General features: G+C 35.8%; 2 protein-coding genes across 2 annotated transcripts; both read left to right on the top strand.

Moving 5' to 3' along the window:
• Positions 1-4,336: 4,336 nt before the first annotated feature.
• LOC149793028 (uncharacterized) lies at positions 4,337-108,272 on the top strand. The gene is made up of 84 exons (XM_089968939.1): positions 4,337-5,105; positions 7,463-8,190; positions 9,139-9,238; positions 9,667-9,717; positions 10,373-10,546; positions 11,094-11,306; positions 11,929-12,147; positions 12,749-12,961; positions 13,366-13,593; positions 14,036-14,212; positions 15,945-16,175; positions 16,631-16,840; positions 17,380-17,610; positions 17,989-18,198; positions 18,543-18,770; positions 19,272-19,484; positions 19,900-20,130; positions 20,586-20,795; positions 21,335-21,565; positions 21,944-22,153; positions 22,498-22,725; positions 23,181-23,393; positions 23,809-24,039; positions 24,495-24,704; positions 25,244-25,474; positions 25,853-26,062; positions 27,716-27,946; positions 28,402-28,611; positions 29,151-29,381; positions 30,314-30,541; positions 31,029-31,241; positions 31,657-31,887; positions 32,343-32,552; positions 33,092-33,322; positions 33,701-33,910; positions 34,255-34,482; positions 34,915-35,127; positions 35,543-35,773; positions 36,229-36,438; positions 36,978-37,208; positions 38,141-38,368; positions 38,831-39,043; positions 39,459-39,689; positions 40,145-40,354; positions 40,894-41,124; positions 41,503-41,712; positions 42,057-42,284; positions 42,756-42,968; positions 43,384-43,614; positions 44,070-44,279; positions 44,819-45,049; positions 45,428-45,637; positions 45,982-46,209; positions 46,673-46,885; positions 47,301-47,531; positions 47,987-48,196; positions 48,736-48,966; positions 49,345-49,554; positions 49,899-50,126; positions 50,608-50,820; positions 51,236-51,466; positions 51,922-52,131; positions 55,618-55,845; positions 56,347-56,559; positions 57,073-59,889; positions 60,444-60,647; positions 61,170-61,400; positions 62,148-62,351; positions 69,919-70,146; positions 73,339-73,551; positions 74,353-74,574; positions 76,029-76,241; positions 77,270-77,485; positions 79,286-79,498; positions 80,835-81,056; positions 83,527-83,739; positions 87,509-87,733; positions 100,803-100,829; positions 103,009-103,217; positions 103,612-103,761; positions 104,053-104,200; positions 105,373-105,930; positions 106,809-106,835; positions 107,621-108,272. Exons 1-84 carry the CDS (start codon positions 4,337-4,339, stop codon positions 107,794-107,796), a joined length of 21,516 nt encoding a protein of 7,171 aa, XP_089825065.1. The 3' UTR covers positions 107,797-108,272.
• Positions 108,273-122,994: 14,722 nt separating this feature from the next.
• LOC149793029 (uncharacterized) lies at positions 122,995-137,140 on the top strand. Its single transcript, XM_089966268.1, has 2 exons — positions 122,995-123,143; positions 136,079-137,140. The coding sequence occupies exons 1-2, from the start codon at positions 123,050-123,052 to the stop codon at positions 136,477-136,479; spliced, it is 495 nt and encodes a 164-aa protein (XP_089822394.1). The 5' UTR covers positions 122,995-123,049; the 3' UTR covers positions 136,480-137,140.
• The last annotated feature ends 7,039 nt before the right edge of the window (positions 137,141-144,179 follow it).

Here is a 144,179-nt window from a genome sequence, read left to right on the forward strand (position 1 = left end):
AAACCTCAAATAAAATGTCTAACTTAGTTTGTTCTCACTCACGATTCAATGATTAAACAGACACTTTATAGCGATAATGCTCTCGGTTCTATAATCCAGTTGGACTCTTTGGGCATAATAAAGTAATAGAAAGAAGAGAAACCAACAAGTTTAGTAAAATTAAAACAATACTTTATTTCTTAAAGTTACAAAGTGAAAATTTAAGAGGAACTTATAGTATTGTGAATTAAACCCCACACAATCCTAAATGTTCTAACACAAGTCCAAAAGTATACAATGTTCCGAAGGAAATTCAACAATCACAAATATGTGATGTACCAATAGTCTTGATGTATGACAATGATATAATCCAGAATACCTTTGAACTAATTCACAATAACTCAAAAGTAGTGTTTCAATCCAAAAAGTCAATGAGCACTTTGTAATGTCAGTGAATAAGTTAAATAAATCATTCTTTTCAAAGCATATCTGAACACAGCATTAAATTATTCCCCAGACTGAACTTAAAAGAGGAAAAAATAATTAATTAAATCATCTAATATATAATAATTTCATTTAACGTAAGACAATAAAACGCATAGAACGTGTGTCATTATAAATGGAGAATTCGATCAAATTGTAAACAATTTGTCTTTTAAAAGATTCTAAGTTCGCAAATAAAGTTAGGTCTTGAATTCAAATTGAAGTAAGCATCTTTTTTAAATGGTAGCGATACTATTATCGATTTGTTCATTGAACTTATGATTTACAGCGATAATAATATCGATTCACTGATTAAACATATGCTTTATAGCGATAATAATATCGATTCACTGATTAAACATATGCATTATAGCGATAATGATATTGATTCAGTGATTGAACATATGCTTTATAGCGATAATGATATCGATTCAGTGATTGAACATAATCTTTATAGCGATAATGATATCGATTCAGTGATTGAACATAAGCTTTATAGCGATAATTATATTGATTCAGTGATTGAACATAAGCTTTATAGCGATAATTATATTGAATCAGTGATTGAACATAAGCTTTATAGCGATAATTATATTGATTCAATGATTGAACATAAGCTTTGTAGCGATAATTATATTGATTCAGTGATTGAACATAAGCTTTATAGTGATAATTATATTGATTCAGTGATTGGACATAAGCTTTATAGCGATAATTATATCGATTCAGTGATTGAACATACGTTTTATGGCGATAATCCTTTTATTTGCCTTACAGGTGAAATGTTATGCCTGATATTGTCTATGTGTTTTGGAATATCCCTAGCTATTCAAGCAGGTAAGCTTTTCTACATGCTTATTAAAGAAAACATAGGAAAACATGCGTAGTTCCACTTCGTCATAAAGTTTAAGAACCTTTTCACAAATCTGACCACAATGAGCAATAAACGCGCTTATTTTGTCAATTTGTATTTTAAACCTTTTATGCAGTTTTAGAAATCTCGTAACCTATGGACGATATGGTTTTTATTATATGGTAGTTAGTATCAGCCAATGTTATTAACACTTTTGGAACAGTTTATATATATATATATATATATATATATATATATATATATATATATATATATATATATATATATATATATATATTTTTCAATTCATAGAAGCAACAAGTTTTGTAAACTTTGTGCGTGTGTGTGTGTGATTAGGATTTTTAACGTAGCTTTACCAATTTTTCAGTTATATCGCTACGATGTCTGCAGTGTGGCAGTTTATAGTGATGTCTAGCACTGGGGTATCATACCGCAGTCTTTGGTATGAGTCGGCCGGAGTTCGACCTAGCACGACCTCCCGCTTCCGAGGCGGAGGCTCTAACCACTAGGCCACCGGAGCGGTAGCTTTTATAAAATTAAGCCAAATCATAGAGTTCAGAGTGAAAGTGTAAAGAAAGAACTTACTGTATTGCGAATTAAATCCCAAATAATCCAAGAATTACCAACACACGTCCTAATGAATAAAGTTCTGAATGATTTTAGTTGTATTCCAAGCAATTTGTAGACGCTAAATGTGTTGATGTGACTGTTGTGGCACGTGGTCTTTCATGTACTAATGTACCAACGAGCTTAATTGTACTGACGTACCAACAGTCTTGGTTGAATCACATTACAGTTTGAACTTCGATTATCCGTGAGGGTGCGGGACAGAGACCGTGACAGATATGAGAATAGATGGACAATATAATATGGACATTAAAAGTATTATACTTAAGACCGGGTCATCAAAACTCATAATATCTACATACATAGATGTGCCTGTTTTTAATGTTTTGACGTACAATGCCCTGACAGTTTACAGAAACTGACCGTTAATCGGGTGCCGGATAATCGATGTTCTACTGTAATACAATCCAAGGTTTTCTTGTTTCAGTTCACTATAATTCCCAGTTAATGTCTGTTTCCAAGAATATTATAGAGCACTTTGTATTTCTGTAGAATAATAAATAATTTCATCCAAATCAAAATCTAAATACAACGATATAAATGATTTCTGCCTCGATGTTATCGCAAGAATAACAATTTTTTTTCTCAGTAAAGATAAACATACAAACATATATATTAAATTAAAATATATATTTTAAAAATAACATGGCATTGAAAGTATTGGCATAAAGCGAATTGATATACCAATACTATTTGCATATCAAATTGTGATCCGCCCATGGCGCAATAATAAGCATATATAAACATTCTAGCGGCCGTCTGCAGTTGATTCTAGATCAGTGATAGATTTCTGCAAATTAATCATTAGTGACGTATGAAAATAACGATAAAAAGTATAAATAATCCACGTTTTTTTAAAATGAATTTAAGATGGTACACATATTCATCACAATCCTTTCTGATTTCTTTTCCCCCTCTCATGATAACGCACAATCTACGCAGAAATGTGGAGTGAGAGAGAAAAGGAATATCTGCTGGATTAAAACTTTGAAATAGAAATGACACCAAGTAACCTCCAAGAATATGGGTCGTCTTAACGATACGTGTCCACTTTCCTTGTGATTTATCTACAGTGTTTATAAGTGATACAAAGTTGCAAACCATGTCGACATTAAACATTAAATTCTCGGTTACGTGGTGCACATACTGTGATGTATTTAATGTTTTGCTTTTGTTGTTGTTGTTTCGTAAACATACTATAATGTTGGAAACATAGATTATTATTAATTAAATAAGAAAATGTCTAAATGCCTGCCCCTCCCCCACCCCAGGACCATCGTAGCAAGATACAGGCTAAAATCCATGAAATGACGAAAGGATGTTCGTTTGTGTCATCCCACGATGTCTCTGAATTTAAGAATGATGGTAAAAAGTGAAGTCAAACCGACCAAAGGATGAGAGAGAGAGAGAGAGAGAGAGAGAGAGAGAGAGAGAGAGAGAGAGAGTTAGTTTATAGGCAGTTGTACTGACTGTTGCGAAATTGGAATAATGACTTAGATTAACTGTAAATATATTAAAATATTTTAATTACCTCATGTTGGTTCGTCATTTCGCCTAGTTTCTATTCCACATAAATTTCCATGCGCCGGTAGATGAATGGTTTAGCGTTCATGTGAATGGCTTAGCAAACCAAGAAATTGCAGTGCTCTACTTTTATTATTAAAACCATCTTTCATGTTTAAATCATAAGTGTTTATTACATTGATTTAATCAATCTGAAGAAAAAATAGAAACTAAAAAAGAAAACAATCAACCTATCAATATGCAAAGGTGATTATAAATAGCCACAAAAGGCATAGAACTACATTTTGTAGCGGACACACTCGCGGATGTGAGAAGCTCAATCACGAGGTCAATACGCTATTGACTGTAGTAAATCTGAACTCCGTTCAAAGGACAAATATATGTATTTTGTATGTGATATAAATACAATGTATGTAAAGTATGTACGCTGTATCAATGATATACCTCTCGTTGTATAAATTTTTTTAAAATTAAAATGAAACTCAGCAAGCCTCGCTTCCTTTTAATGAAAAATGTATACATCTCGTGGTATATCATTGATACAGCATACACACACACACACATACACACACACACACTTAAAGTGACTTCTTTGATTATTTTCAGGCCAAACTTTATAATGCAGGCAAAGAGAGATCTCACATACATTTCGGGTTAAAACCTCTGAATCAAAATTCGGAAAGATGGGGTGGGTGGGTTGGGGGTGGGGAAGGAAATAAATAAGACTGTTTTCATAACCAGCATCGAAAGTGACTCCAGTATGGCTGTTATTTTGTATTGGAGTGGATCATCAGTTCAGCCAGACTGTCAAGTGAAGGTAAAATAGCATTAAAAATTAGCAATTTCCCCATGTTCTTGAAATGTCATCACTTGGCAACCAATAGCTCTTTACTACTACTACTACTACTACTACTACTACTAATACTATTCTTCTTCTTCTTCTTCTTCTTCTTCTTTATTATTATTATTATTATTATTATTATTATTATTATTATTATTATTATTATATGCACAATTTTAGGGAGCACTCCATCTCCACCAGACAACAGGGGGACTGAATTTGTGTTGATGTTCATGGAGAATTTAAACTATGGAACGAACAAAACATTTCCTCTTGAACTATACATTACAACTCAGGAACAGAAGGACGTGCACGTTACAGTTACCACACCGAAATGGTCTAATCCAGCCTTGAACGAAACCTTCACCATTAAGGATGGACAAGTGCACAAATTTCTGATTGATGATACTCTAAGAATGATAGGAAGCGATTTAAGCTCGAAGGGGATACATGTAACCGCGGATGCAGAAGTGGTGTGCTACGGTGCAAATAAAATGTCACTGTCCAATGACGTATTCTTGGGCATACCTACAGATGCTCTGGGCACAGAATACTACGCCGTGACCCATTGTGACTGTGATGGTATCGACGACACAAAGAGTGAAGTAGGGATTGCCAGTGCCAATGATGGCACATCAGTAACCATAACTTTGCCGAAATCAGATCCAACTTTAAGTGTAACATTGAACAACACAAAGTACGGCCCTGGAGATAGTTTTAAAGTAACCATGGATCGCTATGATACTCTTCAATTGCAGAGTGACCGGGACCTCACAGGTATCTTTTTCTACATTACAGGCTAAGTGTGAGATAGAAGTCTGAAGAAGAATTTGCTTCAGTACGATAATGTAGAAAAGCCAAATATTTCATAATAAAGAAATAATACCATCATCCACATTGTCATTGATTGAGATATACAATGACACCATTTTAAAATTCTTTTGTGACATAATTTGAAAAGAAAAAATACATGTAGATGTCTCAGAATTATGTCATGTCGTGCTTAATGGTTGTGTTACAACCATATCTAAGAGAAGATATCCATATATACATATTTACAAAAAAATATGGAAACATACATAGATACATACATATAGTATATATATATAGTATTCACACACACACACACATATTCTTATGTTTCGTGTTTAGGCTATAATAAACAGTAAGAAAAGAAAGAGTGGAAACAACAAGCTTTGAAAAATTTAACAAATGATTTATTTCCCTAGAAAAACACTGAAAAAATGAAAGAATAGGAACTTACGGTTTTAAGAATCAAATCCAAAAATAATCCTAGATTAATCCACGAATCAAATTTTAGAAGTCCTAGTAATGAAATGTTCTAATGAAATTTGAGTTCGAGTCCCGACGAAAAATCCAAACTTTAAGGCGATGACTTGTACTGTAGTCAGTATTGTGCTGTTGTGTCTACAGTTCTTTGTTGATTCACAAACAATAATATTTTAGTATTAGCATTTCCGAATAAAATTAAGAGAAATGTCTTTTGTACAATAATTCTGTATGAGTACTCAAATATTTCCAGGAAAAAGAATTAATCTTTTGGAATCTAGATAATTTGAAATAAGATTAAAATGTAACTCCAAACTGTCACAAACACAAGCACTTTCCAGTGTCCAAGGTAAAAGCTCAGACTGAGAAATATCTCTCTAAACATCACTAATAAATCTAACTACTGCGCAATTTCGGAAAACCCAAAATTGCGAAATAGGGATGCTTACAATCTAAAATCATGTACCTTGACCTTGATAAAAAAAACAATCATTTTACTCCGAGAATAAAATAAAAATAGAAAGTTGTTTACTTGTCTCAGTGATTTCTTAATCAAGGTCGAGAACTAAATCAAAAAGAGAACAGTGTTTCTGTTATTAGGTTTTTATGAAAAGATTTAGGTCAAACTGAATTTTCTTGAAAATACCGAATTCCTGATAAAAGCTATTGTTTTGTCGTAACTATGTATATGTTAGATTTCTCTCTGTATTTGATAGGCGTAACATTATATGAACCAAATGATTAAAATACACTCATTTTTTCTTTAATGTTAAGCGTTAATCATTTTAAAGTGTAGGTATACTAAATGTGGAAACGATGTTCTGCTAATCCGTTTTATGTTGTATACATTAAAGTGACTGCTAATCCGTTTTACGTTGTATACATTGAAATGACTGCTAATCCGTTTTACGTTGTATACATTAAAGTGACTGATAATCCGTTTTATGTTGTATAGATTAAAGTGACGGCTAATCCGTTTTACGTTGTATACATTGAAATGACTGCTAATCCGTTTTACGTTGTATACATTAAAGTGACTGATAATCCGTTTTATGTTGTATAGATTAAAGTGACGGCTAATCCGTTTTACGTTGTATACATTGAAATGACTGCTAATCCGTTTTACGTCGTATACATTAAAGTGACTGCCAATCCGTTTTACGTCGTATACATTAAAGTGACTGCTAATCCGTTTTATGTCGTATACATTAAAGTGACTGCCAATCCGATTTACGTTGTATACATTGAAATGACTGCTAATCCGTTTTACGTCGTATACATTAAAGTGACTGCCAATCCGTTTTACGTCGTATACATTAAAGTGACTGCTAATCCGTTTTATGTCGTATACATTAAAGTGACTGCCAATCCGTTTTACGTTGTATACATTAAATTGACTGCTAATCCGATTTACGTTGTATACATTAAAGTGACTGCTAATCCGATTTACGTTGTGTACATTAAAGTGACTGCTAATCCGATTTACGTTGTATACATTAAAGTGACTGCTAATCCGATTTACGTTGTATACATTAAAGTGACTGCCAATCCGATTTACGTTGTATACATTAAAGTGACTGCCAATCCGATTTACGTTGTATACATTAAAGTGACTGCCAATCCGATTTACGTTGTATACATTAAAGTGACTGCCAGTCCGATTTACGTTGTATACATTAAAGTGACTGCCAGTCCGATTTACGATGTATACATTAAAGTGACTGCCAGTCCGATTTACGTTGTATACATTGAAATGACTATTACAGTAATACATATGCAATTCTAACTATGTGGATAAGCGTAAACGTTACCGCATCTCAAAACGGTATATATTTATTTTCAAGGTACGCACATAGTTAGCGACAAGCCTATTGCAACATTCAGCGGGAACGTTAAAACCAATATTGGACTTGGGGCATCAGCTGACCATCTTGTGGAACAGCTAACATCCGTGGACAGATGGGGACGGCAATTTGTATCTGCACCCATTCCTGCTCGAACGGTAGGCGATTTTTTCAAAATTGTAGCCAGTCAGGATAATACGGTTATACGCATCACTGGCATGCCACCTATCACGTTAGCAAAAGCAGGCGACGCTACAAATGTAACCCTACCTTCAGACCAGTACAAATTGATCAGATCAGACAAACCGGTTCTCGTGACTCAGTTTGTCCAGAGCGAACAGGACCCACACGAGCCTGCTGATCCATCCATGATGATTCTTCCGCCGTATGAGTTATTTGGTTCGGACTACACCTTCACCACACCAGAGTATTCACGCCCAGACTTCGGAAACGATGCCAGGTTCCGTTATGAAAATTTGTTCATGCTAGTTGCGGATACATCGGAAAAAGATGGATTGCTTTTAGACGGGAAGCCGCTGCCGAAAAATTTGGTTTGGCATTCGATTTCTGGGACATCCTTATCGGGGACCAATGTTGAAGTTTCTCATGGGACGCATACAGTCCGTCACACAAATCCTCTGTCAATTTTTGGAGGCTATCTTTACGGTCATGCATATCATGAGTCCTTCGCCTTCCCGACTGGGATGCGTCTTGCTACGATTAATGCGGTAGGTAAAACCATGTACCTTTCCATAAGATATATTTTAGATTAGGTTCCTATCTTTCATGCACAATGAAAACAAATTTTCTAATGTAACTCGCAAACCAAACACCGTTACGGAAAATAGAGAATAAACTGGCATTTGTTTTTCATTGGACACATAATGATAACTGCTTAAAATAATTTTAACATATTTGACAACAAATATATAAATTGATCCTAAAATTTAAAAGTATTTCTTTAAAAGTTGTTAAAACAAACCATGACTTTTATGAAGCCATGAAACTATAAATTTACTTTTGTACCAATGTATTCAATTTATTGCTTTAGTATTTATTCAGGTAAGGTACTATTAATTGTCAGGGAAGGTACCATGGATTGTCATAGAAGGTACTATTAATTGCCAGGGAAGGTACCATGGATTGTCATAGAAGGTACTATTAATAGTCAGGGAAGGTACCATGGATTGTCATAGAAGGAACCAGTCAATGTCAGAGAAGGTACCATGGATTGTCATGAAGGGAAAAAAGAACATTGTAACGTGTGAAATATAATTTCTTAACTTGTCTGGGCGGCAGGATAGGTCGAATGACAAGGATATTGTACGAAGTATAGGAATACTGAATGTTATAAATTTCGTTTCCATCTTGTAAATCAGTTTGAAAATGCATGTTCACATATTCTTTAGTTAGATATTGACAGCATACATAAGCATTTTTCGTAACAGTATGACGTTAAATTTAAACTATCTTATCTTTCCATAGCCGCATGCACTGTCCTGAAATCTATACATGCAATACAGAATTGACCATGTTTTAAAATTTATTTTATAAATCGATATTTTCTTCATTCGCTACAGAAAGAATGTATTTAATTATGATCGAAAAACCTTTGTTTTTGGTTTGAGTGAAATTGTCTTTAATAATACTGCTCAAAGAAAAATCCTTCTTTCCAGAACTGCACGCCAAGTGCCTCACAGCCAGGAGATGGGATAGATAATGACTGTGATGGCAAGATAGACGAGGAACTTTGTACTCCAGATAACCAAAGAGCTGGTAGATTATGATGCATATACCATTATGACATTGCTTAGTGTATCTTAAAGCATGATGCACCTCAAAAATAAATAAATAAATAAATAAATAAATAAATAAATAAATAAATAAATAAATAAATAAATAAATTAAAAGTAAATAAAATAAAGTAACAACAACAACAACCCACAAAAACAACAAAAATGGCTTATCAAGTGCAATATGATTTTAAAAACAATAAACGATATCAACGACAGTACAAGATAAATTTATCTCAATACCAAGTAATCAGAATATTCTCTAGCCAATACTGGAATTTGGAGTGTGTCACTCACCTGCATTGTAGACGTTGCGAACATTTCATTTTCTTTGTGTATGCTTGTATAAAGGAAACTAATCTCCTGCATGATACTATTATTATCATTATTATTATTATTATTATTTACTAGATGATGATAGTGACGGAAAGAATGATGAAGACTGCGTGAAAGTCACACCAAGTAAGTAATTCGAGTTTGAGACTCTCGTATAAAAACGTTTATTTGAGCGTTGGCATTCTATTAGACCAAGTAACATGCTATTATTTTGTTCAAATCATTATTTCCTATTTTGGTATTATCTTGTTTGTGTTGGAAGAAGCTTTCACAGATTAACATCATGTGATGAAATTATGAATAAAAAGAAACCCGAATAATAGGTTTCTATTTTTAAACTTTTATATAACCTTCTCATTTTACTATTATCTGAAAAAATATTGCTAAAGAAAAGTGTGAATTATCAAGTAAGATCTTTTATTCAATGTATAAATATTTAAGATTGATTCATGACAGCATTGAAATGTTTTATATTGTTCAAAACAGCGTGGAAATGTTAAAGATTTATTGAAACTGCGCAGATTTTTTTGTTGTTGATTTATTCATACAGCGAATAAATGTTTACAATGTATTCAAAACAGCATAGAAATGTTTAAGATTTATTCATAACAGCGTAGAAATGTTTTAGGTTCATTCAAACAGCGCAGAAATGTTTCCATTTTTGATTTAAACAGCGTGGAAATGTTTTAGGTTCATTCCCTCCATTTGCTGTGGTATACTATTGTACACACTGTAAAAATTGTCTTTTCATAATATGAAATCTTCTGATCGTTCCACAAAGTTGACGGTCTGTGGTCTGAATGGTCTACATGGGGTACGTGTTCTGTCACATGCGATGATGGACAGAAGACGAGGACACGCAACTGTTCCAGCCCGACACCAAAATTTGGCGGGAAACAATGTGCTGGCAACGATACCGACTACCAATCATGTTACTCGGGAAAACCTTGTCCAGGTTTGTTACAAACGGCATTGTCCAGGACGCACCCTAATGCTTTGTTTCATATTTTCTTTTCTAACTTAAAACTGATGGGTTGATGCACATTACATGCCACTTTGTACAAACAATTCCAATGGTACTAACCAATCGCCTTGCTGCATCTGAACGTTACATGATAACTATTTGATCAAACTAGTTGCATAGCTATTTGAGATTAAATTAAACAGCAACAATACAAATCGTGTGCAAACAAATTATCACAACTTTAAGCGTGTCCATAAAATGTATATACGTTGAGCGAATGTAAATGTGAAATAATTTTTCCCTGACTTCGCATTGTTTTCTATTGGCATCGCATTCTATTGCGTAATGAGTCGTCGACTCGTTTAACGTGTTGAATGTATTTGAACTGTTACAAACGGGCAACATACAGTATCTTTTTCATGCAAGCTTATAGAATAAATTGTGAGTATATTTAAACAGTTTAGATCAGTTTAGCCAGGCGAATGAAATATTATGCCAGAAATATATTTTTACGTCCAAACATACTTCATCTTTTCAGTTGACATTGATCGGATTTGTAAAGCTAACAAGTCAGCCATCGTGGCAAGGCCTGACAACTGCGCTCAGTACTACGACTGCAGCCAGGACAATATGCCTGCAGGTGGACATCTGCTGGAATGTCCATACCCCCAATTGTTTAACGACGTATCTAAAAGATGTGAGGAATTTCAGAATGTGGTCTGTGGTAGAAGACCCGAACCGATGAATCCATGTAAGCAGATCTCTGAACAGTACATGTCACGTCGTTAACCTTTGAAAACAAAACGAAAGGGAAAATATATAAGAACCACCTAACCTCCGCAAACAAGCTTTTATTTGAATGATGGATATTCCGTTTGTGGGAGTTTTATTTGATGGGTGGATATTACATCTGAAGAGTGGATATTACATTTGAAGGGTGGAAATTCCATTTGAAGGGTGGAAGTTCCTTTGAAAGGGGTATATTCTATTTGAAGGGTGGATATTCCATTTGGAGGGTGGAAATTCGATTTGGAGGGTGGATATTCCATTTGAAGGGTGGATATTCCATTTCAAGGGAGGATATTCCAATTGAGGATGGATATTACATCTATAGGAATCTTATTTTTGTAAGAGACACGATGTAAAATTTAACTACAGAGTAACTACAAATGCTTCTATCAATGGAGAACAAAGTGAAAATTTACATGCAATTGCCACATATTACCATTTAGTTAAGATTGGACAGTGATTCTGAATAAAAGCACAGTCTTTCTGGATTCGATGAGATATAATCAAATGTACACAACCAACACCATTATCATCATCATCATTTGTTATTACTATTATTATTATTATTATTGTTATTACTATAGGCAACTACACACAAAATCTGTGTAACAAGAAAGATCCGTCCTGCGTCCCCTGTGGAGTGCGTCTGCCAAGTTGCGAAGGACAACCTGATGGAAAAAGACCCTTTGCGGTATTCGACCCAAAATATTTCACGTGCTTCAAAAACAGAACATTAGATTTGCAGATGTGTAGCAATGGATATTTCGATCTCCGTGCACAGAAGTGTGTACCGCATAATTCGAGTGAGTCCCGCAAAATACGTGTGTCCGCATAATCCAATTTTTTTCTTTTAGTAGGCTTTATTTGTTTCTAATTCAGGTGTAGAAACACATACAATCTAGAATTAAATAATTTTTAAACAAAGGTCTTTATTTACCGATGACAAACTAATGATGTTACTTTCCATTTCAAGCCGATAGCGAAGCAACGTTCTTTATTTACTTCAGTGAAATATGGATGAATTTATCTGAAATCATTATCATTTTAACAGAATTATATAAATGACGTTTTTCAATTTCTGTAGTTTAAGATTGAAAGATTTTTAAGTGTAATTTTTAAAATCAAATCATTACGAGGCAAATCAAAAAAAATTTCTTTGATCCAATTGTAACATTTTGATTCCTGACTGGCCAGAATCCCAGCACTTACTGACAAAGTTCTTAATTTCAAATTGAGTCTGAGTTTGTTTACAAGACTGGGTCTAAAACCACGAAACATGTTCTGTAATAATATAATGATAATGAAGAATCCATTCCGATTATCATGCTTGAACTAATGCGATGCGGCGGGGGGAGGGGATTATAACACGGAAAATTAAAAACTGGTCTGTTATATCTTGCTTAGATACTCTCGGATTCTTTTGCCGACTACATCCAAATGAAAAACTCGGATACCCTGGAGACTGTGCTAAATACTACGACTGTTCCAAAAGCGGAAACACTATGGCAGATCGAGTCTCGGAATGCAAGTACCCGGATCTGTTTGATGTTGACAGTCTACGGTGTCGAAACTTTACGGATGTTAACTGCACGACACGGATGGAACCACAGGCGCCATGTAAGAAGCTAGTAGAAGTGTAATTCTTAAATCAAATACCAAAGAGTTCGTTCCATTTGCATGATGTCAATAATATGCCAATCCATTACACAGGAATGCATGCACCGAGTTCGTTTGGTATTCATAGATACAATTTGATTCAAATATCCTACTAGAAAAATTTGATTCAAATATTCTACTTGACAAAATAAAATGAAAAATGACAAATCATTAATATACATTTTAGTAGTCTTTGGGTTTTCCCATGTGTTAATGGTTAATGTGTCAATTTATTATCAACATGAATGGCCAATATTAGGTGACGTTAAAATTGTCTTGGAAAATACTTGTCAAAAAGGTCTGACTGATTACGTCATTGCTTTTAATGATTCTTTGTAACAACGTTTGTATAAAATTTCCTTTAGGTCAGTACGACCAGAAGTTGTGCAGTCAAGGTAACAAGTCTTGCACTCCATGTCCCGACCGCCATGCTGACTGTAGGGGATTACCAGATGGTGTTAATCCCTACCCAGGAAAGCCTTGGACTGCAGGCTATATTGAATGCTTTATGAATAGAACTATGAAACAGAACAGATGCAATATTGGTTATTTTCACCCAACGAAACATCAGTGTGTTGAGGATATTGAGTCCAGTAAGTCAAAAACGTAAATGCCAACGTTCATGTTCTATAAATTGATCGTTCAACATCTAAATCGTTCTTTTTATAATCTTTTAATTTTTTACTCCAATGTAAAGTGTCCTACAGTGAAATGCAAAGCAACAAAATATAATAAATATTATTTTTTTTGTTGTCTCTATGTCAATCATTTGGTTTGACTTTCATCGTAAAAGTAATGACTATGGCTTGGAATAAAACTGCTTTAACAATATTTTTACTTTCTGCTGATATTAGTATTCTTTTAAACATAACAAAATGTTGAAATATAAGACACTCAGTCGTCTCAATAATTATGACACAGTTCGTTAGGTAAATCCTTTCTTAATTAATTGATATCGACACTTATTTCTATACACCCATCCTCTCTCTCTTCGTACAGAAGATATTACAGAATTCTGTCATGCCAATCCAACAGCCCTTGTGATGAAGTCGGACAACTGTGCCCAGTATATCAATTGCTCTTATCCCAATTCTACAATTGGACCCTATGTACAGGAGTGCAAATATCCTGATCTATTTTCCTTTAATGATAAAAAGTGCGAGAATTTTACAGATGTCCAGTGCGGGAATCGAACCGAACCACAGGAACCTTGTAAGTATACCTGGTATCACATGTAGCTTTATATGAAGGCACAATGGCGAATACGAAAATAGGGGACCTCATTAAATATGCATTGGTATTTGGACTAACTGTTGTAGAAAATCAATTGTGTTTTAAGGAGCAACAATATTCATAATTTTTTCATAAGTATGGTTGCCGAGAATGCATATTTTATGTCCATGTTGTAAAATTGCCTCTGCAGCGTCATAACTCTCGCCCCATGAATCGCTATTATAATTATTTTTAGATTATTAGATTGGTAAAACTGTCAAGAGCAATGCTTAATTTGATAATACACTGTTGCACAGTCGGCATAAATTGCTGACATTGCATTAATGCAGATGATAATACACTGTTGCACAGTCGGCATAAATTGTTGACATTGCATTAATGCAGATAGCTCTTCTTGATCCAAACAATTTACGCCATGTTTCAGTTGCATGGTTCCAAATTGCGAAAGTTTTTATTAATTAAAGATATCATGTAAAGCTTACTAATGGGAACAATACATTTACATTATATATTCTTTTTTAATTTGTCATGTCAAACGTGCTTCGTACATTTTTTCTTCTAAAAACAAGCACAATACAAATATCAACCGAATAGGATACGCTGGATTAACTCTAGCAAAATTGCTTGAAATGTAGGATTAAATCACAACAGTGCAGATTATAAACCTCCACCTATTATAATAATTTCGATACAGGAAATTACGATCAGGTGCTACATTTCAATAAATGGATTTGGTTTCAATATCTGTTTCTATACCGATAATTTCGCTTACTCTTAATGAGCACTTACTACAACACGCGGTGCCTAAAAATAATGTTTGGTCATGATAACGGTTTAAGTGTTTGGTCATGATAACGGTTTAAGTGTTTGTACATGATAACGGTTTAAGTGATTGATCATGATAACGGTTTAAGTGTTTGTTCATGATAAAGTTTTAAGTGTTTGGTCAGGATAACGGTTTAAGTGTTTGTACATGATAACGGTTTAAGTGTTTGTTCATGATAAAGGTTTAAGTGTTTGGTCATGAAAACGGTTTAAGTGTTTAATCATGATAACGTTTAAAGTGTTTGATCATGATAACGGCTTAAGTGTTTGGTCAGGATAACGGTTTAAGTGTTTGTTCATGATAACGGATTAAGTGTTTGTTCATGATAACGGTTTAAGTGTTTGTTCATGATAAAGGTTTAAGGTTGGAGAGAACTTCTCCATTATGGAATCACTTTTATATCCACGTAATGCAGCAACAATTTCTACGCCATCAGCGTTTCCTTTAGAAGTGAAATTATAATTCGTTCTTCACAGGAGAATATATACAGAACATTTGCTACATTAGCAATATCCGAATGTTTTCTTCACTAAGAAGAATCAATGCAAAATCTTTACGCTGGATCAATGCGAAAACAGAACGGAACTACAAGCGCCATGTAAATTATCTTGATATAACATTGCTATGACAAATATGTTGAAAAGTACCCAGTTTTATCATATGTATGAAGAAGATGAATATCATAAAATTAGATCTATTATTAAAAGGATTAAGAACCTTTACAAGTATAAATATATCCGACTCGCTGTCATTTTCTATCTACGTTATATGGTTATTTGTAGTTAATCGCAACCACACTTCTCAAGCGTATTTTCTAACTCTTTGTCATTCCACTACTTTTATAAAAGCATCATTCTTAGATGATAAATGTTATGACCATTTCAGGTCAGTATGATCAAAATCTTTGTCATAGTACAAATTCGAGTTGCCTGCCTTGCCCTGAAAGACTTCCTAGCTGTATTGGCCTCCCTGATGGTGTAAACCGATTTGCTGGTCGAGAATGGAAATCAGAGTATGTCACGTGTTATATGAATCGAACCATGGAAATCAGCCAGTGTTCCAAGGGAGAGTACTTCCATCCCAAAGAAAGAAAATGCAAGACTTCGGTCATCAAAGGTACTAGAAATTACAATGGGCCTATTTATAAAGGCACTAATTCCACTGCCAGTAATGACCAAATATATCATAATCGTCGCCAAATCAAGTTCATAAACGAATCCTTCTCGACTCCATTTGAACTTTAAACTTGCATGAATGTAATAAAACACTTCTACATTACATAGGGCGATCTTGAATTATAAATCACCCGTTGATGACGTTGATATAAGAGACAGAAGGAGTTCAATTAAAGAGGTTATGGAATTTGTGATTACTACAATATTTTTTCACTGGAAATCTTTCTCAAATACACAGGAAATCATAGAGAGAGGTGACATGTTCCAAACAGCTATTTCTTACCTGTAATAATGGACATTTATGTTAGGAAGGATGTGATCAGCCACCAAAATTGTCTTTTATTTCTCCAGATAGCTTGGTTTTCACTTAAGTTATCCCATCAATGTCTTTTACAGTCGATGTTCCAGATTTCTGCGCAGCAAATCCGACAGCCATAGTTCCGAGCGAGGACAACTGTGCCCAGTATTACAACTGCTCTCATCCGAGAATACAAAAGGGAGATGCTTTGGAGTGTCATTACCCGGATCTGTTCTCCAGGCAAACCCTACAGTGTCAGAACTTTACCAACACGTCTTGTGATAACAGAACAGAACCCCAAGCTCCATGTAAATCCATATATATCTTTCAATTCACTAGTTTCGTGTACTAGATGTGCAACCAGAAGAGCGACCTACATTAGAAAACTGATTCAACGTCCTTAAATTTAGAACTATAATTTGTTACACATATGGTTTTCTATTTATTCTTAAACGTCTGTTTGCGTGCCAGAACTAGATTTGGTAATTTGATATCGTGGTAATGCATCTATTATTCAGTTGATAATTTGGTAGAGATGAGAAGGATGAAAATGTACTTCAATGGAACCAAAGTGACTGAGTACTTTCGTCGTGTACAGAAGCTCTTTTAATGGCTCAAATAAAAGTTTGTGAGTCTTGAATGAAGTATTGTGAAGTGAGGCCAGGCTGTTATCTTTGTAAGTATAAATCTGACAGTTCCATCCCTCATTTAGGGCATGAAAACCATATGAAGTAAACTGGCAAAAGAAAGCGTTTCAGTAAATGCATTCATTTTCAGGTCTAAAATTTAATGTTAAATACAATATCATATTTTAGCAGGTATAAACCTTTCTCTATCTTATTTGTAGGCGAATACGACGAAAATCAGTGCAAGACAACTAACACCAGCTGCATCCCATGCTCAACAAGATTATCGAGCTGTGTTGGGCTTCCGGATGGTGTGAATGTATTCTTAGGTCGAGAATGGAAATCCGATTACACAGTCTGCTTCAAGAATAGAACAATGGATCAGAAGAAGTGTCCGAACGGGCAGTATTTCCATCCAAAGGATAGAAAATGCCAAACAAAAGTTCTTACAGGTAAATTGAAAGCTGTTAAAGAATGGTCTGTGTAGATTACTAGTATTGCAAGAACACCGTGTACAACATTAGCCTCAGAGTCAGCTTGAATTACTAGCAGATTTAATGGTAGAGTCACTTTCAGTTTCTTTAAATTGCAATAGAATGAAAGTAGGTTTCTAATGATAGGTTAATATCGTTTTCCATTGGAATACGTCGAAATTGATAAGCATCGTTGGTTTGCCCGTTTCAGATAAATTACCGTTTGCAACGAGTAACAAAAGAGGGCATCCAAGTTGCTCAATATATATCCCTTGCTTACACTGTTTACAGCGTCGACTTTCGCTCTAATAAATGATGCGGTATTTCTAATCGATGAAAATATGTCTTTAATCTCAGTTGACGTCCCGGACTATTGCGCGTCAAATCCATCGGCAATAGTTGCAGATGAGGATGACTGCGCCCAGTTTTTTAATTGCTCTGATCCCAACTCCAGAAATGGAACGGCCATGGAATGCAAATATCCAGACCTCTTCTCAAGACTGACAATGCATTGTGAAGTCTTCACAAATACATCATGTGATTCCCGAATGGAACCGCAAGCGCCTTGTGAGTTGAATTCTTTAACCTGTTCTTTTTTGTTTTGATGAACCTTATTTCTTTAAATTATTTAAATAAAGAAAGTAATCTGTTAGAAATTAATCCAAAAGACCATAGAGATGAAATTTTGCCAAACCGATCAAAAGTTCCTAGCCTGACTGCAGTATCAGAAGGGACGACCATTTAATGCTGATTTTCTGTATTTTAAGTGGATAAATGCAGCACTTACGCTTCAGACGAATGAATCAGCATACATGCATGTTACAGTTGTAAGTAGAGAATCCATTGTAATTTGAAGTTGTTTTCGCTTTTGATGAATCAGGAACGACTAAACTAGTTTTCTTATGTTGAAGGTGAATATCAACAGAATATCTGCAACGGAAATGACCCGACGTGTTCTCCCTGTCCAGAGAAGCATTCCAGCTGTGTTGGTCAACCTGATGGAAGCAATCCTTTCATCGGTCGCGAATGGTCGGATTACTATGTCACGTGTTTCCAGAACCGAACGATGGAGACCAAGAAGTGTGCCGTCGGTTACTTTCATCCAATTCTGAGAAAGTGTCAGGATAAAGTGACTCAAGGTAAGGATGACATCATTTTCAAATGTATCACCATTCTGAGCAGGGTGGTGTGTCATGAGTATACTTAGTGCCATCTCCAATTGATGGCTGGTCAGGTCCAGATTAAACAATGTCTTAAGAACCTGCGTCAAGAGTCGGACACTTTTGATATGCAAAACGTTGATGTTAAGAAGAAACGTAGCGTGTACAATGATAATTGACAAATATGGATAGGCACGATTTGTGCTGGGTTTGGACGTGAATTTTAGTATATCTGTGCATTGTCCTCTGTTAGCTTTTTGCCTTCTTGATGAAGAGTTAAGAAATGTGTGGCGAAATAATGAAATTGTTATCGTTAGTTACCAAAAAGTAACTTTATGAGGCGAGAACACTGACCGTAAGGATGCGTGCAATATATATATATATATATATATATATATATATATATATATATATATATATATATATATATATATATATATATATATATATATATAATCTTTGTTACCAATACACTTACAGGTACCATTCCTGACTATTGCAAGGCTCACCCAACAGCTGTGTTTGCAAGCGATACAAACTGTGCCAACTACTACAACTGCTCTGATGTCAAATCAAGAATAGGAGGGAATCCAGTCGAGTGCAGATATCCAGATCTTTTCTCCACTAAGACGAATCAATGCGAAAACTTTACGTTGGTTCAATGCGAAAATAGAACGGAACCACAAGCGCCATGTAAATTATTTTGATATAATACTGCTATGAGAAATATGCTGAAAAGTACCTAGTTTTATCATATGCATGAAGAAGATGAACATCATTAAATTAGAACTAATATTTAAATGTTTAGGGAACCTTTACAAGTATAAACATATCTTGGGTATATTTCCTTTTTTCAAACCGTATTTTCTCCTGAATAGATCTTCGCCATTGAAAATGGATTTCATGGAGGGGGATGATAAGCCACATGAATAAGATATAGCAGTCATGTGATAAATATATCCGACTCACTGTCATTTTCTATCTACGTTATATGGTTATTTGTAGTTAATCTCAGCCACACTTCTCAAGCGTATTTTCTAACTCTTTGTCATTCCACTACTTTTATAAAAGCATCATTCTTAGATGATAAATGTTATGACCATTTCAGGTCAGTATGATCAAAATCTTTGTCATAGTACAAATTCGAGTTGCCTGCCTTGCCCTGAAAGACTTCCTAGCTGTATTGGCCTCCCTGATGGTGTAAACCGATTTGCTGGTCGAGAATGGAAATCAGAGTATGTCACGTGTTATATGAATCGAACCATGGAAATCAGCCAGTGTTCCAAGGGAGAGTACTTCCATCCCAAAGAAAAAAAATGCAAGACTTCGGTCATCAAAGGTACTAGAAATTACAATGGGCCTATTTATAAAGGCACTAATTCCACTGCCAGTAATGACCAAATATATCATAATCGTCGCCAAATCAAGTTCATAAACGAATCCTTCTCGACTCCATTTGAACTTTAAACTTGCATGAATGTAATAAAACACTTCTACATTACATAGGGCGATCTTGAATTATAAATCACCCGTTGATGACGTTGATATAAGAGACAGAAGGAGTTCAATTAAAGAGGTTATGGAATTTGTGATTACTACAATATTTTTTCACTGGAAATCTTTCTCAAATACACAGGAAATCATAGAGAGAGGTGACATGTTCCAAACAGCTATTTCTTACCTGTAATAATGGACATTTATGTTAGGAAGGATGTGATCAGCCACCAAAATTGTCTTTTATTTCTCCAGATAGCTTGGTTTTCACTTAAGTTATCCCATCAATGTCTTTTACAGTCGATGTTCCAGATTTCTGCGCAGCAAATCCGACAGCCATAGTTCCGAGCGAGGACAACTGTGCCCAGTATTACAACTGCTCTCATCCGAGAATACAAAAGGGAGATGCTTTGGAGTGTCATTACCCGGATCTGTTCTCCAGGCAAACCCTACAGTGTCAGAACTTTACCAACACGTCTTGTGATAACAGAACAGAACCCCAAGCTCCATGTAAATCCATATATATCTTTCAATTCACTAGTTTCGTGTACTAGATGTGCAACCAGAAGAGCGACCTACATTAGAAAACTGATTCAACGTCCTTAAATTTAGAACTATAATTTGTTACACATATGGTTTTCTATTTATTCTTAAACGTCTGTTTGCGTGCCAGAACTAGATTTGGTAATTTGATATCGTGGTAATGCATCTATTATTCAGTTGATAATTTGGTAGAGATGAGAAGGATGAAAATGTACTTCAATGGAACCAAAGTGACTGAGTACTTTCGTCGTGTACAGAAGCTCTTTTAATGGCTCAAATAAAAGTTTGTGAGTCTTGAATGAAGTATTGTGAAGTGAGGCCAGGCTGTTATCTTTGTAAGTATAAATCTGACAGTTCCATCCCTCATTTAGGGCATGAAAACCATATGAAGTAAACTGGCAAAAGAAAGCGTTTCAGTAAATGCATTCATTTTCAGGTCTAAAATTTAATGTTAAATACAATATCATATTTTAGCAGGTATAAACCTTTCTCTATCTTATTTGTAGGCGAATACGACGAAAATCAGTGCAAGACAACTAACACCAGCTGCATCCCATGCTCAACAAGATTATCGAGCTGTGTTGGGCTTCCGGATGGTGTGAATGTATTCTTAGGTCGAGAATGGAAATCCGATTACACAGTCTGCTTCAAGAATAGAACAATGGATCAGAAGAAGTGTCCGAACGGGCAGTATTTCCATCCAAAGGATAGAAAATGCCAAACAAAAGTTCTTACAGGTAAATTGAAAGCTGTTAAAGAATGGTCTGTGTAGATTACTAGTATTGCAAGAACACCGCGTACAACATTAGCCTCAGAGTCAGCTTGAATTACTAGCAGATTTAATGGTAGAGTCACTTTCAGTTTCTTTAAATTGCAATAGAATGAAAGTAGGTTTCTAATGATAGGTTAATATCGTTTTCCATTGGAATACGTCGAAATTGATAAGCATCGTTGGTTTGCCCGTTTCAGATAAATTACCGTTTGCAACGAGTAACAAAAGAGGGCATCCAAGTTGCTCAATATATATCCCTTGCTTACACTGTTTACAGCGTCGACTTTCGCTCTAATAAATGATGCGGTATTTCTAATCGATGAAAATATGTCTTTAATCTCAGTTGACGTCCCGGACTATTGCGCGTCAAATCCATCGGCAATAGTTGCAGATGAGGATGACTGCGCCCAGTTTTTTAATTGCTCTGATCCCAACTCCAGAAATGGAACGGCCATGGAATGCAAATATCCAGACCTCTTCTCAAGACTGACAATGCATTGTGAAGTCTTCACAAATACATCATGTGATTTCCGAATGGAACCGCAAGCGCCTTGTGAGTTGAATTCTTTAACCTGTTCTTTTTTGTTTTGATGAACCTTATTTCTTTAAATTATTTAAATAAAGAAAGTAATCTGTTAGAAATTAATCCAAAAGACCATAGAGATGAAATTTTGCCAAACCGATCAAAAGTTCCTAGCCTGACTGCAGTATCAGAAGGGACGACCATTTAATGCTGATTTTCTGTATTTTAAGTGGATAAATGCAGCACTTACGCTTCAGACGAATGAATCAGCATACATGCATGTTACAGTTGTAAGTAGAGAATCCATTGTAATTTGAAGTTGTTTTCGCTTTTGATGAATCAGGAACGACTAAACTAGTTTTCTTATGTTGAAGGTGAATATCAACAGAATATCTGCAACGGAAATGACCCGACGTGTTCTCCCTGTCCAGAGAAGCATTCCAGCTGTGTTGGTCAACCTGATGGAAGCAACCCTTTCATCGGTCGCGAATGGTCGGATTACTATGTCACGTGTTTCCAGAACCGAACGATGGAGACCAAGAAGTGTGCCGTCGGTTACTTTCATCCAATTCTGAGAAAGTGTCAGGATAAAGTGACTCAAGGTAAGGATGACATCATTTTCAAATGTATCACCATTCTGAGCAGGGTGGTGTGTCATGAGTATACTTAGTGCCATCTCCAATTGATGGCTGATCAGGTCCAGATTAAACAATGTCTTAAGAACCTGCGTCAAGAGTCGGACACTTTTGATATGCAAAACGTTGATGTTAAGAAGAAACGTAGCGTGTACAATGATAATTGACAAATATGGATAGGCACGATTTGTGCTGGGTTTGGACGTGAATTTTAGAATATATGTGCATTGTCCTCTGTTAGCTTTTTGCCTTCTTGATGAAGAGTTAAGAAATGTGTGGCGAAATAATGAAATTGTTATCGTTAGTTACCAAAAAGTAACTTTATGAGGCGAGAACACTGACCGTAAGGATGCGTGCAATATATATATATATATATATATATATATATATATATATAATCTTTGTTACCAATACACTTACAGGTACCATTCCTGACTATTGCAAGGCTCACCCAACAGCTGTGTTTGCAAGCGATACAAACTGTGCCAACTACTACAACTGCTCTGATGTCAAATCAAGAATAGGAGGGAATCCAGTCGAGTGCAGATATCCAGATCTTTTCTCCACTAAGACGAATCAATGCGAAAACTTTACGTTGGTTCAATGCGAAAATAGAACGGAACCACAAGCGCCATGTAAATTATTTTGATATAATACTGCTATGAGAAATATGCTGAAAAGTACCTAGTTTTATCATATGCATGAAGAAGATGAACATCATTAAATTAGAACTAATATTTAAATGTTTAGGGAACCTTTACAAGTATAAACATATCTTGGGTATATTTCCTTTTTTCAAACCGTATTTTCTCCTGAATAGATCTTCGCCATTGAAAATGGATTTCATGGAGGGGGATGATAAGCCACATGAATAAGATATAGCAGTCATGTGATAAATATATCCGACTCACTGTCATTTTCTATCTACGTTATATGGTTATTTGTAGTTAATCTCAGCCACACTTCTCAAGCGTATTTTCTAACTCTTTGTCATTCCACTACTTTTATAAAAGCATCATTCTTAGATGATAAATGTTATGACCATTTCAGGTCAGTATGATCAAAATCTTTGTCATAGTACAAATTCGAGTTGCCTGCCTTGCCCTGAAAGACTTCCTAGCTGTATTGGCCTCCCTGATGGTGTAAACCGATTTGCTGGTCGAGAATGGAAATCAGAGTATGTCACGTGTTATATGAATCGAACCATGGAAATCAGCCAGTGTTCCAAGGGAGAGTACTTCCATCCCAAAGAAAAAAAATGCAAGACTTCGGTCATCAAAGGTACTAGAAATTACAATGGGCCTATTTATAAAGGCACTAATTCCACTGCCAGTAATGACCAAATATATCATAATCGTCGCCAAATCAAGTTCATAAACGAATCCTTCTCGACTCCATTTGAACTTTAAACTTGCATGAATGTAATAAAACACTTCTACATTACATAGGGCGATCTTGAATTATAAATCACCCGTTGATGACGTTGATATAAGAGACAGAAGGAGTTCAATTAAAGAGGTTATGGAATTTGTGATTACTACAATATTTTTTCACTGGAAATCTTTCTCAAATACACAGGAAATCATAGAGAGAGGTGACATGTTCCAAACAGCTATTTCTTACCTGTAATAATGGACATTTATGTTAGGAAGGATGTGATCAGCCACCAAAATTGTCTTTTATTTCTCCAGATAGCTTGGTTTTCACTTAAGTTATCCCATCAATGTCTTTTACAGTCGATGTTCCAGATTTCTGCGCAGCAAATCCGACAGCCATAGTTCCGAGCGAGGACAACTGTGCCCAGTATTACAACTGCTCTCATCCGAGAATACAAAAGGGAGATGCTTTGGAGTGTCATTACCCGGATCTGTTCTCCAGGCAAACCCTACAGTGTCAGAACTTTACCAACACGTCTTGTGATAACAGAACAGAACCCCAAGCTCCATGTAAATCCATATATATCTTTCAATTCACTAGTTTCGTGTACTAGATGTGCAACCAGAAGAGCGACCTACATTAGAAAACTGATTCAACGTCCTTAAATTTAGAACTATAATTTGTTACACATATGGTTTTCTATTTATTCTTAAACGTCTGTTTGCGTGCCAGAACTAGATTTGGTAATTTGATATCGTGGTAATGCATCTATTATTCAGTTGATAATTTGGTAGAGATGAGAAGGATGAAAATGTACTTCAATGGAACCAAAGTGACTGAGTACTTTCGTCGTGTACAGAAGCTCTTTTAATGGCTCAAATAAAAGTTTGTGAGTCTTGAATGAAGTATTGTGAAGTGAGGCCAGGCTGTTATCTTTGTAAGTATAAATCTGACAGTTCCATCCCTCATTTAGGGCATGAAAACCATATGAAGTAAACTGGCAAAAGAAAGCGTTTCAGTAAATGCATTCATTTTCAGGTCTAAAATTTAATGTTAAATACAATATCATATTTTAGCAGGTATAAACCTTTCTCTATCTTATTTGTAGGCGAATACGACGAAAATCAGTGCAAGACAACTAACACCAGCTGCATCCCATGCTCAACAAGATTATCGAGCTGTGTTGGGCTTCCGGATGGTGTGAATGTATTCTTAGGTCGAGAATGGAAATCCGATTACACAGTCTGCTTCAAGAATAGAACAATGGATCAGAAGAAGTGTCCGAACGGGCAGTATTTCCATCCAAAGGATAGAAAATGCCAAACAAAAGTTCTTACAGGTAAATTGAAAGCTGTTAAAGAATGGTCTGTGTAGATTACTAGTATTGCAAGAACACCGCGTACAACATTAGCCTCAGAGTCAGCTTGAATTACTAGCAGATTTAATGGTAGAGTCACTTTCAGTTTCTTTAAATTGCAATAGAATGAAAGTAGGTTTCTAATGATAGGTTAATATCGTTTTCCATTGGAATACGTCGAAATTGATAAGCATCGTTGGTTTGCCCGTTTCAGATAAATTACCGTTTGCAACGAGTAACAAAAGAGGGCATCCAAGTTGCTCAATATATATCCCTTGCTTACACTGTTTACAGCGTCGACTTTCGCTCTAATAAATGATGCGGTATTTCTAATCGATGAAAATATGTCTTTAATCTCAGTTGACGTCCCGGACTATTGCGCGTCAAATCCATCGGCAATAGTTGCAGATGAGGATGACTGCGCCCAGTTTTTTAATTGCTCTGATCCCAACTCCAGAAATGGAACGGCCATGGAATGCAAATATCCAGACCTCTTCTCAAGACTGACAATGCATTGTGAAGTCTTCACAAATACATCATGTGATTTCCGAATGGAACCGCAAGCGCCTTGTGAGTTGAATTCTTTAACCTGTTCTTTTTTGTTTTGATGAACCTTATTTCTTTAAATTATTTAAATAAAGAAAGTAATCTGTTAGAAATTAATCCAAAAGACCATAGAGATGAAATTTTGCCAAACCGATCAAAAGTTCCTAGCCTGACTGCAGTATCAGAAGGGACGACCATTTAATGCTGATTTTCTGTATTTTAAGTGGATAAATGCAGCACTTACGCTTCAGACGAATGAATCAGCATACATGCATGTTACAGTTGTAAGTAGAGAATCCATTGTAATTTGAAGTTGTTTTCGCTTTTGATGAATCAGGAACGACTAAACTAGTTTTCTTATGTTGAAGGTGAATATCAACAGAATATCTGCAACGGAAATGACCCGACGTGTTCTCCCTGTCCAGAGAAGCATTCCAGCTGTGTTGGTCAACCTGATGGAAGCAATCCTTTCATCGGTCGCGAATGGTCGGATTACTATGTCACGTGTTTCCAGAACCGAACGATGGAGACCAAGAAGTGTGCCGTCGGTTACTTTCATCCAATTCTGAGAAAGTGTCAGGATAAAGTGACTCAAGGTAAGGATGACATCATTTTCAAATGTATCACCATTCTGAGCAGGGTGGTGTGTCATGAGTATACTTAGTGCCATCTCCAATTGATGGCTGTGTCCAGATTAAACAATGTCTTAAGAACCTGCGTCAAGAGTCGGACACTTTTGATATGCCAAAACGTTGATGTTAAGAAGAAACGTAGCGTGTACAATGATAATTGACAAATATGGATAGGCACGATTTGTGCTGGGTTTGGACGTGAATTTTAGAATATATGTGCATTGTCCTCTGTTAGCTTTTTGCCTTCTTGATGAAGAGTTAAGAAATGTGTGGCGAAATAATGAAATTGTTATCGTTAGTTACCAAAAAGTAACTTTATGAGGCGAGAACACTGACCGTAAGGATGCGTGCAATATATATATATATATATATATATATATATATATATAATCTTTGTTACCATACACTTACAGGTACCATTCCCTGACTATTGCAAGGCTCACCCAACAGCTGTGTTTGCAAGCGATACAAACTGTGCCAACTACTACAACTGCTCTGATGTCAAATCAAGAATAGGAGGGAATCCAGTCGAGTGCAGATATCCAGATCTTTTCTCCACTAAGACGAATCAATGCGGAAAACTTTACGTTGGTTCAATGCGAAAATAGAACGGAACCACAAGCGCCATGTAAATTATTTTGATATAAATACTGCTATGAGAAATATGCTGAAAAGTACCTAGTTTTATCATATGCATGAAGAAGATGAACATCATTAAATTAGAACTAATATTTAAATGTTTAGGGAACCTTTACAAGTATAAACATATCTTGGGTATATTTCCTTTTTTCAAACCGTATTTTCTCCTGAATAGATCTTCGCCATTGAAAATGGATTTCATGGAGGGGGATGATAAGCCACATGAATAAGATATAGCAGTCATGTGATAAATATATCCGACTCACTGTCATTTTCTTATCTACGTTATATGGTTATTTGTAGTTAATCTCAGCCACACTTCTCAAGCGTATTTTCTAACTCTTTGTCATTCCACTACTTTTATAAAAGCATCATTCTTAGATGATAAATGTTATGACCATTTCAGGTCAGTATGATCAAAATCTTTGTCATAGTACAAATTCGAGTTGCCTGCCTTGCCCTGAAAGACTTCCTAGCTGTATTGGCCTCCCTGATGGTGTAAACCGATTTGCTGGTCGAGAATGGAAATCAGAGTATGTCACGTGTTATATGAATCGAACCATGGAAATCAGCCAGTGTTCCAAGGGAGAGTACTTCCATCCCAAAGAAAAAAAATGCAAGACTTCGGTCATCAAAGGTACTAGAAATTACAATGGGCCTATTTATAAAGGCACTAATTCCACTGCCAGTAATGACCAAATATATCATAATCGTCGCCAAATCAAGTTCATAAACGAATCCTTCTCGACTCCATTTGAACTTTAAACTTGCATGAATGTAATAAAACACTTCTACATTACATAGGGCGATCTTGAATTATAAATCACCCGTTGATGACGTTGATATAAGAGACAGAAGGAGTTCAATTAAAGAGGTTATGGAATTTGTGATTACTACAATATTTTTTCACTGGAAATCTTTCTCAAATACACAGGAAATCATAGAGAGCGGTGACATGTTCCAAACAGCTATTTCTTACCTGTAATAATGGACATTTATGTTAGGAAGGATGTGATCAGCCACCAAAATTGTCTTTTATTTCTCCAGATAGCTTGGTTTTCACTTAAGTTATCCCATCAATGTCTTTTACAGTCGATGTTCCAGATTTCTGCGCAGCAAATCCGACAGCCATAGTTCCGAGCGAGGACAACTGTGCCCAGTATTACAACTGCTCTCATCCGAGAATACAAAAGGGAGATGCTTTGGAGTGTCATTACCCGGATCTGTTCTCCAGGCAAACCCTACAGTGTCAGAACTTTACCAACACGTCTTGTGATAACAGAACAGAACCCCAAGCTCCATGTAAATCCATATATATCTTTCAATTCACTAGTTTCGTGTACTAGATGTGCAACCAGAAGAGCGACCTACATTAGAAAACTGATTCAACGTCCTTAAATTTAGAACTATAATTTGTTACACATATGGTTTTCTATTTATTCTTAAACGTCTGTTTGCGTGCCAGAACTAGATTTGGTAATTTGATATCGTGGTAATGCATCTATTATTCAGTTGATAATTTGGTAGAGATGAGAAGGATGAAAATGTACTTCAATGGAACCAAAGTGACTGAGTACTTTCGTCGTGTACAGAAGCTCTTTTAATGGCTCAAATAAAAGTTTGTGAGTCTTGAATGAAGTATTGTGAAGTGAGGCCAGGCTGTTATCTTTGTAAGTATAAATCTGACAGTTCCATCCCTCATTTAGGGCATGAAAACCATATGAAGTAAACTGGCAAAAGAAAGCGTTTCAGTAAATGCATTCATTTTCAGGTCTAAAATTTAATGTTAAATACAATATCATATTTTAGCAGGTATAAACCTTTCTCTATCTTATTTGTAGGCGAATACGACGAAAATCAGTGCAAGACAACTAACACCAGCTGCATCCCATGCTCAACAAGATTATCGAGCTGTGTTGGGCTTCCGGATGGTGTGAATGTATTCTTAGGTCGAGAATGGAAATCCGATTACACAGTCTGCTTCAAGAATAGAACAATGGATCAGAAGAAGTGTCCGAACGGGCAGTATTTCCATCCAAAGGATAGAAAATGCCAAACAAAAGTTCTTACAGGTAAATTGAAAGCTGTTAAAGAATGGTCTGTGTAGATTACTAGTATTGCAAGAACACCGCGTACAACATTAGCCTCAGAGTCAGCTTGAATTACTAGCAGATTTAATGGTAGAGTCACTTTCAGTTTCTTTAAATTGCAATAGAATGAAAGTAGGTTTCTAATGATAGGTTAATATCGTTTTCCATTGGAATACGTCGAAATTGATAAGCATCGTTGGTTTGCCCGTTTCAGATAAATTACCGTTTGCAACGAGTAACAAAAGAGGGCATCCAAGTTGCTCAATATATATCCCTTGCTTACACTGTTTACAGCGTCGACTTTCGCTCTAATAAATGATGCGGTATTTCTAATCGATGAAAATATGTCTTTAATCTCAGTTGACGTCCCGGACTATTGCGCGTCAAATCCATCGGCAATAGTTGCAGATGAGGATGACTGCGCCCAGTTTTTTAATTGCTCTGATCCCAACTCCAGAAATGGAACGGCCATGGAATGCAAATATCCAGACCTCTTCTCAAGACTGACAATGCATTGTGAAGTCTTCACAAATACATCATGTGATTTCCGAATGGAACCGCAAGCGCCTTGTGAGTTGAATTCTTTAACCTGTTCTTTTTTGTTTTGATGAACCTTATTTCTTTAAATTATTTAAATAAAGAAAGTAATCTGTTAGAAATTAATCCAAAAGACGATAGAGATGAAATTTTGCCAAACCGATCAAAAGTTCCTAGCCTGACTGCAGTATCAGAAGGGACGACCATTTAATGCTGATTTTCTGTATTTTAAGTGGATAAATGCAGCACTTACGCTTCAGACGAATGAATCAGCATACATGCATGTTACAGTTGTAAGTAGAGAATCCATTGTAATTTGAAGTTGTTTTCGCTTTTGATGAATCAGGAACGACTAAACTAGTTTTCTTATGTTGAAGGTGAATATCAACAGAATATCTGCAACGGAAATGACCCGACGTGTTCTCCCTGTCCAGAGAAGCATTCCAGCTGTGTTGGTCAACCTGATGGAAGCAATCCTTTCATCGGTCGCGAATGGTCGGATTACTATGTCACGTGTTTCCAGAACCGAACGATGGAGACCAAGAAGTGTGCCGTCGGTTACTTTCATCCAATTCTGAGAAAGTGTCAGGATAAAGTGACTCAAGGTAAGGATGACATCATTTTCAAATGTATCACCATTCTGAGCAGGGTGGTGCGTCATGAGTATACTTAGTGCCATCTCCAATTGATGGCTGATCAGGTCCAGATTAAACAATGTCTTAAGAACCTGCGTCAAGAGTCGGACACTTTTGATATGCAAAACGTTGATGTTAAGAAGAAACGTAGCGTGTACAATGATAATTGACAAATATGGATAGGCACGATTTGTGCTGGGTTTGGACGTGAATTTTAGTATATCTGTGCATTGTCCTCTGTTAGCTTTTTGCCTTCTTGATGAAGAGTTAAGAAATGTGTGGCGAAATAATGAAATTGTTATCGTTAGTTACCAAAAAGTAACTTTATGAGGCGAGAACACTGACCGTAAGGATGCGTGCAATATATATATATATATATATATATATATATATATATATATATATATATATATATATATATATATATATATAATCTTTGTTACCAATACACTTACAGGTACCATTCCTGACTATTGCAAGGCTCACCCAACAGCTGTGTTTGCAAGCGATACAAACTGTGCCAACTACTACAACTGCTCTGATGTCAAATCAAGAATAGGAGGGAATCCAGTCGAGTGCAGATATCCAGATCTTTTCTCCACTAAGACGAATCAATGCGAAAACTTTACGTTGGTTCAATGCGAAAATAGAACGGAACCACAAGCGCCATGTAAATTATTTTGATATAATACTGCTATGAGAAATATGCTGAAAAGTACCTAGTTTTATCATATGCATGAAGAAGATGAACATCATTAAATTAGAACTAATATTTAAATGTTTAGGGAACCTTTACAAGTATAAACATATCTTGGGTATATTTCCTTTTTTCAAACCGTATTTTCTCCTGAATAGATCTTCGCCATTGAAAATGGATTTCATGGAGGGGGATGATAAGCCACATGAATAAGATATAGCAGTCATGTGATAAATATATCCGACTCACTGTCATTTTCTATCTACGTTATATGGTTATTTGTAGTTAATCTCAGCCACTCTTCTCAAGCGTATTTTCTAACTCTTTGTCATTCCACTACTTTTATAAAAGCATCATTCTTAGATGATAAATGTTATGACCATTTCAGGTCAGTATGATCAAAATCTTTGTCATAGTACAAATTCGAGTTGCCTGCCTTGCCCTGAAAGACTTCCTAGCTGTATTGGCCTCCCTGATGGTGTAAACCGATTTGCTGGTCGAGAATGGAAATCAGAGTATGTCACGTGTTATATGAATCGAACCATGGAAATCAGCCAGTGTTCCAAGGGAGAGTACTTCCATCCCAAAGAAAAAAAATGCAAGACTTCGGTCATCAAAGGTACTAGAAATTACAATGGGCCTATTTATAAAGGCACTAATTCCACTGCCAGTAATGACCAAATATATCATAATCGTCGCCAAATCAAGTTCATAAACGAATCCTTCTCGACTCCATTTGAACTTTAAACTTGCATGAATGTAATAAAACACTTCTACATTACATAGGGCGATCTTGAATTATAAATCACCCGTTGATGACGTTGATATAAGAGACAGAAGGAGTTCAATTAAAGAGGTTATGGAATTTGTGATTACTACAATATTTTTTCACTGGAAATCTTTCTCAAATACACAGGAAATCATAGAGAGAGGTGACATGTTCCAAACAGCTATTTCTTACCTGTAATAATGGACATTTATGTTAGGAAGGATGTGATCAGCCACCAAAATTGTCTTTTATTTCTCCAGATAGCTTGGTTTTCACTTAAGTTATCCCATCAATGTCTTTTACAGTCGATGTTCCAGATTTCTGCGCAGCAAATCCGACAGCCATAGTTCCGAGCGAGGACAACTGTGCCCAGTATTACAACTGCTCTCATCCGAGAATACAAAAGGGAGATGCTTTGGAGTGTCATTACCCGGATCTGTTCTCCAGGCAAACCCTACAGTGTCAGAACTTTACCAACACGTCTTGTGATAACAGAACAGAACCCCAAGCTCCATGTAAATCCATATATATCTTTCAATTCACTAGTTTCGTGTACTAGATGTGCAACCAGAAGAGCGACCTACATTAGAAAACTGATTCAACGTCCTTAAATTTAGAACTATAATTTGTTACACATATGGTTTTCTATTTATTCTTAAACGTCTGTTTGCGTGCCAGAACTAGATTTGGTAATTTGATATCGTGGTAATGCATCTATTATTCAGTTGATAATTTGGTAGAGATGAGAAGGATGAAAATGTACTTCAATGGAACCAAAGTGACTGAGTACTTTCGTCGTGTACAGAAGCTCTTTTAATGGCTCAAATAAAAGTTTGTGAGTCTTGAATGAAGTATTGTGAAGTGAGGCCAGGCTGTTATCTTTGTAAGTATAAATCTGACAGTTCCATCCCTCATTTAGGGCATGAAAACCATATGAAGTAAACTGGCAAAAGAAAGCGTTTCAGTAAATGCATTCATTTTCAGGTCTAAAATTTAATGTTAAATACAATATCATATTTTAGCAGGTATAAACCTTTCTCTATCTTATTTGTAGGCGAATACGACGAAAATCAGTGCAAGACAACTAACACCAGCTGCATCCCATGCTCAACAAGATTATCGAGCTGTGTTGGGCTTCCGGATGGTGTGAATGTATTCTTAGGTCGAGAATGGAAATCCGATTACACAGTCTGCTTCAAGAATAGAACAATGGATCAGAAGAAGTGTCCGAACGGGCAGTATTTCCATCCAAAGGATAGAAAATGCCAAACAAAAGTTCTTACAGGTAAATTGAAAGCTGTTAAAGAATGGTCTGTGTAGATTACTAGTATTGCAAGAACACCGTGTACAACATTAGCCTCAGAGTCAGCTTGAATTACTAGCAGATTTAATGGTAGAGTCACTTTCAGTTTCTTTAAATTGCAATAGAATGAAAGTAGGTTTCTAATGATAGGTTAATATCGTTTTCCATTGGAATACGTCGAAATTGATAAGCATCGTTGGTTTGCCCGTTTCAGATAAATTACCGTTTGCAACGAGTAACAAAAGAGGGCATCCAAGTTGCTCAATATATATCCCTTGCTTACACTGTTTACAGCGTCGACTTTCGCTCTAATAAATGATGCGGTATTTCTAATCGATGAAAATATGTCTTTAATCTCAGTTGACGTCCCGGACTATTGCGCGTCAAATCCATCGGCAATAGTTGCAGATGAGGATGACTGCGCCCAGTTTTTTAATTGCTCTGATCCCAACTCCAGAAATGGAACGGCCATGGAATGCAAATATCCAGACCTCTTCTCAAGACTGACAATGCATTGTGAAGTCTTCACAAATACATCATGTGATTTCCGAATGGAACCGCAAGCGCCTTGTGAGTTGAATTCTTTAACCTGTTCTTTTTTGTTTTGATGAACCTTATTTCTTTAAATTATTTAAATAAAGAAAGTAATCTGTTAGAAATTAATCCAAAAGACGATAGAGATGAAATTTTGTCAAACCGATCAAAAGTTCCTAGCCTGACTGCAGTATCAGAAGGGACGACCATTTAATGCTGATTTTCTGTATTTTATGTTGAAAAATGCAGCACTTACGCTTCAGACGAATGAATCAGCATACATGCATGTTACAGTTGTAAGTAGAGAATCCATTGTAATTTGAAGTTGTTTTCGCTTTTGATGAATCAGGAACGACTAAACTAGTTTTCTTATGTTGAAGGTGAATATCAACAGAATATCTGCAACGGAAATGACCCGACGTGTTCTCCCTGTCCAGAGAAGCATTCCAGCTGTGTTGGTCAACCTGATGGAAGCAATCCTTTCATCGGTCGCGAATGGTCGGATTACTATGTCACGTGTTTCCAGAACCGAACGATGGAGACCAAGAAGTGTGCCGTCGGTTACTTTCATCCAATTCTGAGAAAGTGTCAGGATAAAGTGACTCAAGGTAAGGATGACATCATTTTCAAATGTATCACCATTCTGAGCAGGGTGGTGTGTCATGAGTATACTTAGTGCCATCTCCAATTGATGGCTGATCAGGTCCAGATTAAACAATGTCTTAAGAACCTGCGTCAAGAGTCGGACACTTTTGATATGCAAAACGTTGATGTTAAGAAGAAACGTAGCGTGTACAATGATAATTGACAAATATGGATAGGCACGATTTGTGCTGGGTTTGGACGTGAATTTTAGTATATCTGTGCATTGTCCTCTGTTAGCTTTTTGCCTTCTTGATGAAGAGTTAAGAAATGTGTGGCGAAATAATGAAATTGTTATCGTTAGTTACCAAAAAGTAACTTTATGAGGCGAGATATATATATATATATATATATATATATATATATATATATAATCTTTGTTACCAATACACTTACAGGTACCATTCCTGACTATTGCAAGGCTCACCCAACAGCTGTGTTTGCAAGCGATACAAACTGTGCCAACTACTACAACTGCTCTGATGTCAAATCAAGAATAGGAGGGAATCCAGTCGAGTGCAGATATCCAGATCTTTTCTCCACTAAGACGAATCAATGCGAAAACTTTACGTTGGTTCAATGCGAAAATAGAACGGAACCACAAGCGCCATGTAAATTATTTTGATATAATACTGCTATGAGAAATATGCTGAAAAGTACCTAGTTTTATCATATGCATGAAGAAGATGAACATCATTAAATTAGAACTAATATTTAAATGTTTAGGGAACCTTTACAAGTATAAACATATCTTGGGTATATTTCCTTTTTTCAAACCGTATTTTCTCCTGAATAGATCTTCGCCATTGAAAATGGATTTCATGGAGGGGGATGATAAGCCACATGAATAAGATATAGCAGTCATGTGATAAATATATCCGACTCACTGTCATTTTCTATCTACGTTATATGGTTATTTGTAGTTAATCTCAGCCACACTTCTCAAGCGTATTTTCTAACTCTTTGTCATTCCACTACTTTTATAAAAGCATCATTCTTAGATGATAAATGTTATGACCATTTCAGGTCAGTATGATCAAAATCTTTGTCATAGTACAAATTCGAGTTGCCTGCCTTGCCCTGAAAGACTTCCTAGCTGTATTGGCCTCCCTGATGGTGTAAACCGATTTGCTGGTCGAGAATGGAAATCAGAGTATGTCACGTGTTATATGAATCGAACCATGGAAATCAGCCAGTGTTCCAAGGGAGAGTACTTCCATCCCAAAGAAAGAAAATGCAAGACTTCGGTCATCAAAGGTACTAGAAATTACAATGGGCCTATTTATAAAGGCACTAATTCCACTGCCAGTAATGACCAAATATATCATAATCGTCGCCAAATCAAGTTCATAAACGAATCCTTCTCGACTCCATTTGAACTTTAAACTTGCATGAATGTAATAAAACACTTCTACATTACATAGGGCGATCTTGAATTATAAATCACCCGTTGATGACGTTGATATAAGAGACAGAAGGAGTTCAATTAAAGAGGTTATGGAATTTGTGATTACTACAATATTTTTTCACTGGAAATCTTTCTCAAATACACAGGAAATCATAGAGAGAGGTGACATGTTCCAAACAGCTATTTCTTACCTGTAATAATGGACATTTATGTTAGGAAGGATGTGATCAGCCACCAAAATTGTCTTTTATTTCTCCAGATAGCTTGGTTTTCACTTAAGTTATCCCATCAATGTCTTTTACAGTCGATGTTCCAGATTTCTGCGCAGCAAATCCGACAGCCATAGTTCCGAGCGAGGACAACTGTGCCCAGTATTACAACTGCTCTCATCCGAGAATACAAAAGGGAGATGCTTTGGAGTGTCATTACCCGGATCTGTTCTCCAGGCAAACCCTACAGTGTCAGAACTTTACCAACACGTCTTGTGATAACAGAACAGAACCCCAAGCTCCATGTAAATCCATATATATCTTTCAATTCACTAGTTTCGTGTACTAGATGTGCAACCAGAAGAGCGACCTACATTAGAAAACTGATTCAACGTCCTTAAATTTAGAACTATAATTTGTTACACATATGGTTTTCTATTTATTCTTAAACGTCTGTTTGCGTGCCAGAACTAGATTTGGTAATTTGATATCGTGGTAATGCATCTATTATTCAGTTGATAATTTGGTAGAGATGAGAAGGATGAAAATGTACTTCAATGGAACCAAAGTGACTGAGTACTTTCGTCGTGTACAGAAGCTCTTTTAATGGCTCAAATAAAAGTTTGTGAGTCTTGAATGAAGTATTGTGAAGTGAGGCCAGGCTGTTATCTTTGTAAGTATAAATCTGACAGTTCCATCCCTCATTTAGGGCATGAAAACCATATGAAGTAAACTGGCAAAAGAAAGCGTTTCAGTAAATGCATTCATTTTCAGGTCTTAAACTTAATGTTAAATACAATATCATATTTTAGCAGGTATAAACCTTTCTCTATCTTATTTGTAGGCGAATACGACGAAAATCAGTGCAAGACAACTAACACCAGCTGCATCCCATGCTCAACAAGATTATCGAGCTGTGTTGGGCTTCCGGATGGTGTGAATGTATTCTTAGGTCGAGAATGGAAATCCGATTACACAGTCTGCTTCAAGAATAGAACAATGGATCAGAAGAAGTGTCCGAACGGGCAGTATTTCCATCCAAAGGATAGAAAATGCCAAACAAAAGTTCTTACAGGTAAATTGAAAGCTGTTAAAGAATGGTCTGTGTAGATTACTAGTATTGCAAGAACACCGTGTACAACATTAGCCTCAGAGTCAGCTTGAATTACTAGCAGATTTAATGGTAGAGTCACTTTCAGTTTCTTTAAATTGCAATAGAATGAAAGTAGGTTTCTAATGATAGGTTAATATCGTTTTCCATTGGAATACGTCGAAATTGATAAGCATCGTTGGTTTGCCCGTTTCAGATAAATTACCGTTTGCAACGAGTAACAAAAGAGGGCATCCAAGTTGCTCAATATATATCCCTTGCTTACACTGTTTACAGCGTCGACTTTCGCTCTAATAAATGATGCGGTATTTCTAATCGATGAAAATATGTCTTTAATCTCAGTTGACGTCCCGGACTATTGCGCGTCGAATCCATCGGCAATAGTTGCAGATGAGGATGACTGCGCCCAGTTTTTTAATTGCTCTGATCCCAACTCCAGAAATGGAACGGCCATGGAATGCAAATATCCAGACCTCTTCTCAAGACTGACTATGCATTGTGAAGTCTTCACAAATACATCATGTGATTTCCGAATGGAACCGCAAGCGCCTTGTGAGTTGAATTCTTTAACCTGTTCTTTTTTGTTTTGATGAACCTTATTTCTTTAAATTATTTAAATAAAGAAAGTAATCTGTTAGAAATTAATCCAAAAGACGATAGAGATGAAATTTTGTCAAACCGATCAAAAGTTCCTAGCCTGACTGCAGTATCAGAAGGGACGACCATTTAATGCTGATTTTCTGTATTTTATGTTGAAAAATGCAGCACTTACGCTTCAGACGAATGAATCAGCATACATGCATGTTACAGTTGTAAGTAGAGAATCCATTGTAATTTGAAGTTGTTTTCGCTTTTGATGAATCAGGAACGACTAAACTAGTTTTCTTATGTTGAAGGTGAATATCAACAGAATATCTGCAACGGAAATGACCCGACGTGTTCTCCCTGTCCAGAGAAGCATTCCAGCTGTGTTGGTCAACCTGATGGAAGCAATCCTTTCATCGGTCGCGAATGGTCGGATTACTATGTCACGTGTTTCCAGAACCGAACGATGGAGACCAAGAAGTGTGCCGTCGGTTACTTTCATCCAATTCTGAGAAAGTGTCAGGATAAAGTGACTCAAGGTAAGGATGACATCATTTTCAAATGTATCACCATTCTGAGCAGGGTGGTGTGTCATGAGTATACTTAGTGCCATCTCCAATTGATGGCTGATCAGGTCCAGATTAAACAATGTCTTAAGAACCTGCGTCAAGAGTCGGACACTTTTGATATGCAAAACGTTGATGTTAAGAAGAAACGTAGCGTGTACAATGATAATTGACAAATATGGATAGGCACGATTTGTGCTGGGTTTGGACGTGAATTTTAGTATATCTGTGCATTGTCCTCTGTTAGCTTTTTGCCTTCTTGATGAAGAGTTAAGAAATGTGTGGCGAAATAATGAAATTGTTATCGTTAGTTACCAAAAAGTAACTTTATGAGGCGAGATATATATATATATATATATATATATATATATATATATATATATATATATATATATATATATATATATATAATCTTTGTTACCAATACACTTACAGGTACCATTCCTGACTATTGCAAGGCTCACCCAACAGCTGTGTTTGCAAGCGATACAAACTGTGCCAACTACTACAACTGCTCTGATGTCAAATCAAGAATAGGAGGGAATCCAGTCGAGTGCAGATATCCAGATCTTTTCTCCACTAAGACGAATCAATGCGAAAACTTTACGTTGGTTCAATGCGAAAATAGAACGGAACCACAAGCGCCATGTAAATTATTTTGATATAATACTGCTATGAGAAATATGCTGAAAAGTACCTAGTTTTATCATATGCATGAAGAAGATGAACATCATTAAATTAGAACTAATATTTAAATGTTTAGGGAACCTTTACAAGTATAAACATATCTTGGGTATATTTCCTTTTTTCAAACCGTATTTTCTCCTGAATAGATCTTTGCCATTGAAAATGGATTTCATGGAGGGAGATGATAAGCCACATGAATAAGATATAGCAGTCATGTGATAAATATATCCGACTCACTGTCATTTTCTATCTACGTTATATGGTTATTTGTAGTTAATCTCAGCCACACTTCTCAAGCGTATTTTCTAACTCTTTGTCATTCCACTACTTTTATAAAAGCATCATTCTTAGATGATAAATGTTATGACCATTTCAGGTCAGTATGATCAAAATCTTTGTCATAGTACAAATTCGAGTTGCCTGCCTTGCCCTGAAAGACTTCCTAGCTGTATTGGCCTCCCTGATGGTGTAAACCGATTTGCTGGTCGAGAATGGAAATCAGAGTATGTCACGTGTTATATGAATCGAACCATGGAAATCAGCCAGTGTTCCAAGGGAGAGTACTTCCATCCCAAAGAAAGAAAATGCAAGACTTCGGTCATCAAAGGTACTAGAAATTACAATGGGCCTATTTATAAAGGCACTAATTCCACTGCCAGTAATGACCAAATATATCATAATCGTCGCCAAATCAAGTTCATAAACGAATCCTTCTCGACTCCATTTGAACTTTAAACTTGCATGAATGTAATAAAACACTTCTACATTACATAGGGCGATCTTGAATTATAAATCACCCGTTGATGACGTTGATATAAGAGACAGAAGGAGTTCAATTAAAGAGGTTATGGAATTTGTGATTACTACAATATTTTTTCACTGGAAATCTTTCTCAAATACACAGGAAATCATAGAGAGAGGTGACATGTTCCAAACAGCTATTTCTTACCTGTAATAATGGACATTTATGTTAGGAAGGATGTGATCAGCCACCAAAATTGTCTTTTATTTCTCCAGATAGCTTGGTTTTCACTTAAGTTATCCCATCAATGTCTTTTACAGTCGATGTTCCAGATTTCTGCGCAGCAAATCCGACAGCCATAGTTCCGAGCGAGGACAACTGTGCCCAGTATTACAACTGCTCTCATCCGAGAATACAAAAGGGAGATGCTTTGGAGTGTCATTACCCGGATCTGTTCTCCAGGCAAACCCTACAGTGTCAGAACTTTACCAACACGTCTTGTGATAACAGAACAGAACCCCAAGCTCCATGTAAATCCATATATATCTTTCAATTCACTAGTTTCGTGTACTAGATGTGCAACCAGAAGAGCGACCTACATTAGAAAACTGATTCAACGTCCTTAAATTTAGAACTATAATTTGTTACACATATGGTTTTCTATTTATTCTTAAACGTCTGTTTGCGTGCCAGAACTAGATTTGGTAATTTGATATCGTGGTAATGCATCTATTATTCAGTTGATAATTTGGTAGAGATGAGAAGGATGAAAATGTACTTCAATGGAACCAAAGTGACTGAGTACTTTCGTCGTGTACAGAAGCTCTTTTAATGGCTCAAATAAAAGTTTGTGAGTCTTGAATGAAGTATTGTGAAGTGAGGCCAGGCTGTTATCTTTGTAAGTATAAATCTGACAGTTCCATCCCTCATTTAGGGCATGAAAACCATATGAAGTAAACTGGCAAAAGAAAGCGTTTGAGTAAATGCGTTCATTTTCAGGTCTAAAATTTAATGTTAAATACAATATCATATTTTAGCAGGTATAAACCTTTCTCTATCTTATTTGTAGGCGAATACGACGAAAATCAGTGCAAGACAACTAACACCAGCTGCATCCCATGCTCAACAAGATTATCGAGCTGTGTTGGGCTTCCGGATGGTGTGAATGTATTCTTAGGTCGAGAATGGAAATCCGATTACACAGTCTGCTTCAAGAATAGAACAATGGATCAGAAGAAGTGTCCGAACGGGCAGTATTTCCATCCAAAGGATAGAAAATGCCAAACAAAAGTTCTTACAGGTAAATTGAAAGCTGTTAAAGAATGGTCTGTGTAGATTACTAGTATTGCAAGAACACCGTGTACAACATTAGCCTCAGAGTCAGCTTGAATTACTAGCAGATTTAATGGTAGAGTCACTTTCAGTTTCTTTAAATTGCAATAGAATGAAAGTAGGTTTCTAATGATAGGTTAATATCGTTTTCCATTGGAATACGTCGAAATTGATAAGCATCGTTGGTTTGCCCGTTTCAGATAAATTACCGTTTGCAACGAGTAACAAAAGAGGGCATCCAAGTTGCTCAATATATATCCCTTGCTTACACTGTTTACAGCGTCGACTTTCGCTCTAATAAATGATGCGGTATTTCTAATCGATGAAAATATGTCTTTAATCTCAGTTGACGTCCCGGACTATTGCGCGTCAAATCCATCGGCAATAGTTGCAGATGAGGATGACTGCGCCCAGTTTTTTAATTGCTCTGATCCCAACTCCAGAAATGGAACGGCCATGGAATGCAAATATCCAGACCTCTTCTCAAGACTGACAATGCATTGTGAAGTCTTCACAAATACATCATGTGATTTCCGAATGGAACCGCAAGCGCCTTGTGAGTTGAATTCTTTAACCTGTTCTTTTTTGTTTTGATGAACCTTATTTCTTTAAATTATTTAAATAAAGAAAGTAATCTGTTAGAAATTAATCCAAAAGACGATAGAGATGAAATTTTGTCAAACCGATCAAAAGTTCCTAGCCTGACTGCAGTATCAGAAGGGACGACCATTTAATGCTGATTTTCTGTATTTTATGTTGAAAAATGCAGCACTTACGCTTCAGACGAATGAATCAGCATACATGCATGTTACAGTTGTAAGTAGAGAATCCATTGTAATTTGAAGTTGTTTTCGCTTTTGATGAATCAGGAACGACTAAACTAGTTTTCTTATGTTGAAGGTGAATATCAACAGAATATCTGCAACGGAAATGACCCGACGTGTTCTCCCTGTCCAGAGAAGCATTCCAGCTGTGTTGGTCAACCTGATGGAAGCAATCCTTTCATCGGTCGCGAATGGTCGGATTACTATGTCACGTGTTTCCAGAACCGAACGATGGAGACCAAGAAGTGTGCCGTCGGTTACTTTCATCCAATTCTGAGAAAGTGTCAGGATAAAGTGACTCAAGGTAAGGATGACATCATTTTCAAATGTATCACCATTCTGAGCAGGGTGGTGTGTCATGAGTATACTTAGTGCCATCTCCAATTGATGGCTGATCAGGTCCAGATTAAACAATGTCTTAAGAACCTGCGTCAAGAGTCGGACACTTTTGATATGCAAAACGTTGATGTTAAGAAGAAACGTAGCGTGTACAATGATAATTGACAAATATGGATAGGCACGATTTGTGCTGGGTTTGGACGTGAATTTTAGTATATCTGTGCATTGTCCTCTGTTAGCTTTTTGCCTTCTTGATGAAGAGTTAAGAAATGTGTGGCGAAATAATGAAATTGTTATCGTTAGTTACCAAAAAGTAACTTTATGAGGCGAGAACACTGACCGTAAGGATGCGTGCAATATATATATATATATATATATATATATATATATATATATATATATATATATATAATCTTTGTTACCAATACACTTACAGGTACCATTCCTGACTATTGCAAGGCTCACCCAACAGCTGTGTTTGCAAGCGATACAAACTGTGCCAACTACTACAACTGCTCTGATGTCAAATCAAGAATAGGAGGGAATCCAGTCGAGTGCAGATATCCAGATCTTTTCTCCACTAAGACGAATCAATGCGAAAACTTTACGTTGGTTCAATGCGAAAATAGAACGGAACCACAAGCGCCATGTAAATTATTTTGATATAATACTGCTATGAGAAATATGCTGAAAAGTACCTAGTTTTATCATATGCATGAAGAAGATGAACATCATTAAATTAGAACTAATATTTAAATGTTTAGGGAACCTTTACAAGTATAAACATATCTTGGGTATATTTCCTTTTTTCAAACCGTATTTTCTCCTGAATAGATCTTCGCCATTGAAAATGGATTTCATGGAGGGGGATGATAAGCCACATGAATAAGATATAGCAGTCATGTGATAAATATATCCGACTCACTGTCATTTTCTATCTACGTTATATGGTTATTTGTAGTTAATCTCAGCCACACTTCTCAAGCGTATTTTCTAACTCTTTGTCATTCCACTACTTTTATAAAAGCATCATTCTTAGATGATAAATGTTATGACCATTTCAGGTCAGTATGATCAAAATCTTTGTCATAGTACATATTCGAGTTGCCTGCCTTGCCCTGAAAGACTTCCTAGCTGTATTGGCCTCCCTGATGGTGTAAACCGATTTGCTGGTCGAGAATGGAAATCAGAGTATGTCACGTGTTATATGAATCGAACCATGGAAATCAGCCAGTGTTCCAAGGGAGAGTACTTCCATCCCAAAGAAAGAAAATGCAAGACTTCGGTCATCAAAGGTACTAGAAATTACAATGGGCCTATTTATAAAGGCACTAATTCCACTGCCAGTAATGACCAAATATATCATAATCGTCGCCAAATCAAGTTCATAAACGAATCCTTCTCGACTCCATTTGAACTTTAAACTTGCATGAATGTAATAAAACACTTCTACATTACATAGGGCGATCTTGAATTATAAATCACCCGTTGATGACGTTGATATAAGAGACAGAAGGAGTTCAATTAAAGAGGTTATGGAATTTGTGATTACTACAATATTTTTTCACTGGAAATCTTTCTCAAATACACAGGAAATCATAGAGAGCGGTGACATGTTCCAAACAGCTATTTCTTACCTGTAATAATGGACATTTATGTTAGGAAGGATGTGATCAGCCACCAAAATTGTCTTTTATTTCTCCAGATAGCTTGGTTTTCACTTAAGTTATCCCATCAATGTCTTTTACAGTCGATGTTCCAGATTTCTGCGCAGCAAATCCGACAGCCATAGTTCCGAGCAAGGACAACTGTGCCCAGTATTACAACTGCTCTCATCCGAGAATACAAAAGGGAGATGCTTTGGAGTGTCATTACCCGGATCTGTTCTCCAGGCAAACCCTACAGTGTCAGAACTTTACCAACACGTCTTGTGATAACAGAACAGAACCCCAAGCTCCATGTAAATCCATATATATCTTTCAATTCACTAGTTTCGTGTACTAGATGTGCAACCAGAAGAGCGACCTACATTAGAAAACTGATTCAACGTCCTTAAATTTAGAACTATAATTTGTTACACATATGGTTTTCTATTTATTCTTAAACGTCTGTTTGCGTGCCAGAACTAGATTTGGTAATTTGATATCGTGGTAATGCATCTATTATTCAGTTGATAATTTGGTAGAGATGAGAAGGATGAAAATGTACTTCAATGGAACCAAAGTGACTGAGTACTTTCGTCGTGTACAGAAGCTCTTTTAATGGCTCAAATAAAAGTTTGTGAGTCTTGAATGAAGTATTGTGAAGTGAGGCCAGGCTGTTATCTTTGTAAGTATAAATCTGACAGTTCCATCCCTCATTTAGGGCATGAAAACCATATGAAGTAAACTGGCAAAAGAAAGCGTTTCAGTAAATGCATTCATTTTCAGGTCTAAAATTTAATGTTAAATACAATATCATATTTTAGCAGGTATAAACCTTTCTCTATCTTATTTGTAGGCGAATACGACGAAAATCAGTGCAAGACAACTAACACCAGCTGCATCCCATGCTCAACAAGATTATCGAGCTGTGTTGGGCTTCCGGATGGTGTGAATGTATTCTTAGGTCGAGAATGGAAATCCGATTACACAGTCTGCTTCAAGAATAGAACAATGGATCAGAAGAAGTGTCCGAACGGGCAGTATTTCCATCCAAAGGATAGAAAATGCCAAACAAAAGTTCTTACAGGTAAATTGAAAGCTGTTAAAGAATGGTCTGTGTAGATTACTAGTATTGCAAGAACACCGTGTACAACATTAGCCTCAGAGTCAGCTTGAATTACTAGCAGATTTAATGGTAGAGTCACTTTCAGTTTCTTTAAATTGCAATAGAATGAAAGTAGGTTTCTAATGATAGGTTAATATCGTTTTCCATTGGAATACGTCGAAATTGATAAGCATCGTTGGTTTGCCCGTTTCAGATAAATTACCGTTTGCAACGAGTAACAAAAGAGGGCATCCAAGTTGCTCAATATATATCCCTTGCTTACACTGTTTACAGCGTCGACTTTCGCTCTAATAAATGATGCGGTATTTCTAATCGATGAAAATATGTCTTTAATCTCAGTTGACGTCCCGGACTATTGCGCGTCAAATCCATCGGCAATAGTTGCAGATGAGGATGACTGCGCCCAGTTTTTTAATTGCTCTGATCCCAACTCCAGAAATGGAACGGCCATGGAATGCAAATATCCAGACCTCTTCTCAAGACTGACAATGCATTGTGAAGTCTTCACAAATACATCATGTGATTTCCGAATGGAACCGCAAGCGCCTTGTGAGTTGAATTCTTTAACCTGTTCTTTTTTGTTTTGATGAACCTTATTTCTTTAAATTATTTAAATAAAGAAAGTAATCTGTTAGAAATTAATCCAAAAGACGATAGAGATGAAATTTTGTCAAACCGATCAAAAGTTCCTAGCCTGACTGCAGTATCAGAAGGGACGACCATTTAATGCTGATTTTCTGTATTTTATGTTGAAAAATGCAGCACTTACGCTTCAGACGAATGAATCAGCATACATGCATGTTACAGTTGTAAGTAGAGAATCCATTGTAATTTGAAGTTGTTTTCGCTTTTGATGAATCAGGAACGACTAAACTAGTTTTCTTATGTTGAAGGTGAATATCAACAGAATATCTGCAACGGAAATGACCCGACGTGTTCTCCCTGTCCAGAGAAGCATTCCAGCTGTGTTGGTCAACCTGATGGAAGCAATCCTTTCATCGGTCGCGAATGGTCGGATTACTATGTCACGTGTTTCCAGAACCGAACGATGGAGACCAAGAAGTGTGCCGTCGGTTACTTTCATCCAATTCTGAGAAAGTGTCAGGATAAAGTGACTCAAGGTAAGGATGACATCATTTTCAAATGTATCACCATTCTGAGCAGGGTGGTGTGTCATGAGTATACTTAGTGCCATCTCCAATTGATGGCTGATCAGGTCCAGATTAAACAATGTCTTAAGAACCTGCGTCAAGAGTCGGACACTTTTGATATGCAAAACGTTGATGTTAAGAAGAAACGTAGCGTGTACAATGATAATTGACAAATATGGATAGGCACGATTTGTGCTGGGTTTGGACGTGAATTTTAGTATATCTGTGCATTGTCCTCTGTTAGCTTTTTGCCTTCTTGATGAAGAGTTAAGAAATGTGTGGCGAAATAATGAAATTGTTATCGTTAGTTACCAAAAAGTAACTTTATGAGGCGAGAACACTGACCGTAAGGATGCGTGCAATATATATATATATATATATATATATATATATATATATATATATATAATCTTTGTTACCAATACACTTACAGGTACCATTCCTGACTATTGCAAGGCTCACCCAACAGCTGTGTTTGCAAGCGATACAAACTGTGCCAACTACTACAACTGCTCTGATGTCAAATCAAGAATAGGAGGGAATCCAGTCGAGTGCAGATATCCAGATCTTTTCTCCACTAAGACGAATCAATGCGAAAACTTTACGTTGGTTCAATGCGAAAATAGAACGGAACCACAAGCGCCATGTAAATTATTTTGATATAATACTGCTATGAGAAATATGCTGAAAAGTACCTAGTTTTATCATATGCATGAAGAAGATGAACATCATTAAATTAGAACTAATATTTAAATGTTTAGGGAACCTTTACAAGTATAAACATATCTTGGGTATATTTCCTTTTTTCAAACCGTATTTTCTCCTGAATAGATCTTCGCCATTGAAAATGGATTTCATGGAGGGAGATGATAAGCCACATGAATAAGATATAGCAGTCATGTGATAAATATATCCGACTCACTGTCATTTTCTATCTACGTTATATGGTTATTTGTAGTTAATCTCAGCCACACTTCTCAAGCGTATTTTCTAACTCTTTGTCATTCCACTACTTTTATAAAAGCATCATTCTTAGATGATAAATGTTATGACCATTTCAGGTCAGTATGATCAAAATCTTTGTCATAGTACAAATTCGAGTTGCCTGCCTTGCCCTGAAAGACTTCCTAGCTGTATTGGCCTCCCTGATGGTGTAAACCGATTTGCTGGTCGAGAATGGAAATCAGAGTATGTCACGTGTTATATGAATCGAACCATGGAAATCAGCCAGTGTTCCAAGGGAGAGTACTTCCATCCCAAAGAAAGAAAATGCAAGACTTCGGTCATCAAAGGTACTAGAAATTACAATGGGCCTATTTATAAAGGCACTAATTCCACTGCCAGTAATGACCAAATATATCATAATCGTCGCCAAATCAAGTTCATAAACGAATCCTTCTCGACTCCATTTGAACTTTAAACTTGCATGAATGTAATAAAACACTTCTACATTACATAGGGCGATCTTGAATTATAAATCACCCGTTGATGACGTTGATATAAGAGACAGAAGGAGTTCAATTAAAGAGGTTATGGAATTTGTGATTACTACAATATTTTTTCACTGGAAATCTTTCTCAAATACACAGGAAATCATAGAGAGCGGTGACATGTTCCAAACAGCTATTTCTTACCTGTAATAATGGACATTTATGTTAGGAAGGATGTGATCAGCCACCAAAATTGTCTTTTATTTCTCCAGATAGCTTGGTTTTCACTTAAGTTATCCCATCAATGTCTTTTACAGTCGATGTTCCAGATTTCTGCGCAGCAAATCCGACAGCCATAGTTCCGAGCGAGGACAACTGTGCCCAGTATTACAACTGCTCTCATCCGAGAATACAAAAGGGAGATGCTTTGGAGTGTCATTACCCGGATCTGTTCTCCAGGCAAACCCTACAGTGTCAGAACTTTACCAACACGTCTTGTGATAACAGAACAGAACCCCAAGCTCCATGTAAATCCATATATATCTTTCAATTCACTAGTTTCGTGTACTAGATGTGCAACCAGAAGAGCGACCTACATTAGAAAACTGATTCAACGTCCTTAAATTTAGAACTATAATTTGTTACACATATGGTTTTCTATTTATTCTTAAACGTCTGTTTGCGTGCCAGAACTAGATTTGGTAATTTGATATCGTGGTAATGCATCTATTATTCAGTTGATAATTTGGTAGAGATGAGAAGGATGAAAATGTACTTCAATGGAACCAAAGTGACTGAGTACTTTCGTCGTGTACAGAAGCTCTTTTAATGGCTCAAATAAAAGTTTGTGAGTCTTGAATGAAGTATTGTGAAGTGAGGCCAGGCTGTTATCTTTGTAAGTATAAATCTGACAGTTCCATCCCTCATTTAGGGCATGAAAACCATATGAAGTAAACTGGCAAAAGAAAGCGTTTCAGTAAATGCATTCATTTTCAGGTCTAAAATTTAATGTTAAATACAATATCATATTTTAGCAGGTATAAACCTTTCTCTATCTTATTTGTAGGCGAATACGACGAAAATCAGTGCAAGACAACTAACACCAGCTGCATCCCATGCTCAACAAGATTATCGAGCTGTGTTGGGCTTCCGGATGGTGTGAATGTATTCTTAGGTCGAGAATGGAAATCCGATTACACAGTCTGCTTCAAGAATAGAACAATGGATCAGAAGAAGTGTCCGAACGGGCAGTATTTCCATCCAAAGGATAGAAAATGCCAAACAAAAGTTCTTACAGGTAAATTGAAAGCTGTTAAAGAATGGTCTGTGTAGATTACTAGTATTGCAAGAACACCGTGTACAACATTAGCCTCAGAGTCAGCTTGAATTACTAGCAGATTTAATGGTAGAGTCACTTTCAGTTTCTTTAAATTGCAATAGAATGAAAGTAGGTTTCTAATGATAGGTTAATATCGTTTTCCATTGGAATACGTCGAAATTGATAAGCATCGTTGGTTTGCCCGTTTCAGATAAATTACCGTTTGCAACGAGTAACAAAAGAGGGCATCCAAGTTGCTCAATATATATCCCTTGCTTACACTGTTTACAGCGTCGACTTTCGCTCTAATAAATGATGCGGTATTTCTAATCGATGAAAATATGTCTTTAATCTCAGTTGACGTCCCGGACTATTGCGCGTCAAATCCATCGGCAATAGTTGCAGATGAGGATGACTGCGCCCAGTTTTTTAATTGCTCTGATCCCAACTCCAGAAATGGAACGGCCATGGAATGCAAATATCCAGACCTCTTCTCAAGATTGACAATGCATTGTAAAGTCTTCACAAATACATCATGTGATTTCCGAATGGAACCGCAAGCGCCTTGTGAGTTGAATTCTTTAACCTGTTCTTTTTTGTTTTGATGAACCTTATTTCTTTAAATTATTTAAATAAAGAAAGTAATCTGTTAGAAATTAATCCAAAAGACGATAGAGATGAAATTTTGCCAAACCGATCAAAAGTTCCTAGCCTGACTGCAGTATCAGAAGGGACGACCATTTAATGCTGATTTTCTGTATTTTAAGTGGATAAATGCAGCACTTACGCTTCAGACGAATGAATCAGCATACATGCATGTTACAGTTGTAAGTAGAGAATCCATTGTAATTTGAAGTTGTTTTCGCTTTTGATGAATCAGGAACGACTAAACTAGTTTTCTTATGTTGAAGGTGAATATCAACAGAATATCTGCAACGGAAATGACCCGACGTGTTCTCCCTGTCCAGAGAAGCATTCCAGCTGTGTTGGTCAACCTGATGGAAGCAATCCTTTCATCGGTCGCGAATGGTCGGATTACTATGTCACGTGTTTCCAGAACCGAACGATGGAGACCAAGAAGTGTGCCGTCGGTTACTTTCATCCAATTCTGAGAAAGTGTCAGGATAAAGTGACTCAAGGTAAGGATGACATCATTTTCAAATGTATCACCATTCTGAGCAGGGTGGTGTGTCATGAGTATACTTAGTGCCATCTCCAATTGATGGCTGATCAGGTCCAGATTAAACAATGTCTTAAGAACCTGCGTCAAGAGTCGGACACTTTTGATATGCAAAACGTTGATGTTAAGAAGAAACGTAGCGTGTACAATGATAATTGACAAATATGGATAGGCACGATTTGTGCTGGGTTTGGACGTGAATTTTAGTATATCTGTGCATTGTCCTCTGTTAGCTTTTTGCCTTCTTGATGAAGAGTTAAGAAATGTGTGGCGAAATAATGAAATTGTTATCGTTAGTTACCAAAAAGTAACTTTATGAGGCGAGAACACTGACCGTAAGGATGCGTGCAATATATATATATATATATATATATATATATATATATATATATATATATATATATATATATATATAATCTTTGTTACCAATACACTTACAGGTACCATTCCTGACTATTGCAAGGCTCACCCAACAGCTGTGTTTGCAAGCGATACAAACTGTGCCAACTACTACAACTGCTCTGATGTCAAATCAAGAATAGGAGGGAATCCAGTCGAGTGCAGATATCCAGATCTTTTCTCCACTAAGACGAATCAATGCGAAAACTTTACGTTGGTTCAATGCGAAAATAGAACGGAACCACAAGCGCCATGTAAATTATTTTGATATAATACTGCTATGAGAAATATGCTGAAAAGTACCTAGTTTTATCATATGCATGAAGAAGATGAACATCATTAAATTAGAACTAATATTTAAATGTTTAGGGAACCTTTACAAGTATAAACATATCTTGGGTATATTTCCTTTTTTCAAACCGTATTTTCTCCTGAATAGATCTTCGCCATTGAAAATGGATTTCATGGAGGGGGATGATAAGCCACATGAATAAGATATAGCAGTCATGTGATAAATATATCCGACTCACTGTCATTTTCTATCTACGTTATATGGTTATTTGTAGTTAATCTCAGCCACACTTCTCAAGCGTATTTTCTAACTCTTTGTCATTCCACTACTTTTATAAAAGCATCATTCTTAGATGATAAATGTTATGTCCATTTCAGGTCAGTATGATCAAAATCTTTGTCATAGTACAAATTCGAGTTGCCTGCCTTGCCCTGAAAGACTTCCTAGCTGTATTGGCCTCCCTGATGGTGTAAACCGATTTGCTGGTCGAGAATGGAAATCAGAGTATGTCACGTGTTATATGAATCGAACCATGGAAATCAGCCAGTGTTCCAAGGGAGAGTACTTCCATCCCAAAGAAAGAAAATGCAAGACTTCGGTCATCAAAGGTACTAGAAATTACAATGGGCCTATTTATAAAGGCACTAATTCCACTGCCAGTAATGACCAAATATATCATAATCGTCGCCAAATCAAGTTCATAAACGAATCCTTCTCGACTCCATTTGAACTTTAAACTTGCATGAATGTAATAAAACACTTCTACATTACATAGGGCGATCTTGAATTATAAATCACCCGTTGATGACGTTGATATAAGAGACAGAAGGAGTTCAGTTAAAGAGGTCATGGAATTTGTGATTACTACAATATTTATTCACTGGAAATCTTCCTCAAATACACATGAAATCATAGACAGAGGTGACATGTTCCAAACAGCTATTTCTTACCTGTAATAATGGACATTTATGTTAGGAAGGATGTGATCAGCCACCAAAATTGTCTTTTATTTCTCCAGATAGCTTGGTTTTCACTTAAGTTATCCCATCAATGTCTTTTACAGTGGATGTTCCAGATTTCTGCGCAGCCAATCCGACAGCCATAGTTCCGAGCGAGGACAACTGTGCCCAGTATTACAACTGCTCTCATCCGAGAATACAAAAGGGAGATGCTTTGGAGTGTCATTACCCGGATCTGTTCTCCAGGCAAACCCTACAGTGTCAGAACTTTACCAACACGTCTTGTGATAACAGAACAGAACCCCAAGCTCCATGTAAATCCATATATATCTTATACTTCACTATGTTCGTGTGCTAGATATGCAAAGATAAAAGTACGACCTACATTGTTATATGGACTACATTGGAATACGGACTACATTGGAATACTGACTAATCGTATTTAAGATCAGAGGTTATAACATTTCTCTAATTATTTGAAACAGTCTGTTCCCGTGATAGAACCCGACATAGTAGGTGGTCGATATATTTGGTAAGACGTCCATTATTTTTCTTTACGTTACTTGATACATGATAACATTCAACCAAAGTAACGGAATGGTCTCAACGTTTACAGAAGCCATTTTATTGGCTGATGTTGTCGTTTCCACATCCTGATTGTGCTGCGGCGCTAGCTTAGAACATTGAAAATATAAATCTGACAGTTCTCTCATTTTGGTTGGGTGTTAAAACCATAGAAAATAAATTGGCAATAGTTAGCGTTAATGCCCCCAGTCCTTCATGTGCATGAGTGGGGTGATCTATGAAGCAGATTAGTTTTTTTATTGGATGCTTTTGTGTATTGATCAGTTTAGTCTTTAAAAAATATATTCTGTGTGAAATGTAATACATATAACTGATTTTCGCGGTCACAATATAAACGAAAATGTAATTTGATTCTAACACTATTCTGGGTGCATCCCTGTGTTAGGTTTTCTTTAGTTTTATCGAAAGATGAAACGTGACAGTATGACTTCATGGTTGTGATGGGGCTAAAACCATATTTTAATCCTTCTGATCTATCGTGTTTCTGGCAACATAATTATTAACAGTCAAGCACTTCTGTTGCTGAAGCAAATATCTTCGAATAGCAATCTTTTGCCCGTAAAAAAGTAATAAAAACAGAATGGGCATTAAATTGTACAATTAATCTTGAAGCATATTCACAATCTAGTATTTTGCTTTTCCTGTGACGGGATTCCTAATATTATGAAAAAGTATTTGACTCCAAAACATTGGAGAGCTGTTGCATTTCGTATACTCGTTGACCTGGGTATTACATTACATGAGTGACAATGCAAACTGTTTATACTCCTTGAGTGAAGTATTACTCAAAAATGTAGGTTTAATTTATGTTTTATATTTTTGAAGGCAAAGGCCAGTGCGATTAATGCATCAGTTTATATACTTTGTCAAATTAATGACATTCATTGGAAAATGAAGATATTTTTTTATTTTTGATATTACTTTTCTTAGGCGGATCGGTACAGTGAATATTGTTGCGGTGCGAGTATCGTAGAAACATCACATCGCGATCGAATCCGCCACACTTCAGAGAGCAACATCTTTAAAGAAAATATTTGAATGATTATGATTTCATCTATCGGTTTGGTTTTTATTTTGTTTATTAGGCATTCAAACATGAAATCGTATAGCCCTGGCAAAATTGCAATAAAAATCGATAATAGACATTACATCCGAATTTCGAATGTCACAAAATCACGGTTTGCAATTTAAATGTCGTTTGCCCCGATTTCACATTGGTTTCAAACATGACTGTGGGTGTAATTGGAGTTTAAATCATTAATGAAACAATTTTGGTATTTGATTGAATCAAAAGTTTTTCTTTTCTTTCCCAAAACAATTTGTACCGTTTGTTGTGGAGTGTAATAGATACTTTATGCCTAAGACTGAGTAAAAAATAGGAACTGGTCATGTAAGTTCGGTTACTGACAATATGCACGATTTGTGTGGAGAATTATTGTTGAACAAGTTATTCCTTGTAAGAATCCTTTTTGCAACAATACTTTTTGTATCAATCCTTTCTGGAGTTCACTTTTAGGCATTTTTGATAGCACCTCCTCGTTGTTCACATAAATATACAGTCCTGACATATTTTAAGATCTCTCTAGGAGAAGATGAAATGCAGATAGGGCTTTATATGGAAATGTCTGTGTGTGTGTGTGTGTGTGTGTGTGTGTGTGTTGGATTTTTAAGGTAGCTTTAACGATTTTACAGTCCTATCGCTACGATGTTTGCAGTGTGTCAGTTTATAGTGATGTCTAGCACTGGGGCATCATGCTGCAGACATGTAGCATGATGTCGCACACAGTCACATTATCCTGACACCAGGCCGACCACTCCTAACACTAACATCTTGATGCTGAGAGCCAAGCGAGGCAGCTGTTAGTACCATTTTTGTAAGTCTTTGGTATGATTGGGCTGGGGATCGAACCCTCGACCTTCCGCATCCGAGGCAGACACTCTAATCACTGTATCATCGGAGCGGTTTTTATGTGGAAATAAAAGTTGGAATTATATATATATATATATATATATATATATATATATATATATATATATATATATATAGTCAAAAATATTTTATAAATGGGAAAAATTAATAAGTTCCAAAAGTTCCACCGTGGCGATATTAATTTTCACCCACTGATGCATCTAAATATCTCATTAAGTTTTAGTCAAAAATACGAAAATATTAGATTCGTTCAAATGAACCCAACATAAAAATAGTTTGCTTTCAATTATAATAAATGATTAAAATTATGAAATGCACGTTCGATACTTGCATTTGAGAACTGGGAATTTCAGTTCATGAAATAATTTAAGATGTTACATCAGCATGCTATTTAAAGAAAGAACCAAACTTCGAGTGATATTGAGTAGCGCAGGGCCGGCGCTACCATATAGGCAAACTAGGCAGACGCCTAGGGCGCTGAATTCAGGGGACGCATTTCTCCAAATCAACAACAGTTTTGAAAAATAAATAAATAAATTTCAGTTTTATTGAGGGTCGTTTTTTATCCTGGTTTATTTCATACAGGGACAAATAATCGGGTAGATTCCGAAACACCAGGCTGACCGGAACAAGCAAAACGAGTGAGTGAAAATCGCGCGTATACGAAACTTTCAGGACGTGATTACGTTCGCGTGTTTTTATAGGCCACGAGTTTTTCCGTGGAATCACGCGTATACGAAACCTTCAGTTTGCCTCGGAAACCAAATTGAGGCGGGTAACTCCTTATTTTAAAAAGGATTACCTTTATTCTGTGCTCAAATGTTGAAAACTTTTTGTAAAAAATTTATTGTTTATAAATTTTGAAATTGATATTTTCCCGGGGGGGGGGGGGGGGTCGGGCGCCAGAATCTAACCTTGCCTAGGGGCGCCAGATAGTCTGGTGCCGGCCCTGGAGTAGTGACATCTGATGTTCATACATTGAACAAGCATGGAGTTAAAATTGGTCGTAAATTTATATTTCTATGTAGTTTTATTTCGTGAGCATTGCAGTATTCGTTTATTTGCTTATATGCCGTTATTCCTGTTGTTTTTACTTCTACATTAGAAAACCGAGACTGTCATTTAAAAAACGGAAAATGACAGTTTACATTCTGTTTGAGATACACAAAAACAGACGCTTCTCTCTTGAAACTGTATGATTTGTAATTATTAAACTCTATCAGCGAGATCATGATTGATACACTTACGTCACAGCTCAGTCATCACTGACACTCATATTTTACAGGCGAGTATATTGGAAAGCATTGTAACGGTTCCGATCCGTTTTGTCGACCATGTAAAGAAAGAGAACCTAATTGTATCGGTTTGCATGATGGCCCTAACCCTTATCTTGAAAGACCCTGGAGCCCAGAATATGTGATTTGCTTTAAAAACCGAACGATGGAAGTAAACAAGTGTACCACAAGATACTTCGACCTGATCACCAAGTCATGTCAAGAGGATGTTGACCCAGGTAATCAGGCAGTCTCAGTGTCTTACAGTTTCCATGCCGTTCTGTCTCTCTGTTGATCATGGTATTCAGCCGGTCTCCCTGTCTGCGATTCGCTCCGTTTTATTCTCTCATGTATTTAGCTAGCATCATATCTCTGCTTTTTCTCTTCCCACTCTCTCTTTTGTTTTTGAAGAGAACAAAACACACTATAAATAACTGATCGATGCTATCAGTTTAGATTAGGTTTGGGGTTTGATAAAAGGCGACATTTTATATTATAAGTAAATACAATGCTAGTACCAGTATTTTGTTGACTTAGAGGAAGGGAAAGACAGACAGAATACTTGATATATAGTTAGTTGGATAGATATATCAGAAGGTATTGTAGGCAGACCAAAATATACAGACATACAAATAAAAAGATTGAGAGAACTATTATCTATTGATAGGTAACGAGGCAAGGGTAACATTTCAAGCCAAGGAGGCTAATATTTCTTGAGACGTTTCAAAATTTATTTACAGTGAACATAGTGGATTACTGCAGGGCGAACCCTGACGATATAGTGCCTGCAACTGACAACTGTGCACAGTTTTTTAATTGTTCCACAAGACAGACCCACCTCGGGAACCATCGTTATGAATGTCCGTATCCAGACTTATTTTCTACGATCACACATTCGTGCCAGAATTTTACTGCAGTGCATTGTAATGCAAGATCAGAACCAGAGGCCCCATGTATGTATATATTCTTGTGTCTTTCTATTGTCTTTGAGTTTCATCTGAACTCTTATAAAGTAATTTAGCCCCTGCAATTTGATGGTTTATAAATCATTCTGCAATTGGCTTTTATTTGCTTGTACTATTTTCATTCTTAAACCTTATAACCATTCAGTCATTTGGAAATACTCGGTATTTTTCCAAATTGAAACATTGATAATAAAAGTAGAAAGCAAATTAGATAATACTATTTAAAAGACTGTTATTTCCAGGCAGTTTCCATTCTATTACATCTTCATTCTTATTAGGTTTGTTGATACGATATTGCATTGGCACCTTTCTTGTCACTATTAGAGTCAAGTGTTGATTAACCGCTACACATTAAAACATACATGCCTATAAGGTATATATATTTCATTTTAAATGTATATATTTTTCTGTTTGTTAAGGTATGTCTTACCTCGTCATGTCGTCGATATTTCTAGTACTTCTCACAACATTGCTTTACCGTTATTTACTTTTATTATGTAGGCGATTACGCGAACAACCTTTGCAGTCCCTCGGAGACATCCTGTACACCATGTCCGTCAAGACTTCCCAGCTGTGTTGGGCTACCTGATGGGGAAAATGCATATCCTGGTGCATATAAGAACAATCGATATGTAACGTGCTACAAAAATAGGTCAATATCTATTTTCGAATGCAGTGGTGGATACTTTGATGTTGTATATAAACAATGTCTGATGACGACAGTTGCTACAATAACTCCATCCACAACTCCTCATAACACACTTTCGTTAACTTTGCCAGCCGGTTTCTTGCCCATTATGACGTGGTCATGGCTACATAATGGACAAACAAATCTTCATCAAACAGCAATTTCTAAGTTTTCGTCGGAATTGACTACCTCTCAATCATCAACCACAACGAAAAATTTGTTTTCAAGATCTTCCACCAGGCAACATACAACTTCGTATCAAACGGCCACAAAACCTACGACTGAACCACCTATGATATCTACTGAAATCACATCAAGGCATGCATTCAGTTCACTGCCATATAGCTTTGTCCCTTTGTTTCCAGGTTCAGACAATTTTTCAACATCACGTACACAGTCCACAACTTTCAGACCACGAACCCACACTCCAAAACCTTTTGTAACGAATATTGAAAACACAATGCCCACTGGTTTTGTACCTATTCTGACAGATGCAACCATCCATGTCCCATTTCATACAAAAGTTCCTAACAAATCAACTACAACTATAAATCATTTAGCTACCTCGCTTCCACCTAGTTTGAATCCCATTCAAAGCGGATCATACACGCATTCTCCAACTTCAACAATACAAACTCCGGTTCATTCACACACACACCTTCCCGAAAGGTCCAGCCCAGTGACTATCCACACCAATGGTAACTCCCTTCCACCAAGCTTTGCGCCAATCCAGGTTGGATCGACAGTTCAGACCAAGGTTACAGTACCCACAACTCCAGTACTATCATACACAACATTTCCAGAGAAGTCAAGTACTAACGGCAACTCGCTTCCATTGAGTTTCAAGCCAATACAAGTTGAATCGGCAACATCAACCAAAAAAGAGATAGTCTCGACTCAGGTACCAGAACTTACAGAGAAGTCAACCTCGGGTATTATTCACACAGTAGATAACTCACTACCTCCGAGCTTTAAGCCAATCCAAGATGGATTGAACATGGAACCCAAATCCACGGTGGCATCAATTCAAGTACAAACAACAACAGGAAAATTAGTTGCAGGAAATAGTCACACAACAGGCTTTACACCACTCGAAGCTGCATCAACTATTGAACCCAAACTCACAAGAATATCAACTCAAGTACTGACAACAACAGAGAAGCCAATTACAGATAATATCCACACAATGGACAACTCACTTCCTCCAAGCTTTAAACCAATTCAAGCTGGATCAACTGCACAGCCCAAATCCACAATGACTTCAACCACATTAATACCGACAACTACAGCAGCCTCAACTCTAACAAATATCCACACAATTGGCAACTCACTTCCTCTGAGCTTCAAGCCAATTCAAGATAGATCAACTATTGAACCCAAAGTCACAAGGATATCAACTCAAGTACTGACAACAACAGAGAAGCCAATTACAGATAATATCCACACAATGGACAACTCACTTCCTCCAAGCTTTAAACCAATTCAAGCTGGATCAACTGCACAGCCCAAATCCACAATGACTTCAACCACAGTAATACCGACAAATACAGCGATCTCAACTCCAACAAATATCCACTCAATTGGCAACTCACTTCCTCTGAGCTTCAAGCCGATTCAAGATAAATCAACTATTGAACCCAAACCCACAAGGATATCAACTCAAGTACTGACAACAACAGAGAAGCCAATTACAGATAATATCCACACAATGGACAAATCACTTCCTCCAAGCTTTAAACCAATTCAAGCTGGATCAACTGCAGAGCCAAATTCCACAATGACTTCAACCACATTAATACCGACAACTGCAGCAACCTCAACTCTAACAAATATCCACACAATTGGCAACTCACTTCCTCTGAGCTTCAAGCCGATTCAAGATAGATCAACTATTGAACCCAAAGTCACAAGGATATCAACTCAAGTACTGACAACAACAGAGAAGCCAATTACAGATAATATCCACACAATGGGCAACTCACTTCCGCCAAGCTTCAAGCCAATCACGGATGGATCAGCTACTGAACTCAATCCCACTATGGCCTCGACTCAAGAACCGTCAACAACTACAAAGAAGTCAGCTCCAGAATATATCAACACAATGAGCAATTCACTTCCTCCAAGCTTTAATCCAATTCAAGCTGGAACAACTGCAGAGCCCAAATCCACAATGACTTCAACCACAGTAGTACCGACAACTACAGCGACCTCAACTCCAACAAATATTCACACAGTAAGCAGCTTGCAGCCTCAGAGTTTTAAGCCAGTCCATGCTGGATCGACACCAAACACAGCTCGATCTACTTTATTACCCGGAAAGTCTGTTCCGCCAAGCTATGTGCCGATCTTGCTGGTCTCGACTGCAAAGCCGGGAGTAATAATTCAGAGCCCAGAAAACTCTCTGCCACCGAGCTTTGAACCAATTATGAAAGAATCATCCGTGTCATCATTTACGTTCAGTAGCTACTCACCACGTGTAACAGAAAAATCAATACCTCCCAGTATTGTTTCGTTAATTAACGGTTCTATAAATACAGAATCGAGGACCACAAGTGAACCTTATATTTCTCAACCCTGGCGACCGCTGACCACAGTCCCGCATGTATTACCTTTAGTAACAGAACACATAAGTAAGTAATTTTAGTTGATGTATTTTCTACATTGATCTTTTACATGTAACCAATTTGTATTCACAAATGGGTATGTTTTTATTAAATACAATTTATAATGCCGATTAGTCATGTGAATATTACAAAGAGTCATAAGTTTTTATCATTGTAAATATGACATTAATCCGTCATACCGTTATTAAGTCATGTGTATTGTAATTCATTTGGATAGACAGACAAATGCATTTCCATATTTCGCCAAAGAAAACATATCTGACATTGTTTTAAGGCAACATGGTACGTCACATACACGATATCAATATAATTACCTTTTAGATTATTTCAATATAATTACCTTTTAGATTATTTCAATATAATTACTTTTTAAATTATTTCGTGATTAATTGCAAGATTTTTATTTATTTTTAAATCGATATCAATATGATTTCCTTATTAAACGCGATATTTGTTTTAGTTTTAAAAATACTGTTTACATTTTCTTAGATCCGAAGCAACTTGTTAATATTAAATTCAATGCAATGCTTTAAAAAAAACTGCCGTAATTCTTCTTACAGACCTTAATGGTGGATTGTGCAAAGAGAATCTCGGCAAAATCGTCCCAAATCCTCTCAACTGTGGACAGTACTATAATTGCAGGGATGTGAACGGTCCATTTTTGTTTGAATGCCTGTATCCTAACCTGTTTTCGGTTGATTCATTGAGGTGCGAGCAATTTACGACAGTAAGATGTGAAGATCGATACGAGCCTCAGTCACCGTGTAAGTGCATATGCAAAATATTGGAAATTACAATGCTATTTAAGTTTTACCACACAGATGTAGTGATGAAGTGCTTGTATTAAGAAATGTGCATGGCAGAGGACGATAACGGTCGATGTGTTCGAATATTGCGTATCAGAAGTGTCCCCAATGATAATAGTAGCCGTGGATGTGTAACAATATCAATGCATGCAACAATTTTCATGGTCTTTTTTTAATAAAAGATATGCACTATATTTAAGGAACAACTATAAAAAGGATGGATTGAAGAGGTTCAACTATGTATACGTTTCATTCAAAATTAGGAGATTAATGTTGTTTATTTTAGTTTGAAAAGCTAAGGTTCTTCATTTCATTCATAGTAATGCTGTATATTGATTACTGTCTCACTCTTTTGATAATCAGTTTTATCCATAACTTTGAATTGACCATGTTAAAAGGTAAATCTTGTCATTTCAATTCCTAATCCACGAATACAACAAGTAAAGATACTGTCTCTAAACATGAGCTTTCTATCCGTAGGCGAGTACCAACAAAACGTTTGTCCGCCTGGGAACCAGACATGTGTACCTTGTACGGAAAGACTCCCCAGTTGCGTTGCTCATGAAGATGGGAGTCATCCTTTCCCAGGACAAGTGGGGACCAGTGATTATTTTACATGCTTCCTGAACAGAACAGTGTCTGTTGAATCATGTACTAAGGGCGTGTATGATCCAGAGAAACGGCAATGCATAGATTTTGTAACCAACAACAGTAAGAATTTTGTTTTGTATATCAATTTCCGCTCTCTAAAAATGGTAGACCTTTCACTGACAACTAACATGACGCTTGATCAATCATTTGGAATTCAGTTGAAATCTTCCTTGGAGTTTTAACACGTGTTTTAAATTTTTTGATCTCATGTTTTCAGAGTTATGAATGTGCCACAAATAGCTATGCCGTAAACAATATAGTCTAACAGACATGTTACGTGCGTTTAATATCATAACCGTTTCCTTATTCTTATTAATAAATTGGGAAAAATGACCAGGCGAAAAAAATTTCAGTTAGTGTTTGGTTTAAAGAAATGATGCTCTTTTGTATATTACTATCACGCCCTATTGCCAAACTTTTTTTGAGTTTTACCACCAACCAGTGGCGTACTAAGGGAGGGTGGGGCGATGTGCCCCGGGTGACAGACAGAAGGTGGTGGTGGTGTCGTCGGTAGAGCCGAAATACCAGTACAGATTTCAAATCTAAAAAGCAATTCGCCAGCGTAAAAATTAATTCCAGTTTGCTTATGACAGCACAGTACGTCAAACATATTTTAGTTTTCTGTGTGTTTACATTTTAAAAGTATTTGTGGGGGTGCCAAAGGAAGGATCCGCCTCTGGTACCAAATACTTTAGGTACGCCCCTACTACCAACATGTCGTTTTGAACATCTACTTTTTAAGGAAAGAAACCTTTATGTTAAATAACTTACATGCATCAGATTCCGTACGGTTTTAACTCTTTACAGATGCATCGCTTGGTATTTGCGATGAAAGTTTCGGCAGCATTGTTCCTAATCCTCTGAACTGTGCCCAGTATTACGACTGCAGAGATTTACTTGAACCGATCCTATACGAATGTGAATATCCTCAGCTATTTTCTGTCCATTCTCTTTCTTGTGAAACATTCACGACAGTCAAATGTGGAAGTAGACCAGAACCTCAGGCACCATGTAAGTATATCTGTTTCAGTGTTTATCAAGCTACGTGTTTTCTATTTCACTCTGTTTTGTTCTCTATTTAGTTTTGGCTAGCTTACGTAGCATAGTCCTTTTAACTTAGCTACCTTATGAGTCATAATGTAGAAACTAAATGTATTGCCTTCTAATTAAACAGACATTTATAATTTATTCTGTGTAACTAATTTAAATAGGCAATACATGTATTGCGTCGAGTTGAAATTTAAAATTTAAAAGACGACATTCCGAGCGCAAATAAATAAGTTTATGCTTAAAAAATTCTTGTTCTCAGTGTTGCAAGACTGACGCAATGGCGGAAAAGGTACGGGTTTGAATTGTATCCTCAGATCATCCAGAGTCAGCTGTCTTCGTTTTGTTTCTGGTAAAGACACTTTACTTCGCTTGCCTCGGCACTGTTTGGTCCTCATGTGTTGATGTGCCGTATAAAATCAAACCATCTATCTGACTGGTGTTTACGTTGTAACAAGCTTTCTGTTGTTTGCGTTGTAACAAGCTTTCTGTTGTTTACGTTGTAACAAGCTTTCTGGTGTTTACGTGGTAACACGCTATTAGGTGTTTACGCGGTAACAAGCTTTCTGGTGTTTACGCGGTAACAAGCTTTCTGGTGCTTACGCGGTAACAAGCTTTCCAGGTTTTACGCGGTACCAAGCTTTCTGGTGTTTACGTGGCAACAAGTTCAAGTGGCTACGTTTCACTAGCTAGCCTGGCGCTAAGCAAAATGAGGTGATGGTATGGTCCGGCGACCCGTGTTCCATCGTGCCACATCAGGTGTTCTTCATGCCACATCCGTTGTGCGTCGTGCCTCGAGTGTCTTCATAACTATTTTCAACATTTTCACACAAACAGTGGGACAATTTTTTATATATAAAAGAACAAATTTTGGCAGAGAGAGAGAGAGACCTGGCGGAAAAAATCGTTGAAGCAGAATTCGACTAAATTTGACAGAATGAATTCTAGAATGGTCTAATAATTATGTATTACAGATGCCCATTCAGCATCAGCTATGACCAGTCTTACTAAAAAGAGAAGAGTTTTAAATTGCATTATTGCTCAACAGCATCTGAGCAGACTTAACAGAAAGCATCAATGAATCACCGTTATTTAGAAAATGTTAATCTTCAAACAACTTCTTTTTCTCAAAAAGCCACTAAACAATACTGATAACATTTGTTTATCTCAATCTGGCATGAAGGCTTTCGAAGTGTGTGCAATAGATGCTTATTTCAAACATTGCTACTGTTGCTAATAGAGAAGGCAGTTTAAAAATCGCTAGACATAATTTTACCAAGTTCAACGTCCAGGTATAAACAGCACGCGTTTTAATATGGAGGCCCTTTAATTTTGTACAGTTGATTCAACATCAAACATGGCCGCTGTTACTAAAAATATAAAAGCCGTTAAATGACTTTTTGTTGTATCAAAAGCTGCGTAACTAAATCTGAATAATTTGACATACCATTCTTGTTTAAATTCATGTTTTGATTGCACAAGTAATGCGTTATTAAGAAAGAGAAATAATATGCATCTGCGCAAAATTCACTGACTGACAAAATTTGTTAAACATGGCGGCATTTCAAGCGTGTAAAATTAATACCTATATGCTGCAGTTGTTAAAAAGACAAGATGTTTGAAACCATTTCCAAAAAGTTACTCAACATAATTCGACCAAATTGTCCTGGCGCAAATGCTTTCATTTTTGGGGGCAAATTATGATGATTAGTCATTAACTATTACCACTATAATCACCATTAGTCATTAACTATTACCGCTATCACCACCATTAGTAATTATATATTACCGCTATAACCACCATTAGTGATTAACCATTACCACTATTACCGCTATAACCACCATTAGTCATTAACCATTACCGCTATAATCACCATTAGTCATTATATATTACCGCTATAACCACATTAGTCATTAACTATTACCGCTATAACCACCATTAGTTATTAACTATTACCACTATAGCCCCCATTAGTCATTAACTATCAACACTATAACTAAAAATAGAAAACATCTGTAAAGAGCCATTTTCTTTTGAAACAAAATAACATTTAATAGAAAGTATCCAGGCATATACTATTTTTATGTTTATAGAAATGACGCTGATCCATTAAGCAAACTCGCCACTACTAGTAATTTATCTTCTTGAAATCTCTAGGCTGTGATGTCATTACTACTAGCAATGTGAAGTCTCTTTGATGTATCATTGTATCATTGTATCATTGCTACTACCAATTTGCCTTCTCGAAGTCGATTTGCTGTATCAATTGTACTAGTAATTTGCCTTCTCTGAGTCTCTTTGTTATATCAGCAATACTAACAATTTGCATTCTTGAAGTCTCTTAGCTATATTGTTACTACTAGTAATTATACTTCTTGAAATCTCTTGGTTATATCATTACTAATAGCATTCTGCTTTCTCGAAGTCTCTTTGCTGTATCATTGCTAATTTGCTTTCTTGAAATCTCATTGCAATATCATTAGATTCTGAAAGTCTCTTTGCTATATCATTAGCTTCTTGAAATCTCGTTGTTATATTATTAACTTCTTGAAGTATCTTTGCTATATCATTAGCTTCTTGAAGCCTCTTTGAATTATCATTAGCTTCTTGAAGTCTTTTTGCTATATCCTTAGCTTCTTGAAGACTCTTTGCTATATGATTTGCTTCTTGAGGTCTCATTGCTATATCATTAGCTTCTTGAAGTATCTTTGCTGTATCATTAGTTTCTTGAAGTCTCTTTGCTATATCATTAGCTTTTTGAAGTCTCTTTGCTATGGCATTAGCTACCTTTGCTGTATTATTAGCACTTTGTAGTCTAAGTGTTATATCATTAGCTACTTGAGGTCTCTTTTCTATATCATTAGCTTCTCGAAGTCTCTTAGCAATACCATTAGCTTCATGACGTCTCCTTGCTATATTATTAGCTTCATGAAGTCTCTTTGCTATAGCATAAGCTTCTTGAAACCTCTTTGTAATATCACTAGATTCTTGAGTATCTTAGCTATATCATTTGCTCCTTGAAGTCTGTTTGCTATATCGTCTTGAGGTATCTTTGCAATACCATTAGCTTCTTGAGGTCTCATTTCAATATCATAGCGTCTTGAAGTATTTTTGCTATGTCATTTTCTGCCTGAAGTTTCTGTGATATATACTTAGCTTCTTGAAGTCTCTTTGCTGTATCATTGGCTTCTTTAAACCTCTTTGCTATATCATTAGCATCATGAAGTCTATTTGCTGTATCGTTGGCTTCTTGATGTCTCATTGCTATATCGTTAGCTTCCTGAAGTTTCTTTCGTATATCTGTAGCTTCTTGAAGTCTCCTTTCTATATCATTAGCTTCTTGAAGTCTCTTTGCTATGTCATTAGCTACCCGAGTGTCTTTGTTACATCATTGCTACTAACAATTGCATTCTTGAAGTCTCTTAGCTATATCGCTACTACTAGTAATTTATCTTCTTGCTATATCATTAGTATCTTGAAGTCTCTTTGCTGTATCATTAACTCCTTCAAGTCTATTTGCTATATTATTAGCTTCTTGAGGTCGCTTTGCTATATCATTAGCTTTTTGATGTCTCTTTGCTATATCATTAGTTACCTGAAGTCTCATTGCTATGCAATTAGCTCCTTGAAATCTTTTTGCCATATCATTAGGGTTTTGAAGTCTCTTTGCTGTATCATTACTTCTTGAAGTCTCTTTGCTATGTCATTAGCTACCTGAAGTCTATTTGCTATATACTTTGCTACCTGAAGTTTCTTTGTCATATCATTAGCTCCTTGAAGTCTCTTAGCTATATCATTAGCTTTATGAGGTATCTTTGTTATATCACTAGCTTCCTGAAGTTTTTTTACTATAGCATTAATTTCTTGAAACCTCTTTGCAATGTCATTAGCATTGGAAGTCTCTTTGCTATATCATTAGCTGCTTGAAGTCTCTTTGCTGTATCATTAATTTCTTGAAGTCTCTTTGCTATATAATTTTCTACCTGAAGTCTCTTTACTATATCATTAGCTCATTGATGTAGGTCATTAGTAACTTGAAGTATCTCTGCTATAGCATTAGCCTCTTGAAGTCTCTTTGCTATATTATTAGCTTCTTGAAGTCTCTTTGCGATATCATTCACTTCTTGAGGTCTCATTGCTATATCAATATCTTCTTGAAGTCTCTTTGCTATACCATTAGCTTCTTGATGTCTCTTTGCTATATAATTAGCTTCTTGAAATTTCTTTGCTGTATCGTTAGTTTCTTGAAGTCCCTTGCTATATCGTTAGCTTCTTGAAGTCTCTTATCAATACAATTGGATTCTTGATGTCTCTTTTTATATTATTAGCTTCTTGAAGTGTCTTAGTTATATCATTATCTCCTTGAGGTCTCTTTGCTATATCATTAGCTTCTTGGAGTCTCTTTGCCATATCATCAGCTTCTTGAAATCTTTTTGCTTATCATTAGCTACCTGAAGTCTCTTTGATATATGATTAGCTACCTGAAGCCTCTTTGCCGTATCGTTAGCTCAATGAAAACTCTTTCCTATATCATTAGCATCTTGAGGTATCTTTACTATTTCATTAGGTACCTGAAGTCTCTTTGCTATATCATTAGCTCATTAAAGTATCTTTGTTATATCCTTATCTTTTGAAGTCTCTTTGCTATATCATTAGCTTCTTCAAGTCTCTTTGCTACATCCTTAGCTTCTTGAAGTCTCTTTTCCATATCATCAGCTTCTTGAAATCTTTTTGCTTATTATTAGCTACATGAAGTCTCTTTGATATGTGATTAGCTACCTGAGGTCTCTTTACCGTATCGTTAGCTCAATGAAAACTCTTTCGTATATCATTAGCATCTTGATGTATCTTTGCTATTTCATTAGCTCATGAAAGTCTCTTTGCTATATCCTTATCTTTTTGAAGTCCCTTTGCTATATCATTATCTACCTGAAGTCTCATTGCTTTATCATTAGCTTCCTGAAGTCTTTTTGCTATATCATTAGCTTCTTAAAGTCTCTTAGCTATACCATTGGCTTCTTGAGGTCTCTTTGTTATAGTATTAGCTTCTGAAGTGCCTTTGCTATATCATTACCTTTTAGAAGTCTCTTTGCTATATCTTTAGCTTCTTGAGGTGTTTTTGCTATATCATTAGCTTCTTTAAGCCTCTTATCTATACGATTGGATTCTTGATGTCTCTTTGTTATATTATTAGCTTCTTGAAGTGTCTTAGTAATGTTATCTCCTTTATGTCTCTTTGCTATATCATTAGCTTCTTGAAGTCTCTTTGCTATGTCGTGATCTCTTTGTTATATCATTAGCTTCTTGAAGTCTCTTTGTTATATACTTAGTTTCTTGGGGTCTCTTTGCTGTATCATTAGCTTCTTGAGGTCTCTTTATTATATCATTAGCTCGTTGAAGCCTCTTCGCTATATTAACTTCTTGAGGTCTCTTTGCTATACATCATTAGCTTCTTGTTGTCTCTTTTACATATAGTTAGCTTCTTGACGTATCTGTGCTATATCAGTATCTCCTTGAAGTCTCTGTGCTATATCAGTATCTCCTTGAAGTCTCTTTGCTATATCATTAGCTTCTTCAAGTCTCTTTGCTACATCCTTAGCTTCTTGAAGTCTCTTTTCCATATCATCAGCTTCTTGAAATCTTTTTGCTTATCATTAGCTACCTGAAGTCTCTTTGATATATGATTAGCTACCTGAAGTCTCTTTGCCATATCGTTAGGTCAATGAAAACTCTTTCCTATATCATTAGCATCTTGAGGTATCTTTACTATTTCATTAGCTACCTGAAGTCTCTTTGCTATATCATTAGCTCATTAAAGTATTTTTGTTATATTCTTATCTTTTTGAAGTCTCTTTGCCATATCATTAGCTTCTTAAAGTCTCTTTGTCATATATTGAGCTTCTTGGAGTCTATTTGCTGTATCATTAGCTTCTTGAGGTTTCTTTGCTATGTCATTAGATTCTTGAAGTCTCTTTGCTATAGCATTAGCAGTGCAGAGATAATTATAGTATGCTAATTCTTTAAATTTACCCTGGTTGAAGAGTATGACATGAGGAGCGGTACGTCTAAGCTGGGAGACGAAATAATCTTAGCATCAGTATTATCTTAATCAATTTATTAATTACCTAATTATTAATAATAATTATTATACGTATTGTTATGATTGTAAGGCATACTGCTATCCTAAAATCAAGCAATATCGATCAATTGGACCATTGGTCATAATACCAAATTCAATTCAAGCGATATCCATGAATGGTACCGTTAGTCATGAACTATAAATATGCCAAGCAATGTTGATGAATAGGACCAATGGGCATAAAATCAGTTCGTTTATATAACAGTTTTGTGTCGTACCTTTAACTTGAGAAATGCAAAAGCGTAGTACGTAGATGTATGTATAACAGTGTATCATTGTATCTTTTTTTCCATTATAAGTTTCAGTTTGGGACCTCAATGCCCTTTCTGTTGTATCCAGTCATATGCAATCTGTTATGTCAAGTCATATGCAATCTGTTATGTCAAGTCATATGCAATCTGTTATGTCCAGTCATATGGAATCTGTTATGTCCAGTCATATGGAATATGTTATGTCCAGTCATATGCAATCTGTTATGTCAAGTCATATGCAATCTGTTATGTCAAGTCATATGCAGTCTGTTATGTCAAGTCATATGCAATCTGTTATGTCAAGTCATATGCAATCTGTTATGTCCAGTCATATGCAATCTGTTATGTCCAGTCATATGCAATCTCTCCCGAACAAGAAAGTCTAGAAGAGGAAATTTCAAAATACAACTGCTCAAAAGAAAAACTGATAATGAATCCTTTGGGCAGGTTGGAAAGAATTTTTCCTTATGGATTAATGATTTCTGTCCATCTGTCATTGTGTGCGTCCGTCCGTCCGTCCGTCTGGTGTTCACATTGATGTTAAGGTTTACTTATAGGTCCTTTTAGAAACACTATACATTGGAAAATCACACGAGATGGTGTCTAACTATTTCATGGGGATTACTATAACCGTCATTGAAATATACGTTATTGTGCCTAATATTTCCTGGTTCAATGATACGATCTTCCCTTTTCGTAAGCCCAGTTTCTCTGTCACTACTGTATGCAAAATCGTGTAAATGTGATAATAATATATCACGAGGAGTACTTCAGCTGACCGTAAACATGTGACCACTGTGACCTATATTTTCCACAACAGTGATATGTCTTAAACGTTTGTTTAAATTTGTTTTTCTGACACTAAATCCAGTGGTCATGTAAGTTCGTATGTTGATGCTTTGTGATAAGTGTAATAAATTCAATCAAGACTAAGTCACTGTTACCTATATTTCGTGTTCCAGTAATTTGCATAAACCTGAACGTTTAGCTAAGTTTCTTAGACACTATTATTGCAGAGTAATTTAACATAATATATAGGATGCATTAGAAGAAATATTACACCTATAGACATAATAAAGCTTTGCAATCCGCGTATACGGTAATTATAAGTAATTATCAATTTTCTAATTTTCTTGTTAGGTGAATACCAGCAAAATCAATGTTCATCTATCAACGATACATGCATTCCCTGCATCGAGAGGTTGCCTAGTTGCGTTGGATTAATAGATGGGAATCAGCCTTTTTCCGGAAGATTATGGTCACCTGATTACATCACGTGCTACCTGAACAGGACGATATCGGTGACACTCTGTCCAACAGGAATATTTCAACCTAACACTCTTACATGCAGCAACACAATCGACAGTAGTGAGTTCTTCATATAAAATTAACTAAATTGTTACGGTTTGATGAGGTAGTGTAACAAGCAGTGGCGTGAAATTGTTACGGTTTGATGAGGTAGTGTAACAAAACGCAGTGGCATGAAATTGTTACGGTTTGATGAGGTAGTGTAACAAGCAGTGGCATGAAATTGTTACGGTTTGATGAGGTAGTGTAACAAAACGCAGTGGCATGAAATTACTACGGTTTGATGAGGTAGTGTAACAAAACGCAGTGGCATGAAATTGTTACGGTTTGATGAGGTAGTGTAACGAAACGCAGTGGCATGAAATTACTAGGGTTTGATGAGGTAGTGTAACGAAACGCAGTGGCATGAAATTACTACGGTTTGATGAGGTAGTGTAACGAAAGGCAGTGGCATGAAATTGCTACGGTTTGATGAGGTAGTGTAACGAAAGGCAGTGGCATGAAATTGCTTCGGTTTGATGAGGTAGTGTAACGAAAGGCAGTGGCATGAAATTGCTACGGTTTGATGAGGTAGTGTAACGAAACACAATGGCTTGATAAAGACATACATCTCCATGCAGATATAAATATATTAGTAATATGTTCAACATCAAAATAAACCCAAACGTTTACTGCGAATTGTTATTAACTGTTCTGTTTCTCTGTTCGAAATTTTTAATGAAAGTCACTATCACTATTTGCTTTTACAATTGATATGTTTCATGAATACTCTTTCTTTGGAAGATTGCTTTATATGGAGATACGTATCACTTCGCTGCTAAATCTGCAGCATGTACCATTGTACAATCATACTTCACTGCTTTATCTGCAGAGACGTACCACTGTAAACACAAATTTCACTGCTTTATCTGCAGACACGTACCATTGTAAAAACAAAATGCATTGCTTATATGCAGACATGTATCATTGTGCAGACAAACTTCGCTGCTTTATCGGCAGACACGTATCTTTGTACAGACAAACTTCGCTGCTATCTCGGCAGACACGTATCATTGGATAAACTTCACTGCTTTTTTGCAGACACGTACCACTTCGCTGCTTTATCTGTAGACACGTACCACTTCACTGCTTTATCTGCAGACACGTACCACTTCGCTGCTTTATCTGCAGACACGTACCACTTCGCTGGTTTATATGGAGACACGTACCACTTCGCTGCTTTATCTGCAGACACGTACCACTTCGCTGCTTTATCTGCAGACACGTACCACTTCGCTGGTTCCTGTGCATACACATACCACTTTACAAAACATGCTTATTTAATTTCAGTGATCAGTCATTGCTTCCAGCATTTATGATAAATACCAATTTTTTCTTACTTAAAAAATCATTAATTAAATTGCATGCATTTTGTCTCTTTTGTCATTAATTCATCCTCCGAATGGGCGAGTGGTCTAAAACGCTCTCCGTTACGGATCACTGCCATCCCACCTCTGCGTGGTTTCGAGTTTCGGATTCGACCTATGTGGGTATGTGAGAAAGCTTGCCAGTGGCTTCTCGTGGGTCGGTGGTTCTTTCCGAGGTTTTCCCGGGTTCTTCCTCCACCGTTTATACTGGCCACCATGTATAGGCTATCTTGTGTTGAAATATGGCGTTAAACCCTACAGCAGCAACAACAACAACAATATCCTCAAAATAAATTAAATGTTCATTGTCGTAGGTGTGACTTTATTTTCGAAAATACGTGATATTATTGGCTTTTAAAGACTTTTTATTACAACTCGTCCGACAACTATAGATTTTAAATGTTTTCTTTGCCAGATACATTGTTTTCAATTGGAAATTAATTGACTTCTTAAATTATTTATTATCTTTTACGACTTTGGCCAGAACTAGCGTCGCAGTCTGATGCGGCGGTTCTGCGATTTACACTATCCCCGCACTGTTTACTCTGTCAATAGGTACAATAAATGTAAACGAACAAAATTGTTTTATCTTTCGTTTGGAAACAACATTTAATTGGACAAAAGGTACACTTTGTAAAAAGCTGTTAAATGTTCTTGCAGAATTTCTTAATTACCTTTATACATGATATATTGTAGTTTACTTCTCAGTAGTATAAATATCATTGAATAAAAAAACAACATCCATGCCAATCGTCAGTTTCAGCTTTTAAATTATATACAATAGAGAAAATCTTCTTGCAGATATAAGGAAAATACTTAACTTGTAAAATGGCGTTATTTCGTGCTATCATTCGTGGGGACCGGGTGGCCGAGGAGTATAAAGCGATACGTCTCATAAAATCATCTCGTTTCTTCCAAAACGATCCGCAAAGTATTATGCAAAGCGATATGCAAAGTATTATGCAAAGCGATATGCAAAGTATTATGCAAAGCGATATGCAAAGTATTATGCAAAGCGATATGCAAAGTATTATGCAAAGCGATATGCAAAGTGATCTGTGAGAGCAAATGTTGGAGATACTAAGGGCACGTAGTAAATGTAAAGTTTACTTCACATCGTATATTATAATGTTGTGTCACACATGCTTTTCAAATTCATTTATGATCTTTTGGCTGTTCTTAGAAAGTTACATTTGAAAACAGGTCTATAATACACGATACACAGTAAATGATTTTCAAAACCTGTAACAGATCATATTACGATTGTTGACCCCACTATGGTTTTATCAGTGTCTATTCCCAGGATACTAGTATCTCTGATGTCACTCCCAGGATACAAGTATATCTAATGTCACTCCCAGGATACTAGTGTCTCTGATGTCACTCCCAGGATACAAGTATATCTAATGTCACTCCCAGGATACTAGTGTCTCTGATGTCACTCCCAGGATACTAGTATCTCCGATGTCACTCCCAGAATACTAGTATATTTGATTTCACTCCCAGGATACAAGTATCTCTGATGTCACTCACGTGATACTAGTATCTCTGATGTAACTCCCAGGATGCTAGCATCTCTGATGTCTCTCCACAATACTAGTATCTCTGATGTCACTCCCACGATACTAATTATCTATGATGTCACACCCAGGATACAAGTGTCTCTGATGTCACTCTCACGATACTAGTATCTGTGATGTCTGTATTTTAAATATTTATTCCTTATTCTAGTGTAGCTTGGCCTCTAAGTAGCATTATTCCCTGCAGGCTTTTCATTGAGGAAGAACTATTTGCAAATTGATAAGTTTTTTTTGAAATGTATAATGTTACAACATCACAATTTCAGGTAATGTGGCATTTTACTGCAAGACGCATCCATGGGACAGAGTTCCACATCCGACAAACTGCGCTCAGTATTATGATTGTGCGGATATATACATGATGAAAGGGGACTACTTTTATGAGTGTCCATATCCGCAGCTCTTTGACCCAGGGAACAAGGAATGTGGCACTTTCACCCAGGTTCAATGTCAGTCACGGTTTGAACCTCAAGAGCCGTGTAAGGGCACTTAATAGTACAATGTCTCCTTTGAAAATGCGTAAGCTGCATGCATCTTAGTTTAAGACAATTATTCGTTAGCTTGATAGTAAAAATGTGTTTCACATTGTTAAATACTTTCTCAAAATAACTATAACATCAGTGGAGATTTCAAGTTATATCTGTGTTTTATTCTGTTTGTCATGGTTATTTGCAGCCAAACGTAAATTTAATTAAGTTATTTTGCTATGTTCTTGAACTGACTGATATACATATTTATACTATTAAAACGGTAAAATTATGCATTTTGGCAAACACTGGACAATGCCGCTTGGCAGTTTCTATCTTAGTTTCGCTAAATCCCCCTACCCCCTTCTCAAAATTACGTTTCCTTTGTTTATATTTGTTTTGCAAATGTGTCGTTCCGTGATAAGATCTGCAAGGGTGGCAAGAAGAGAACCTGGTGCGTTCTATCAGGGTAATTATTAGTGGTTTGATGAATGAAAACGAGGCTGTAGACGGGCTTTTCTACCGATCCGATGAACACAATCATCCTATAACAGACATCGTGTTAAAATACATAAACCTAGAGTAACCACATAAATTTATTAATATAATTGTTAAATCATATTCTATATTATATATATTAGCCCTCCCATCTACATACCTTAATTATTTCCCTTTGTACAGTCGATTGTATTTAGTAAAAGTAAACATTACACCAACATGAGCATCTATTTATATCAAATCAATTCAAACTCATTTGAGCAAAGTTTTAATTTTAAAGTAATGAGTTATTACTTCAAATATATCCAATTTCAGGTGAATATTATCAGAATGAATGCTTTAAAGATGATTGCGTCCCTTGTCGATTTCGATTCGTAAGTTGTATTGGTAAACCGGATGGGTTACATGCGTTTCCGGGTGAAGAATTTACCAATAAATATGTGCGCTGCTATAGGAACCGGACTATAGAGCTTAAAGAATGTGAAACAGGATTGGTGTTTAATCCCATCTCGAGAGAATGCGGATATTTTGTGACAGGTACATTTTAAAGAAATTTTGTTAAATGTGACATCTCTTATCATCTGCTAAATAGCTAATTCAATAATTCAACATGTTGTTGGCAGATACAAACGATGTTACCCTAATTATTTATTTTAAGAAAATACTGTTAGATGAAATTTATCTTTAATGAAAGTAATTAATGTAATTAATACAGCAGAATGTTGATAGCCCATCCTTATCGGGAGTCATTGATTTTGTCCAGATAATCGATTGTTTGGATAACAGATGAATTGCTACAAAACAAATCGTGACTTATGTGGGCACTACGTTGGTCCAAATCATCGAAAAGTTCAACGAAGTGGCATCCGTACGATCGATGTTAAACTATACAGGTACAAATATTTAGGATATATATACTATTCTACGAAGAAGATATAAAATAATATTTAGTTAGCGTCACCCATTGTGCAGCAACAAGTACAAGAATATCACAGATGGGATTTTGTTATTTTTATCCTAAACAAAACTTACTCATTTCACATAACTCCAGAAGGTTCGAGCTCAGTATACAGTAACTCCAAATGTAACGATTCACTCTGTCCGTTATAAATGGTTGTCCGCTTATGTTAGACTAATATAGCACATCAGTGTATTGATTAACACGGTATTGTAAAGTAACTCCGATCCGTCGTCAGCTAAGATGAGAAGTCTTTTACGACAGATTTTACTGTAGATATTTTTGTGTGAACTATCGATCAAATTGCGGAATGGTATATAGCTATCTAAATTTTACCGATTAATTTATCGCTGAGGTTTAGTTTACAATCATCGACATAGATTTAAAGCGTCAATGTAAACACATAATTTCACATTTTGATACGAGTTTTGTCAAATATTGTGTTTTTATTAGTATATATTATATGCCGCTAAATCAATCCATCACCTATGATAATACTGACTGGCGGTTTAGGGGCTGATATCGCCTATTAAATAAAACCTGCAAAAATCTGTAGCTACTCTTCTCTGCACACATCGGTGTAGATTTTTTACACTTACCGGTATTTTTTGCGGCTGTTGAGCTACCATTGGCTGAAGGGTTGTTTTGGCGATATGTAAATACTATTTCCAGATCAAATTCTATCTTTGACGACATGTAAATCCACGTGGAATAACACAAGCCTTTGTCCCCTCTGTCCAGTGACCATTTTGAATTTTGAGCTAGATATGGTTCTTCCTAAATACTGGTACGTGTTTAAACTGTACGCAGGTGTTTGCAGGAAAGATTTTCATGCAGCGAAATCGCCCTTTTTAACAAACAGCTGACATCACAACCACATATCGTCCATCAGCATCAACACAGATTTGTGGGGCTGATTTATAGGACAATATTTATTAACGACGAAATGAAATTGTACCACGAACTTTGTACAATCACATCTAAATTATCATTCTAAGTTTATTGGCTGCAGTGACCTACTATTTTATTGCAGGATCGATTCAAGAGGTGTGCAACTTGTATCCCAATCTTGTACGACCACATCCTATCAATTGTGCACAGTTTATTGACTGTGGGGAGAATAATCCAATGTCCCTAGAGGCTATTCGAGAGTGTGAATATCCCAAATTGTTCCATCCATTGACACTCACCTGTCAACACTTTAAAGACGTACAGTGTGGACCCAGATACGAGCCAAGAGCGCCATGTAAGTGGGCAAAGGAGTTATTTGCTGATAATAATGGAAGAGTATTGATTCTCCGAACATAGATTATCTCAAATGACTTTTCAGAAAACGGAGAAATCTCCGCCAACTAATTACCAAAACTATTTCTTAAAGCTCGACATTTTTCTCCTCTGAAAGACACACTTATGCTGACAAACAGAAGGTGCATGCTGAAAATTTCACGAATATTGGAATGTTAAAAATTTGAGTTTTTATGTTTTATAGTTGCAGACACCAAACAAATGACCCACTGGGTTCCTGACCGACAGCTTGTCGGGTCCAGTACATGAGGAAACGACTTGACAAAGTTCAACATTCACACCTGACTCTGTGACTGACAAGCTTATCAGTAAATTTCCATTACATGGAAATTGATTGACAGATTTATATAAGCCGAGAGTTATTTTTTTCTTTCATCGGAACCAAAACAATGTGGTTATATACGGAGTTTAAATGTAATTCCTTTTGCAGTTATTATAAAGTAAATTGCACTTATTATCAAAACTCGTTATTGAAGTAAGCTATCTCAGTGGATGAAAGATGTTCCCATTTTTGCTGCCACACTTGAATGTTTTTATTTTGAAGTTAACCATTACTATTAATTCCAATTCCTTTTGTGGATCTGCCAGGATATTGTCACCCATCTTCAAGTTCTCTTTTTGAAACACTGTTAATCTTTCCACTACTTCCTAGTCATTCCTTATCGGCTCTCATCTTTCTTTCCTCGAGAACTGTCTTCTATAACAGTCTCGAACTTTTCATAATTATTATATCCAAGAACTCTAATCTGCATGGCACTTTTGATCCACAAGAACGATTCGATAATTTAGTTATTACTTTCTTTTCTATAGGATCAAGTCTCCTCGCACTCCATGCTATATTTGTGTAAGGGAACTAAATCTTGGCAAAACATCTATACTCTATCTATGTTTTCTCCCCTTCTTCTGTACTGTTCGTTTGAAATTGCCATTGAATCCCAAAATGCTAATATCTGAATCAATTTACGACAGGTGAGTACTTGCAGAATCTGTGTAATGGTACAGACAAAGACTGCGTGCCCTGTATTGACAGACTTCCGAGCTGCATTGGGTTCCCAGATGGTGATAACCCTAGCATGGATCACATGTGGTCCTCCACGTACCTCACGTGTGACAAGGAAAGAACACAGAGCATCCAAATATGTGTGGAAGGAATATTTAATCCTTACACAAGAAACTGCTCAAAAGGTACGCAAAATTAAAATATGTAACGTGTTATAGTGTACATAAATTTAATATAATTTTGTCATCGTAAATCATCAAACATTTTGGGTAGTGGTATGGTCAAATAACACGATTTCTTTTGGTTGACATTTTATGTATCTTAACATGTGAAACAAATTCATAGAGAAAAGCGTCGACAACATCGAAAGAAATCCACCGATTTTGTTCTGAAATGTATGCATTAGAATAATCAAACTTTGAATTTTGTCTGATTGTCTTACCACTTGAACTCGACTTGGGTCTCGTAGTCTTACCACTCTACTTCGAATTATCCGTGTCCTATCCCTCAAAGCCATATCAGAGATAAATAAATCTAACACAGCTTGTGCTCTCCCTCACTGCCATATCAGAGATGGACAACTCGAACAAGCGTGTCGAAATGGATAAGTCTTACAAGCGTGTCGTATAACTCAATGCCATATCAGAGATAGATAAGTCGAGGAAGCGTGTCGAGATGGATAAGTCGAACAAACTTTTCTTATCCCTCAATGCCATATCAGAGATGGATGAGTCGAACAAAGCGTGTCCTATCCCGCAATACCATAACAGAGATTGACATGTTTAACAAAGCGTGTCCTATCCCTCAATGCCATATCAGAGAGCCGTTCATGTATTTCGCTATATATTTAAGTCAAATGAATCAGCACTCGCTGATTGTGTCTGCAAATTGTTCTTATAAAGGTTGTTTTTCTCTCCCAATTTTAGTGCCCTTTATTCTCTGGTCCGATAAAGACTCCACTCTTGTATGGTTGTTGTTGTTATAGGGTTTAACGCCATTTTTCAGCACAAGATAGGCTATACATGGCGGCCAGTATTAATGGTGGAGGAAGAACCCGGAAAACCCCGGAAAGAACCACCGACCCACGAGAAGCTACCGGCAAGCTTCCTCACATACCCACATTTGCCGAGCCCGAGACTCGAACCCACGCAGACAGAGGTGAGATGGCAGTGATCCGTGACGGAGAGCGCTTTAGACCACTCGGCTACTCGGACTATATTCTTAAATTTTGCGCTTTATTTGTGAATATTACCAAACAAATCATCTAAGACTGGCTGTTATTGCATTTGGCATGTATGAGTTTATTCATTATTTTCACAGTCACTTTAAAATGTTTACACTAGTTTGGAAACGGCCTTTGTTAATGGAGCTTGATAATATTACAAGAACATATACATATTGCTAAGACATAATCATACATATTATTAAGACATAATCATGAATATTGTTAAGACAAAATCATGTATATTGTTAAGACAAAATCATGTATATTGTTAAGACATAATCATGCATATTGTTAAGACATAATCATGTATACTGTTTAGACATAATCATACATATTGTTAAGACATAATCATACATATTAAGACATAATAATGTATATTTTTAAGACATAATCATACACAGTTAAGACATAATCATACATATTGTTAAGAGATAATCATACATATTTTAAGACATAATCGTGAATATTGTTAAGACATAATCATACACTGTTAAGACATAATCATACATATTAAGACAAATTTATATCGTTAAGACAAATTCATACACTGTTAAGACAATCATACATATTGTTAAGACATAATCATACACTGTTAGGACATAATCATACATATTGTTAAGACATAATCATACATATTTTTAAGACATGATCATACATATTTTTAAGACATAATCATACATATTGTTAAGATCAGTTATGACATGAATGAATTAAAATCTAATAATCTTCTGGCATATTTTTGACAATTGTATCTTTTTAGATGTTATTGAAGAGATATGCAGCTCAAGCACATATGCTGTAGTACCACACCCTGACAACTGTGCACAGTTCTATAACTGTGAAGTGGAGAACACCAAGCTTGGTCATTACCTGATGGAATGTCCCTACCCACAGCTCTTTGATTCCAGCTCCCTCATGTGTAAAGACTTCCAAGACGTCGAATGTGGAGTAAAGTTTCAACCTCTCAGTCGATGTAAGCATTCATAACGATACGGTCAATTTACGTTGTATTTGGAAGATTTGGAAAGAGAGATCTAAATATATGAGAAAACAAATTTGTATCAAATAGACATTATTCTAGAATTTTATTTGTCTAGCTACTGAAGCCCACGAGGTTTGATTTGATAACATTATTATTGTTATTATTATTATTATTATTATTATTGGCATCATCAGCGAAATCTAATCTATAATCATACCATTTTTAGTAAAAAGGACTTGGAGAAAAATATCTGCAGAAAAAATAAATTGTTTAATGATCGGAGGACTAATTGAAATGTTAGGTTCAAACATAACCAGACAATCGTTCCTTTGACTTAAAAATTAAAAAACACATAAAAAAATACCCACCCACCCCTCCGTCAAGAAAAGGATGTATATAAATGAATTCAAATTTTTCATGGTTGAAAATGTTATCACAAAATTTGCTATCAGTGAAGTTTCCCTACCTGGGCAAAACATTGTTTTGGTACTGTCCAATCGTACATCAGCCTCACTTTGGTCTGAGAAGGGTAGCATTAAGCTATTGATCCAAAACATGCCAAATAGGAAGTTTTGTTATATTTTGAGTGGGTCACATAACCTGATTAAGTTCTGGTGGTAGTAGCCTCATTTTCCAATTTTTCTTTCACACATTTTTAAACTTGCATTACTTTTTCAAAGTCGATGTAAGCATTCATAACGATAAGATCAATTTACGTTGATTTGGAATATTTGGAGAAAAAAATCTAAATATCTGAGAAACCAAATTTTTTTCAAATAGACATTATCCTAGAATTTTATTTGTCTAGCTAATGAAACCCCACGAGGTTTGATTTGATAACATTATTATTATTATTATTATTATTATTATTGGTTGTATAGAAAATGACTTTAATAAGACTGAAAAAAAACAACAAAAGAAAACAAAATCACAAAAAGGACAAAGAGAGAAAAAAATACAAGACACAGGAGTTATTAGTACATGTATTTATAATGTTTTCGTTTAGAAATTTTTATTTATTTATATAAAGATGCAATTTTTATTGACAAACGAATTGGAGAAATATTATGCAACTTATTCATCCTTCACGATGTTAATATTGAAACAAAATTGTTTGGAATAGTATTTTAGTTTAAAATGCGACTCAGGATTACCATGAGAAATCACCATTGACTTGAAAACACGTGCTTTATTCATGATGTATCTCAAACAATGGCGATCCCATGTCTACAATATGCACAGATCTGGTTTCAAGTTACAAACGGTAGAAATATGTTCTCAGATGGTATGTTAATTTTAAGCGATAAGTATTAATTTAATGTTCCAGGCGACTACCATGGATATGTGTGTATTGGTCCACATTGTGAACCCTGTTTTGATAACCAACCCAACTGCAAAGGATTGCATGACGGGCCAAACAGCTACCCAGGTCGCTTATTTACTCCGGACTTCATCGTATGTCTGCACGAGAGAACAATAGAGATAGGCACGTGCAATGACGGTGTATTCGATCCGACAAGGAGGATCTGTACTCCTAGGAATGATCCAGGTAATTTTCCCACGCGAATACGTTTATGTTGAACATTCTTAAAGTCATATGTAGGAGGGCGGGTGGTACTAATTCCGTCGACGGTCCAGATTAATAAACATTTAAGAAGATAAACCCTAGAGTCAGCTGGGCGTATTGCATTCATAAGCCATGTGTAATTATTGAACCAACTTTATCAAACAGCCAGTGTCATTTATTAAAATAAACACGATGGGTTTTTTGTGTGTTCAAGGGTTCAATAATACAAAGGCGGACAAAATGTTTAATCTGCATGGAACTAATCCTTAATCCGTACCGATGTATTAAACTCGAAAATTATCCAACTTAAATTGGTAAGACCAGTATGATATCAAGCTTATATTGCAATAAGTGGAAAAGTACTCATCTTCGCCTTCAGTTCAGACCAAATCTTTTCTACTACTACAATGACTACCAATACTACTACTACTACTACTACTAATGTTAATAATAATAATAATAATAATAATAATAATAATAATAATCTAAGTCTTTGAATATTTTTATGTAATGTTAAAGATCTCTTTATTTGGTATGGATTCACTTTGGTATCATTCTGATTTGAAAGCTATGGGCATTAAGTGATCGGTGTTTGGATTGTAGGAAGGACCTAGAATCAAGAAATGGTTTTAGTACTTAGTATGCTAGGATTTATTATCTAAGTCAACAAATGGTTTTAACATTTATTATCTAAGTCAACAGATGGTGTTAACATTAAATATCCAAAACAAGAAAGGATACACCCATCATTCAGATTTTTTATTTTTTATGAATTATTTTCATCGCATGAAATTTAAAGAATCACCGGGTTATTTATGTTTTTTTTAATTATTTTTTTATTTAGATTCAATTTTGCTTTTATAAATTCAGATGGCGATTGAAGAAATATAATAATACATTCTTTCTTTATAACATTCGTATATAATGTTCACCGGGTTATTTATGTTTATTTTAATTATTTTTTATTTAGATTCAATTTTGCTTTTATAAATTCGGATGGCGATTGAAGAAATATAATAATACATTCTTTCTTTATAACATTCGCATATGCAGAGCTAGTAGCATTTTTATAACATACGCATGTACAGAACCAGTACCATATTTAGAACATTCGTACATACAGAGCTAATAGCATTTTTATAACAGCCGCATTTACAGAACTAGTAGCATCTTTATAACATTCGTACATACAGAGCTAGTAGCATTTTTATAACATTCGTGCATGCAGAGCTAGTAGCATTTTTATAACATCCGCATTTACAGAACTAGTAGCATCTTTATAACATTCGTGCATACAGAGCTAGTAGCATTTTTATAACATTCGAATATACTGAACTAGTAGCATCTTTATAACATTCGTACATACAGAGCTAGTAGCATTTTTATAACATCCGAATATACAGAACTAGTAGCATCTGAATAAGAAACTAAAACACCTATTTCGGTCAATGTCTTATATAGTATACATTGACTGAAGGTATGAAGAATAGTTTTGTATGAATGCAATTTGAGAAAAACGAATTTCTCGTTGTCAAAATGTTTCAATTAATCGAATTTGCATTTGGTTTTCTTATATAAAGAAATTGACGGTTGACAATCACAAGAATTTTCAATGTGCAGCATATTATTGAATTTAATTTTTAAAAATTCGAACATAACGTTTGGCATAAGAGCAGAGGCGGCGTTAGGAGTACGCGGAGCCTAGGACCGACCATGACCGCGCGGGGCGAGAGTATCGGTATCTCGATTGGTATGCTACTGCAAACACTGATTATATCTAGACATAATCAACTTTCGCGATTTGGCGCACGAATTTAGTTTTTTCATTATTTATAAAAAAAAATCCTGTTCGTGGACAACGTTTTTTTAAATCGAAATAATAACATGACGACAATGCCTTTGGCCTAATAAACTGATTATTATTGTCATTTTTCAAATAACTTGAAGACACGAATTAAGAAAAATAATTTGCGTGCATTACGTGCGGCCTGTATCAGCTTTTCCAATTTACCGGAGAATATAGCTTGACAAACTCATAAGGACGACCTTTAGGCCTAAAGTGCTGGGCCCCCTCAAGAGCGGGGCCCGGAGCGGTCGCCCTACTTGCCACCCCCAAACGCCGTTCATGCATAAGAGTTGTTTAGGGAATGACGCATTGACCTATTGATCACTTTGTTTTAATAAAATAACCGATGTTTAAATTATTCTAGACTGTCCAAACTAACATTAAAAAATACGCAAGAGAGCCACTGTGACTTAATGACAGAGTTCCAGACTCACATCCTAAAAGTCGTGTGTTCCAACCCTACCCAGACCACAAGGACCAGTTATAGTAGTGTGTCACTGGGCAAGGCACTTTACTGCCATTACCTGGAACCAATTACTCATTGATTTGATGATGTGCCCTCAAACACTATGCAACCAATTATATCATATGTTTCTTTCTTCTTAGAACTGATTGAAGAGTATTGTGCAGCCCATCCTGATCAAATTTTTCCCAGCCCTACAAATTGTGCTCAGTACTACAAGTGCGCCACATCCGGGTCCTCGGAAGTATATGTTCTACAGGAATGTCTGTATCCAAAACTGTTCTCGACGGAGGATGGTTTATGCAAATTCTTCGTAGACGTTGAATGCGGAGCAAGACTTGAACCACAGGAACCTTGTGAGTATCACTAGTTCAAGAGTTTGAAAAATATCTTGCTACATGACATCTATGGTTAATGCAAAGTTTCATTTTTCAAGAATAAATGTACACGATAATCTGTTGTAAAATAAGAACTAATTCGCTCTTGCAAGATGCTTTACTAGTTCGGACTCATAAAACATGGAATGTCGATATGTCAGGACTACTGCTTCTTATATACCGTGTGCTTGTCTCGTTCATGCAGACGTTGCGATACTGTAAAGGCCCTTCCGCCATATTGGATGCTTGAGGCAATTCTTTATTGCTGTATTACAGCAAGATTTGCTCCCTTTAAAAGAGGTAGAAGGTTCTTATTTAAAAACAAATTGCTGTTAAAATTTGTGGTGTTTGCCTTTGCTGTGACAGAAAGTTTATTTCTTCTTTCTAATTTTATTGAACTTTGAATATAATTTTGTAATTTATTTCATTTTAAATTAATTTTGATTTTAATAACTATTATTATCTAGTTGTCTGTTGCTACTCCTTTCCCTTTTTGAAACTCGGTATCTGATGTATTCTGAAGCATAGAGTAAAAGTGGGGTTTGAGTATTTTGTTACTGTGTGGAGTCAGCGCTTGCATATCCGATGATTTTTACTCCACTGCAAACGTGTAAGCATTTGTGATGGATCATCGACTTATTAACTGTCATAGTCAATCTTAAATTTACAAAACCGCCCGAGATCCCATATTTTTCAACCGATCCGTTGCAGCGCTTTTGATGCTATAAACAACTAGCATTGCAGCTTATTTAATGATCGGTGCTCGTCACACGGCCAGGTCAAAAAGAACTTTTAGGACTTCTATGAACAATCCTCGGATGATATTACCAGAGCCATTTGGTAATATGTTGCGTAAACGGGTTTTCTCACCTTGATAACACGAACTGGTGTTACACGTGCGAGTGAAACGCAGTACCCATGACCGTCAGTATAGAATCAAATCAAATGTCAGTCGATCTCTTATAGAAAAGAACTGAAAGACTGGGCGATGAAGACGTCTATAAATACGCAAGCGTGTTCGCGAATTCTCTAAGAACATCATTATATGGCTAGTCGTCGCGGATGGTGCAATCATGCATAGCATATCCCACTTTATCCATCGCACGATCACTTTCGGCAACAGTTTGATTTTCAATTTCCGGACGGGCCAATGATCAGCGCGCATCCGAGTTTGGAAACATGAATAGTTTCCATTGACGACTCAATGACGTGCAATCTTTTCATTTCTTCTGTTTCGTGACGCTGACATGTTGAATGTCAATTGTTTTATACTTATGATGGTTTGTTCGATGATTCATGAAAACTCGTACCACAGCCAACGAGAGGGGTAGTTGTTACGCGAATTGGCAAAACTTGATTCACTGGAAATTGTTCCTGGTGTGCAGCATATGAATAAATGTTCATCAGAACTTCCAGGTCTATTGGTGGATCTGAAACCTCTTTGTCCAAAAGAGAACCTTGTGATATCGCTTCCGCGTTAACGAAACTCACGATGGTCCCGCAGAGTATGTGTGAGTGTGTTTATGTGCGTGTGATTTTGGATTTTTAACGTATCTGTTACTATATTTCAGTCATATGGCTAAGATGTCTGCAGTGTGGCAGGTTATAGTGATGTCTAGCACTGGGTCATCATGCCGAAGACATGTAGCATGATGTCCCACTAAGTCACATTATTCTAACACCAGGCAGATCAGTTCTAACTCTAACCTCCTAATGCTGAGCGCCTAGCGATGCAGCTGTTAGTACCATTTTTTAAAAGTCTTTGGTATGACTTGGCCGGGGTTCGAACCCGCGACCTCCCGCATCTGAGGCAGACGCTGTAACCGATAGGCAACCGGAGAGGTCTGTCGTGGAGTAAATATCCTTGTTAAAAAATATCCATGATTATAATTACTGCTGGCCTGGAACACAACAGGATATCCGACTGAATCCCAATATCAAACTACAGCCCGGATAAAAATCTATAAAACACCATCTCGTATGCAAAGCATCCAACGATACGGGTGCGCATCAAAATACCGACGTGAACCTAATCCATGACTTGAATGCAATTGTGGAAGCAGCTATTGGAAAGAATCGCCAGATAGATCATCAAACAAAGCATGAAGGCCAAGATTGCACTCGGCAGTCACCAGGGAACCATTTGGATGTATCCCCTCTGTATGAGAAATATGCCTGCGAAACTGCCCGCGAAAAGTGTACTTCATGGTCCACGATATAATACAGTTCAAGCAGTTATTGGAAGTACAAAACAGTCGTTAAAACGTTAGCTAGTGCGTCGAAAGTTACCAGTGAGGTCTCTAGAATGCGGCTGGGAGATTTATTTATCCGCGCCAAGGAAACTAGCACGCGAATGATTTGATGTGAGGATGCCAAATAACGTTCAACTGGCTGACATCTTGTTTCTCCCACTCGATAAGGTACGCCTTCGCGGACGAGGTCGTGCACGTACATATAAATACGCACTATATGTTATAAATATTGTTTTGTATATTTAATTTAGTTGTTTGTTTGTTAGTTTAATTTGTTTTATTTCATTACATACTATTGTAATGTAACATGGAATGCTTGAATTGAGTTTGCATTATAGACGTGTATAAATATGTCCGTCTCAGCGCTGGAATCAAAACTGGTCGATTACTAACCCCGTTAAATCCCACGTGCGCGGGTGAGGTCTTAGACCTGTGTTTGTCGGCCAAGGTTTTTGGCCAGAGACCCGCTGTGCGACATGTGCGAGTCCTCACGTGATGAACCCCTGTTTGTCGCCGATGCGGACTCATTTCAAAACCCTACGGTGATTGATCATATATGCATCCATGTTTGCAGCCGGGTGAAGGTCATGGGGTACAGAAGGCGTGGACTTTACCCAGTAGCTCAAATCTCAAATCCCCGTTCTAACTCAACTTAAAACATAACAGAGCAATGACTACAAAGATACATAAAGAACGTACTCGGTCTGCACAGTTGTTCGAGTACAGATTATTGATTCTCAGCAGTAAAGTTTGCTTACAAGGAAATGGACATAATATTTGTCAGACGTTACGAAATCATGATGCTTGTAAATCGATTACGCAATACATGAATGTTAGCAGCAAACGTAAGGCGATTCATACATGGCGTGTAATAGAATTTCAATTGCCATGACTTCTCGAATCCTTAAAATATTTAGTTAAATTCTTATAAACAGTTATAATAAAATAATACCAAATCTAAATTTTTAAATAACAGAACTGTATTTTAATCGTTTTTTTCTACAAATAATTTTAAAGCACACACCATGAGCTCACGAATACGTATTTTGTTCATTGGTGATGTTATGAATTATTCACCTCAAGTTTTCTATGTCACATAATGCGATTTTAACCAGTCTAAATGATTGTCACTTCGGCTTTGTACAAATATATAACTATATGCATGTGTCTCCGTGTAAGTATACACTTACTACTTTAAGCTGAATGATGTTTTGTCAAGGAAACAAATCCTTTCACCGCAATAGCAGACGAAACCGGTTCCTGTTTACGTTAGAAAGAAAGTATAAACTTTTTGTGTGACTTCCTTGTGACTCCTTTATTCAGGGTAATAACACCAACATGCACATGATAACCCCAACATATGCCACATTTTTTTTCTATTTCTTTGCAGTATAATTGTAATTCTATCTGTGTTATGCAGCATTTTATTTTATTTTTTGTGGGGTGTGTGGGTGGGAAGAACTATTTATATGAAATTCGGACTAATTTCATTCCAGGTGACTACGTTCAGTTTAATTGCTCGTTAACCGATATAAACTGTCTTCCTTGCCGAGAACGCTTACCGAGCTGTTCCGGTATGCCCGACGGAAAGAATGGTTTTTTCGGCAGGTCAGCGTCTCCAGAATATGTCGAATGCCTTCAAAATCGTACCATCAGTGTTGGAAAGTGCTGGTCTGGTGACTTTGATGAGGAACATCGAGAGTGTAATGGATTTGTGTATGGTAAGTTTATCTTCTCATTACCTTCAGTTATCAAAGCGTAATAAATAATCGCTGCTTTTCTGATGCTTACTATTCTAGATTCGACATGGTCTTGTTTAATCAGACTCTTACATGGCTCCGTTTTTAACCGGACCATTATATGCCAATCGGAACAACATTCGTACGTTTCCGTCAAGTTGATATATAACCTCATGTTAGTTGTAGGAATTCACATATATCTGATGGGTGTCGTCGTTCGACTCGAGGGACTGAACCACATATTTTGCGACAGAATAAGCGGACTAGGCATACAATGTTCTAATTGTCACATCGTCTTGTTGCGGACACATTGCGCTTTGTGAAGAAAAACCAGTTCATAATATAGTTTTCAGTGGCGGCGATGTTTCTTTTTTCTACTTGACGGAAAAGTACGACCATGTCTCGCTTGCCACGTATGGCGCAGATTTCATGAAGTCACATGAGTTTGGATGAACAAGACTAGATTCCACAAAGCCTGGTATTTTCTACGGTAACTGAATTTGACAAAGGTGAAAGACTGGGTCATTATCCTTGTAAGATTACCAAGCTGAAGAGAAATATTGCTGTAATGTATTTTTCTTTGTTGTATAATTTTGAGCGTTTCTATACCAACAAATAAAACTGTTTTTATCAAAGGTTAGAGAAAGCAGCGTAAAAATAAGCGCAGCTTTCCATCTACCAGATAACATATTCGTCTGTGAAAGATAAAAACTGATGGGGGATCTTTGCCAAGCTTTGGGATCGCAATAATATTTACCTAGCGCCACAAAGACGGCATGCACTTTTCTCTAACAACCCGGGTATATAAAGCAACAAAGCCATACCTTAGCATTCGGGCCAAGATGATTCAGAAACTCAGGGGGGATATTGTCATATCCTGCTGCTTTGCCGAATTTGATGATGCAGAGCACCATTTCAAGGTCTGCTGATGTAAATGCCTCTGGAGTATGTGATAACGGAATAATAAAACAACTGCTACCTTTCTGAGTGGAGAGAGTTCCTAACATTATGCATACTAAAACGCAATGTTCATATAGTATTATTCTTCGCACACTAATGCATTAACTTAGATTTCACACGATCTTTTCAATTTATATGCAGTATCAAGTCTGAAACAAGAAAGAAAATAAGTTTATGACAGACGAAAAAACAATGACGGCCAGATTGTTCCGATTATAATTAAACTTTTTGCTATTTTCTGTGCCATGTGAGTGCTTTGAGTGATATATTGTGTTATTTATTATTCATAAGACCAAACAATGGAAAAATCCCAGTGCTCGATGACATGGTTCTATCGTCATAGAGATATAATTTTGGAATAATCCCATTACTCAGTGCAATGTTCGTATAGTCATACAACAGCTGTAACTATGGAACAATCCCAGTACTCAGTGACATGGTTCTTATCGTCATAGAGATATAATTTTGGAATAATCCCATTACTCAGTGCAATGTTCTTATAGTCATACAACAGCTGTAACTATGGAACAATCCCAGTACTCAGTGACATGGTTCTTATCGTCATAGAGATATAATTTTGGAATAATCCCATTACTCAGTGCAATGTTCTTATAATCATACAACAGCTGTAACTATGGAACAATCCCAGTACTCAGTGTCATGGTCCTTATCGTCATAAAATAAATATGGAAAAATCCCAGTCCTCAGTGCCATGGTTATTATTGTCATACAACAGCTGTAAATATGGAACAATCCCAGTACTCAGTGTCATGGTTATTATTGTCATACAACAGCTGTAACTGTGGAACAATCCCAGTACTCAGTGACATGGTTCTATCGTCATAGAGATATAATTTTGGAATAATCCCTTTACTCAGTGCAATGTTCATATAGTCATACAACAGCTGTAACTATGGAACAATCCCAGTACTCAGTAACATGGTTCTTATCGTCATAGAGATATAATTTTGGAATAATCCCATTACTCAGTGCAATGTTCTTATAGTCATACAACAGCTGTAACTATGGAACAATCCCAGTACTCAGTGACATGGTTCTTATCGTCATAGAGATATAATTTTGGAATAATCCCATTACTCAGTGCAATGTTCTTATAGTCATACAACAGCTGTAACTATGGAACAATCCCAGTACTCAGTGACATGGTTCTTATCGTCATAGAGATATAATTTTGGAATAATCCCATTACTCAGTGCAATGTTCTTATAGTCATACAACAGCTGTAACTATGGAACAATCCCAGTACTCAGTGTCATGGTCCTTATCGTCATAAAATAAATATGGAAAAATCCCAGTCCTCAGTGCCATGGTTATTATTGTCATACAACAGCTGTAAATATGGAACAATCCCAGTACTCAGTGTCATGGTTATTATTGTCATACAACAGCTGTAACTGTGGAACAATCCCAGTACTCAGTGACATGGTTCTATCGTCATAGAGATATAATTTTGGAATAATCCCTTTACTCAGTGCAATGTTCATATAGTCATACAACAGCTGTAACTATGGAACAATCCCAGTACTCAGTAACATGGTTCTTATCGTCATAGAGATATAATTTTGGAATAATCCCATTACTCAGTGCAATGTTCTTATAGTCATACAACAGCTGTAACTATGGAACAATCCCAGTACTCAGTGTCATGGTCCTTATCGTCATAAAATAAATATGAAAAAATCCCAGTCCTCAGTGCCATGGTTATTATAGTCATACAACAGCTGTAACTATGGAACAATCCCAGTACTCAGTGTCATGGTCCTTATCGTCATACATCAGATTGTATACACCTAAGTTTTAAGAATACAATTCCACTAATCGAATTGCGAATCCTCGTTTGTATTTACAAGCATAACGTGAACAAGAGCATCGTCACCATAGCAACACATCTTACCAACTGTCCAGGTTAACATCTAACTGTCTCTAAACGGAAATAAATTGCTTGCGTTAGTACTTAAAAATAGTGACATCTGCAACAACAAACAAAACAAAAATCTTGAAAAAGCGTGCACGGACATAGAAGGAATAGCAAACGTAGACAAGCAAAGTGCTTCTTTTTTTCTTGTCACAGTCATTTCAGTGACCTAACCTATTTGTGCCACCAGGAAGACGGGTCTCCGTGGAGACAATATGATGATAATGTGTTTACATGCACACGACACTCATCCTTGTGCCATAGTCGGCAACACTATCATCATCTAAGGACTGTAGGGCAAACTAGTGTACCAGTCTAGAACAACAGACTACTTAATCCCCACAATGTACGAGTGTCGTTATTTTATGAACATCGTTATTAAAAGACCATTCTATTATATTTTCAGCATGTCTTCTAAATAATCGAATGGGTTTGAACAACGTGACACGAATGCGGTGTTTTCAAATTCTGTTTTGTCGAGTAACAGTTTTGTTTTCAGTGTCTGTCACAGTCTTCTTACCGTAACAATGCCACCGATAATCTTGTATTTGTACTAGTAACTAATGCTGTTTATGAAAGTTATTGAACATTAAAAAAAAAAAACTTTCTTTTGTTAAGGTCTGCAATAATAGTAATTATCCAGCGCATGCAAGATTTTAATGGAAATAGTCACTCGCAACATTGGGGCCCCGAGTGGCCGAGTGGTCTAAAGCGCTCTCCGTTACGGATCACTGCCATCTCATCTCTGTCTGCGTGGGTTCCAGTCAAGGATTCGGCCAATGTGGGTATGTGAGAAAGCTTGTCAGTAGCTTTTCGTGGGTCGGTGGTTCTTCACGGTGTTTTCACGGGTTCTTCCTCCACCATTAATACTGGCCGCCATGCATAACCTATCGTGTGCTGAAAAATGGTGTTAAACCCTACAATAACAACAACAACAATCACCCGCAACATTCTTTATTTATGAAACAGACGTGAATAAATGAGAGCACTGACAATGCCAAAGATGAAAATGAAAAGAAATAGTTCGAACAATATTGCAGTTTATGGAAACAGACCCAGCGTTTCGATTTTATCATATAATTACCTCCTTGCTTGTTCTGGATAAGTTCTGCTTACAATGCACATCGAATTTTCTCTCTCTTAGAAATATCTTTCTTACTTTTTGGTTTTTTATGTACGAATAGTGAAGGCGTATAGATTTATGGAGAAATGTTGATAGTAAGTACTTTATATGGCTTATATATTTTTGTAGCTGAAGATGGTAATGGAACTTCAGATTTAAGTACAATAATGTGCATGAATTTTCTTCTAATCTCCTCTTTCAACGCGTATCCAACGGCATACGTATTTTCCTCGAGATTTTGTATCTCCCTTGTAATACTACATGAAGTTTGCTTCCGGTTAATACCGGTAATCGTCACGAATAATACTAGTCATTAGTTTCCGTATTAGGCTATAATTAATAGAAATTAAGCAGGTCATGTATACTAATATGGAAAGTAGGGTTCCTTAGGATCCGTGACGTGCGACCAGAAGTAAATAACTGTTAGCATTAGGCACGAGAGTCACGGCCAAAACACATACAATGAAAAACGCCATTTTGAGAAAAGAAACAAATGACTGTTGAGTACACTTACAAACATATATTAGTAAAGCGTAAAAGCTACATGGAATCAACACATCTGTCAGTAGCTATTATTTCAGTCTCTAATGCATGGTTAGAACTCTGTCTTAAAGTTTCTCATATAAATACCAAAATAATGCGAGAAAATTGTACGACAAAGGAAATTCTGTCTACAGACAGTGGCATTAGATAACTTGTTATGATTTGTAACGTTTTCGCAATCAGTTGGAACGAGAAAAAGTGATACGCGATTTGCATGGGAAAGATATGAGGATGTCCAAATGCCTTACAGCCGAGCTTTGACGTTGTTTTTGGAACATTGATTCATTTTTGTTATTAGAAGAAGTTTACCATATACGCAATGAAAATGTAAATAAAGAATAAATATTACGGGAAATTTTAAATACACATTGCACCAAAATATATTATGTGAATCTATTGCTGTCATTTACTTCTGATTCGAAATTAAATACACACACACACAGACATAATATTGTAAATGATATATTTTATTCAACCTGCAATACAAATCAGTCTAATTGTTACATGATGCCAACGATGATGAAATATAAATAATTTAAATAATAGACTGTAAAAAAAAAAATCAGAGGACGGTGTAAATTTGTTTCAGATTTATTTTAAGAAAAACAAGTATATCTGAAGAAAAAAAAAGAAGCAAAAACTCGCGGAGAAATCAAGAGGAATATTTATGCTTGTATTAATTTAACCACGCCGTTTAAACTTCATCCGAATTGTTCAGATTTCTTCTCTTTTGAAGACATATAACAATTATCCATAGCAATGGAATGCTAGGTGTGGACTTGAATGTTTGTACGCCTTATAATTGAATTGTTGGAGCGCTGCGTTTTATTGTGGCAGCAATGAACATTCCACATGCAATCTTGATCAAAACATTACTAAATTTATCAGCGGACACACCTTTCTAATATGGTAAAAACTAATAACTAGAAATAAATGTCGTTTTAATACCTTTTCATAATGAACTAAGTTTGTCTTGTCGAAGTTCATGTTCATGATTTTCTGCATTTTAAAAGTTATTTGTCTGGGATTGGGTCGTATCTCTTCCAGTTTTTGCATGATACGACATTTTCATGAACTGGTGTGCAGTTACACACCAGCCAGTTAATGAATCAATTATTTAATGAATCAATTAATGAGTCCAATCGTTCAATAAACCAATTGAACCCATTTCTTATGCATATTATTGTTTCTTAAAATACAGTAAAATATCGATCACTTAAATTTCAGCAACCAAACTACTTGCCATCACTCTCGTATAATTTGCTTTGTCTCATAGTGACAATATATCTTGCCTGCGACCTAGAAAAGTCAAACAAACACCAAAAACAAAAACAAATATTGGAACTCGAATTTCATGTTTTCCAATGTTTTCTCTGTTCATAATATCACAAAACAACTTTTCAATTTTAGTTGAAAATAATAAATTTTAATGGTAACGTTGTGGCTCGGAGAACTTGATATTATCGAACGAAATTGTGCACATGTACGATTCATTCGGTTATATATAGTTCCTTAAAGGTTAAATATGGAGGTTTCTGTTTCAATTTATTTTTAAACTTCCATACCTGAAAATCGTTATTATGATAAATTTATATTTCATCGTTTACAAATAAATGCATGTAAACTAGACCAGCTACGAAACATTTTGTACCTCAGTGTACCACGGTATTTTTGAACATACCGCGATACATACCACGGTATATCGCAATTATGTTAGAAACTTTAGCAAGAAAAATAGCTTGCTCTAATTTTTCTAGCAAAATAACACCATATTACATTCATGATATTATTTGTACAAACATTAATTATCTTCAAATAACAGAAAAAAATCCATCTCAGCTTTAAATAAAATCACAGCTTCCAGTCCCCTTAAAAAAGATAAATGGTCAGTACCTTTTAGCAGATGAATTTGTTTTGTGTTTGTTGATTGTTCTATATGTTTTAATTTAAAAACTAATCAAAGTGGCATGACGATGTTTACACTATAGCTGACTCCCTGTAAAACACATTGTACTGCAGTTTTGAATTGGATCTCAACACCCGGGCATATTTATCAGAGAGGGCTAGTAAATACAAAACACTCAACAAACGAGAAAATATTTAAAGGACTAAAGAAATTAAGTAAAATTCGATTAGCTTCTCTCCTGAAAATCTTAGGATGATTTGCAGTCTTACAAAAGAGTACGTGTATTTAATACATTTAGACACGTTAGTAAATAACTAAAACAACTACACTGGAAATTCCATCCTAAATTTTTCCAAACGTTGGATTTGTCCTAATATATGTCACAAAGTCTCATTTGGCCACACGTGTCCATGGATGCTAAATATAATTGTATTTGTAATATTCAAAATTAATTTGTGTCTCACACATCTTTTCAAAACAACAACAACAACAACAACAACAACAACAGCCCGGACCATTTTCTTAAATGTTTTGTCATGAACATATTGTGAATATAATTAAATTAATAACAAGATTATTCTGGAATTTTCGTACATTACTTACTGACGGAAATTACAGAATTACCTTTACAGTGAAAAAATACCGCGGTGCTTGCCACCGAAAAATACCCTGGCAAACTTTTTATACTGATAATACCTCTCACCTCGAACGTAAGCCGAAGTGACCTATTTTTCAACTTCATCATTATTTCAACCACCATGCACAAGAACCCTATTTTTAGTAAAAGTTATACAGAATAACTCAAGGAAAAATAACTGCGGTGCTGTGAAATGGTACAAGAGTTACAATATCTTTAAATGTAATGCATCATCTCTTGACATAACATTTAGTTTTGGTCTACCTTTGCTGTTTTATTTCTCTGTCATATATCTATAAAGCAAAGGTTTAACTAATGTGTTTGTTTTCCAAATTTCTGTGCGACATATTTGACCAGATTCATCATCTTCTCTGTCTCTTCCTCTCGCCAGTTCGCCCCAGGTTCGGATTTTGACTGCATAGCAACGAAAGCTGATGGGGGCCGGGTGACCTCGGTTGGTTGCATAGCAACAAAAACTGATGCGGGTCGGGTGACCTCGGCTAGGTAATGTTGGACAATCCAACTCTACATCAATATATTAAAAGGAAATTTGGGGAATTCGATTGGAGTACATTTTACAGGACAAACGGAATGTAATCTACACATATTGTCCCACAGAAAGCATGTAGGCTTTACATTGTGTAGAATCTGCGCATAATTAATCTATAAATATCGAAATAAAACAAAAACAAGACAACCAACAAATCAAGTTTTTACAGGTGAATGATATATATTATATATGTATTTTCTTTTAATACATATATTCGACGAACTTCTGCTTGTTTTAGACACGATTATAAATTCTTATATATCTTGAAAGTAATACATTTAATTTTCCCACCACACAACAAGTAAATGATACAGAAAGAGTGCTGACTGTTAATCTAACTCCTTTGTCAACTCGATGCGACTGTCATTTGTGTAAAAACTTACAAGTAACGGCGTGCTGATGAAAAAAGATGACCATTGTTTCTGCAACTTGTACATGAACATGAGAAGCATATTTTCAGTAAGCTCTTGTATACTTGTGAAGGCTAAATTAACGACGATGTTTATCCATTTGGCTTTTTAGCGCCTGAACATGTCATGACAAAGCTAACACTAGCTGGGGAAATGATTCCGGAAATACACCCAGGACCAGAATAGTACCGCAACTGTTCTTCAGCTCACCGTACTGTAGAGTGAAAATGAGCACCAAAAATTTAATTCCGAAACTGTTGATATTAAAACTGATATTTACGCTTAATTCGCGAAAGATTACAATGTGCGAAATTATAACCTTTCCATTGAATGCATACAACTTATTTATGAAGTCTAACTGACTTAAGCTTTCCCAACGATGCCGATACTGTACTACTCTTTTAGCGCATAAGGTAAATGATGTTTGAGAAAACGAACAAATTAAATGTGATATATTATCTGTTTCCCGTCGATTACTGCAAAAATGGAGACGCGTGGATTAATGAAGACAAACACTGCACCAATTTTCATTGCATGTGGAAAATAAACTACAACACTATTGGCATGTGATGACAGAGCACCGCCTAGTCCTAATCTTCAGGTCCCTACTTAATGATCAAATAAAGAGGAAGGATTAGAAGTTAAACGTCGGAAATAGACTTTAGAATGTTTGTTGCTCCTTCTTGGTAAACATTACACCTTAATATCCTTGGTTCGCACCTGACTATATATATCTGACAAGAACAGTCTAAAACCTTAGCACATCTTCACAATTGGACAGTGGTAAATTTGGTGTAACCTTGAAGGGAAGACAGCATCATTGACTAGTATTCACTGAATTCATTGGCAAAAACAGCATGTTTATTTCGTTACTTTTCACCGGTTTTGTAGTGGGTAAGTAATTTCTTATAATATAAATTGATAGATTAAGTAATACAGAACTAAACAGGTCAATCAGTTACTGATAAATGTAAATACAGTACTCCCTCGTTACAAAACGGTCCATGGGAGCCATACAGTATACCCGCCTTATAGTGAGACCGCCTTGTAATGAAGGATATTGTACGTATAATTCAATTACTAAATAATTTAATGTGATCCGTGGCCATTCCCTTTCACAGGAACAGTACTATAACGAGGGGCTTTTTAGTGAGGGAGTACTGTGGTCTAACGGGTTCTAAACTTCAATATATTTTAAAGGAAATTTTCAGTTATTTGTACAATTTTTATACCAAATGTTTGGAAATGGCTTCTTCAGCCACTAAACTTCCTTTAAAGTGTACTATAAACACATAAAACATTGAAATTTATATAAATTGACATCAAATGCCAAGGATCTAGAATAAGAATCAGTAGAAATGGGTAACAGATATCTTTTTTTTAAGTTGCATTGGCGTCTGGAGTTCTATGTTATCACGATACTAGTAATAAGAACGATATACAATCTTACTTTCGTGCTTAGGTTTCTTATTTAATTTCTTTTCTTTGTAATTTCCATTTAGTATGATATTTTAGTAGATATCGTAGGACATCCTTTCCAAGGGTTCATTTGTCCTCTTTTAAATTAACGATGTCCCCGTTGTCAAAGATTAGCCGCTTAACTCCCTTTTTGATGTATCTCTTATCATATGTGGAATAACTCAGCGTAGAAGCCACTGTTTGTATTGAAAATATAACATGCTAGACCTTCTAATGGAACCCCACGTTCATTTCTGACGCAAACTAAGTGTGTGATAATTGTAGGAATCCGAGTAGATCAGAGGTCTCAAACATGCGGCCCGTCTAGCAGTATCCTGTAGCCCGCAAAATGATTGGCGTCACAATGTGTCATGAGAAGTAACAGATGTGGTGCGGTCCTAGAGCCATCAAAAATGCCACCGTGCGGCCCTCAAAATGGGTTTGAGACCCCTGGAGTAGATCATGGCAGTATCTGATTAGATTGTGTTGGCATTTTTTTAACAAAAATCCTCTTGTCACATATACGATACTCGTCTGTTTTGAAACATCTCTTTCAAGTTTGCACATTCATTATGAAGAATGAATTCACTACGATTCAGTTTAAAAATCTACTTTGCTTAATTATAACCAAATATATAATCATTGAACAAAATGGTAGTTTTACCAGTGTCTATTCTGGACACATTCATACGTAGCACACAAAAAACAAACCCATGGCGCGAAGTCTAGATTCAATTTGAAAACACCAACTTTTCCAATTACAGTCCTCATACAACTAGGAGAATTCCTCAATAATTTGTAACAAGGGTCTCAAATCAAGTCTACAGTTTTGATTATGCTATCTTTATAGATAGTACAAATTATCTACAATAAAATCAGCTTTATAATTATATATAAATGTTTAGCTGCATTGATATAATTTTATTACAATTATTTTGGTGACCCCGGGTGGTCGAGTGGTCTAAAGTGTTTGCCTTTACCAATCAATGTGGGTATTTGAGAACGGTATTTTGAAAAACTAAATTTCCAAGCTTTCCAGTCTTAGTGCGGTCCATTATATGGGACATAAATGATAAAGCATAACGCTTTTATTTTATTATTGACACCACAAAGATAAACTGTTATACTTTAAGAAAATTCATTACCACGCTGCCTGGATAAAGAATACGTGTACTGGTCTATGAAACTGGAACGGATGTATAGTAATCTCTAAATATATAAAACAGACTTATCTTTAAACCTATTTTGAGCTAAATACGTAAGAAGTGGAAGACAAAGTTAGCAAATTAGAAGCAAATGTTTGACGGTCGTTTTTAAGCCTGTTAAATGAAATACTGTATATCCAGAACGTCTCTGAATGAATTCACAATAATCCCAAAACAATATTTAGTCAAAACAGTGATATGAACACTTTGTAATTCCAATAAATAATTTAAATAAATGATTCCCCCCTCGAATGATATCATAACACAAAATTAAATACTTCTGCAGACTGAAAATAAGATAAGAACAGTAATTAGAATGGGAATGAATAATTGTTCACTTCTTTCTCTATATATAAATCGTCACAACGTTATTACGACTATATGTCGCAATACATTCCTACTTAATCTATGTCACGATACCTCCCCACCTGACGTATGTAACACAACACAACCGCACCTGACTTATGTGGCAATACTCAGTAATACTAATGGAAAATTATCCCAAACTATAAACAGGTTCACGATCAAGAATGGCGATAAAACTTAAATCCAAGTAACTAACCTATTTCTAGTTTGAATTATCTAAAAATATAACATATAACCATGCACAAAAATTAGTTATGTAATATGTTGCTTATAAATGATCATTACAATCTATAATCATGGGCAAAAATTAAACACAATATATTCATAACAAATACCAAACTGGGTATGTTACATTATAAATGATTAAGTTTCATCTGCAGTGCGCATGTCACCCTGATTCAGGAATACAATATCTAGAATCGGAACGTCTTTTCCCTCAAGTCGAGAAAGAAACCTCGGATTTATTTCCTCGCCGTTGAGAACTATATTCTGAACTACTTTTATTCATTTGGAATGAATGGCAACAGAAGGAGACAAAGTAAAAATCCAAACATCGTCGTCCTTTGCTGTTTTAACATATGTGGTGGATCACCAAACACATCAAACTGATGTGTATTCCTGCAAGTATCTCCGAGGTATATTTCTCTACCTAGCAGAAATGGCCGATCGATGTTCCAATCGACTCTACCTGGTTATGGTCACCTTTCGTGGAACGTTCAGTTGACGTCATATTATGTCAAGTGTAATATTAAATCCAGTAATGTCTTCTCCCTTAGAAATTCTCCCCCTACGCAGTTGTCTTATATATCATAGTACTCCGCCTTCCTTGTAACACTACATTCTCTCTCTCTCTCTCTCTCTCTCTCTCTCTCTCTGGTAGGGCAACAATATAATAAGAGTAGACCAACATATGAAATGAATGTAACAGAAGCTGACAATGGAGGCATGTTGAACATGCCCCGAAAATCGTAAAATGTATAGTGAAAAAGATTAAACATTGAGGTCACAGATGGACACTCACACGGACGCCAAACTGATCGCTGTGGAGTTTAAGCTAATGCGATCCCGCCATCCAGTAGTTAAGAAAATAAAAACGAAAATTAAGACATTTAAATCTTGTATCACCATAAGTAACCAGAAAATAAAAACTACCTTGTATATTTTCTAGAACCCGAGTTTTATACACAGATCTTTGTTACTTGCATGTAGTCGCCATAGCAGGCTTGATTGGAACTAGAAATGCAACCCCTCGTCTGTTTATAATATTGCACCCAGACGTGATTGCTGTTATCTAAATTCGGAATAATCGTCCATATGTCTCTTTACCCACCGGAAACAGATAACATCTGAGAGCAAATTAATGACCAAATGGAGACATCTTAATCAATTCAACAACGCATACCGGGGTGTTGTTGGTTTTATCCCATGTGCCAAGCTTATGACGAAAATTGACTTAGTGCTTATAAAGTACACATGCAATTCTGATACAATTTACAACAGCACTCCTTTTTTTCTGTTTCTATTGCTCTTTGTAGGTTCGGTTCATTTATTTGTTATATCTTCGTCCATTAAAAAATACATGTCAGCACTGCCAGTAACTTTCGAAAACAACTAGTCTACAGAGCATTGTTTAATGCGAATGTGTGTAAGTATGTGTGTAAGTATGCGTGTAAGTATGTGTGTAAGTATGTGTGTAATCATGCGTGTAAGTATGTGTGTAATCATGCGTGTAAGTAAGTGTGTAAGTATGTATAAAGCTATATCTATCACCAACATCATTTCTTGTGAGCCTTTGCCATTGACATTTTAAACAAAATTGTGAAAGTTGTGAATGACGTGCCAGAAAACACTCATTGTAAACTCTGATTCGCTCATTTATGAGACTGGTTTAAAATTATATCATGCATTTCAGGGTTTAGTTTGTGATAACTATTAAGGCAAAATTTATATATTTCAGGGGCAATTCCACTGGCATACACCCAAGGTAAATGCACATCTCTCTCTCTCTCGTTTATCGACTACGAATCTCTGTTTTTCTTTTCGTTTCTTTCAGTCTATTTAAGGAGTTTTATTCTTTCGTTTGCTTGGACATCTTTCTGAAATAACTGTTATTAAGTCCCATCTCTAACGATGTCTGTCTGAGATTTTATTAAGCTCGGTCTCGAACTTGTTTGAAAAGAGATATTTTTAAGCCCGTCTTGAACTTGACTAGTCCGTCTTGACCGCATGGACATATTTCGTTTATTCGAGCATCAAAGCAACTTTTTCCCAATCACTAATTGAATTTCAATACCTTCTTACATGATTTCTTTATCTTATCGATCCCGGCCGCAGGACACCGTCATCATAATTGAATAATTGATGAAAACGTTCTCGGTGGAGGAGGGGAGGGCATAGTCTCGTATGTTTTCCTGTGTCTGAGTTTGTATGTTTGACTATCTATGCTTGACTGTATTATTTTTGTCTTTGTGTTCAATCGGTCATATAGTGATACGCCTGTAAAGCCGTCTGGACTTCCGTAAGACGTGGGTTACGTTTCGCATTTTTTTCTTCTTCAGTTTCAGGCATCGGTGTACATCCTTTTTCCAAAAACACATTTCTAGTTACAAATATGAATTTCTGTTTTTGATAAACCATGACCTTATCACTGCCATTATTTATTTATTTATTTATTTATTTATTTATTTATTTATTTTTAAATTTATTTATTTATATAGACTGTCATAGTTTCACGTCTGCAGATGAAAATCTATATTTACAATTATCACAAGGTCAGCCCCTCACCCGTGTTGATATAGTTTTTGGGGTTAGGGATATGTTAGCAATTACCGGTGTGTGTCTAATGCGTACGCAGGATTGTTCCGGAATGATTTTCTTGCAGCAAAATTGCACATTATAATGAACAGATGGCATCAGACTCACATATCGTCCATTAGTATCAACACAGATTAGGCGCTTGATTTATTGGACTCTCACGAAGTATCTGAGTTGTATTATGACAAAGGCAAAATACAGAACGGACAAGAGGGGAGGGGGTTGCGTTCATTATTTTACTCAAGAGGAACGATGTTACGTTAATTATATTACTCAAGAGGGAATGGGGTTATGTTCATTATTTTACTCGAGAGGGAAGGATGTTACATTCATTATTTTGCTCAAGAGTGAACGATGTTACATCCTTTATTTTACTCAAGAATGAACGAGATTACGTGCTTTATTTTACTCAAGAGGGCATGATGTTACGTTCATTATCTTGCTAGGTAGGGAAGGAGATTGCTTTCGTTTGATGCTCTGCATCAAAATAAATTAAAAATTATGGAAATAAGAACATTTTAAACAAACAAGCAAAAATCATGATTAATTTGAAGAAAACTCGAAGCTAAAGATATTGAGCAGATATAATGGTAACATTTTAAAGTCCCACATTTTAAACCTTACCCAAACCCTACTGAAACAGACCATCTTCATAGTGACTCCGTGCCACAGACAACACTGAAACTCACCCACTCCATAGTAACTTCGTGTCACAAACCCCACTGAAACTCACCAACCTGAGTGACCCAGTGTCACAAACCCTACCGAAATTCACCCATCCCATAGTGACTCCGTGTCACAAGCCTCACTCAAACTCACCCATCCCTTAGTGACTCAGTGTCACAGACTCCACTGAAACTCACCCGCCTTATATGAACTCAGTGTCAGAACGTTAAAGTCCGGCAAACATTTGACGCATCTATCTGATACGACTGCATGTGCAATGCTTGATCATAAAATATATGGAACCGGGATTGTCACTGAAATTTATGCACATTTAATTCTTGACCCCCCCCCCCCTTAATGGGCCCCCAAGGGCGGAAGCCAAGAATGATCCCTCTCTCGTAGGTGTTTCCTTTAGGGGCAAGAACACGTTTTGAATTTTCACCCAACCATTTTGGAGATGTGGTACCAATCAGACGGACAAACGGACGGACATGTAGAGATTATTCTAATATCCTTACGCTTCACCCGAAAGCGTAGTTTAAACAAAATCATCAGTTGATCCATGAATGTAAACCACGCCGATGGGAAAATGTTTTCGTTTCCTGTGTTTGTGTGACGCTTGCTTAGACAATTCTAAAATTCAACCTTTTTCACAACAATAGCATATGTGCTTCTTCATGCAGCTGTTTGCAACGATGATCTAATATCGGGTCCCAACGGAATCCCTGACACAAAAATTTCGGCCTCAAGTGAATTTGGTGTTAACGACCCAACCCACGATTACAGTGCGCCTCGCGGTCGCCTCAACACAACGGAAGTGACGGATGCTTCAGGAATTGTTCACATCGGGAGCTGGACAGCAGAAAAGAATGACGTCAACCAGTGGTTACAGGTACTTCTTTTTTGTTGTTGGCACATGAATATTACAGAAGACAGTATACATGTATATAAAAATTTAATGCCATCTTTGAAGTTCTTTTCCATGTATATTGATATAAGAATACTGCACCTTTGATCGCTTAAGCATATATATATATATATATATATATATATATATATATATATATATATCATAAAGTACAGGTTGAGAATCGATAAAATGGTTAATATTTATGGTCAAATATGAGTTCGTGTCAGTAAGGATAGGTGGTAGGTTCGTTCACGTCAAGACCTAGCGGCCTAATGAGCTATACCTTATTTTGTTTGCAAAATATGTTTGAACTATGTATGAAATACAGACTGTGTTTTCAGCAAAACATGACTGTTCCTCTTTTCTTTTGATTTAGTTTGAGCTGAACGAGCCCAGTCTAATAAGAAGTATAACGACGCAGGGTCGCCATGGCTGCTGTAAGCAGTGGGTGACCAAGTTTAGGGTCCTCTACAGCATGGACTGCAAGAACTGGACTCAGGTTGGCGGCCATAATGTCTCCAATATGGTAAATATTTTCAATTTATAGTCTCATTTAATCAGCCTCTCGCGAGACTGGGATATATACACACAAGATGACTCTCTTCGACTTATACTTGTAGATTTTGGGCATTAATACCTTAAACTTGAATCATTTTCTTACAAACGTTTCCACTATGCAAGCAAAATAAACTGTTGTCCTATTTATATGTAGGAATCTCGCCGATTGGGGTAGATGACTGTAAATTTTAGGTCAATCGCACTCTTAAATTAGACATTTCATTTTATATTTTGTTTTAATAAACATGTTTAACTGTAGATATTCAAAGGTAACAGTGACGAAGACACTCCAGAGTCAAACGTGTTCGACTGCCCCGTTATTGCCAAGTGTATCCGGATAAACCCGCAAGACTGGAGCCATCATATATCACTGAGGGCGGAAATCCATGGATGTCCTCTTCCATCAGGTGGAATACTTAATTGGATGTGTCTTCCTTTAACACTTTTCTTATATCTACTCTTCTCTTTTTCCTGGTTTCTTTCTCAAAAATAATTATTTCTTTCTTACTTGCCATGTTGTAAGTATATAACAAATTAAAACCATGCGTCAATAAATGCTGCTTCCATCGCTCACGTGACTGTGACAAATATAACATATTCAGCTGCAACTTTGGATGTTTATGTGTCATACATTTTTAGACAACGATATACTAACCTTATTGACGAATGATAAATTGACCTTATAGACGTATGATAAATTTGCCCTATAGACGTATGATAAATTGACCCTGTAGAGGGATGATAAATTTGCCCTATAGACGTATGATAAATTGACCCTGTAGAGGGATGATAAATTGACCATATAGACGTATGATAAATTTGCCCTATAGACGTATGATAAATTTGCCCTTATAGACGTATGATAAATTGACCATATAGACGTATGATAAATTGACCTTATAGACGTATGATAAATTGACCTTATAGACGTATGATAAATTGACCTTATAGACGTATGATAAATTGACCTTATAGACGTATGATAAATTGACCATATAGACGTATGATAAATTGACCTTATAGACGTATGATAAATTTGCCCTATAGAGGTATGATAAATTGACCCTACAGACGTTGGATAAATTGACCTTATAGACTTATGATAAAATGGCCCTAGAGACGTATGATACATGACTTTCTCTCCCGAATTCACAGTAAATATCAAATGTTTATATTGTAACAATATATTCAAGGAAATAATTTCCAGTAAATATTTCGAACACTCTGTCCATTTGTTTCAGGACAGGTGCAAACTAATTTCCTGTAAATAATTCGTTCATTATGTCCAGTTGCTTTAAGCCAGGCACATATTAATTTTCTGTAAGCATTTCGAACACCGTCCAGTTGTTTTAGGTCAGGCACAAAATAATTTCCTCTAAATATTTAAAATACTGTGTAAATATGTTTAACGCCAGTCACAAAATAATTTCCTAATAAATATTTTGAATATTCTGTCTATTTGCTTTAGGCCAGGCACATAAAATTTCCTGTAAATATTTCGAATACTGTCCATTTGTTTTAGACCAGGAACAAAATAATTTCCTGCAAATATTTCGAACATTCTGTACATTTGCTTTAGGCCAGGCACAGACAACAACTGCAACAACAGCTTTAACAACTGGAGCGGGTACAACATCTACTGGGGCGGGCACAACAACCGGAGTTATAACTACTCAACCCCAAACCACTGGATCTATAACAACTCAGCCCCAAACCACTGGGGTTGTCACAACCCTGCCCCAAACCACTGGGGCCGTAACAACCCAGACCCAAACAACAGGGGCTGCAACAAACCAGTCCCAAACAAGAGGGGCTGCAACAACCCAGTCCCAAACAACAGGGGCTGCAACAACCCAGTCCCAAACCACTGGGGCTGTAACAACCCAGACCCAAACAACAGGAGCTGCAACAAACCAGTCCCAAACAACAGGGGCTGCAACAACCCAGTCCCAAACAACAGGGGCTGCAACAACCCAGCCCCAAACAACAGGGGTTGCAACAACTCACCCCCTAACCACCACTGGGGTGACCTCCGTGATAACTACCACAGCAGGAGCAACTACAAGCACAGCATCAGCGACCACCTCTACGGCTACAACAACTACGACATCAACCACAGGCACAACATCTACTGCAGGTTATTATTATTATTATTATTATTATTATTATTATTGATATAACTACTACGACTACTGTTGCTACTACTTCAGATCATTGCGCTTTGAGAGACTGAATGTATTACGGTAATTCCAACAGAAACGAGTCTTGATGGTGGCAAAATACATAGGACGGTTTAAGAAATTCAAGACTGTAATGCAATACATCATTATAAGTTTGCTTGGTTAGACTGTATGGGTATTATCTCATTTTAATCTTGTTTCAAACCCACACATCAACTATGAAAATATTTTTACAAAATATGCGAAGAGGGAATAATAACATGCGCAGTTTAGTGGATATGAAATTTAGTCTAGAATGCATACACATCCCAAGTACTTCAAGGATACAGTTATGTCGAATCATGAACATCTAGACTGAAAGGAATCAATTAAGAATATTCATGTAATAAAATCTTGATAATAGGAAAACTGGATAAGGAAAACGTTAAACCAGAGGTAACTTAGTGCATATGTAAATGAGTCATTATTAGGATTTTCTCTCGATCTGCATGACAGATAAAATGCTAGGGTTTCCTTGTTTTTTCATCTCAAGCTTAATTGATCGTAGTTCCGAGAATATACTCAAAGAATCTGTACCACACATCGCTTTTCATCCATACAGTCACAGGTTAAATGGCTGATACCAGGACAGGGGTTAACAGTAGTCTAGTGGTTTTCCTCAGCTTTTTAGATTCCTCCGCCTCGAAGATGACACTGATTTTGCGCCTGCGCATGGATCTTGGGCGGCTGGATCTTGGGCGCACAGAGTAAGGAATATGTTTTAAACATTTCTTGGAAACCCGATTTTAATGAGATGCCGTTTTTAAGAACTGTATAGTTGACAAATCTTTTTCAGGTGCTGCTCAACTTGGTGTCCAAGGAAGTAAGTATTTATTGTTATTATTATTATTATTATTATTAATATCATCGTTGTTGATGTTGTTGATGATGATAATGTTGCTGAAATGAAGTTTTAGAACGAGTTATTGAATTTTATGCAAATAAAACACGTTGTCAAGTAAATTAATAAAGAGAAAAAATAATAATGAGAGAAAATATAACTACCCAGTATTAACTAACCTCATAGTTAAATAATATTATGCTTTTTATGGTTTTGTTTGTTCATATCAAATCTTAATTATAAGATTGGACAAACCGTTTTTTGATGTTTCTAAAAGTGATTATTCTAAACCCTGTATTCATTTAAAATTATGGAATACTTAATAATCCACAAAGACGCGTCGTTCTAAACCTTTTTGATGGATATAAAATGATCAGGTGTATATCTATGTTTGCGAGTGCGTGTGTCTTTTGGATATATGGGGAATGGGGGTAGATTGGCACAGGGTGTGTGCCAATGTGCATGTGATTTTACATCATTGGAGTTTTGAAGATGTTGTACTTATTTATTTTCGTACCGTTCGTAATAGTTGACTCCCTTGGATAAAACTTGTATTTTTTTTCCTTCAGATTTATCGGTACTCTTTCCCCCTCTGTTCAAATTATTTCATGGTGGGTACGTTTTACTACATCATCGTAAACTTGGGATATGCGTTCGTTACACATATTTCTGTGCATGCCGCAATTGGCAACTTTTCGGTGAAATTGTTTTAAAATGCATTGTCAGACTTTCTCTGCAAAATTAATTTTTTCTTTCTCTTTGCGCAGAATGCGTTAAATCTTGCAAAGGCTTGCCTAATGGAGATTACCAGTCGTGTTTGGGTTGTGACCACTTTGTTACATGTGTATGGGATTCAATGGTAGCTCAACGGTCCTGCCCTGTCGGACTTAAATGGGACGACAACAAAAAAATTTGTGACTGGGTCAGCAAGACATGCCCTTAACAGACTAAGGGACCAAAGGGACAGGCATAATGCACAGTTATTGGTGGCGTATACAGGAAGATATATTTCAAGGAAAAACTTGAAGTATTTTAACCGCGAAAGTGGCATAAACTTTATTTCTTTTATATATATATAAATATTTCATTACATGTGCACGCCAGTTTGTCATCGAGTATTATGAGATGCGTAAAAAGAAATCATCTGCAAACAACACAAGGAAAAAATGACATTAAAAGAATGCAAATTGTGGTTTGAATGACAAAACATAGCCATATTGTAAATTTAGGGGGCGACAATGAACCGATAAGTGTATATCACGTGCCATATGAAAACTCTTTATTAATTAGACGATAAAAGCGAAAAGGTCAAGTAATAAATATTTAGCAAATGGTGAAACAAATTATACGATTCAAATTCTGGTGTAGTACATACTTGAACTAAACAAAAAAATCCGGTGACCTCAGCTTACACATGTTTAGGGAATATTATTACTATTTTCTTATATTTGCTTTTTAGCAGTAAATGTATTTTTACGAAAATTTGTTTGCATCATTTTTTAAAACAAGATTGTATACCTTTTCTTGCATTATCCTCCTTCACTAAACTTATACTCTTTAGACTACGTACTCTCTAAACTACGTACTCTCTAGACTATGTACATTCTTGACTGCATACTCACTAAACTACATACTCCCTAGAGGTCTAGACTATATACTCTCTTAACTACTTACTCTTTCACCTACATACTCTCTAGACTACACACCCTCTAAACTAATACTCACTAAACTGCATACCCCCGTGAATATATACTCTCTCTACTACATACTCTCTGAACTACATACTCTCTCTATACTACACACCTTCTAAACTAATACTCACTAAACTACATACCCCCGTGAATATATACTCTCTCTACTACATACTCTCTGAACTACATACTCTCTAGACTACATACTCTATAAATTGCATACTTTATAGACAAATACTCTCTAGACTATATACTCTCTAGAATACACACCCTCTAAACTAACATTCACTAATCTACACACTCTCTAGACTACATACTCCATAAAGGGCGCTCTAGAGACATAAACTTCATACAGACAGACAGATGGAAGGTGAACTTTTTGGACATATACAGTGGAGACAATGCTAGCATATTACTATGTTACTTTCATGTATTGTGGCTAAGATTTCGTTGACTATTGTGTTTGAGGAAACTGTAAATGATCCAAAAACACAACTAACCAAAATGGCTGATCCCATGTGTTCAAAGAATCAGCATGAATTAGTCTATAGTACGCTATCTTTAGCAATTATTAAAATAGGGGAAAAGAATTTTGCGAGAATAGACAATACCAGATGCTGAAAGTGCAATGAATGAACTACAAAATATATGAAAAGTAAACTATTTACTTCTGAAGTACAGGCAGTAAACATGAGCAAAGTGGAGCTAACAGTTTTTTTTTTTTAAACATTTGAAGGAATTCCAAACTGTATACCTCTAATTCAAGTGAGACTTATCAATCATACACCAAAGTTAAGGGTATTAAAAGTTCTTTTGACAATACCTAAGATAATAGCCAATATAACCAGTGAGGAAAACCTGGGAAGTTCTATTTCTTTGAACATCCAACCCTATGCAAACTGCGTAACTGTAGAGTGCCAGCTCAGCTACATACACTCTTAGCTACATACGATGAAAGTCTGGTTCTCTGCTTCGTATATAGCGGAGTGCAAGGCAGCGAACATATCAAGGTGGTTCCAGACAAACACTCTGGACTACATAGTCACAAAACTATGTATTATCTAAACTACATACAGTGATATGGAATTTTGTATCTTCTCAGTTTCTTTATTTACTTTCTCAGATTAAAATATGTTTCTGAATAAAGAAGGTCAGTGCTTGGTTCTGTTTTCTTCCAGTTGTAAAGTTAGCAGCCAGAATAAAGTTAATCGGATACCTTCTGCATTATTGCTGGTGAAAGTGAAAAATACTTCAATCCCTTCCAAATATCTTCGCACTATCAAAGTGTCTTAGTCAAGTGTGGCCTTTTAACAGTTACGTGGTATCAGTTTGTACTATATTTATGAAAACATAAACAAGTTACGCTGACCACTGCGAAGATCGCCAAGCTCCGTTTCGTTTGCTGGCTTATACGAAGAAGATGGGAAGATGTTCACAGACTTTGTATGGCTACCACTTTCCTAGCTATAGGTTTATATACTCATGGATAATGTTTATATACTCATGGATATTGTTTACATACTCATGGATATTGGTATAATACTGCAATAATTTTAAACCAATCTTGGACCAGCGAAAATGTAAAACTGACTTATTTGCAAATAATTAGTTTGTTTTTAAAATGTCAGTTCCAATGTAACAGTTGTGACGTTCCCATTTAACACTTGTAACATTCCAGTGTAGCAGTTTCAGTACTCTACTCTTTCAAAACAAATTGCATTAAAAGTGGAAATGTACCAGTCCCCCCCCCCCCCCGCCCCGTAAAGTTTGAAGTAAACAACAATCTAATGGTATTATATATTGGAGCCAAATATAAAACTCATCTTATGGTTGTGTCTATGCACGATGTACTATAAGGGGATGTATATATTCAGAGTATGTAAGGATTGCCTTAAGAAATAAAAACGTGTGTTATGTTTAATTTTTAAAAATGATTAAAAACGACGACATCCAAACACAGTTCTAATTAAAGCGTAGCTGCGGTAGGCACATGCATTTAAAGAATTTAGGTCAATACAAATATTTTCCAGTATCAGCAACAAGCTGAAACAAACTAGCTGAAACATAATAAAGTTAAAAGGTTTAATTCCTGTAGAAACAGCCATGTAAAGTTTCGCAAACATAACCGTTTTTCTGTTTTATTTGTTTGTCTTATCTATGTTTTGTATTTACCTTTGAAAAAGACTCATTATAGAGTTGAAAGCACACAGAGGGTCGACAACAGGGGGTGTAACTGGGGATATATCCAGGCCGAACAACACATTTTAATTTTATAAAGAAAGATTTTGTTTCAACAAGAACTAGGAGAGGCCCTGGGTGTTTCTTACCCCAGGGCCCGTGATCACTCTCCACGGCCCTGTATATATATGCATATTTGTAATGGCATTAATATATATATATATATATATATATATATATATATATATATATATATATATATATATATATATATATATATATATATATATAGAGAGAGAGAGAGAGAGAGAGAGAGAGAGAGAGAGAGAGACAGAGAGAGAGACAGACAGACAGACAGACAGACATAAGGACAGAGACCGAGAGAATTTGACACCAATGCAGCATTGTTTCCTATTTTGTTGTTTTTGTCTTATTATCGACACCTTTAACCCACTATTGGCTATATCATACCAATGAAATGGAAGCTAAGCGCCCTTCTCGGGGACACTGATGTAGCTGACCGAATTGCCATTAAGTATTAATATCTAGATGAACAGGTTTTACGGCTGCTTTTCTCCCTTCTAGCCACATCATACTTGGGGCAACTGTGGTAGTTCAGTAGGTAGATAGTCGAACTCTTTATACATTGGTAGCGGGTTAGATACCAGTCAAGGCTTGGAGGGGTCGGATGCATTGGTATGTCCAAGGCAGAAGCATATAGCTCCCTTTTCCTCTCCATGATATGACTAAAAGGGGCCACAGTAGGTAGAGTGGTCTGTGGTGCTAGCCTTTACCGATCGCCGCTTGTCACCTCTGTCCACGTGGGTTTGAGTCCTGGGCTTGGCCAATGTGGGTATGTAATAAAGATTGCCAATAGTTTCTCGTGGGTCGGTGGTTATTACTAGGGTTTTCCCGAGTTCTTCCTCCACCACTTACACTGGCCTCCATATATATATATATATATATATATATATATATATATATATATATATATATATATATATATATATATATATATATATATATATATATATATATATATATATGTATGTATGTATGAATGTATGTATGTATGTATGTACTGTAAACTGGCTTTAATCCCACAATAACGGAACCAAAAATAAAGTGCAAAAAATGCGGTTCTAAACCAACCAACAATCACCCGATTTCGTGGTAACAATTTGGGGAGGCAGACAGATTGATGGAAGGCGGATGCAGTCTCAGTATTTTGGCTCTGAGGATAAAAATTCAATACGTATCTGATAGTAATGACTTCAATTATGCAGTGAAACAGAGGGTTGGGGCTACAAATACAAACAAAGCAAATACCACGTGCGCCTTAATCAAGATTTAAAAACAATTAGAATCGTTTCATATAACATTTACAAAAACCAGTATTTCCTACTGCAAGATGAAATTCTTAAAAAAGGATGTGTACAATAAATAAATAAATAAATTAAAAAATCAATAAATAAATAACTAAATAAATAAATAAATAAATAAATAAATAAATAAATAAAAAATAAACTCGACTGGCATACACCTAGAGACTGATATTATACAGAATCAAAGAATACAGCAATTATTCGTTGATGGAATTAATTGAAAGGAATTAATGACAAGATTTGAAATAATGATAATCAGGTAGACAAAATTAGACAGAGAAACGGAAACAAAGACAATTGTATATGTCAGGCATACTGTGTGGCACAGTCACACAATACATGTTTATAATTCCCAAGCGAGACATCATACAGTATTTTGGGAAAGATCCGCCTCCTTGACCACTCATAGGGGTAGAAAGCTGAGATCATCCTCCCTGACTACACATAAGTGTAGAAAACTGAGATCAACCTCCTGGACCACTCATAAGTGTAGATAACTGAGATCAGCCTCCTTGATCACTCATGGGGGGGGGGTAAATAACTGAGATCAGCCTCCTTGGCCACTCATAAATGTAGATAACTGAGATCAGGCTCCTTGACCACTCATAAGTGTAGATAGCTGAGATCAGCCTCCTGGACCACTTATGAGGGTAGATAACTGAGATCAGCCTTCTCGACCACTCACAATTAATCTGCTGGTTACACTTTCTAACCCAACTGGAAAATGGACACTTCGGAAAACATATGCAAGAAGAGGATCAGTTTGCAAAACGGAAAATTACAAAATACTTTTAAGTTGCCATCCTCCACCTCCATCTTATTCCACTTTATAGTCATTTACTTTTAATTTATTAATTTCTGACATTCATTAACATGGAAAAAACTTTTAGAAATTATGCACGAGTTAAGCATTATTTTTCTCAATTTTAATAACATTATTTCCAGGTCAATAAAATGAAATATAATAATGAAATGTTTTGTCACAGTTAGAATTCTCGGCATTATTGTCCAATATTAAAGGGTTTCCTTTATAAATACATATATCTTTCCTTTGAAATACGTCCATGGCAACCACAATATGCTGTCCTAATTGTATCAATTTTTTTGTTGATTGGCATTAACGTTCTAGGTTACATGTTTGAATTGACAACCCAAAGTACAGAAATTGTCGGGAATATTCAATTTTGGTTCTGGCGATTCGTCGACTCTATTTTAGTTTATAAAAAGAAATCGACAGAACGAGGGTGTATGCGGGGTTACGGCACGATCTTCAGCTAACAGCTTTAGGTCCCCAAATTCGGACAATCTAATAAATAACAGCGCAAACATGACACGTAGCCACGGTTAATATCCGCACTATATGCTGAAGACCAGAACATCAAAGAGTAACACATACATTCCTTCATGTCGATCTTTGGTGGCCAATCAAAGATTGGACGACCATTGTAACAAAAGTAAAAATGCATAAGCGCAGCAATTAAGCAGAATGTCAATGAACGAGACACGACACTGTCAACAAAATTGTTTTCTGATAACACTTCCATTTTCTTTCGCTGTCGGAAATGACGACATGCACGATCTGATCCATATCATGTGTTTCATATGACGCTAAAGCTGCCGGCAGACATTATCTGTCTGTCTGTCTTCCTGCCTGTCTGTGTGTCTGCCTGTCTATATTTGTGAGATGTTAACGTGTTGTTTAGTTTCTCAAATAAGTTGTGATATTGAAGACGGCTAATTATATAAAGATAATTATCTTTTTTTCTCTTCAAAACAAATCATTTAATGTGCATAAAAAGGACTAAATTTCATTCCTATACCGATAATAATAATAATAATAATAATAATAATAATAATAATAATAATAATAATAATATTAATAATACATATTATTTATTTATTATTATTATTATTATTATTATTATTATTAGTATTAGTATTAGTAGTAGTAGTAATCTTTGACAATGCCTTGATATTCTAGTTTTGGACTTTTCTCAGATGGGACAATTTCTTGTGGATTTGTATCTCATGGACACATCTACATTAGTACTATTATTCCGTGGAGAGTCTCACTTTAAGTAGTTCCGGTTTCAGCGCTATTGCAAGCTTATTGGGTAGTATTACTCCTAGTAGACCTGGTCCATGTAACGATTGACAACTGACCTGTGGCCAGAGTAGAGATCTCCACGGATAATGATTAGTCTGGTGTGTCATAATATACAGTATGACTATTGTATGTTGATACCCGCATGTGAAAAGGTATTTAACCTTTTTCTGACAATTTCGTGGAAAATGGTTGAACATGCTGAAATTTTTCACGATATGAATGCCTATGTGATGGACAGCGGCAGTGTGATTTTTGACGGACACTGGACCTGAATGCCTGACAAGTTGCCAATGCTCGTGTAAATAACGTGATTATCACGCCTTTACAGCAATAGTATTGGTTTGCGGCGCACGTATCGGCACGTGTTTGACTGCCATACGGCGATATATTAAATTAACGTCAATCATTGAAAATGGAAGGTCGGAGGGTGAAAAGATGGAAAACGTTTCCATTTTCTTTCTTTTCATCTGTAAAAGTTGTAAGAAAAAAAAAGGAAAGTTTTCATCACTCATCTTTTCAGAAGTTAACATTTAAAGCAGGAAGATGGAAATGTAGAAGTCATTTCCATCGCTATATTTTCAATAACGCCAAACCACTTGGTATATCAATACGCCATATCCACTCCGCATGCATCCACACACACACACACACACACACCAAAATCACTCGGTCTATAAATACGTCAAAACCAAATGGTAAATCAATGTGAAATTTTATGGCCATGTTTGTATGAATATGTAGATGAAGTGATTCTATTTTCAGGCTCTAATAAACTTGTCTAATTTAAAACAATTTAGGCTTGGACGTATTTGTAGCAGGTGCATATGTAATTTAGAAATACCGATTTTTTAAAATTATTATTAATAAACGTCTTGTTGTTCTTTCTTTACGTATTCTGCAAATGACTTTTAAAAATATTTGCAAATGCATAAAATAGAAAGAAATGTTAACGTTGTAGGAAAATCTGACGAGTAGATCCACATGTACATGTTAAAATGTCTTCCAAATTTCATGACTGCGGATCAAAACGTTTTGTGATTGAATCCAAAAATAGAATCTGGATAGACGGATTGATGGAAAGTATCCAAGCAAAATAAATCCTTCTGGTACTGCATGAGGGCCAGAAGCAAAAGAAGTAGCCATTTTGTGAGCTATGCTTAGTTCCAGTGCAAAAATTGTATAATTAGAAAGAAATATTACCACCAGCATATAAACTGACCTCTCAGATCATGCATGTCACTGTGAATTTGTCTAATTATCTGCCATTTTATGTTACCGACCTATTTAATATTGTTAAACAAATATAGACCCGATGATCGCTGTTATATATAATGTATAGTGTGCTTATTACACATTATAATGCGCCCTTATTACATTTCATAATGCATGCTAATTACATTTCGTAATGCATGCTTATTACACTGTGTAATGCATGTTTATTACACTTCTATAATGCATGCGTATAAACTTTATAATGCATGTTTATTACACTTTTATAATGCATGCGTATTAACTTTATAATGCATGCTTATGACACTTTTTAATGCATGCACGGGGCCCCGAGTGGCCGAGTGGTCTAAAGCGCTCTCCGTCACGGATCACTGCCATCTTACCTCTGTCTGCGTGGGTTCGAGTCTCGGGCTCGGCCAGTGTGGATATGTGAGAAGGCTTGCCGGTAGCTTCTCGTGGGTCGGTGGTTCTTTCCGGGGTTTTCCCGGGTTCTTCCTCCACCATTAATACTGGCCGCCATGTATAGCATATCCTGTGCTGAAAAATGGCGTTAAACCTAAAACAACAACAATAATGCATGCACATTTACACTTGATAATGCATGCTTTTACACATCATAAAGCATGCTTATTGCACTTTATAATACATGCTTATTTCACTGTATTTAGCATGATTATTACCCTTTATAATGCATATGTATTACACATTATATTGCATGCTTATTACATTGTATAATGAGTGCGTGTTACACTTTATAGTGCATGTTTATTACATATTATAATGCAATGCTTGTTACACATTATAGTGCATGCTTATTACACTGTATAATGCATGTTTGTTACACATTATAATGCATCCTTATTACACTGCATTATGCATGCTTATTACACTGTAAAATGCATGCTTATTACACATTATAATGCATGCATATTACACATTTTAATGCATGCTTATTACACTGTAAAATGCATGCTTATTACACATTTTAATGCATGCTTATTACACTGTAAAATGCATGCTTATTACACATTAAAATGCATGCTTATTACACATTATAATGCATGCTTATTACACATTAAAATGCATGCTTATTACACATTAAAATGCATGCTTATTACACATTAAAATGCATGCTTATTACACATTAAAATGCATGCTTATTACACATTATAATGCATGCTTATTACACATTTTAATGCATGCTTATTACACTGTAAAATGCATGCTTATTACACATTAAAATGCATGCTTATTACACATTATAATGCATGCTTATTACACATTTTAATGCATGCTTATTACACTGTAAAATGCATGCTTATTACACATTAAAATGCATGCTTATTACACATTATAATGCATGCTTATTACACATTTTAATGCATGCTTATTACACTGTAAAATGCATGCTTATTACACATTAAAATGCATGCTTATTACACATTATAATGCATGCTTATTACACATTTTAATGCATGCTTATTACACTGTAAAATGCATGCTTATTACACATTAAAATGCATGCTTATTACACATTAAAATGCATGCTTATTACACTGTAAAATGCATGCATATTACACATTATAATGCATCCTTATTACACTGCATTATGCATGCTTATTACACTGCAAAATGCATGCTTATTACACATTATAATGCATGCTTATTATACTTAATAGTGAATACTGTATCCTGTCGTAACAATAGAAGTATAGCAATACTCACTACAAAAAAGCATAACATTATCAAAAATATATCCACACTCAATGTGTAAAATCATCACAGGTGTGTTAATACTAGCTAATGGGGTACTTAATGTCATCATCTGATCTATTAATATCCATGCCCGCACATGACAAACGTTAGGAGCTAATAAAAAGCAGTGGTAAGTTTGGGGTCGCTGGACTTAAAGGCGGCAGTGATTGCAAACAGCACGTTCTGACAAGATGATGGGACGGGGGAAAATCTGTGCAGCTATCTTAGTGACCATTCTCTTGAAACTCGATAACGGTTTATCGGACTATCCTGTCCGCCGACCAGGTAAGTCAATTACAAATTTCTTATTACTTGTTTGCAAGGCACCAAATAGTCAATACGTGTATGTATGTATGTATGTATGTATGTATGTATGTATACGGTTCAACACATCCACACAATCCTGGCTTTATAATGGCAAGTGAATGTTACGCAGATTGTCATGTTTTAAAAAGGGCGAACATTTGGCTAATATCTTTTGCATACAGTGCCTTCTTTAGTTGCTTTTAACGTCTTGTAGAATGGCAACGCTACATCAAAGAGTCCTAAGGTGTTACATACCAATACAGGGAAGTATATACGTACATGGTATTCATTTGGTTTGGCGATAATAATAATAATAATAATAATAAGGATGATAGATAGATAGATAGATAGATAGATAGATAGACTGACTGAGATTACCTCTATATGCCAGCCATTTTATTTATAAAGCCTTGGGATACCTAAACAAAAAAAAAAGATCCATCATTAGACTATGGTAAGAGCAATAACTTTGATTCCTTCTCAACAAACACATTGTTTACGAGCTGGCATAGAAATACTTTGTTTTGAAGTATTATCTAATGACCCATTCGTTAGATTTAAATTCTTTCATATTAATGTTCGTTGTGATGGCTCTGGGCAGAAATTGAAATAAATAGTTGAAACTGACTGTAATAGAATGGCTCGTGATGTAACGTCTGCTTTCAATGATTCTATGGTAAAAAGATTTTAGAGTTTCAAAAGAACCGGCCATAGAACAATTTATTTAATAGATCCATACCATACAAATCTTAAAGAAAATTTCCAAATTCTTGAACTCGTTTAATAGACCCATAATAGGTGAACACAGAACACCTTTTTGGACACTGCATTGATTTGTATTTATTTCCACATGCTAACTATATACGGTTTCGTTAATTTACTAAAAGAATGTCTTTTGAATGTGTTTCATTACTAGTATTATTACCCCGTTTGAGCACGTGTTGCATTAGTAGTACTGTTACGCTGTTTAAAAAAAAAGATTCATTACTGTTATCGATAAAATGTTTAAAAACGTATTTCATTACCGTTATCGATAACCTGTTTTGAAACGTGTTTCACTACTATTATCGATAACTTGTTAATAAACGTGTTTCATTACTGTTATTGATAACCTGTTTTAAAACGTGTTTCATTACTGGCGTTGCTATGCTATTTAAAACGTGTTTCATTGTTAGTATTGACAAGTTGTGTTAGAACATGCTTTATTTCTAGAATTGACAAAATGTGTTAGAACATATTTCATTGCTAGTATTGACAGGTTGTGTTAGAACATATTTCATTGCTCATATTATTACCCTGTTTGAGAATGTGTTTCATTATTGATATTGTTTTACTGATTTAGAACATGTTTCATTGCTGATATCGCCACGCTGTTGGAGAACTTGTTTCGTTGCTGTTATTGTTACACTGTTTTAGACTATGTATATTAGTGATATTGTTATGCAGTTTGAGAACGTGTTGCATTAGCGGCATTGCTAAACTGTGTGAAAACATTTGCTTGCTTGTACTGTCACTCTGTTTTAGAATCGGTCTCATCACTGATATTGTTAATCTATTTGAGAACGTGTTGCATTAGCGATATTGTTACGTTGTTTCAGAACATATTTCTTTGCTTGCAGTGTTGCTCTGATTTTGTGTCATAATTGGAATTTTTTCACTGTTTGTGTTTCCTTACTGGTATTGTTACGTTGTTTGAGAAATTGTTTCATTTGACTGCGTTGTTACGCTTCTTATGTTTCTTGTTAATGTTTCTAACTAAATTCAGATATAATCTAATCACAGAAGGCCATGTTTTATTCAAAGCAGACGAATTTACTTTAAACAGCAGTTTTGTAGGAATAATGCTACTTAAAAATTACAAGTGAACATCGCATTCGCAATCCAGTTATCGAGGGTTTGATACTGGCCCATAATAGCTTGGGTCGGTTAACTCAGCCTGTTTATATGGAAAGGTCCTTAACTCAGTTTCTTCAGCACTATATAACCAATGATGTGTTAAAAGTGACATAAAACGCAACCAAGCAGTCAATCAACGAAACTATTAACTGTAGTTTTGTTGTCTGCGCTCGCGTAATACGTAATTAAAATAATTCGTCATTAATTTGTAATGATTTCTTCCTGATGTTTTTAATCAATGGTATTATAATATTCTAATGATATGTCTTACCCTTACCAGAACACCGACGCTTTGTTCTAGGGAATAAAGACTTCACTATAATTGTTAACGTTCATTATATATTCAAGGTGTGTATATAAATCTTAATCAATTTATTTCCGTCACTTAAAATGCTTCTTATATGACATGCAAGGAAAATAATTTCTTCTACAAAGAGAAGCGATGAATCGGTTTATTATAGGCAGAGAGGGCGATGCAAATACTGTAAATTGAAAATGTAAATTAATTTCTCGAGTGATTGATTGATTTCATTTCAGAAACGAAAGCTTACAAATATGGCATGTGCAAGGCAAAGTTTGTTTAAGGTCTCTATCTAGTATGTGTGACTTATACGTTACTATATAAAAAATTGTGATTTATTACTGAAAGTCACGATGCTCAGTCTTATACAGTAATACTTTTTGTATATAATGACACGCAGCCATATTGAAAGATATACAGGATTCTATTTAGTTGTGAGTTCCTGAAAAGCAAACGACAAAGGAGACAAAGGGGATTCAAATGAAATTAATTAAAATAATTTGGGTCTTGCTTTTAGTAATTCCTCATCCAAGAGTGTGATAGAGGATACATTTCCAAGCACTTACAAATATATTGACCAGTTCAACAGCAAAACCGGTAAAATCACAAATTTACATTAAGTATGAAATCTCATTGACATTCGTGTCACGATGATTAGAATGAGGTGAGTGATTATGTCTTTGACGAGGTAAAAAAAAAACTTAAATGCATAATAATTTTGAAAATTAATGTTTTAAGGAATATAAAAGGGTTGGATTTATCAGGTTGAAAGGAGACCTACCGACACAACGACAAAAAGATGGATAGATGAATGGATGGATATGTGACTTACGTGGATCTCAGGTGTGAATAAAATTTCAGGCTTTAAAATTATTAAAAACAAATTTATTATTCTACTGTTTTCTTAAAATAAAAAATAAAAACACATGAAATCTTAGCATTTATTTTTATACAAACAGTTTCGTTTAGTTTTATTCATTGTCGCCAATTACATCATGTTTATCTAAGTACTAAAAATTTAAAATTAATTAGGGGCCAGTTGCGTGGCAAACAAAATTAATTAGGGGCGATTCGCGTGGTAAACAAAATTAATTAGGGGCGAGTCGTATGGCAAAGAAAATTTATTAGGGGCGAGTCGCGTGGTAAACAAAATTAGGGTAACATCAGTAGCATACCGCCATTTTATCACCACGCCTTTTTATTGCTCAGTCTGCCCGCAAGTTCCCACCACTACTAACTCCCGTGTCCGTCATCCCTGAATCCTAACTCATAATCTGAATCTGTCCTCCAGGAGTCCCAACTCTTAATTCATCCTAGAGGGGACCTAACTCATAATCCGTGCTCCAGGAGTCCAAACTCATAATCCATCCTCCAGAAGTGAATAGATCGACAGATGGGGAGGGGTAAGGTATCATAGTTGATCTCATTATATGCTTTTGTGCTGTAGTTTCCCATGTGAAAAACTGGTGTATGATTTTGTCTATTCCACCTGAGTGCACCCAATGACCTGAAACTTACATCTGGGACAGACAAAATGATACCAGTTTATTATTTTAGATAAAAATTGAAATATCTCAACCATTATAAATGTACCTTAGTGTTTGATATAGCAATGGGAGAAAAAAATGAAATATATGTTTTTTCGCTGGAAATGGAGATCCCACTATCGGGTCAGCATTTTCAGATCAGGAACATGTTCACGTCTCATTCCTGTCTCAAACGTTAGACTCTGGTGTGAGGTTTCCTTATCTAACACGATTAATACTGTTAATTATTTTAACCACCAACGCTATACTTGTCAGGACACACACACACACACACACACACACACACACACAAACACACACACAACAAAACCACTCGGTCTATAAATACGTCAAAACCAGTTGTTAAATCAATGTGAAATTTTATGGCCATGTTTGTATGAATATGTAGATTAAAGTGATTCTATTTTCAGGTTCTAATAAACTTGTCTAATTTAAAACAATTTAGGATTGGGCGTATTTGTAGCAGGTGCATATGTAATTAAGGAATACCGATTTTTTAAAATTATTATTAATAAACGTCTTGTTGTTCTTTCTGAACATATTCTGCAAATAACTTTTAGAAAATATTTGCAAATGCATAGAAAAGAAACAAATGTTAACGTTGTATAAAAATCTGACAAGTAGATTTAAACGCAGCATGTTAAAGTGTCTTCCAAATTTCATGACTTCGGATCTAAACGTTTTCTTATATATTCCAGAAATATAATCTGGACAGACGTACTGACAGAAAGTATCCAAGCAAAATACATCCTTCTGGTACTGCATTAGGACCATAAGTAAAATAAGTAGTCATTTTGTGAGCCATGCTTAGTTCCAGTGCAAAAATTGCGTAATTAGAAACATTACCACCAGCATATAAACCGACCTCTCAGATCATGCGTGTTACTGTGAATTTGTCTAATTATCTGCCATTTTATGTTACCGACCTATTTAATATTGTTAAACAAATAAAGACCAGATGATTGCTGTTATATATAAAGTATAGTGTGCTTATTACACATTATAATGCATGTTTATTGCATTTCATAATGCCTGCTAATTACATTTCCTAATGCATGCTTATTACACTTTTATAATGCTTGCTTATGACCCTTTTTAATGCATATACATTTACCCTTTATAATGCATGATTATTACATTTCATAATACATTCTTATTACACTTTATAATGCATGCTTATTACACATTAGAATGCAAGCTTATTGCACTGTATAATGCATGTTTTTGCACTTTATAATACATGCTTATTACACTGTATTTGGCATGCATATTATACTTTGTAATGCATACTTATTACACATTATAATGCATGCTTATTACACATTATAATGCATTCTTATTACACATTTTAATGCATGCTTATTACACTGTAAAATGCATGCTTATTACACTTTATAATGCATGCTTATTACACATTATAATGCATGCTTATTATACTTTATAGTGTGTGCTGATTACACTGTATAATGCATGCTTATTACACTGTAAAATGCATGCTTATTACACTGTATAATGCATGCTTATTACACTTTATAGTGAATACTTTATGCTGTCATAACAATATAAGTATAACAATACTTAATACAACAAAGCATAACATTATCCAATATATCCACACACAATGTGTAAAATCATCACAGGCATGTTAATAATAGCTAATATGGTACTTAATGTCATCATCTGATCTATTAATATCCATGCCCGCACGTGACAAACGTAGGAGCTAATAAAAAGCAGCGGTAAGTTTGGGACCGCAGGACTTAAAGGCGACAGTGATTGCAAACAGCAAGTTCAAACAAAATGATGGGACGGGGGAAAATCTGTGCAGCTATCTTAGTGACCATTCTATTGAAACTCGATAACGGTTTATCGGTCTATCCTTTCCGCCGACCAGGTAAGTCAATTACAAATATTTTATTACTTGTTTGCAAGGCACCTAATAGACGATACGTGTATGCATGTATGTATGTATGTATGTATGTATGTATGTATGTATGTATGTATAAGGTTCAACACATCAACACAATCCTGGCTATATAATGTCAAGTAAATGTTACGCAGATTGTCATATTTGAAAGAGGGCGAAAATTGTGTGCAAACAGTGCCTTCTTTAGTTGCTTTTAACGTCTTGTAGAATGACAACGCTACATCATAGAGTCCTAAGGTGTTATATACCAATACAGGGAAGTATATACATACCTGGTATTCATTTTGGCTTAAGATAGATAGATAGATAGATAGATTATCACTATATGCCAGCCATTTTATTTCTATAGCCTTGGGATACGAAGACAGAACAAGATTCATCATAAGACTATGGTAATATCAATATCTTCGATTCCTTCTCAACAAACACATTGTTTACGAGCTGGCATAGAAACACCTTGTTTTGAAGTTTTATCTAATTACCCATTCATTAGATTTAAATTCTTTCATATTAATATTCGTTGTGATGGCTCTGAGCAGAAATTGAAATAAATTATTGAAAATGACTGTAATAAAACGGCTCATGATGTAACGTCTGCTTTCAATGATTCTATGGTAAAAAAGTTTTAGATTTTCAAAAGAACCGGCCATATTTAATAGATACATACAATACAAATCTTAAAGAAAATTTCCAATCCTTGAACTCATTTAATAGACCCATAATAGGTGAACACAGAATACCTTTTTGGACACTGCATTGATTTGTATTTATTTCCACATGCTAACTATATACGGTTTCGTTAATTTACTAAAAGAATGTCTTTTGAACGTGTTTCATTGCTAGTATTGTTACCCTGTTTCAGCACGTGTTGCATTAGTATTACTGTTATGCTGTTTAAAAAAATGTTTAAAAACTGTTATCGATAAAATGTTTAAAAACGTATTTCATTACTGTTATCGATAACCTATTATAAAACGTGTTTTCATTACCGTTGTTACTAACTTGTTACTAAACGTGTTTCATTACTGTTATCGATAACCTGTTTTGAAATGTGTTTCATTACAGGCGTTGCTATGCAATTTAAAACGTGTTTCATTGTTAGTATTGACAAGTTATGTTAGAACATGCTTCATTTCTGGAATTGACAAAATGTGTTAGAACATATTTCATTGCTAGTATTGACAGGTTGTGTTAGAACATATTTCATTGTTGATATTATTACGCTGTTTGAGAATGTGTTTCATCATTGATATTGTTATACTGATTTAGAACATGTTTCATTACTGATATTGTCACGCTGTTGGAGAACTTGTTTCGTTGATGTTATTGTTACACTGTTTATGACCATGTTTTATTAATGATATTGTTATGCAGTTTGAGCACATGTTTGTTTCATTAGCGGCATTGCTAAGCTGTGTGAAAACATTTGCTTGCTTGTACTGTCACTCTGTTTGAGACTCTGTCTCATCACTGATGTTGTTACTCTGTTTGGTTTTTTGGTTTGGTTTTTTTTAATGTAGTTTTAAAAAAATTCAGTCATATCGCTACGATGTCTGCAGTGTGGCAGTTTATAGTGATGTCTAGCACTGGGGCATTATGCCGCAGACATGTAGCATGATGTCCCACCAAGTCACATTATCCTGACACCAGGCCGACCAGTCCTAACACTAACCTCTTAATTCTGAGCGCCAAGCGAGGCGGCTGTTAGTACCATTTTTGTAAGTCTTTGGGATCGAACCCACGACCTCCCGCATCCGAGGCGGACGCTCTAACCACTAGGCCACCGTAGCGGTTTACTCTTTTGGAGACTCTGTCTCATCACTGATATTGTTACTCTGTTTGAGAACGTGTTGCGTTAGCGATACATTGATTGAGAACATGTTTCTTTGCTTGTATTGTTGCTCTGATTTTGTGTCATAATTGGAAATTTTTACTCGCTGTTCGTGTTTCTTTACTGGTATTGTTACCTTGTCTGAGAACGTGTTTCATTTGGCTGTGTTGTTACGCTTCTTATGTTTCTTGTTAATGTTCTAACTAAATTCAGATATCATCTTATCACAGAAGGCAATGTTTTCTTCAAAGCAGACGAATTTACTTTAAACGGCAGTTTTGTAAGAATAGTGCTGCTTAAAAGTTACAAGTGAGCATTGCATTCGCAATCCAGTTATCGCGGGTTTGATACTGGCCCATAACAGCCTGGGTCGGTTACCTCAGCTTGTCTTTATGGAAAGGCACTTAGCTCAATTGACCTTACGCCAGAAGGTAGATCGCTCCGCCTACCGAACACGTGACTTGACAACGTCTTAACCTCTGACAAACATTCCGTGAAAATGGCGTGCGTGATAACATTAAAAGATATACCAGACGATATTGGTGAGCAATATTTGCCATATGAAACAACATTGAGACAGAGATAGAAAGCGAGAGCATTTATCCATCGCTTGCACATCTCTAAGTTACGTCGGTATGCGGAGAACTCGCCCCCACGTATCTGGAGAAGTCGCCCCAGAGTGGTTGGACAAGTCATCCCAATTGGTTGATAGAAGTCATCCCAAAACTTGTCACCAAATAACCTTTTAATAACACAATTAAGTCATCTTTTACGTGATTCATATATATATATATATATATATATATATATATATATATATATATATATATATATATATATATATACGCGATCGCAAAAGAGATATTAACTAAATTAAAGCAATATCATAGTAATATTTATAAGGGCGAAATAAAGTCTGTATATGATCTAATGAATGACGACAGTATAGTAATTAAAAAGGATAAGTCAAACACTATTATTATTGTAAATCAAGATGATGATGTTAAAGAAGTTGAACGTCAATTAGAAATTAAATAAAAAATTTCAACATGCGTTAATGAGATCGCTAAAAGTAATAATTCCGTATGTGAGGAATTTGATACTTTCCCTCTTAACATACGTACACCTCAATTCTACATATTACCCAAAACTCCTAAAAATCCTGACCATAATTTACCTTTAAAATTTCCAGGACGACCCATTATATCAGGTTGTAATTCATATACTGAAAACCTATCCAAAATTTATTGATAGTGTTTTACAACCTTTAATGAAATCACTTCCTTCAAACATTAAAGATACAACTACTTTCATTAAAAAGTCGAAGTCTATTCCACATCTATCTGATAATTTAAATCCTGGTATCATTAGATATAACATCACTATATACCAACATTCCGCATGTAGATGGTATTGAAGCGTGCAAATATTTTCTTGTTAACAATCATAATAATAGCACACTATCTAGCGAAGATATTTGTAAAATAATAAAAACTTATCTTGGAAAATAATTATTTTCAATTTAATAATACGAATTACGATTTTTAGATGACATTTATGATCTGGAAGCATTCAGCTGAAGAACTGAAAAAAATTATTGATCGCCTAAATCATTTTCACCCAACGATTAAATTTACTTGCATCTAGTACGCATGTTTCATTTTTGGATGTAAATGTAATAACAAATATTGATAACACCATCTCTACAAATATTATTAAAATGCGTCTAATGATTTTAAGAGCAGAGCAAAAGGGACAGATAACTTATTTTTCGTTAAGTACAGAAGCGGAGTTGATCAAATGGAAAGTTGAAAAATTGCAAATTTTATAAATTTAATAAGTTATTAAATTGAAGAAAAACAACAATAAATAAAGCCTTAACCATGTGGCTATATCTCAGAATTACTATATATGATCCTTGGGGCGACTTCTCCAGGCGAAGTGGGGCGACTTCTCCGAACCGTTGCGAAATTAGTAGATATATACAATAGCCGAGTCGATATCGACAGAAGCAGCTTGTCAGAGGAAAATGGCGGACGTAAACAGTGTCTGGAGGTGTGTATAATAGCGCTCGCTGATTGGTCAATCGAGCAGAATGATTAACAACTGGCGATAGGTCAATTTCTTCTGCTCGATATAACCAGTAATGTGTTAAAAGTGACATAAAACGCAACCAAGCAGTCAATCAACGAAACTATTAACTGTACTCTTGTTGTCTGCGCTCGCGTAATACGTAATTAAACTAATTCGTCATTAATCTGTAATGATTTCTTCCTGATGTTTTTAATCAGTGGTATTATAATATTCTAATGATATGTCTTACCCTTACCAGAACACCGACGCTTTGTTCTAGGGAATAAAGACTTCACTATAATTGTTAATGTTCATTATATATTCATTGTGTGTATATAAATCTTAATCAATTTATTTCCGTAACTTAAAATGCTTCTTATATGACATGCAAGGAAAATAATTTCTTCTACAAAGAGAAGCGATGAATCGGTTCATTATAGGCAGAGAGGGCTATGCAAATACTGTAAATTGAAAATGTCAATTAATTTCTCGAGTGATTGATTGGTTGCATTTTAGAAACGTAAGCTTACAAATATGGCATCTGCAAGGCAAAGTTTGTTTTAGATCTATATATAGTATGTGTGACTTATACGTTACTATATAAATAATTGTGATTTATTACTGAAAGTTACGATGCTCAGTCTTATACAGTAATACTTTTTGTATATAATGACACGCAGCCATATTGAAAGATATACAGGGTCCTGTCTAGTTTTGAGTTCCTGCAAAGGAGATGACAAAGGATAGAAAGGGGATTCAATTGAAGTTAATTAAAATAATTTGGATCTTGCTTTTAATAATTCCTCACCCAAGAGTGTGATAGAGCATGCATTGCCAAGCTCTTACAAATATATTGACGTGTTCAACAGCAAAACCGGCAAAATCACAAATTTACATTAAGTATGAACTCCCATTGACATTCGTGTCACGATGATCAGAATGAGGTGGGTGATTATGTTTCTGACGATGTAAAAAAACAAACTTAAATGAATAATAATTTTGAAAATTAACGTTTTACGGAATAAAAAAGGGTGGGACCTATTAGGTTGAAAGGAGACCTACCAACACAACGACAAAAAGATGGATGGATAGATGGATGGATATGTGACCTACGTGGATCTCAAGTGTGAAGAAACTTTCAGGCTTTACAATTATTAAAGTCAATTTTCTTCTACTAAAAACCAACACGTGAATTCTTAGCATTTATGTTTATAAATACATTTTCTTTTAGTTTTATTTATTGTCGCAAAAAATATCAGGTTTATCTAAGTACTAAAACTGTTAAATGAATTATGGGCGGGTCCCATGGCAAACAAAATTAACTAGGGGCGAGTCGCGTGACAAATGAAATTAATTAGGGGGGTTTCGCGTGGGAAACAAAATTAATTAGGGGCGAGACGCGTGCCAAACATAATTAATTCGGAGCAACTCTCGTGGCAAACAAAATTAATTAGGGGCGAATCGCGTGGCAAACACAATTAATTAGGGGCGAGTCGAGTCGCAAGCAAAATTAATTAGGGACGAGTCGCGTGGCAAACAAAATTAATTAGGGTGAGTTGCTTGGCAAACAAAATTAATTAGGGGCGAATCGCATGGCAAACAAAACTATTTAGAGACGAGTCGTGCGGCAAACAAAATTAGAGTAACATCAGTAGCTTACAGCCATTTTATCACCACGCCTTTTTATGGTCAGTCTGCCCCCAAGCTCCAACCACTTCTAACTCCCGTGACCGTCATCCAGGAATCCTAACTCATAATCTGTCCTCCAGGAGTCCCAACTCTTAATTCATCCTAGAGGGGATCTAACTGATAATCCGTCCTCCAGGAGTTCAAACTCATAATCCGTCCTCCAGAAGTGAACAGATCCACAGATGGGGTGGGGTAAGGTTCATAGTTTATCTCATTATATGCTTTCGTGCTGTAGTTTCCCATGTGAAAAACTCGTGTATGATTTTGCCTATTCCACTCGAGTGCACCCAATGACCTGAAACTTACATCTGGGACAGGCAAAAGGATACCAGTTTATTATTTAAAAAAATTGAAATCTCTCAGCCATTATAAATGTACCCTAGTGTTTGATACAGCAATGGAAGAAAAAAATGAAATATATGTTTTTTCGCTGGAAATGGAGATCCTACTATCGGGTCAAAATTTTGAGATCAGGAACATGTCCACGTCTCGTTCCTGTCTCAAAAGTTTGACTCTTGTGTGAGGTTTCCTTATCCAACACGAGTAATGCTATTAATTATTTTAACCACCGACGCTATACGTGTCAGGACACACACACACACACAAACACACACACACACACACACACACACACACACACTCCAGACCTGCCAACCCTGACGAGTCCGTGTGAGCAAGGCAGTTGATTTTATTTCTATAAGTTTTACCAGTTTTCAATAAGGCGTAACAAAATATCCTATACTGCTATTGCAAAGCTGAAAAACGTAATTAAAAGTTCGGTTTTCGAAACATGCAGCGATGATAAACATTATGTTCAACTGAAAGTATGTAAAGTAAGCGTAGACGTTATTTACCACTAGTACAATTGTACAAACTTTAGTCCTAAACCCTATGCAACTCAATGGCTTGTTGCTACCTCTCGACTTGACATAATTCTTAGAAATTCTTCTATTCACATGACGACGTCAGTCATATCTCCCGCCTAGTCCTACATGTAAGGCTTCGACGCTAATATTTATATTTTGGGAGCACTAAAACAAAACTAACATGTACTATGTCTTACATTGTAGGACTGATCTCCTGCCACGAGATATACTCAAACTGGCACGTGATGTCCAATAAACGTAATTGTGTCCTTCCAGCTTTTATTCACAAGAATCTGAATATTGCTTTGTATTCTTCTGTGTTGATTAATAACACTTCAAGAGGCTTATTTTCCTATTCGTATTAAACATGCATCGCTTGCGTCATTTAAAAAAAACAACAACAAATTATATAATTAACAGTTTGATCATGCAGATGCTTCGCATAAACAGATAGGTGTAGTTCAAAGCGTCTAAGATGCTGAAAAAATTTAGTCTGGTTCTCCGACTAATTTCACTGGTTCTATTATGAAACCCGGAACTAATTTATGACCAATTATCCTGATTTTTTGGCAACAATAATTTATCCGTACTTTTTGCTTTTATGCTGCAAGCCCTTATATTAAGGGTAATTTTCGCAAGACTTAGGGCAAAATCGTAAGAGATGGCAGGTCTGACACTCGGTTAGACTGAAAGTTAAATGGCAACTAGATGTCGTTTGCTGATATTTAAAAATAGTGTATTGAATAATTATGAATTATGAAGTTTGAGTTTTATTAATTCCGCGCATTGAATTTGTCAGATAAATAATCTAAATGAATGAGAGTCCATGTAATTTATTCCTTAATTACATTAATTATCGTATGGTGGGATTTTCGAATCTCAATTATAAATGCAAAAAGATTTAAAAATTCCGTACAAATTATACAACATACAGTAATGTATAATGGATCATAATTACAAATGGATTGAGTGCTTCATAACCTTTTTAATTTCTTTCGGAATAATCGACTATTTTTACATCAGAACTCTATAAATAAGCTCGTAGCTAATCAAGCTGCGATTGTCCATATCATATAGCTAACCAAGCTACAATTGTCCATGTCATATAGCTAATCAAGCTACGAGTGTCCATATCATATAGCTAACCAAGCTACGATTGTCAATATCATATAGCTAACCAAGCTACGATTGTCCATGTCATATAGCTAACCAAGCTACGATTGTCAATATCATATAGCTAACCAAGCTACGATTGTCAATATCATATAGCTAACCAAGCTACGATTGTCTATGTCATATAGCTAACCAAGCTACGATTGTCAATATCATATAGCTAACCAAGCTACGATTGTCTATGTCATATAGCTAACCAAGCTACGATTGTCTATGTCATATAGCTAACCAAGCTACGATTGTCAATATCATATAGCTAACCAAGCTACGATTGTCTATGTCATATAGCTAACCAAGCTACGATTGTCTATGTCATATAGCTAATCAAGCTACGAGTGTCCATATCATATAGCTAACCAAGCTACGATTGTCTATGTCATATAGCTAACCAAGCTACGATTGTCTGTCATATAGCTAATCAAGCTACGATTGTCCATATCATATAGCTAACCATGCTACGATTGTCTATGTCATATAGCTAATCAAGCTACGAGTGTCCATATCATATAGCTAACCAAGCTACGATTGTCTATGTCATATAGCTAATCAAGCTACGAGTGTCCATATCATATAGCTAACCAAGCTATGATTGTCAATATCATATAACTAACCAAGCTACGATTGTCCATGTCATATAGCTAATCAAGCTACGATTGTCCATGTCATATAGCTAATCAAGCTACGATTGTCTATATCATAAAGGATTTGTATATTCAAGAACTGAATGCAGAAGTCACAACTTCATCCAAAGGTAGGCATTATGTCCGTTTTTGAAAGAAGACCTGAAGTTTGAATAATTACTTATTACTTCTGAATGAAAACAAATAATTACCTCTACTCAGATTAAGAGCGAATAAGCACAGGCTCCCTAACAGAGACAGAGCGTTAGGAAAATATGCCCTCATCAAGATGTGTCATCTTCATTAGAAAAAACACCAGTGAGAATGAGTACCACCATCTATTATTCTGTCCATCCTTTACAAGATCTCATCTTTTGAAACCAATTTATTCATATTAGATTAAAGATGGTGAAATTTAAGCAACTCCTTTCAACGGGAAATATATCCGCACTGGAAAAATTATAAAATGTTGTGATTATAAGGAAGAAATTTGCATAACAGATACTACAGTAATAGTCACACCAAACGATTTTAGCAACACGATGCTTTTCTATACAGGGTAATTACATGAGTTGATCTTGTTATCAGTCACCAGATTATAATACCAGTCATTTATATATGTAATCAGTCCCTAAGATATGATATTAGTCACTTAGATATGTTATCAGTCACTAAGATATGATATTAGTCACTTAGATATGTTATCAGTCTATAATATATGATATTAGTCACTTAGATATGTAATCAGTCCCTAAGATATGATATTAGTCACTTAGATATGTTATCAGTCCCTAAGATATGATATTAGTCACTTAGATATAGTTTGAATGATACTATGATTCCTATCTGCCAATATATATATATATATATATATATATATATATATATATATATATATATATATATATATATATATATATATATATATATATATATATATATATGATACTATGATTCCTACCTACCAATATATATATATATATCTAAGCATATGCAGAGTTGTGATGGCTGCTGCTCGATAAAAATAATTTTTGTAACCACACTAAGGAAACAGCATCGTAGAATGCCGATGATTTGATAATAACTGACTGTTCTTCAGAATGAATTTGCCTCCTATCTGTGCCAGTAATGTATAGTCCTACAGATCTGTACCAGTAATGTATACTCCGACAGATCTGTACCAGTAATGTATACTCCGACAGATCCACGGCCCCCCCCACCAAAAAAAAGAAAATAAATGTGTATGTGAATAACGAATGCATTGCTGTCAACTCTTGTTTCCAAATACTACATAAAGTTTTAACTACCGCTACTACTATTGTATAAAATAGGTACACCTTTGCATTCCATGTAGAGCCTAGTTTCCGCTTTGACACTAAAGGACATCGCTAAGTTGAAAAGATCAAAAAGACCACTTTAATTTTTCTTTAAATCTCAGGTATGATGTGAGAAAAACACATAATGTATTAATGGTGACGAAATGTGTTTTTAAAATGTCGAATATTTATCACTTTCGAGATGTAAACAGAAAACGTGCATATGCAGTATTTGGAAACAGAACATCTGTATATGCAGTATTTGGAAACAAAATGTGTATATGCAGTATTTGGAAACAAAATGTTTATATGCAGTATTTGGAAACATAAAATATGTATATGCAGTATTTGGAAACAAAATGTGTATATGCAGTATTTGGAAACAAAATGTTTATATGCAGTATTTGGAAACATAAAATGTGTATATGCAGTATTTGGAAACAAAATGTGTATATGCAGTACTTGGAAACAGAAAATGTATATATGCAGTATTTGGAAACAGAAAATATGTATATGCAGTATTTGGAAACAGAAAATCTGTATATGCAGTATTTGGAAACAGAAATAATGTATATGCAGTATTTGGAAACAGAAAATGTTTATATGCAGTATTTGGATATATAAAATTTGTATATGCAGTATTGGGAAACAGAAAATGTGTATATGCAGTATTTGGAAACAGAAAATATGTGTATGCAGTATTTGGAAACAGAAAATGTTTATATTCAGTACATGGATATATAAAATTTGTATATGCAGTATTGGGAAACAGAAAATGTGTATATGCAGTATTTGGAAACAGAAAATATGTATATGCAGTATTTGGAAACAGAAAATGTTTATATGCAGTATTTGGAAACAAAATGTGTATATGCAGTATTTGGAAACAGAAAATGTTTATATGCAGTATTTGGATATATAAAATTTGTATATGCAGTATTGGGAAACATAAAATATGTATATGCAGTATTTGGAAACAGAAAATGTTTATATGCAGTATTTGGAAACAAAATGTGTATATGCAGTATTTGGAAACAGAAAATGTTTATATTCAGTATTTGGATATATAAAATATGTATATGCAGTATTTGGAAACATAAAATGTGTAAACGCAGTATTTGGAAACATATATATATATATATATATATATATATATATATATATATATATATATATATATATATATATATATATATATATATATATATATATATATATATATATATATATATATATATATTTTTTCTTTTTTTTTCTTCCCCCGAGACACACATGCAGATAGAGAGTGGAAGAGAAAAGCGAGTGAGAGAGACAAAGAGAGACATACATACATACATACATACATACATACATACATGCGCTACATATGAATACATTATCTTATGTCTGCCATTATAAATGCTCATTTATTTCAATATCTTGTTCGATAAAGACGACTTCAGTGTATTTAAATGACTTGTCCTGGTCGTTTAACCTATCATCATGCGACTGGATCCTGTCAATTTGGTTTCCTGAACGTTATACTGCACTGACAACAAAGCTCTAAATTAGACACTGACAATTTTTTCTAGATAATTTGGGATGTCTGCTTTTGTAAAAACAACCCTAACTACTTACCTAAAATAATGTCGTGATCATTACGCTATGATATGGATAGGAGGCAAATTGTTAACCAAGTGTACGTTATGAATTTAGGTGCTTTTTTGTTGTGTTGGGAGTTAAGTGCCCTTCCCAAGGACACACTGAGGCAGTCGACCGTGAGCGTCCTGGGCGAGTATTGAACCTGCAAAACACGTTCGACCAACTGAATTATCGCGGCTCCATCAACCTTGGACGTTAAATGACCTGGTAGAGATTTGCTATTATTTGTAGTAAATAATTGGAAAAAAATAATTCTTTACACAGCAACTCTCGAGTGAAATAAACTGATAAAATCTACGAAAAAATATTAGAGACCTGGAAAAATCATTACCGATTTGTGACCAGCCGTAAATTGACACCGCAGTCTTTACGTTGCCTAACACCAATGTGGTCTCACGAACTGTGTCATACTTGACCATCTTTTTTAGATAAAAAGCAGCCCAAGAAACTGCACATCAGTCTATATTTAAAGTAATTTTGGAATTTCTTTGACATTTAAATTGTCATATTTTCAAACTACACTATATTCTTTGAATAAACATGCCGTTAATATTTATAACACAGGTAACCTACATGAAATTTATAACACAGTTTACTTATATGATATTTGTAACACAGGTCATCTATATGATATATATCACAACCACTGAGCCACAAGGTTAAGATAAAATGCTGAATCAAATTTGTTATGACTTCCGATTTAGTCTCAGCATTCCCCAGATGACTGGCAGAAACCAGGATGGAAAAAAGGCTAAATATAACTAGCTCATGCTGATTGGTTTCCAGACTACTTCCAAGATGGCGCTCTCATTTATCTAGGATGTCTCTGCACACGGAAGTTGAATTGTGCAACTCTTTTGCACAAACGTCTGATTTAGTCCTTACCTAGATCTTGAAGGAACATGGAAAGATTAATGGGAAATACGAGAATTTAACGACTCTAGCCAGCTGATCCACGACTATTATTTTTAACCCATCATCTTCCTTTGTTACACATTAAAATTCATTCGACTAACCAGATATGCCCCGGCATGAAGTCTTTTCTTGCCAGCACAAGTCTTGAAAACATTAGCAAATAGTTTGGAGTTGCACAAGTCCTGCGTACCGTAAATGAGCTTGCCATATTGCATTTGGAAGAATGCGTTCCGTGTTGATGTTCCAGTTTAGCAATATTCCGGTTACGTAGCGATTGAGTTGTAACGAAACTTGTGCCCTTACCTTCGGTCTTGTACTATCCTTTTCTGGACGAGAACAACGGGATATTTACCCTGATTAGCGTCATGAGTTCGATTCTTGATATGAATGTATTATTAGACTTTAACCAGTTAGATCATATATTTCGTTTTTATATGTTCCAGTGCGTTTGAAATGGATGGGTGATTGGATGAAAAGTTGAGGGTTGGCGGTGGTCTGAGTCGTAAAACCAAAGAGAAGTAAGAAAGCCTACCTTTGTCCCAAGCGGGGGGGGGGGGGGAAACAACATTTTTTGATTAGTTGAGAACTGATTAATCGATCGATTAACCAATCGATAGGCCGATCGATACGCCGATTGTTTTGAAGCTGTAAATAAAAGATATGTTAGTCGAAGAAAAAGTAGAAGCTTTCCGTGTGTGAGAAACGGCGGAGATAGTAACATCCTTTAACATCAGCAGTATCGTTGTTTTTACACATTCATTTCCATTTTCTATTACAGCTTGCTTGGTGCCCTTCTCAACTTGCACAAAGAACCAAGTTGGAAACTATCAGTCATGCATGGGATGTGACCATTTTATCCAGTGCACGTCGTTTGGTAAGATGTACATGCAGAAATGCCCCCCAGGGACCTTTTGGGACGACAGCCTTAGAGTCTGCACGTACAACTCCTATACATGTCCACTGCCGGGATGTGCAATTTGTGCAACCGGAATGCCTGATGGTCCTCACCAGGCATGCGCACACTTGGGTTGTAACAAATTTGTTATGTGCTTCCTTGGTCGTACTTACATTATGGAATGTCCAAAGGAACTTGAATGGGACGAGCGTGTACCCGGTTGTGTCAAGCATTCGACAACATGTGAGGCAACCAAGCATCGTTTATCAGCACAGTTCAAATAGTGAAATGTGTTCCTGTGTAGAACATTTGTGTTTGCTCACTGACTTGCAGTTTTTAAATACACAGAAAAAAAAAATTGTGACATTTTTTAACAAAGAATTTGAATTAAACGCAGTTTTATCCTTAAGTCATTTTATACCATGTCAGTGATGAGAAATTATCTTATTCAAAGTCTCTACAAAGTTAACAGCATCTGAATGACTTTGATGGAAGAAAAGGGTGTTTCCTACAGTTAACAGCATCTGAATGACTTTGATGGAAGAAAAGGGTGTTTCCTACAGTTAACGATAATTGTGTGCAGCAGAGCCGCGTAAACGTCTTTTTTTTCTTCTTTCTATTTTAACAGTAAAAATTTTATCAAATATTGGAACACGGGCGTTCAAATCACGCGCCAGCTCTCCTTTCACATTGTAGTTCAAACAACTGATGGCGAAGTCACCTAACTGTTACTTTACAGGGAGGGAATTCGTGTTTAACTTTTCCGAATGAGGCGCCTAAAGGTCGTGACGTCGGAGTTTTTCACTTTTTGGGGGTAAAAATAATGCTCTTTACAAGTAGATCTCTCAAAACTCAAAATGTACTAACAATCTATTATGCAAATTTCAAAGGCACTTATAATTTCTAATTAAAGAGCATCCACAGGTGATGACCAAACCTTTTAAAGAGTTGATTCTCTCTTTCTGTCTCTGTCTCTGTCTGTCTGTCTGTCTGTCTCTCTCTCTCTCTCTCTCTCACACACACACACACACACACACACACAGAGTGTTCAGTTAGAAAATCTTGCGTGTGACTGAAAAGACTGAGTGCGTACCGACCGAGTCAACACTTTGTTATTGAAATGTCACCCAAAGAATACTGTACGCGAGAATAGATTTATCATATTTAATTTAGACTGCAGTTGCAGCGGTCCTTTCTCTACAATGACGTTGGTTCAGAACGTGAAGACTTTGCCTAAATACTTAGGAGGAAAAAGACAGAATGGTTTACTTACACTCATATTGAGATGCCATAGTAATCTGGATTTTTTTCTCTGTTTTATTTTTAAATATTTGTTTTCAATTTCTTTTGCGAGAACCAATACAGGATTCAGTCTACGTGCATATGTGTTAGTTCCCAAAGATATAGAATAAGGTTGTATGATTCAAGGTGCAAACAAGCTTTAGGACAGCTGCATGTTCTGCAAGAGTATGAGCTGTAAACATGACAAGGAAGAGTTTGATCAGACTAAACTTTGCTATAATGTGAAACTCTATTTAAAACCAATTTAATATATCACAGTGTATCACCATGTATGTATGTATGTATCGATATATATATATATATATATATATATATATATATATATATATATATATATATATATATATATATATATATATATATTATTTGTAAAATGAGCTAACATGTAACTATAATTCAAAGTCCGAACGAGCTAAGGAGGATGGACGCACGGACGCATGCACTCACAGACAAATACGAGAACACCTGGCTCTTCGGTGCGGAATTGGAAGCACATGTTTCAAACACACGTAGATCCAAGAAATGCCTCGGCTCGTCTGGTTTTCTCTGCACAAAAGGTGTCATCCAGGATGCATCTATACTGATTAATATAGGCTTGATCACGAGCACTCGGAAGTTTAAATTTATTGGATTTTTAATACCATGGTGTTTGTATAAGTTTAATATGGGAACTGAAATAGCACCGTGAATCCTATAGTGCTTTGCTGAAGGAAGCGCTAAGGTAGCCGACTCGGACTAATAAAACAGTAGGATCAGAATTCCCACCCATTCGGTTAAGTTTCCGGTATGTTAAACACTGAGCCACCGTCGCACCTCCATAAAAACCGAATAAACTGTACGGTTAGCGAATAACAGGGTGTGTATGTTCTAGCTAACTCTAAACAGTATAGTTTATAGTGGTGGTCAAATGCGCTGACAAAGAGCTTAAAACTGTGTGCTTATTGGAACGCTATCTATGTAATACAATTGAAAAAAGCTTAATGTCGGTTTTCGTCTTTAGTTGAAATTTATTGTAATAAATCTAGGGTGTTTGTATTTACGTCTCCATTTTATAAATTAGATTTTAGTGACTAGTTGTTTGATTATGGGAAGTCGGTCTTGGGGAAATATTTCTCCGCCCGGGTAATTAGCCAATATCTTGGCAAACGTCACAGAATACAGTGTTGATGAGATTTTATGATGGCATGGTCTATTTTCTTAGTGAGTTCAGGTCAGAGACAGATAAGTGGGCATGTAAATCTGAAGGTGTTGATTGATTCTGTATATCCATGTGAAATATTTGTGATAAGAACTGATATTTTGTACAATGGAATAATTAAGTAGGGATTGTTCCATCATCTGGAGACACCTTTTATTGTTGGCATGAGGGTAAACAAGGTGGAACGATACAGGTGAAATCAAGATTATAATCGTGATTCGACTGGCGCATGGATAGAGTAAAAAAGTAGTTCCCTGTAGTTGGTGTTTGATGATTTCATAGTATTTAAGTAGTGGCTCTACGTTACGGAAATCTAACAAGGAGAAACCACGCAGTTATGAGGTTGCCATGGATATTTTCTGGTCATTGATTGATTCTAGGAAAATTATGTATAGTCTTGGCGCGTTCTTGGAACTTCCATTAGAAGTCCATGGAAATAAGGGGAAAATAACTGACTTACATACCCTAGATGTATGACATTACCTACGACTCCGTAAAATATTACTCGTCCTCGAGTGATACAAACGTATCACTTTTGTGGTCCCCTAAAATCAATCACCAATCAGTTTCGTCATTCCAAGACATGATTAAGATACAACTTACAATCAATGGGCTTGTTTCCTACGATCTGTCATTCTAGATTTACATACAAATTTTGTTGAATCACTCATCGTTTAGAAATTTCTAAATATCAACAATAAACAAAAATGATATAACGTTGAATCAGTCATGACACTGTCTGACCGGCCATATAGGACGCAAACTCTGTTACAACAATCTTCCAAATACACTGTAGGAAAAATAACACAGGTCTTCAACAAATCACAAAAGCTGTAAAATAGGATGATATATGTTTACCACGACGAGCCCAGCTCAAAGATGGCATCTCCACAGGTATAACATGTCACCCAAAAGATCTTAGCGCACTTAGGAGAAATACATTCGTCTTCATCAGTACTTGTCAGCTGACTCTATCTTCTTACATCTAACTCCCCATTAATTGACAAATACTACAGCGACCGAAAACGGTTCCCAGAGAACCTACTCCCGAAAGCAGAGTCCGAACGCTTTCATATAATCGATAAAATTAATCAATTATATACTGTATTTTCCAAAAATGCTGCTAATTAATGTTCATGTGCTACGAATAGTACTTCAGAAATTCCAATTGGAAACTGATCTTTCTTAGCAGACGACCCAATCTATGCCTGATGAAAATCATAGTGGACTATTACCACGACCCAATCTATGCATGATGAAAACCATAGTGGACTAATACCACGACCCAATCTATGCATGCTGAAAATCATAGTGGACCATTTCCACGACCCAATCTATGCATGATGAAAATCATAGTGGACTATTACCACGACACAATCTATGCACGATGAAAATCATAGTGGACTATTACCACGACCCAATCTATGCATGATGAAAATCATAGTGGACTATTTCCACGATGGTAATCAACAGCTTTCCATGTACCCTGTATGAAAAACTTCGCGAATGGCGAGTCTTGAACAGGTAAAAAAATGTAACATAGGATCGTCCGACGATGACAACTCAGATCAAAGATGGCGTTTTCCGCAGAATAAAAATTCTATAAAAGACCCCAAAATTTAAATCAGGACTTTAGCGCCCATACTGGCGCAACGATTTGTCTACAGACCATGCTATCAGCTGATACTGCTTTCATGCATCTATATATCCACTATTACTAATTTTACAGGGACAGAAACCGTCTAACAACATCCAAACAATCATAATCTAAACATCACCTTCTACTCTAACATTGAACTATAAAGGCAGGACCTTCCATTCACCTATTTCCAAATTCCAAGCTATTATTAATGTCTGCTTCTCTCAAAGCACAAAAATAATCTAATTTACCCAAAACTTGTTCCATGCAGGAAAAAAGGACTTCTAAAATATTTTCTCGACACATGACCAATCCCCAAAAATGTATCTGTATCAAAAAGCATCTGCCATCACACTATGCACATAGCCGATATGCACAGATCAATCAGATTGTGAAAGTCATGTGACTTCAGGCAGAATTGTCACGAGTGTTGGATTTGCTCGGTAAAGAGGCCCCTTGCAGGTTATTATACACACTACTGTCTTCATTGCTCTTGTGACCCCCCCCCCCCCAATTTGTTTACTTTAGACACGTTGAAGATACATTAAATACAGTACGTTAATGTTGTAAGGTGGAGGGTGGGGGGAGCAAACACTTTTTGAAATGCGGATATTTGTGTTTCAATGAAACCTAATTGCTAAACACGTGTTTGCAAATAGGTAGAAGGGGCCCCGAGTGGCCGAGTGGTCTAAAGCGCTCTCCGTTACGGATCACTGCCATCTCACCTCTGTCTGCGTAGGTTCGAGTCTCGGATTCGGCCAATGTGGGTATGTGAGAAAGCTTGCCAGTAGCTTCTCGAGGGTCGGTGGTTCTTTCGGTGGATTTCTCGGGTTCTTCCTCCACCATTAATACTGGCCGCCATGTATAGCCTATCGTGTGCTGAAAAATGGCGTTAAACCCTACAACGACAACAACAACAATAAACAGGTAGAAATATATTTTACCTTGAGGCATATAATAATAATAATAATAATAATAATAATAATAATATTATTATTATTATTATTATTATTATTATTATTATTATTATTGGATTATATTGGAGATATTAGAAAAACCACAATTTTTTAATAACAATCTGTTTGTAAATAAGAAAAAGATAAGGAAGAATATCCAAGGGGAGTAAATCTTGCCGGAATAAGATTTCAGCGAATTCCTAATAAAGGGGGCAGAGGCCAGTTTTTATGTACAAATTTAATACCGCAATCAGCGACCTAGTATAAAAAAAATCATAAAAATCAAATACACAAGTGAGGTCAAAAAGGTCCATATTTTTAGATACCTATATTAAAATAAAGCATAAGAATCGTATTCACTTGACCAGATAAGTCAATGGCAGTTCATAGCAAAAGAAGTTTATGCACCCCAACCCCTATTTTATACATGCATTTTTCACATCCAAAGGCCATTTTTGACAGCATGTGGTGCTCACAGTGCAAACGCAAGCTCTTTCCCTGGATGAAAATTTTGAAAAACATTGTCTACTAAATAGTTTGATGCAATTCAGAATAGTTGTCATCCAAGCCGTTTTTGAGATACTCTACTTGCCTTGAACCCACGTGTCTACTGCTATGGGAGGCTAGCTCTTCTTCCTAGCCGACTACTGATATTTCACTACCAACATATTGCAGAGCAACTATGGAAGGTGTACATGCCTGACATCAATTTCAAGAACAACACAAGCCCGAAACACCTAGTTCACAAATATATCCATATCTATAAATAGTAAACAATAATAGCTGAAAAAGTCACACCATAGCCTTAAGTTAAGAAATTTGCCAGGGGCCAATTTACGAAACTGGACCCTGCCACCTTAAGAATCTGGCTGAAAATGGTTTCTGTCAAAAGTTGTGTACATATCACATATTTAGACATTATCTAGTACAATGGTATAAAGAAAAACTTTTTGTGCCCAAAACTAAAAATGGTATTATGCTTTTAAAAATGTTATCTCTTTGCGGCAAAAAGCACTGCATTATTTACATTGTGAATTATGACTGACTGCATTTCTTGAAAGACTTCAAATTGTTTGCAACCTACAATGCTTTTGGTCTTTGTTTACTACCATAGAATCAGTACAAAATCAAAATTCCTTTACAGTGTTTCATGAATGTCAAGAAGAGATCTGGAAGTTATAAATTTTAGAAGGGAATGACAGAAATGCTATGTTAGTTGCCAGTGACAAAAGTGAAAAGTTTCTATAAACTCTTCTAGCAAACTTAAAGAAATCACACATTTAAGTAAATCATGTGATTTAGAAGTACTTTTGGACTGATATAAAAGAAGAAGTTCCTAACTTTCATTATCATTCTGGAGATGCTAATAGCAACATCAGTGCTGTGTCAGTGTGTGTTGTGTGTGTGTGTGTGTGGTGGTGGTGGGGGGTAATTGCAACACAAGTCTGGCTAGTCTGGAGAAGTCAACGTTTAATCAATTAACATTATACAATGCTGGAAATTGATATACTGATGTGTGTGACCCTAAAACTTACAAGTGACATATCAAATAAATTCAGAGATACATAGCCAATGCAATTGACCATATATATATACAAATCATTCAATGCAATTTAACAGAGAAATTTCTTCTCAGACACCAATTTACTTACAACTGACTTTAGTGTTTTCTGGAGTTTACAAAATAATAGTAAATAATAAGATAAGGTATAGAACAAATATTTACAGTGGAAAATTCAGTTCAAGGTAAAAAGCATTTCACCAGCTTGGCTTTTGATAAGCACGTACCATAAAACAATTCATGCAGAAGCTAAATCTGTCCATCAAAGTCACTCTCTTGTGCAATTAGATCAGAATGAGTATCTGGATGAGATTGAAGCTATTGTTTATTTCAGCATGACTAACCGATTAATCCTAATCTATTACCATGCAAACTGAGACCTGCAAAAAGAAAAGAAACAAGTGATATTGATGTACTTTTAACATTCAGTGAAAACATAAGACTTTCAGAGGAGAAACTGTATGTGTATTGTCAAATGCATGAAACTGCCTTTTAATTTTAAGCTTTTCCCCTTTGTTAACTGAACCTAGAAATTTCAAGATATATGCATAACACTGAAACGTTTCCTATTATCAACCAAGTGTGAAATACGAATCTCTTATGTCAACTTCAGAGTGGGGTCATGAAGGTAGAAACTATGTCGGTGTGCTAAAACTTTCATTCTTCTCACCAAAATTAAGCAAACAATATGCCATATGCATCATTATTTCTAAGACCGTTCCACTGGTGGCATTCAATATTCACAACAGTATGTTTATGTTAAATTACTCTGAATTATATCTGCTCCTGTGGAGTCAAGTTACTTTTAAGAATACATGTTGACATGCTATGGAATTGTTTATGTGATTCTGTATTGAAATGTGAATATTATTCATAAAAAATAGGGGTGCAAACCTTGACAGCTACAGAAAGTGCAAGACATTATAGTTACCATTTTGTTCCTATATTTAGTAAGTTAAGTCCAAAATATGCTACTTTGTCATGATGTAAACAGTTCTCACATTGAGGTACAAAACACAGTTACCTCCCTCTCCAAAGAGCATTACATACAACACTAAACGATATACGGAAAAAGGAAGGAAATATAATGAAGCTAATGCATAAAAATTATTTAAATATACACAAAGAAACAGAAAAGTATAATAGATGTGGCTGACTGCACCATAAAATAATTATCAATTTTCCTTAAGGGGGCAGGGGGCAGGGGGCCAGTTTTTATGTACAAATTTAATACCGCAATCAGCGACCTAGTATAAAAAAATCATAAAAAAATCAAATACACAAGTGAGGTCAAAAAGGTCCATATTTTTAGATACCTATATTAAAAT

This window comes from Sinohyriopsis cumingii, chromosome 8 (genome assembly GCF_028554795.1).
Source record: "Sinohyriopsis cumingii isolate HCF-2022 chromosome 8, ASM2855479v2, whole genome shotgun sequence".
In the NCBI taxonomy this organism is placed as follows: domain Eukaryota; kingdom Metazoa; phylum Mollusca; class Bivalvia; order Unionida; family Unionidae; genus Sinohyriopsis; species Sinohyriopsis cumingii.

Bases quoted from the DNA above. Each gene is read 5' to 3' on its own strand.
- LOC149793029 (XM_089966268.1), top strand. From the start codon at position 123,050: ATGATGGGACGGGGGAAAATCTGTGCAGCTATCTTAGTGACCATTCTA. The intron at 123,144-136,078 runs GTAAGTCAATTA...TTTCTATTACAG, and splicing joins CTATCCTTTCCGCCGACCAG to CTTGCTTGGTGCCCTTCTCA.
- LOC149793028 (XM_089968939.1), top strand. From the start codon at position 4,337: ATGTTCTTGAAATGTCATCACTTGGCAACCAATAGCTCTTTACTACTA. The intron at 8,191-9,138 runs GTAGGTAAAACC...CCTTCTTTCCAG, and splicing joins GTCTTGCTACGATTAATGCG to AACTGCACGCCAAGTGCCTC. The intron at 104,201-105,372 runs GTGGAATACTTA...CATTTGCTTTAG, and splicing joins TGGATGTCCTCTTCCATCAG to GCCAGGCACAGACAACAACT.